This window comes from Schistocerca serialis, chromosome 4, assembly GCF_023864345.2.
Source record: "Schistocerca serialis cubense isolate TAMUIC-IGC-003099 chromosome 4, iqSchSeri2.2, whole genome shotgun sequence".
NCBI lineage: Eukaryota > Metazoa > Arthropoda > Insecta > Orthoptera > Acrididae > Schistocerca > Schistocerca serialis.
This window is the reverse complement of record NC_064641.1, coordinates 773,600,015-773,744,193: the sequence shown is the minus strand read 5'-3', so window position 1 is coordinate 773,744,193 and position 144,179 is coordinate 773,600,015. Positions and strand designations below refer to the sequence as shown.

General features: G+C 42.8%; 1 protein-coding gene across 1 annotated transcript; it reads right to left on the bottom strand.

Moving 5' to 3' along the window:
- Positions 1-32,286: 32,286 nt before the first annotated feature.
- LOC126474760 (prostatic spermine-binding protein-like) lies at positions 32,287-106,516 on the bottom strand. Its single transcript, XM_050102236.1, has 4 exons — positions 106,415-106,516; positions 32,668-32,914; positions 32,468-32,611; positions 32,287-32,411 (listed from the first exon to the last, which is right to left on the bottom strand). The coding sequence occupies exons 1-4, from the start codon at positions 106,514-106,516 to the stop codon at positions 32,287-32,289; spliced, it is 618 nt and encodes a 205-aa protein (XP_049958193.1).
- Between the last annotated feature and the right edge of the window lie 37,663 nt (positions 106,517-144,179).

Below are 144,179 nucleotides of genomic sequence, written 5' to 3'. Positions count from 1 at the left end.
TGGGCTGTGTGATCCAGAACTGAATTCGGCGTTCGAGGAGTCTACAGGTATCACGCATCGCATCGCACTATTCGGAGACGATTGTGTAACGCCAATGTCCGTTCCTGATGATCACGGCGAGCACCACATCGTGCACGACATCATCATAGGCTTCCTTATAGATGGGCAAGAAATAGTTACAGAATGGGTGCTCCAAGGATTGACGTCGGGTGTTCTTTACTGACGAAATCGAATCTGTTTGCACCTTGCTAACTGTAGACAACATGTCTGGCGAAAACGCGGTAATACCAACCGCGTGCATCGCTCTGCCCCGTACGCACAACAAGGTGGTGGTGGAGCGATGTTCGTAGGTGATATTGTATGCTTTCACCGTACACTCCTGGTTGTTGAGATGAATCTCATTGCTATACGGTCCAGGGATTGGAAGCTGCAATCAATAGTGGGGCAGTGTCACCCTCACTTTGGCAACACTTTTATCTTGATGGATGGTAACTCACGTGCTCATCGTGTTCTTCTCGTGAACATGTTCGTTCCTCATGTCAGTATCATCAGGATGGAGTGGCCTGCATGTTCCCCAACATGAAGTCAATCAACCATGTTTGAGATTGATTTAAATGGCCTATTTTTGGACGTCGACAAAGACCAAGTAGTCACTGCGACTTACACAGAACAGCTGATGGAGAGAGGAAAAACGTGGATCAGGGCTGGCTGGATGACGTCATAGCTGGTATGCCAAAATGGATTCAAGGCAACGCCCGAGCAAGGGAACGTTCCACCAGGCATTGAGGTAGCACAGGAGAGTTGTGAGAAATCCGCGATGCGAAACATACAGCTTTGCCGATGAATGAGTCTCCATTATTTTGATATTGTGATCCGGTCGCAATGCAGATGAATATACAGCGTGTGTCAAAATGAGCATTCGGGCTTTAGGGTTTTGGAGCAACGTAAAACTGTAACTAATATATCAAATGAGAGATAAACAGTTTTTCTTACAAGTGTAACTTTCGTCACACGTCGAATCGATAGGCAAATTCTTCCCAGGTCTTTATCTTCTTGTCTCAAGTAGTTATTGCAACAATGTTGATTCAAAAATGTGGTAGATCAGCTGGCAGCGGAGGCCCGCACCCCCAAAGACAAAAATCCCACGGCGCATGACCGTGTCTGAACACTGAGGTCACGCCAAACAAGCTCCGTGATCCAGCCCTTGGCAGCCAACCCAGCGGTCGGCTACAACAACGATTAACCATAGCGTACTGACATATGCCAGTGAGGTGACGCACTATCTTGCTGCCAAATGAAGTTCTGCGGCTCATCGCGTTCCAATTGAATAAAGAGCCGTAATTCTAGCCCACAATGATAAGAAACACCAGTTGTAGTTGTTATACCGAAAAACAAAGGCCAAGAAATTTCCCGCCGGTATATGACAGTAAAATCACGGAATTGAGGAGACTCCCGTTGCAGCTGTACGATCACGTGGGGATTTGCTGACCTCCACGTGGGCAAATTATGTATTTTCCGATTTCCGCTTAGGTGAAATGTGGATTCATCGCTGAAGACGACACCATCCTGAAAATCTTCATCGTCATGCAACAACAGTTCGTTTGCCAAGTCGGCACATAACCGTAGTCTCTCGGCTTGAAAAGACAAGGCTGTAGTTGCAGGCATCTCCTTAGAAGTGTCCTCTTAGACATCACTACGATTCCTAATTGACGACTAGCTTTCCGAATTGATTTCTTGGACTACGCCTGAAAGTCTCTCGCTCGTTCGACACGTTCTGTAGTCTCTGTTGGTCGTTCCATACTCTTCACTTTGCACACAGATATACAAAGCAACATTCCCCCTTTCAATTATCGAACAAACGCAAGGATGGCTGACAAAGTGCTTAGTATATCTGGGATTCTAAAACTGTTAAGTTCCTTAGACGTCAGGAAGGCATCTGGCCCAGACGGTATCCCTGTAAGATTTTATGTTGACTATGCCACAAATATAGCACCATTCTTATCCATCATCTATCATTGTAACAGTGGAAAGTTCCACGGGACTGGAAGAAGGCCCAGGTCGTAGCAATCTATAAAAAGGGTAGAAACTCGGATGCACATAATTACCGGCCAATTTCACTGACATCGATTCGTTGTAGGATCATGGAACGTATTTTGTGTTCAGACATAATGACCTTTCTAGACACTGAGAAGCTCATCTGCAGAAACCAGCACGGTTTTAGGAAACAGCGGTCATACGAGACACTGCTGGCCCTCTATGTACATGACATACAACAGGTTGTAGATACCGGCTCCCATGTTGATGCCATATTCCTCGACTTTCGAAAGGCGTTCGACTCAGTTCCGCACTGTCACTTGCTACAAAAAGTGCGCGCTTACGATCTATCCGATGACATATGCGGCTGGATAGAAAGTTTTCTAACAGACAGGGAGCAGTATGTCGACCTGAACGGGGCGACTTCAACAGAAACAAGCGCAACTTCAGGTGTGCCCCAGGGCAGCGTAATAGGTTCAAAAATTGGTTCAAATGGCTCTGAGCACTATGGGACTTAACATCTTAGATCATCAGTCCCCTAGGACGTAGAACTACTTAAACCTAACTAACCTAAGGACATCACACACATCCATGCCCGAGGCAGGATTCGAACCTGCGACCGTAGCAGTCCCGCGGTTCCGGACTGCAGCGCTAGAACCGCACGACCACCGCGGCCGGCGCGTAATAGGTCCTCTGCTTTTTACGATTTACATAAACGATCTGGTTGATGGTACTGACAGCGGCCTTAGACTGTTTGCCGATGATTCTGTAGTCTACAGGAAAGTAGTATCACAAGAAAGTTGTGAACAAATCAATGAGGATTTGAAGAAAATAAATGCGTGGTGTAATGACTGGCAGTTATCTCTCAATATTAGTAAGTGTAACCTGCGTATAACAAGGGGAAAATCCCCATTGATGTACGAGTACAAAACAAATGCCCAGTCTTTGGATGAGGTAACGTCCGTCAAGTATCTGGGTGTGACTATTCGAAATGATCTCAAATGGAATCATCAGATTACACAAGTAACCGGTAAGGCGAACTCTAGATTGCGGTTTATTGGTAGAATCCTGAAGCGATGCAGTCTTTCAACAAAGGAAATAGCTTACAATACGTTAGTTCGTCCAGTCTTAGAGTATTATTCGCCTGTATAGGTCTCTTAGCAGTTGGGTCTGAATTAAGAGATTGAGGAGGTCCAAAGAAGAGCGGCAAGATTCGTTACTGGTACATTTAGCCATCGCGAGAGCGTTACAAATCTCATAGGAAGTTTGATGTGGGACACATTGCAGACAGACGACGCGCTAAAGGACCGATAACCGTGGCAGTCTGGCCCCTTCAGTCCCACAAACCAACCAACCAACCAACCAACCAACCAACCAACCAACGACGCGCTAAACGGAAGGGGCTGCTCGCTAAATTCCGAAATCCGATCTTCGCCGAGGATGCAGAGCATATATTATTACCACCAACTTTCAATTCACGCAATGATCACCTTTCAAAGATAAAGGAAATTAGAGCTCGTACTGAGACGTTCAGACACTCGTTTTTCCCTCGTGCGATCCGTGAGTGGAACAGAAGGGGGAGGGGAGGGGGCAGGGAATTATGACTTTGGCGCGAATTGTACCGTCCGCCACACACCGCTTGGTGGCTACCTGAGTGTATATGTAGATGTAGATGTAGAACTGTCTGAGCAGCTCTTTCTCTTGATGTGTCACTTGTGTTAGCTGAATGTAATAACTGCTAAAAAGCCTACAAACCTGTATATTTATTTTGAAACACTTTGCATGTGCGCGACGGAGAGGCAGTTTTGTTTTCTGTGCCATGAATTTCGAAATAAAGGGGTGATTCGAAACTTCTGTCGATGTGTTATAGTAAATAATGAGTCACTTCCCAGCCTAATAGTGCTCCACAAACTCTGCACAATGACAGCTGTTGCCGGCCGCGGTGGTCTCGTGGTTCTAGGCGCTCAGTCCGGAACCGTGCGACTACTACGGTCGCAGGTTCGAATCCTGCCTCGGGCATGGATGTGTGTGATGTCCTTAGGTTAGTTAGGTTTAAGTAGTTCTAAGTTCTAGGGGACTGATGACCACAGATGTTAAGTTCCATAGTCCTCAGAGCCATTTGAACCATTTGACAGCTGTTATTATTGTTCGCTCTACAAAGATAATTCGTAACAATCATACGGATACGTCTACACTGGTATGAAGACGTCAGAGGTAATACAAGAACTGCGCGACAAATACGTACACTCATGATTTATCCTCTGTGAGCTGGACAACTGTTAGGTATTAGTGGTCTCTCATTGATGTTGTGTACTGAGACGGAGTAAGAAAGGCAGCGATATGCATGACAGGGGACCTTACCTAGGTCGATGAAATCAGTGAGGTTGACTAGTGGTGGGCTACCTGCTGATTGACCGACCGCAGCTGGAAAGCAAGCTTTCAGTGTTGCAGAGTACCGAACTCGGTACGACTATTTAGCAAACAGGGTGGAAATGTCTAAGTACAGATGTGAGAACATTTCGTGGAACTATCTATACCACCTTTCCTATTTACAAGATCTCATATGCAGCTGGCTTACTCTTCGTTCTCTTAGTCTGCAGTGTATCCCACATAGGCCGAGGCTAGTAAAATATCCCAAGTCCAGTTCCTGCTGGCGGGTGTCAAGGAGATGGCGTCATCGTGTCTTTACTGGTAATGCACTCTCTGCAGTAGGTTAGGAGGGTCCTATTCATACGGCTTCTTTAGCATACAGCCATTCTGGAAGGTTCGACGATGATGCTCTGTGCGTGGCTTATCACGCGTTTAGTGCGTGATGACAACCATATTTGGCTCTTCTGGAATATCCCCTCGTTGCCACTGTGTAAGATCGTTGCCTGCTGACGTAGGCCGCGGTTACGTGTGACAAGAGCAGCAGAGACAGAGTCTCTTATCGAGAACAGATGAGCCGCTGAGAGCCAAAGTGGCATAACTCAATTTTTCTCGCTTCTGAGAAATGGATGATTTTGCCTTTCGTTTAATGTAAATTCGTGCTTTACAAAAAGTCGTGATTCATTTGGTGAAACGTACAAATGAAAAGTGTTTACGTTTACTACGGACATAGACAGAAATGGTGATTATGTCGAAAAATAGCTAAATGTTCAAGCTGTAAACTGATTTAAACGATTGTAGAAATAAACAGGTCTATGCACTTATAAAAAAGTAGGAGACCTTACTTTTGCGATTACCCTCGTAGTTCAGCTGTGCATTCATCTACGGATTATAAAAAAATTAAGAAATTCTTGTTTCTAAATGTCGAAATTTCTTAAAATGTAATTCTTGTCATGCTGATATTTCGAAAGTCTTTTTAATGGAGAGTGTCGATTTACTGGATTTCACCTTCCATGTTCAAATGGTTCAAATGGCTCTGAGCACTATGGGACTCAACTGCTGTGGTCATAAGTCCCCTAGAACCTAGAACTACTTAAACCTAACTAACCTAAGGACATCACACACATCCATGCCCGAGGCAGAATTCGAACCTACGACCGTAGCGGTCGTGCGGTTCCAGACTGTAGCGCCTTTAACCGCTCGGCCACTCCGGCCGGCCTCACCTTCCATGTCATCTTCCTCTGCCAAAGAGTCAACATGTCATCTGTGACCGGTCGTATAGTATTGTTTGTGTGTGCAATGTGAGACATCACTGCTTGATTCGTGTAAGCTTTAACCTATACTTCAATGGGAAGTGCAAATTTCCCTCATGAGGATAATACCTGCTTTAATAACATCTGGATATTAAGATTCTAAGGAAAGAAAACAATGCTAATACTGGCAATGCTACAATGCCTTTTTTATTTTAGAGCGTAAATAAACACGAAAAACGACACGGACCGACAAGACCACGTGGCAGACCCTCGAACGCAATGCACTCTGGCGTGAAAGGAAGACTGCATATGGAGCTCTCATCTGGTACCGGTGGGAGTTATCGTTATACCACTTCTCCACAACAAATTTCCGTGCATTGTGAATAAACTGAGCGGTATAACTCAAAAACTAAGAGTTTTTGACTTAGGCCAATTTGGTTCTCAGTGGCTCATACGCTGAAGACCCAAAAAAACTGGTACATCTGCCCAATATTGAGTAAGACCACGCGTACACGCAGAAGTGCCGCAACACGATATGGCATGGACCCGACTAATGTCTGAATTAGTGCTGGAGGGAATTGACACCACGAATCCTAGAGGGCTGTTCATAAATCCGTAAGAGTACAAGGGGGTGGAGATCTCTTCTGAACGGCACGTTGCAAGGCATCCCAGATATGCTCAATTATGTTCATTTCTGGGGAGTTTGGTGTCCAGCGGAAGTGTTTAAACTCAGAAGAGTGTTCCTGGAGCCATTCTGTAGGAATTCTGAACGTGTGGTGTATCGCATTGTCCCGCTGGAACTACACAAGTCCGTCGGAATGCACAATGGACATGAATGGATGAATGAGATCAGACAGGATGCTTACGTACGTGTCAACTGTCACAGTCTTATCTTGACATATCAGGGGTGCCATATTACCCGCACTGCACACGCCCCACACCATTACAGAACCTCCACCAGCTTGAACAGTCCACTGCTGACATGCAGGACCCAAGGATTCATGAGGTTGTCTCCATAACCGTACACGTCCATTCGCTGGACACAATTTGAAACGAGAGTCGTCCGGCCACTCAGCATATTTCCAGACATCAACAGTCCGATGTCAGCGTTGACGGGCACAGGCTAAGCGTAAAGCTTTGTGTCATGCAGTCATCAAGAGTACACGAGAGGACCTTCGGCTCCGAAAGCCCTTATCGAGGATGTTTTGTTGAATGGTTCGCACGCTAACACTTGTTGATGGCTCAGCACTGAAATCTGCAGCAATTTGTGGACGGTTGTACTTCTGTCACGCTGAACGACTATCTTCAGCCGTCGTTGGTCCCGTTCTTGCAGCATCTTTTACCGGCTGCGGCGATGTCGGAGATTATATATCTTACCGGATTCCTGATATTCACGGTATACTCGAGAAATGGTCATACGGGAAAATCCACACTTCATCGCTTACCTCTCGGGCATGGATGTTTGTGATGTCCTTAGGTTAGTTAGGTTTAACTAGTTCTAAGTTCTAGGGGACTAATGGCCTCAGCAGTTGAGTCCCATAGTGCTCAGAGCCATTTTTTTGAACCATCGCTTACCTCGGGGATGCCGTGTCCCATCCCTCTTGCGCCGACTTTAACACAGTTGATAACCTGCCATTGTAGCAGTAGTAACCGTCTAACAGGCCCGCCCGGTTGGCCGTGCGGTCTAACGCACTGCTTTCCGGGCGGGAAGGAGCGCCGGTCCCCGGCACGAATCTGCCCGGTGGATTTGTGTCGAGGTCCGGTGAAACGACCAGTCTGTGGATGGTTTTTAGGCGGTTGTCCATCTGCCTCGGCGAATGCGGGCTGGTTCCCCTTACTTCGCCTCAGCTACACTACGTCGGCGATTGCTGCGCAAGCCGGCCGGAGTGGCCTAGCGGTTCTAGGCGCTACAGTCTGGATCCGCGCGACCGCTACGGTCGCAGGTTCGAATCCTGCCTCGGGCATGGATGTGTGTGATTTCCTTAGGTTAGTTAGGTATAAGTACTTCTAAGTCTAGGGGACTTATGACCTCAAAAGTCAAGTCACATAGTGCTCAGAGCCATTTGAACCATTTTTGAGTTGCTGCGCAAACAAATTTTCCGCGAACGCGTACACCACCATTACTCTACCACGCAAACATAGGGGTTACACTCGTCTGGTGTGAGACGTTCCCTGGGGGGGTCCACCGGGGGCCGAACCGCACAATAACCCTGGGTTCGGTGTGGGGCGGCGGAAGGGCGAAGTGGACTGCGATAGTCGTCGTGGCGTTGCGGACCACTGCGGCTGCGGCGGGGACGGAGCCTCTCCGTCGTTTCTAGGTCCCTGGGTAACATAACATAGCCGTCTAACAACTACGCCAGGCATTTGTTGTCTTAAATAGGCTTTGCCGACTGTAGCACCGTATTTTGCCTGTTTACATACATTTGCATTTGAATATGCACGCCTATGCCAGTTTCTTTGGTGCTTCAGTGTATATTGGCTCAGAGCTTTCGGTGAAAAAAGCAGGCTACTGCCTCTGGACAGGAATTGCTGTCCAAGCTATATTAATGAACTGTTTGGAATATCTGACATTCGCGTCAGTTATTAGCCTTTCATATCTGACAGTCATTTGTCGCAGGAAAAACCCTTACTGATGAACGAATGGATGTTTTCATGTCATAATGTCCGATTTGGTGACATCAAAATCGTTTTGTCTTTGTTCTTACCATTACGAAGCCACACGGAGCGCGGCGTTGTCATTCTTAAAGCGTGAGACAGCAGTGAATCGCGCGTGTGGCTGTTGCAGATAAGGACAGGCAGTCGCTGAACTCTGGAGCGCCTCGCGTCGCAAGACGGCCGCACCGCAGGACAGATAAATGGCAAAGCAGGGCGACGCACCGCCACAATGCGCCACAGGCAGCGGGCTCAGTAAATTTCCGGCGCCACCGCGCCGCCTGCACCCCGGCTAAGGGCGCCGTGGAGGGGACAGGGAGTGGGGGGTGAGAGACTGGCAGAGTGGGGGCAGCATGTCATGGACTGCCGGGGGGGGGGGGGGGGAAGGGGAGGGGAGGCGTGCTGGCGGCGGCCGCCGCGGGCCGGGCCGCCGCGTATCGGCGCCAAATAATGCAGCGCCGCAGCGAGACACGAGTCAAATAATAATGAACGCCGCGGGGGGTGGAACAAATGGCGAAAGAAGAGACAGCGCCGCAGCCCCGGTCGCGACGTCTCGTCTCTCCGCGCCGCGACGAGCCCGCAGAAAGGAGATAAATTCCGCGCAAAATTGAATCTGTCGTCCGGTTGTGCGGCCCGCGCTGTTGCTAGCGCTGGCGCGTACCCTCTTCCCCTCCTTCTCCCCTCCCCCACACCACATCACATCACCATTCTCTCTCCCCCCTCCCCCCTCCCACCACCATAGTACACCGGCATTCTCAGTAAAACCAACAACCACGCCATCTGTACGGGCTACCCCGGCCTGACTCCGCCACAGTGCCTCCTCGATGCATACAAAATATTTGCAATTTTCTTTCTCATTGCATATTTAGTGAATTTGCATTTGCTTTCTCTCCCTTTTCTCCAATTCCCTCCGTCGTTTCCCGCCGACCGCTGCTCAGGAGCCTCCTTTTTTTTCCCCCCGAGCGCGCCTCCTGTGCTAAGACAAAATACTCGAGGGGGCGCATCGGCGTTGTTGTTTTATGGTGGGAACAAAAAGGAACCGGAGGAAAAGGCACCTGATGGCAGGATCGCTCCGTGTTCCACCGATACATTATTTCCAACTCGGGTAGCTTTTTCAAGAGGCACTCCTCGAGAAAAAAACACAAAAAATGTGAGAAAAGTAGTACTAGGGTGAGTCAAATGGAAAACTAAAATATACAAAAATCAAATGGCTCTGAGCACTATGGGACTTAACATCTGAGGTCATCAGTCCCCTAGAACTTAGAACTACTTAAACCTAACTAACCTAAGGACATCACACACATCCATGCCCGATGCAGGATTCGAACCTGCGACCGTAGTGGTCGCGCGGTTCCAGACTGTAGCGCCTAGAACCGCTCGGCCACTCCGGCCGACTCCTATTGCGTCTCTGAGTGGTCCCAACATATGGAAATCACTTGGGGCAAGGTCTGGTGAGTATGGTGGATGAGGAAGACACTCAAAACGCAGGTCTGTGATTGTTGCAACTGTTCTACAGGCAGTGTGGGACATTGCATGGTCATGTTGCAAAAGGGCACCTGCTGACAGCGATCCAAGTCTCTTTGATTTGATTGCAGGCCCCAGATGATTTTTAGGAGATCTGTGTATGATTCACTGATGACAGTGGTCCGTCTAGGCATGTAATGCTCCAAAATGACGACTTTTTCGTCCCAAAAGAGAATCAGCATAACCTTCCCTGATGATGGTTCTGTTCGAAACTTCTTTGGTTTTGGCGACGAGAAATGGCGCCATTCCTTGCTCGCTCTCTTCGTTTCCGTTTGGTGGCAGTGAACCCAGGTTTCGTCCCCAGTAACGATTCTTGCAAGGAAGTCATCACCTTCTGGTTCAAAGCGCCGAAGAAATTCTTCACTAGCATCAACACGTCGTTGTCTCATTTCAGGAGTCAGCTGCCGTGGCACCCATCTTGGAGACACTTTGTGAAACTGGAGCAAATCATGCACAATGTGGTGTGCTGACCAATGACTAGTCTGTGAACACGCTGCAATGTCATTCAGTGTCACTCGGCGGTTTTCCTTCATATGGCTTCAACTGGTGCAATGTTCTGTGGAGTCACAACTCGTTGTGCCTGACCTGGACGAGGAGCATCTTCCACTGAAGTCAAACCACTTGCGAACTTCCTACTCCATTCGTAGACTTGCTGCTGTGACAAACATGCATCACTGCACTGAACCTTGATTCGTCGATGAATTTCAATCGGTTTCACACCTTCACTACGCAAAAACCGAATAAAAGAACGCTGTTCATCCATGGTGCAAGTCGCAAGTGGGCGGCCATCTTTATACTGATACAGCGAAGGTATGTGTCCATCTGCACTATGTTGCCACCTACAGGTCATTCTGCACGCTGTTTGTAGCACGCTTACCAACTTACAAGATAACACCGCGAAATTTCGATTTGTTATTACAAATTTAAGGTTTTCAATTGACTCAACCTCGTAGAGTCATATATTTCTAGAGGGTGGTAGAAGAACCTTAGCGCGAACGTATCTACAATCGAAATAATTCATAAACAGTGGACGAGCAAGAACGAAGCGCTCAAATTAGAAATTGTATGGGGCAGGGTTGTAGTTTTCCGTCCCTACTATTCACTCTCTACTTCTAAAAAGCTATGACAGAAAAAAATTAATAGTGGGATTAGAATTCAGGATGAAAGGATGTCAATGGTAAAAGTCGCTGATGACATTACTGGCGACAGTGAAAGAGAAGAAGAATTACTCTTGTCGTAATACGTTCATGATCTCTCAAAAAATTCTCTCCCACTGCAAATACTACCTCTACGATCACATTTTGAGCGAGTCCAACAAACCATTGCACAGCCATCCAGCATGTAAATGTCGCTTTACATGCCCTGTCAGTGTTGAGACAGACCTTAGGGTTGAAACTTAACCCATATAAAACGCAAGTAAAATGGTTCAAATGGCTCTGAGCACTATGGGACTTAACTGCAGTGGTCATCAGTCCCCTAGAACTTAGAACTACTTAAATCTAACTAACCTAAGGACATCACACACATCCATGCCCGAGGCAGGATTCGAACCTGCGACCGTAGTGGTCGCGCGGTTCCAGACTGTAGCGCCTGGAACCGCTCGGCCACTCTGGCCGGCAAAACGCAAGTAACCCTTGTCGCTCACAAAAGAGGATCTCTTCCACCCTTAATCCGAAACGGTACAGAAATAGCTTTTGTTCTTCCCAAAAACTTGGGGCTAATTCTGGACCGTCATTAAGACTGGACTGAAGTGTCAGCGTCGCTTCAGTCACTACAGACATATAAAAAAAATTATTTCGTTTCGAAACGTGTAGAATATCGTCGAAGTACGGCCGTGCTGTAAGAGTGTCAGTGATGACAACCAAAGGGGTCCTGCTATGAAAAGAAATGGCTCCCCAGACGATCACTGTAGGTTGTCGAGCCTTATGACAGGTGACAGAAAATTGAAGGCACATTGCTGTCCCGGACGTCACCATACACGTCTTCCACCTGGATCCTCATTGTCTGTAATATAGGTGTCTTCATTAATGAGTCCAGCTTCGAACTATGCCCAAAGACCAGCGACAACATGTCTGGAGGCGTCCCGGACAACGATGCTATCGCAACCGCACCGTCTCCTGCCATACTGCCCGACAACCAGAAGTGATAGGTTGCGGTGTCATTTATTCTATTCATAGCGAGACCGCTTTGGCTGTCATCCACGGCTTCCGTACATCACGGTCGTATCTCAACGATATTCTACGCCCCGTTTCGTTCCCTTCATGGCAAGCCATTTTGGGCTTACGTGTCCGCAAGATAATGGCCGTCCGCTCACGGCAAGAGCTTCTACTGCTTTTCTTAGCGCTTGCCAAACGCTACCTCGGCTCGGTTGCCGGATCTCTCCCCATCTGAGAACGTTCGGAGCATTATGGGCAGGGATTTGACGATCTAACGTGCCAATTGGACATATTTTGATATGATATGCCTCAGTAGGGCCTCCAGCAACTATAAATCAGCGTCAAGCCGAATAACTGCTTGAATAAGGGCCAGAGAAGGATCAATGTGTTACTGACTTGCTCATTTTGTGAAGTACCTTCTATTGAATAAATCATGGAATTTTTTACTGAAACTGTACTCAGTTGTTTGTCTATACCTGTGAGTCACATCTAACGATCTCTGCCCACTTCGGGTGATTCCTTCGTGGTGCATTTTGTTTTTATCTTAGAGTGTTATCTGTCTACGATCATTCTTTCATTTGTTTAGCCTCTTTACGAACATGCCACATGGTACGATATCCGTATTAGAATTTCGCGTGAAACTGCTCAACGATAACGTACAATATGTAGAATGTGTTTTTAAGAGATATACCTCACATAATTGCTGACTTAGAATTTATCTTCCGTAAGTATGAGAATTTTTCTGTTCGTAAGCTAAGCCTGACACTGATGCTGTTTTTCTTTTTTTCTCAGGCAGTGGAGGCAAACAACTTGCACATACGAATACTAATCAGATATCGAAGCTTTGCAGGTTGTTAGACAGGATAAGGACCGTATAGTGATGCAAATTATCAGAAGTTACAGGATCTCTTTAGAGATCACAGTTTAAACTCATATTTAATGTTCAGGAAGGCATTAGGATTCAAATTATTTCCTCCCTGTTGTTGCGCTTCAACGTAAGCTTTCTCTCCACATCATTATTCCCCTGATATGACGTTTTCCTTTAAATTTTTTTTTAAATTTGCAGACATATTTCAGACATGTATAATTATCTAAACTTGCTCGAATACATAAATTACAGTTTACAAGGTAAGAGGTAGCTTACAACTTTCATGCAGCATACAGCCCATATGTCATCTCATGCTCTAATTTTTCGTGAATGTTACACTAGAAAAATCCTGAATCCTAGTATTTCAGTCACTTTTATTCATTTCACAGCACTCTTTACTCAAGGTATGGTCTGAATAGAAATGTATTACTTTGTGATGATATCGTCATCTGTTGAGTCTATATTGAGGTCTCTAACTTATTACTGCACGCCTTTCACACCTAACACGACAACTTTAAAGCTGGTCGGAGTGGCCGAGCGGTTCTAGGAGCTACATTCTGGCACCACGCGACCACTACGGTCGCAGGTTCGAATCCTACCTCGGGCATGGATGTGTGTGATGTCCTTAGGTTAGTTAGGTTTAAGTAGTTCTAAGTTCAAGGGGGCTGATGACCTCAGAATTTAAGTCCCATAGTGCTCAGAGCCATTTTGAACAACTTTAAATATATTGCGGCTCAGTTCTCCATCGGTTCTGTATTTTTCTTTTTGTGTCAGTTATCGCTTCTTTCAACCCTGGAAGCAATAAGTAAATGTGAAAAATGTGGTGGTAATATTTAATTGTAATATCACTTATAGCGCGTTGAGAGAAGGCGATGACATACCGTTGTCACTAGGGTGACGCCTCTGTGATGTTGAAACCAGTCTCTGAACTGAGGTCAGAATTTTGTAATCAATACGAACATTAATTGTTATTAAGTAATTAGGAAGACCCGAGTCTCCTATCACGCTGCTTAGGATGTAGTAACTCAATCAATTGGATGGTCAGTGACGTCATTTAGGACTCTACGGTCAAGTGTCAGAAGTACAACATCGTTGAATTGAGAAGCTATATTCGGCGGCCACCTATACCGGTGCCGGTTTTCAACGCATCTGGTGCTAGTTTTCAACCCATGATCATGATAACACATACATGATATCTGACTACACAAGCATTCATCACATCGCGAGACTGGTGTACCGTAGGACTGAAAAAACGCCATTTTGATGTCAACTTGAATGTCATGTATTAGGCTGTAATCCACACCGATGAATAAATAATAGTAATAAATTCTCTCCTATCACGACTCAATTTTGGCAACATCAAAAATAAATCGAAAACGTAAGGCTTTATTTTACGTCCGAGAAGGTAAATAATTCATTTGTCTGGTTGGTTGGTTGTTTGGGGGAAGAGACCAAACAGCGAGGTTATCGGGCCCATAGGATTAGGGAAGGATGGGGAAGGAAGTCGGCCGTGCCCTTTGATCATTTGTCTGGTTCGAGTGTTAAACGTATATAAAAGGTACAATATGAGGTAGTCTCCCATCTTTGTGAAAATCGACAATGCGAATTTAACAATCGTCAATAGGCTCGCGGCAGAGCCTGTTAGCGGAAAAGAAAGAAGACTTTGCATATCTTATCGGGAAGGTAAAGAATCGAAGTGAGCGGGCTGGACTCCATTTGAATGTCAAGAGGAGGCAAATCGTTTGCCGGCGTAGCGCACAAAGGGGCCGAGTGTGGGACTAAGGACAAAGGGAATTCGCTATTGAATAACTTTATTGGCCCCATAGTTCGTTGCAAGCTGTAGCGAAGCCTTGGAATCTAGATCCTGTGATTGTATCAACTTGTAAACAGATTCTCGTTCATGTACGATACGGAATGTAAAGTGCTACCACTGAGGAGACGATCATAGTAATTTTGCGGGCTGAAAGAGGAGACACAAAACGCCACCCCAAGACTCTGACTGGTTTACTGTAACAGTCAAAATGATTCTTCTTCAAACACATTATGAAACAAGGCATCGGTTACAAGCACAAGGAGATAATTTATGACTACACACACCATGATTCTTCTCCGAACACATTATGAAATAAGGCATCGGTTACAAGCGCAAGAAGAACTGTTCTAGTATTGTATATATCCAGTAGACAGTAATGATATTTAATTAATAGTCAGTTCTGTCTCCTTGGTAACGTTGCATATTTCCGTTATGCGCGGAGCAGCACAAACAATACGATTAAAAGAATCTAAAAATGATATAATCTATACAAAAGTGATTGATTTGAATAAGATGATTACCAGTCGTCGATGGCCGAACTTGACTGCTTGTTATTCAACAGCAACACAAAGAATCTTAGAAACCACGTGTACGCCACAGAATATGGATCTAGATATAATAGCGTAGAATGAAACATTTCCTTAATATTCTGTTAGTAGAAAGGATATGTCTGAACACATGCGACCATGAATATACATAAGCAATCATGTGTACAATCTTGCATTGCTTCATGTGATCTAAATAGTTCCAATTGTTATTCATATCGACAATTTAACAGTTTGTTCCTCAAAATGATGAAACAATATTAAAATGCAGCAATGAAGAACATCACAAGGAATGTACAGTATGTCAAAAACACATGTAAAAAATAAAAATTTTGACCTTGATCGCATAAATTATTTTAAAGTACGCACCACATAAGTTCAGATGTCGATAGTTGGGAAACAGTAACTGAATTATCTCCGGCTGAACTACAAACCATTAAAGCAGCAGCATAAACCGATGGTACTCAGATAAACTTACTGGGATTTATATAAAGATTTAGTCGCTCAAGCATCCCAGCAAAATTACAGACAGTAATACTATTGAAAACAATGTCATCACAGTTTACCTTAGATGATATCTCGGAAATCTGTCACCTTATTCAGAATATGCAATGTTCTCATAGCATACAGTACTAATGATAAAATAGGGCAGTAATTAATACATAGCAATTAATATAAAACACAGACAAACACGTGTAACAGCGTGATGTGTTTAATGGAGGAGAAGGAAATTAGTGTTTAACGTCCCGTCGAGAACGAGGTCATTAGAGACGGAGCGCAAGCTCGGGTTAGGGAAGGATGGGGAAGGAAATCGGCCGTGCCCTTTCAAAGGAACCATCCCGGCATTTGCCTGAAGCGATTTAGGGAAATTACGGAAAACCTAAATCAGGATGGCCGGAGACGGGATTGAACCGTCGTCCTCCCGAATGCGAGTCCAGTGTGCTAACCACTGCGCCACCTCGCTCGGTACGATGTGTTTAATGCAATACGTCTTTACTGTGGTATGGATATCTTGTATAGTTGTTTTATAGTAGTTTTGTGCTTTACATTCGTATAGATAGGAATGATTTTTAAATTAGGCTATCACTATGTGCTGATACGGAGATATTCAAAAAAGAAGGAATAGATGTAGACCATTCATTTCTTCCAAAGTACATGAGATAGAAACAAATTCCAACGTTCCTGGAAGAAAGAAAGAAGTTAAAATTTTTATGCATTCAGTGTGAGCACCATATGTTACTTGCCCACGCCTCGCGTCCACTTTGCGAGAGGTGAATAATTTAAATAACTGCTACTCCATTTATAATTTTAGAAGTTGCTTATAATTACCTCATGATAGGAAATGCCACTACCTTTAGAAATAAAATATTTGCATTGTAATATTCTTCATACACACACTAAATAACATTGTTTTTGCTAACACTAGATACAAGAAACGACATGAAAAGACATATGATGAAATAATTATTCCATCATGACTAAATTTAATTTTATTTTGCTGTAACTGCAAATTAAGTAAAATTTCCATTTTGTTTCAGCTATCAAATCAGGGATACGAGGTATTACATGGCAGGATGGCACTGGATCATGTGTCATATAATAACGAGCGAGACCAATTATAGGTTTTCATAAACACAGTTTTGAGGGAATACAATAAAGGTAAAGTATAAAGAGTTTCGCTGTGGCTGCCCTATTTCTTCTATATTCTATATGGATAGTGCTTCATACAGTCAGACGATGCTGGTGGTGACGCTCCTGTTGCTGATGATGCTGTAACTATGGCGGTGTTGAAAGTAATGGTTCCACAGGGATCAGTAATCTCACAAAATCTGTGGCTCGGCGCTTCAGCACACGGTAGATTAGTTATGCAACCTTTTTCGTTGCATTACTTGGCGCACGGCTGCCGGCGAGTAACAGTTTCTGCGAATACTGGCGGAGTTACAAGCGTATTCATCTACATCATACTCCGCAAGCTACGTAACTGTGTGTGGCGGAGGTTACTTGCCCACGCCTCGAGTGCACTTTGCGAGTGGTGAATAATTAACATACCTGCAACTGCAGTGTCTGCGATTGAGAGTGGCGTACGACACATATTATGGCACTGTGGTGTGCGTACTGTAAGACCATCGGTACACACACAATCAGATTATTTGACTTGTCGCTCTAACGAAGTAGGCGAGTGTCAGCAATATGTCTCGTGGTCTTAACGTGGCGTGTTTATCTTCTGCCGTTAGGTCAGACGATAGAAATGCCGCTTGCACGCTTAGAGTAGTAGATTGACGGTGACCAACTTTAAACAGAACTTGATTAATTTCCACACACATTTATTAATATAATAAAAAGCGTAGACATTACATAACTTGATTCTGGATGCTGTCTACAATTGACAATATGAAGTTCCTTTGGTCTTGGTATGTTAATCTTATTCTCACATATCTCTGATACTTAACAAAGTGTCTATACATCTATCTTCATGGCTATGTACAGGAATATGGTAATGTTGTTAAGTGCAGACTGAAACTTGACTATAGACTGGTACAGACTAATGCAGACTGACTAATCGGAGGTCTGTACACTCGTTATAATACCTCACGCGTTCAGGTATCACTGCGCCAGAGTGATCCGCGAGGAGAAAAGGTTCTATGTCAGCAGCAATCTCATTGGCTGTGTTACATATTAATACAAGGATCGGCGGAAGCAGAATTTGGTCCGTCTCTAAGGCAGCGCCATCTCGTAGTACGGAAACGGACGAGCGCTGCGCCTGAACTGTTATGCTTAGCGGGGCGCGCTCTAGTGGGAAAGTTGTGTACGCGCTGACTACGCGGAACTATGTACACAACAGGCACGGAAGCAGGAATTACAAAAATAAACTAACACTCTTCACAGAAATATTTATATGAATGTAATAAAAGGTACAACTGATTTTCACATCTAAATATGAAGTAATACATTAAGTTCCAACTAAAGCTTATAAAAATTCCTTGGTTGTAATTTTACAAGCTTTCTTACAACTTGTTAGCTGATCATCAAATATCGAAACAAATAAACAGCTATGGCTCCTTCTGGAATAAAGTAAGTGGTGTACCAGAGTAGTGTGATGACATATTCTTGAACAACGGTGAAACAGTCGTTCAAATGAAACTTCCTGGCAGACTGAAACTGTGTGCCGGACCAAGACTCTAACTCAAGACCTTTGTCTTTCATGGGCAAGTGCTCTACCAACTGAGCTACCCAAGCATGACTCACGCTCCGTCCTCACAGCTTCAATTCCACCAGTACATCGTCTCCTACCTTCTAAACTTAACAGAAGCTCTCCTGCGAACCTTGCAGAATTAGCACTCCTGGAAGGAAGGATATTGCGGAGACATGGCTTAGCCACAGCCTGAGAGTTGTTTCTAGAATGATATTTTCACTCTACAGCGGAGTGTGCGCTGATATGAAACTTCCTGGCAGATTAAAACTTTGTGCCGGACCGAGGAGAGCTTCCAACAGGATAGCGCTCACCCACATACCGACGCTGGAGCCCAACATGCTCTACAGTGTGTCGAAACGCTTCCTTGGCATGCCCGATCACCAGATGTGTCCCCAATCCAGCATATATGGGACATCATCGGATGACAACCCCACCGTTGCTCACAACCAGCATTAAGCGTCCCTGTATTGACCGACCAAGTGCAACAGGCACGAAACTCCATCCCACAAACTGACATGCGGCGTCTGGAAAATATAATGCACGCACGTTTGCGTGCTTGCATTCAACATTCTGGTAGTTACACTGGTTATTGATGTACCAGCATTTCACATTTGCAATGGCTTTTCTCGAGCTCACATTAATCTGTGATCTTGCAATGTTAATCACTAAAGTATGTTATCCAGACATTCCAGAAATTTTATTACTCTACATTAACTACTTTTTGGAGTTGCGATTCTTTTTCTGTCACTGTAGTGTTATATTTCTTGTTGGGAGAGGCCAAGGGTGAAATTTAAGGGCAACTGGATAGGAATTTAATTGAAAATTCGAGGTATTAAAATCTGTTTTTGAAACTGCTGAAAAATTGTGCACTTTTTGCACGTGAGTTTCATTTTATTGATCTGAAACACCGTACTTGTAGAATTTGTGACTAATTTCTCTGACAGCTGTGTCGTCTGCTTGCACATTTTTCAGGTACTACTGCGTTCTTCTGTATTTGCCCTAATTTTATTTTATTTATATAAATACACGTTTCTTGGTGTGAATCAATAATAGACGGATTGTAAATACTTTTGAGAACTGTACAGTATCTGCGGACACTATGCCCATACGAATGAAGAATTAGGTGCTTAATTTTACATTTCCAATACGTGTGTACTATCTAGATTGTAGGACAATATTTCACAATGAAGTCAGTGACGGCCCGTTATCACACATCTGCAATTATCTTGCAAGCAGACCGTTTACGTGCCCACCTTCAGTGTAACGTTTTGCTTCTATTATCTTAACCTTTCTCTAAGTCAGTTTTCGTTGTTAATTATGATACACCCTCTACGTTCCGGGGGAAACGATAGGGAGAGTAAGTGGTCAGAGACGATAAATGACGAGCTCTAAGATGAAAATTTTACGCAATTGGTCCTGTGTGTGAGCTACAGTGTAGTGACTGAACACTTGTTATCACTGTTACGAATGTATCAGTATTTTATAACGGGCGTTCACCACGAATCAGAAGTATTTCTCGGGTACCCAGTGAAGGCCGTATCCCCGCATTGGCCGAAGTGTTGCACGTGTACGTGGCGCTCCACGCAAAGCGACGCTATATGTACATCGTCAGCGAGCCCATTCGGTACCGCCCTCCACCCCCACGTCCCACGCAGGAGAGCCACTCTGCCAGCCTGTGGCTGACACCGCGCCCTCAACAGCACAGTCAATACCACCCCACCTACCCCTCACTCCACCCCCATTCCCACGCCTCCACCCTATCTGCACAACCTGCCTGCCAGCAAGCCACTCACCTTGCTGAAACTAGACCTCTCCCTGTCTTCGGTCGTTGCATTTAGTCTTGTCGATCGCATAACTCTCCCATCCTCGTATTTCAGTGACCTTTAGAGGGATTCCTGCATTACTGAATCCACCCCCCTTTATTGCTAATTACTGTAAGCCTCATCTTAGTGAGAACAAATGGTGCAATTTAATACTGCTTAAATATGCTAGTCTACCATACACACAGTCTCAACAAACGATCTTTTAATCGATTCGACCTCGTCTAACAGCAGCACGAACCCAATGAATTAGCCATCGATACACTACTATTGAAAGAAGTCTAATTGGTCTTTCTCTTATCATCATTGCTCACATCCTGCCACCGCACCCAGTAGGATGTTTGGAAAATTTCCACCTATCTAGGGCTGTAGCGGCTATGTCGTTGGCGTGTTGGAGGAGTGAATTCTTCGACGCGATGGTGATTCGCTGTAGCACGGTTGTCTTCGGTGGTTGTCTACTGCCGCAAGTTAAAAGGGTAGCGTGCCACGTTCGCATTTATTTCCGGAGCCCAGTAGGGTCCGCATCAGCCAAGATGCCGAGGCATAGACGGCTAAGGACTGGCACGAACCACGCAGAAAATTGAGGCATTTTGTTCATTTTGTTGTTTCCAATCAATCACGTATAATTTTTAACTAGTAAATTTTTCTAAATTATGTTGTGTCAGACAATCAGAAATTACATAGTGTGTTGACTAGAGAATGATTAGATCTTCGTAGTCTAAGAAACGGAGAAATCCTGTACAGCATGTCATAGGTGTATGGAATGGGAGTTCCTTTCTACAAGTATTGTGTTCTTCGTTTTGTGTCACGGCGCGGAACTGATAAATTTAGTTTATCGGTTTCGTAGGCAAAATTAACACAAAATCATTATACATTCACTTCTGGAGTAGCGCTGAAGCAAATAACAGTTACGTCCAGTCCTATTGCATCCAAAGACACAGTTAATTGCCAATATTTTATTAAGTTTTTTGCAGTTACAACGTAGAATGAAAAAACTGTAGAATGATTTATTTATTCGTTCGGCATATACAAGGCAAATATTACAGTGTCATTACAATCCACCAGGAAACTACAACACTACACAATGCTACTTATAGTTTTGAGCCAATCTATGGCTAGGTCAGGCAGATAATGTATGTCCTTCAGTTCACCACTATATCCTACCACTTCACACACCAGTAGGTGGTCCATTGTCTGGATTTCACCACATTCACACGCGGGACTCTCCGCAAGTCCCCACTTATTCATTAGATGTTTGCATCTTCCCACGCTTGCTCTAAGGCGATTTAGGCAACCCAGAGCTTCCGAGGGAGATCAAAACCATTTGTCTTCTGGCTGGGGTCATCGATAAGCTTTTGGTTCTTGTGTGTCCCTTTGCGCCATGATTCCCCCCAGGCTAGCTTTGGGACGAAGTCCTGTAGTTCCCTGCCAATCTTCCAAAAGGGGGACCTAGATTTTAGCCTGTTGATTGGTGATAAGTCTTGGTGTATAGGGAGTTCTGGATTGTGTACGATCTTCCTATATATTCTTGAAGTCGCCATGGAGCGCCTTATATCAGGGGGTTCTATGTTGGCAAGGACTGGGAGCCAGTCACATGAGATAGCCCTAATTGTGCCTGAGATAATTCTCATCGTCTCTTTCAATTGGGTTCAAATGGTTCAAATGGCTCTGAGCACTATGGGACTTAACATCTGTGGTCATCAGTCCCCTAGAACTTAGAACTACTTAAACCTAACCAACCGAAGGACATCACACACATCCATGCCCGAGGCAGGATTCGAACCTGCGACCGTAGCAGTCGCGCGGTTCCGGACTGAGCGCCTTAACCGCGAGACCACCGCGGCCGGCTTTCAATTGCGTGTCTACTTTATTTACATGCGCACTTTTCGCCCAGACTGGTGAACAATATTCAGCCACGCTGTACACGAGGGCTAATGCTGACGTCCTTAGTGTATTAGCTCCGCACCCCCATGATGTTCCGGTAAGTTTAGACATAAAGGCAATTCGAGATTTTAATTTGTGTTTGGTGTCTTCCAGATGGGAGCTACACGTGTGTAGAATTATGATTTCATTTTACACAATCGGTTTAAACATTACTGTATGATTATGCAAAAGAAACTTAACTTGCTTAAATCTCTGTACTGCATTTTATTAGTGTATAAAAGGTATCTTGGATTTTAATTTTATCCATTGTTTTTCAGTGTTTCGTCCGTGACTGTTTTACTTTCGTAAAATGAAGAACAAACCGCCTTCAGTCAAAAGTTGCATTTATTTACTGCACTATACATTTCGAGCCTTGGAGGCTCATCTTCAGGTGCTTTTTAGTGATTTACATCAGATTTTTAGTTGTTTGCCTGTTGATATTACATTTTTGTTTTACAACATGGTATATCGCAGATATAAGTTTAACAACGTTAATAATATGAAACTAACTTACAGCTTAACATTGTATGATGTCTGCTTCTGTTATGGAGTTGGTATACACAATACACATCTGTCATTGGATTTTACTTTGCATCGAGAATTTTTGCGTCCGAGTTTGTTGTAATTAAATCGTTCACTGGATACCACAATGGACGATAGTAGTGTGGGTAGTGGCCTGTAAGGTAGTGGATGAGAAATCAATGGAAAATTTTTTTAAATGGTGTATTTGCAAGAATATTTGATAAATTCAGTAATTAATAAAACTATCTGTTAAATTTAATTAAATATCTCCTTTTCCATACGAGCACAAAATTTTAAAAGTCAAGCTTCCTGTAAATGATGAACCAACAACATGATCAACAATAGTTGAGAGCATCGATTCATAAAAATAAGTTTATTTACTGCTTCACCTTCTGCTGTTCAATAGTTTTGAACACAATACAACAGACGCGTCATTTTTTAGAAATTTTGAGTTACAGCTAAATTCTTTACATTTATATATCTATCTTTATATTTATATATCTGTTTTCGTGATTCAATGAGTGCAGGAGCGCTACAATCGATACGATATGCTATTCGAGTGGCATCACTTACTTCGGAATGTTTAGACATTTCTTGCTGCTTTCGTAACTGATATATTTTGTTACTTTCTGGCTGAGCTTTACTCAGTTCCTGTTTTTGTAATATTTATTGTGTTAGGTTTTGCCTTTAAATCTTCTGATGTATGTCATTCTCAACTTCGAAATTACATAATAAGCGCATATGCAGAGTATCAGCCAGTGCATGCAACCATTCTGTTCTCCATATATCATCTGTATCAATAATTATATTACAAAGCAGCGCCACATTCTGTCCAAGTGGCTTAAAAGAAAGACACATTAGGTTAAGTGTACGGTTCAGGAGAATACGACGTTAGATGTTAGGGTCTACTTTCATCCTCTCAAATTAGGGGTCGTATCTTACCTAACCCTCTACTCCTCTTGTAACAGCTTGACTTTGGATCCTCTCCGAAAATAATTACAACGACCCTTCCTCGACAATCCCTTTACCAAATATAACTCCACACGAAAACCACGTATCGTTCCCCTTACATCAAACTGAAATATAGTGCCTAGGAAGGCTGCGTGCTCGGATCACTAGACAAACAATCAAACCAGTCGTACTAATGAGTTTTATTACAAAAAGAAAATTATAATACTTAACTTCCGCAATTACACAGATGTGTCGCAAGCAAAGGGCGACATATGAAATAATAAATCATCTTCTGTACAAACATTCCCAAGTTTGCTACAAGAGAGTAAAGGTGAAGTCACCGAAGTTGATGCTGCTATAGGACTCGTTAATCTTGAAGCTGCTATTGAACTGGACCGTCACCTGCTGGGCGCGCCGCTAATGTCCTCTTCACAAAGGGGCCGCTGCTGTCTCGTTGTCGTCCTGGAGAGAGGTCGGTGAGTGTGAGATTGGCTGACGCCTTCTCATAGCCATCTCTTCTCTATCGTTCCCGAATGGCGTACCAGTGCTTGACTTTACGCCGTAACCTGAATTTTACTCCATATCTTTTCCTCAATGTACGCGAAATCTCAGTTCTTATCCGATCTTACTCCCTGGTGGTCATAAAAAACACCCACACTCATCACTGGCACCAACTGCTGAATCAGTTTCAGACAAGAACTGAAGAGTGGAAAAGTAAAACGTTCTAAGTGCCACATCTCACATTATCCAGAAATTCAAAGAACAGTGTATTTATTTTTTCTTGCACAACTTATTTAGATAAAAAGATTTGGAGGTATTCTAATAGTACAGAATATTGCAACTCGTCTCATTATTGCCAAAAATAATTATTTACAAATTTGAAAATAAATAATTTATTAAGAATGCGTGCGTATTGTGTATTGAACCGGGGACCTAGAGACGATGGTAGAGGCTTCATCCCGCCGGAGCCCTCAGTGGTTGACAACCCCACAACAGGCCACAGCAGTCCACCGCCTCACCACCGCCCCACACTGAACCCAGGGTTATTGTGCGGTTCGGCCCCCAGTCGATGCCCCCCCCCCCCCCCCCCCCGGAACGTCCCATACCAGACGAATGTAACCCCAAATGTTTGCGTGAGAGTTCAAAAATGGTGCAAATGGCTCTGAGCACTATGGGACTTAATAGCTGAGATCATCAGTCCCCTAGAACTTAGAACTACTAAATCCTAACTAAGCTAAGGACATCACACACATCCATGCCCGAGGTAGGATTTGAACCTGCGACCGTAGCGGTCGCGCAGTTCCCGACTGAAGCGCCTAGAACCACTCGGCGACTCTGGCCGGCCGTGGTACAGTAATTATGGTGTACACGTACGTGGAGACCGAGTTTACGCAGCAATCGCCGACATAGTGTAACTGAAGCAAAATAACTGGAACCAGTCCGCGTTCGCCGAGGCAGATGGAAAACCGCCTTAAAAACCATCCACAGACTGGCTGGCACACTGGACCTTGACACCGCCGGGCAGATTCTTGCTGAGGACCGGCACGCCTTCCGCTACAGTCTGGAACCGCGAGACCGCTACGGTCGCAGGTTAGAATTCTGCCTCGGGCATGGATGTGTGTGATGTCCTTAGGTTAGTTAGGTTTAAGTAGTTCTAAGTTCTAGGCGACTGATGACCTCAGAAGTTAAGTCGCATAGTGCTCAGAGCCATTTTGAACCGGCACGCCTTCCCTCTCGGCAAGCAGCGCGTTAGACCGCGCGGCTAGTCGGGCGGGCATTTAGAAGGTCCTAGGCGCCAAAGCAGCGAACACACTGGTGCTAAGTACCAGTAATATAATTGTTGTTGGAGGTGTCACTAAGCCTAGAACATTAGAGGGGGGAAAATGTTATCTTGTTACTAAAAACTTAAATTTTATTACTCCATATTTCATACAGAGGATGTCATAATGTATAGTTTATGCACTATTACAATTACAAAGCCCCAAATGGTATGCTACATACAAAACAATTATAAAATGTTCTGTTCTAAACCATGGACTGACAATACCTGTGTGACAGGAGCCGCGAGCTCTTACCACCTGCACTCCGACATTTTTCGAGCTTTCAGTATTCTGTGGTAAGTACTGAGGAACTACATTTTATTTGTGGCAATGCAACTGCAGAAGTGTTGTTTTAACTAGTAGACACGTGGTCAACAAAAAAATTCTATATCTTCTAAATTTCTGACAAGAGAATGATAGACTAAAATTAGAGAAAAAATTCTCATTTTTGACCTCTGCTTCTTATACATCATCGTTCTTGGGATCAGATGTTGCGAACCTTACTTTAGAGCTCCTTGTGCTGCTGAGGAAGAAATGGTAACATCTTCAACAGGGTTTTCTGTTTTGCAACGGATAAACGTGTCTTGAGTTTCAGATGAAGTAAGACACGTAACGTATAGACTATGGTATTTCCTTTTTTCAATACACTGACTTTTCCCATTTTTCTATTTGAGAATAAGAACTTTTAATAGATATATGAGATATACGAATGACGGCCACGTTCCAAAGTGCTTAATACCTTCTCTTACAATTAAGGAGCTACCAAATCGTAGATTTGCATTTATAAAGGAGTCGGGTTGTAGTGTGATAATCGCAAATTGCTTCCTTCTGGTGTGGCCGAGCGGTACTAGGCGCTACAGTCTGTAACCGCGTGACCACTACGGTCGCAGGTTCGAATCCTGCATCGGGCATGGATTTGTGTGATGTCCTTAGGTTAGTTAAGTTTAAGTAGTTCCAAGTTCTAGTGGACTGATGACCTCAGAAGTTAACTTCCATAGTGCTCAGAGCCATTTGAACCATTTTTTGATCATGCAACTGGCTGACAATTGTAGAATTTCAGTTTGCCCTCTGAATCTTTCTTAGTGTTATGTTTTAATCAAATATTCTTGGTTTACAAACAGGTTCACTTCGAATAAAACACTCGAGCTTTCGATAGCTATTTCCATCGTCATCAGGAGCTAAAATCACTTACTGCCAGGGTTGGCATGGTGTTGTACTTATACAGATGTAATGCAGCCTCTTGAACCTTCCAGAGAGCGTCGGAGAAAAGCGTTCGCAGATGGTAAGCTGAGCAGCTCCTAGTAGCTCGTGCTACTTGACATAGGAACGACGTTCGTAGGGACGCAGGAGTGACACTCAAACGTGGCGGTGGCCCTTCCGCGGCGGAACGAAGCTGCTAAGAGTTGGCCATCTCGTCTTCTGCGCTTGGTCTCTCTGGCCCCATCTGGAAGGTTTCGGACGCTGGCATTACAAGTAGAACACTGTGCTAGCCCGGGCAGTCAGTAATTTTAACTCCAGATGACGGTGGCGCACACAGCTATCGAAAGCTCGAGTGTTTTATTTGAAGTGAAGCGGTTTGTAAACAGACAAAGCCGACCGAAGTGGCCGAGCGGTTCTAGGAGCTACAGTGTGGAACCGCGTGACCGCAACGGTCGAAGGTTCGAATCCCACCTTGGGCATGGATGTGTGTGATGGCATTAGGTTAGTTAGGTTTAAGTAGTTCTAAGTCTAGGGAACTGATGACCTCAGAAGTAAAGTCGCATAGTGCTCTGAGCCATTTGAACACATTAAACCGGCAAGATTTTGTTGAAAAATTTCCATTTGCTCGTTCAGAAATGGCTCTGAGCACTATGCGACTTAACTTCTGAGGTCATCAATCGCCTAGAACTTACAAGGGAACCTCCCCATCGCACCCCCCTCAGATTTAGTTATAACTTGGCACAGTGGATAGGCCTTGATAAACTGAACGCAGATCAATTGAGAAAACAGGAAGAAGTTGTGTGGAACTGTGAAAAAATAAGCAAAATATACAAACTGGTCATCAGTCTTGGCCACATAGGCAACATAAAGGATAACGTGAGCTCAGGAGCGCCGTGGTCCCGTGGTAGAGTGAGCAGCTGCAGAAGGAGAGGTCCTTAGTTCAAGTCGTCCCACGAGTGAAAATTTTACTTTCTTTATTTTTGCATAGTTATTATCTGTCCGTTCGTTGATTGACGTCTCTGTTCACTGTAATAAGTTTAGTGTCTGTGTTTTGCGACCGCATCGCAAAACCGTGCGATTAGTAGGCGAAAGGACGTGCCTCTCCAATAGGAACCGAAAACATTTGATCGCAAGGTCATAGGTCAACCGATTCCTCCACAGGAAAACACATTTGATATATTCTATACGACACTGGTGACGGCATGTGCGTCATATGACAGGAATATGTTGTCGACCCACCTAACTTGTACACTTGGCGAATGGGTAAAAAGATTCTTCTACCTTGCCCGATTTAGGTTTTCTTGTGGATGTGATAATCACTCCCAAAAAAGTGATGAAAACATAAGAGTTTGTCACATAAACTGAAAATAAAAAATTAAACCTTTCACTCGATGGAAGATTTGAACCAAGGACCTTTCGTTCCGCAGTTGCTCACGTTACCACGAGACCACTTCGCTGCTGCAGTTCCAACGTCCTTAATGTTGCATATCTTGCCTTGAACTACTCAGTTTGTATATTTTGCTTATTTTTTCATAGTTCCACACAACTTCTTCCTGTTTTCTCAATTGATCTGTGTTCAGTTTTTCAAGGCCTATCCATTGTGCCAACTTATAACTAAATCTGAGGGGGGTGCGATGGGGAGATTCCCTTGTCAGAACTAATTAAACCTAACTAACCTAAGGACATCACACACATACATGCCCGAGGCAGGATTCGAACCTGCGACGGTAGCGGTCACGCGGTTCCAGACTGAAGCGCCTTTAACCGCACGGCCACACCGGCCGGCTATTTGCTCGTTAATTAGCACTAAAGCGAAGAGAAATTTTAAGTCATTAATGCTACTCTCAGAATTTTGGATTTTATACTACAGTTCCCTGGTCTATAGAGTTTTAAGACCGTTTGCAGAAGAATTTTTGGAGCTAGGAACGAGACTATGCACGTTGTTAGGATAGGACTTTTGTCCTTTTTACGCTTTTTATATTTTTGCGTCATCTTTCTGCTTTTGTGACTGTGAGCGCTAATCCAATGCGCTAATTTCCGGGCCTCGCTTTTGACGCGCGCGGTCGCCATTGGCGCGGCGTGACGCGTCGCCCGCTTTCAGCGCGCTGTTTGCCGCCAGCAAGTGTTCGGCCGGCAGCTGAAACATGCGGCGCGCGAGAGCCGTTGGTTTAGTCGAGAGCACACAGACCGGCGTGTTTACTGCCATACTCGAAGCGCCGCGATCCGCGCGGCCTGTCGGACAATTCAATAGCCCGCCTGCTTGTTCAGCAATGCCCCACAAACATCCCGCCGCCAATGTCGCGGCTACCGCTACGCGGCCGCCAAACTCCTGACTGAACGCCGTCAGCGCCAGCTCCGCCGCCGCAAACTTTCCCAGAATCGGAGTACACAAAGAGTTGAGCAAACTTTTCGGGCCGTAAACGAAGTGGTCCACTTTCTGACAGCCTTGCCTTCATCGGATGCCTCAATCTCCTTCGACTGGCTGCAACAGACACCCGACCACAAAAAAAGTGAGGATTCTGCTCCTGACAGATACTCACATCCTTACACAGAGTCCACGATTACGATGTCTTGAAAACTACCCTCGATGCTAAACAGAAAGTAATCTCAACAAAAGTAAATATGCCCTAAAAGAGACAGCTTCATTAACCAGAATAAACACAGGGAGACACCGTTACAACGACAAAATGTCTTGGGACGGATTCTTTGAACAAATTTTATTGGAGAAATGTCACCCAAATCTAGATACACTACTAATCAATCTATACACTCTGTCTAACAAAGAAAAGGGGCAACACAGGACAACGAAACGAACGAATATTTGTAACAAATATAGGCCTGGAAACTAGAGGTTCGCTGCACCAAAACTAAGCTTCGGTAGTTTTGGCTTGGCTCTGAGCACTATGCGACTTAACTTCTGAGGTCATCAGTCGCCTAGAACTTAGAACTAATTAAACCTAACTAACCTAAGGACATCACACACATCCATGCCCGAGGCAGGATTCGAACCTGCGACCGTAGCTGTCCCGCGGTTCCGGACTGAGCGCCTAGAACCGCTAGACCACCGCGGCCAGCGGTAGTTTTGGTACACTACATAAATGACATAGTATATAGTAGGATTAACGGTAGTACTAGTAGGGAAAGAAACAAAAATTAGTATGCAACAGAGAAAATAGGAGCCGTCGTCTTCTCTTTGACTTTTTGTTTGTTTGGTTCGATGTTTTGCACATAATGACAATCGCAAATCATTCAGTTTTAATCCATTGTGTGTTTTTTAGCCTTACAGAACATAAATTATGTTTTATAATTAATTAAATTTAGCTGCTGGTGTTACTTCTGCCAGTTTATGCAACCAAACCAATTACTCTTGGTGCAAGTACAGTTTACATACCCGGCCGCGGTGGACGAGCGGTTCTAGGCGCTTCAGTCCGGAACCGGACGACTCCTGCGGTTGCAGGTTCGAATCCTCTCTCGGACATGGATGTGTGTGATGTCCTTAGGTTATTTAGGTTTAAGTAGTTCTAGGTTCTAGGAGACTCATGACCTCAGATATTAGGTCCCATAGTGCTCAGAGCCCTTTGAACCAATTTCTAGTTTACATGCATAAATATAAGGAATTATCTGTAATTATAGTTGTTACTTTACACTCAGTAGAATTTCTTCATTACGATCAAAGGCAAGAGTTTCCTGTTATTACTGATAAATGCGAAAGTTGTTTATGGACAAAATATAGGTTGGACAGAGTTTGGTGTATATTCGTTATGCACTTTTTATTTTCCCTTTTTGTTGAAGAATGTTTTACAGCGCTATATGATAAATCTGTATTGTTTTCTTTACTTTTACTACAACATTCCTCTGTTTCACACCCCAAATTAATAATTTTCGAACAAATTTTGAATCAAACTTCGACTATTTCATATTTGTCATGAATACTGCTTGTTCTGAAGTAACAGACGTGAGGATAACAGATTTGTCATGAATACTGTTTATTCTGAAGGAACACACAGGAGGATAACTACGTAGAAAAAAAAATTCCTTATGTTACCTGCCCGTTTATGTATCCTCACCCAGTTTCTAGATAGTTCACCGCTTCTGAATTGTAGGGCAATTTAGTAAGACACTGATCGCATACATAAAGAAAGCGATCATTACATGGTAACGCCCGACAGGTATGCAACACATCAAATGTACAAGTAATGCGGGCACGATCTTAGCTCACCAAAGCTACTAGGAAAACTAGCGTAATCTACGCTTACTTGTGGTAGTCTATGCTAGCCTACGGTAGTTTTACAACTCTTGTCGAAACCAGTGTTTTCTCCTATATGACGTAGGCACAACTGCAGTCTGCCAATGGTACAACACTGTTACACTGTTAAGGTTTAACACTGAAAGTGAGGGGTAAATTACAAAGTGCTGAAAAGACCTTATTTAATATTATCATCATTCTGGATACCTAAGTACTGGTGTATAGTGTTTAGACAAGTGTTTCGGTCGTGGCCTGCTAATACTATGGCCATTCAGGTACTCAGACTTGAATCCAGTGGTTTTTCTTTTGTGTGAGTATATTTAAAAGCTTTGGTATATTCCAGCCATGTTGATAGCAACGCTGAACTCGGGAAATGCATTGTCCATGGTTGTCAGTGCATTCAGAACACACCTGGAATTTTTGAAAGTGTACGAGCATAGACGGGGAGATGTGCTGGAGCATGCCTTCACATGAACTGTAGCCATGCAGAACATTCGTTGTAATGAGATTTTCCTCAAGTGCACGTCTGGGATTTGGGTCATTGGGAACTTTGTCGTATCGGGGAAATCATTGGTTTCTGAATCAATATTCATTAAAATTATTTGATTGTTTCTTTGTCTTCTGCTCACATCCTTCATTTGTGTCTATAAATAGTCAATCACCTTGTATATGACGAACAAAAAGTAAGGATATCAGATGAAATAACAGACGCAACTGTTTCTGGGAGTGCGCTTAGACACTGTTTTTCAACTAATAACTTTAATACCTATTTAGATAAATTGGTTGGAAATTGATTCCAACAAAACGTATTTTTACGAGACAATCAAGATCAGTAAAAGTGAAAATTCGTTATTTGACGGAAAAAGGTGAAAACTTTCGATCGCTAGGATGCAAAATAAGCACTAACATGACATTTAATCAAGACAGCAATACAAGGACGCCTACTGCAAGAGAAATGTTTTAGAGAAGGCGACGTATTTTCAATGGGCCATTAAATAGACAATTAAAGAAAAGAAAATGAGTTTAGTGTTTTGAGTGTTGCCAAGGATGGTTTAGACTGATGGAGACTGCTATGAAGAGAGGATAAATGAGTAGAAACTTTGATATGTGCATTTAGAGAAGAATGAAATGTGTGCAAAGGACAGATAAAATAAAAAATGAGGTTATGCTACACAGGGTGATTGAGAAAGACAAATAATGGAGACAGTTTAGAAGAGAAAAATAAATTGTCTAAAACAATATCAAGGCAAATGCATCACATGTAGCTAGGAACATGATTGTGGACAACCAGGAGTATAGCACGCCACAATGATCCTGCTCCTCATCTCATCACCATCCTCATCCTCCTCATCTCCTCATTATCATCGTCATCCTCCTCATCACAGTCACCATCACCATCCTAATGCTCCTCATCAGTGTAACTATCACCAGCCTCATCCTCCTCATCACCATCCTCATCCCACTCATCACCGTCACTATCACCAACCTCACTCTCCTCATCAACATAACCATCACCACCCTCATCTACAACACCACCCTCATCCTCCTCATCTCCTCATTATCATCGTCATCCTCTTCACCACAGTCACCATCACCATCCTCTTGCTCCTCATCAGTGTAACTATCACCAGCCTCATCCTCCTCATCACCATCCTCATCCCACTCATCACCGTCACTATCACCAACCTCACTCCCCTCATCAACATAACCATCACCACCCTCATCTACAACACCACCCTCATCCTCCTCATCTCCTCATTATCATCGTCATCCTCTTCACCACAGTCACCATCACCATCCTCTTGCTCCTCATCAGTGTAACTATCACCAGCCTCATCCTCCTCATCACCATCCTCATCCCACTCATCACCGTCACTATCACCAACCTCACTCCCCTCATCAACATAACCATCACCACCCTCATCTACAACACCACCCTCATCCTCCTCATCACCAACACCACCATTGCCATCCTCATACTCCTCCTCATCATCAGCATCACCACCAAAGACTTTCGATGATATTCGCTATTTTTTCCGACAAATGGAACTTATTGTCAAAGATTCCACTGATATAAATTATGCAGCGTCGCTCTGTGATGAGATACTTTGCCGATGGTACCAATAAAACGCTGTGAGCAGCACTGCAGTAATGTCTATATACCTAGAGTGAGGACATTGGGCTTGTACCATAGAACCTAGTGAGTGGTGGAAAATAAAACCGGCCCACAAAATATATTTAAGAATGAGACGGAAGTCACCTTTGTTACTGAACAGGAGAACTGCCAATCACAGAAAATTCTGGAAACCGCGCTTTCGATCCACCAATCAGTTGCTGTCACATGTCTGCGCTTGCGCGTCTCCCACATTCTCTGTCCCAGTGATCTCGCACAGTCATTACGTTTGAGAGAGTGTGAGGAACAGGAGTCTTTAGTGACCAGTTGAACAGAACACAAAGTAGTGCTCATGGTGAAACAGCGCTTGTTCGTTGTGGAGTGTTGCAAGAAGCGCAATTAATGGAAACAGTGTGATGAACTTTCCGTGAGAGAATTTTGAGACTGGAAGAGTTCTTGCAAAACCTACAACAAAATCTGCAATAGAAAACATGCTATCGAAATGGCGCGAAGTGGTATCTGAGGGCAATAAAAAGTAACTATCCGAGAAGAGTTCGAACGCCAGAAAACATTGCAAAAAGGGGCCAGTTTTATTTTATTCGCCGCGTATTTCGGAAATCAGTTTCTAACAGTCTGTACCTGAGTGAGTATTATTTACGTATTTTTGATTCTAAACTCCATGTCATCGATTCCAAAGGGAACTGAAGCAGACACCCGTGACGCCAGCACAATATTGTAGTATTTCATTATGAGACCCAGACATAATCCGGTAAATTTCTTTCTCCTTATAACCTACGAATTTCACAACATCTCATGTGATTTTATTGTTGTAAACGGTAACGGAAAATTAGTAGTCCGTTTTATCTTTACTGTTTATTTTCTGCAGGTAATTGAGAGGTATTTGCAACGCTGTTCTGTTATCTGTCGCCTTGTGTATGCAATTTTAATTCAAAATAAACCTAAATCGGTACAGATAAGTGCACATAATCATCCTATAATCTCCGATATCTAATACCCTCTTGAGAGAAATACATCGTCGTATTTGCAGTCTGTGTTTTTACGACGGTGTGTTGCAACATAAATGCTGGTAGAAAATGGCTCTGAGCACTATGGGACTTAACATCTATGGTCATCAGTCCCCTAGAACTTAGAACTACTTAAACCTAACTAACCTAATGACAGCACACAACACCCAGCCATCACGAGGCAGAGAAAATCGCCAACCCCGCCGGGAATCGAACCCGGGAACCCGGGTGTGGGAAGCGAGAACGCTACCGCACGACCACGAGATGCGGAATGCTGGTAGATAATGCGTCACTTCGGATACTGAGTTTGTTAAATTGTTATTTTCCTTTTTCAATACTACTTAATGACTGGTTGCTTAGACCATTCGTAATTTCAATCATCACCAGTGGCGTGTCTGAGATAATAATGCCAACTTTTTACAACAGGCATTTGCGTTGTTGCGATATTTGATCACACCAGTTACAAGTACTTAAAAGTTTGGCTAAAAATTAATTTATTGATTTTTACTGCATATCGTAGCACCAGTCCGCACGACAATGAAATGTACGACCGAAACATCAGTGGAATGAAGCTGAAGGAATTGTCTCTAATCAGCCGGTCAAAGTGCGAATAACACTAGAGATTTGAAATGACACAGCAGAACTGTAATCCTTATTTTCACTAGTTTTAAAACCGTTCATTTCCTTCATCTCCAAAAAGTGGAGACATATGGTGCCACAGACTCACTTTGGCGGAAAATCAGAAACTATTTTGTTTTCCGTCCCAATGAAACTTCGCGAGAGCCACATTGTATTTAGGCAAGCAGCGAAATACGACGATCTGCGAGCGGCACGCTCAGACACATGCAGTTTCGATAGGTATCTCTGAGTGTATATCTGCAGTGAGAATTTACGCCTCCTTCAACGATAACATGTCGCCCACTGAGAAACTGTTCCCACCACGATGTAAAATATGGCACGCAATCCGGCATCGCCTCCCGTTACCAACGGTCCGCTTTCAGGCAATGTGCAGATCGTATGAGTATTAAAGCTGTTTGTGGAGATGCCAGTTTTCACCGTTTCTTTGCTCTTGGTGCGCCAGTAATTTCTTCGTGGAGAAAAATATGTGTCACCTTGAAGAAGGTCTTATCTCTAATCGTAAGGTAGCAATCGCTCAGTGCAGAAGTTCCGATATTTATGTATTTCATGTGCTGCTGCAACATAGCGATACAGTCTGTGTAACTTGTGCTACGTAGCCACACCACATTCACAGTGAATACCGCAAACTCCTGCTACATACTGAGAGTGTAGTAAAGAAAGCAAACGAGAAATTTGGAAAGGGAATTAAATTTCATGGAGAATAAACAAAGTACTTGAAGTTTGCCTGTGACACTGTAACTCTGTCAGAGACAGCAAAGGACTTCGTTGAGTAGTGGAATGGAATGAATACTGTCTTGAAAGAAGTTTATAGGATGAACATCAACAAAAGTAAAACAACAGTAATGGAATGCAGTAGATTTAGATCAGATGATGTTTAGACAATCAGATTAGGAAATGGGACATTAAAATCACGAGATTAGTTTCACTAATTGGGCACGAAAATAACTGCAGTAGAGAGCATATAAAAGGTAGACTGCGCATAGCAGGACAGCGTTCCTGAAAAGAGGATTTCGTTAATATCGAATATAAATTTATATATTAAGAAGTCTTTTCGAAGATATTTGTGTGGAGTATTGCTCCGTTTGGAAGTGAAACGCGAAATGTGGCCGATAAGCAGTTCACAAAGAACAGAATAGAAATTTTTGACACGCGATGGCATAGGAGAATGCTGATGACTAGCTGGGGGAAACGAATAACTGATGAGAAGGTACTGAATGAAACTTGGAAAAAAAAACCTGTCCAAAATTTGACTGAAATGAGGGATCGATTGATAAGAAACATGCGGAGGCATCAAGGATTCATAAATTTGATCACATAAGAGGTGTGCATGTTAACTGGTGCCAAAGGAGATCAAGTGCAGGAAGCAGGTTCAAATGGATGTTGGTTGGAGCAGTTACTTGGAGATGAAGAGGTTTGCACGATACGCACAATCGTTGAGGACTTCCTGTAACCAGTCTTCGCACGCCAGAACGACAACATGAACAAAATGCTATGGGTGGTGCTGAAATTACAATTTACCAAAATGAAGATGAGCTCAGAAATTGCAAGTAGCATGTGACAAATTCTACACGGAAATAAAGTAAAAGACATTTTCAGGACTATCGAGGTACAGCATGCAGTTTGAAGAACGACGCTAACGGACACAGAATCAGTTACACAAATGCCATACTTTGACTGTCTGGAATGTGATTTGAGTTACTGCCAAAAAATAAAAAAATGCACAATGGAAGCCATAATCTTCCACTACGGCTACAGTCATCAAGGCATCCACAATGCTGAGAAGATGTAATGGACGTTCTCAACCAATTTTCATGAATACAGAACTTGAGGCCGTTACGAGTGAGATTTCCAATGCACCAGATAAACAATGGATTATTGGACGTCGCACTATGTTTGCAGGATGTTGTTTTGACTTTGCTGTTCTTGTGTGTACTGATGTTGGATGAAGTAATTCGATGATTGTAGCTATAATAGTGGGAAATCATGTAGATTTTGGTTGCCTTTTAGCTTACGAAGATAGGAGTATTATAGCATCGAAGACATTTGAGATATCAGAAAAAAGATGGTAATTTCTGGAGAAATAGGGAATAAAAAAAGAGAGATGCGCGCACACACACACACACACACACACACACACACACACACACTGGATATCACATTCCAAATCCAGCCTCAAGCCTGAAGTGACTCTTGAACAGGTAACCATCAGTTTACGAGGAACAATGTCTTGCCTATGGCTAGAGAAGGTAGATATAATATCAGTGAGATTCTATGTTTAATTAAATCGAAATCATCTGGGCAGTGAACACTAAACTTTCGTTTCTTTCCTGAGATCATTAGGGAAGCAAAGACAACACGAGTGTTTGAACCACCGCGCGGTCGCACTCTTTGGGATTCGGATGCAGCTGGTAAGTCCTCCTATAAACACATCAAAGTGACATTAAGTTGTCGAAAGAACAGTAGTACGGCCATGTTTTGACGCTGGTGCCATCTGGCGTGGGGCAGATAGAACTGCGTACGGCTGCTGGATACTCGACGGGCGAACAATGGACGAAAAGAGGTCCAGTCGGGTAGGTGGTAGGGGGTTGGGAGAGGGGTGAGAGGGTAGCACGATCGTTACGCATTTCCGGCACGTCTTCGTCAAGGCCAGGAGAGTGTTCAGAGCCGCTTTCTCCTCCTGTGTCTGCAGCAAGGGTGCCGCTCTTCCGAAGCTCATATCACTCTACCAAGAAAAAAGCATTCGTTCTTCTCCCACGGGTTTTCTTATGTCTGTAATGTAGTCACCACGAAAATACGAAACAATCTGAACATATTGGCTAGGGCTTTCCTTTCAGCACCACAATACCTAACGCCGAATCGCTCAAGAATATGTTTTTTTACATATTTAATCCTTTGAGGTTAAGTGCTACTTGATAGCAGATGCAAATACAGGGTGTTTAGAAAGTTGCTGCGTAGTTACAACGTAACTCCATGGGTTACTATACGAGTCTGAATCTGCTTAATTTTATTGTAAAACATCACCTGCAGACGTAATTGTGATATTCTTTGCCGTTATTTCAGTTTTTAAGCCGCAAAGTGTGACTGCGACGCACTACTGATTTTGCTGCTCTCCAAAGAACAACGTCTGGCGAGTAATTTCCACCGACCGAAGGGGTCATAAGATTTCTGAGATGACATGTCCCACAAAAAGCTTCCAGAAGGTACGTAGTGATGTGTGTGCTGTAGTGTCATCTAGCTGGAACCACGGGTAGTTGACGTCTTCAACATTTGCAGTCCTGTCTTCCTCAGTTGCGTGTAATATTACGGTGTATTGTTACTTTTTAAGTTGACCGTCTAATTACAACGGAATGAAATACAATTTTCCTGCCATTCGCGTTTCGCCTTTATTCTCTGCAAGACATCTTAAGTGGCAGGTTCTGTGGATGATTTTGCTACCTGTTGCGTTTTAGATCCAGTTTTGGCGCTGTTGTTCTTTTTATAACTGCCATTTGGGTTTTAGCGTTCCACACTTCAAAGCATCAAAATAAGTTTTGAGTTCCTAGTGCTGTGAAGTGTGGAAAACAAAAATCCGAATAGCAATTATAAGAAGAAGAGCAGCTTCAGAAGCGGAACTAAAACACAACCTTTCGAAAATCTTCCATGAAACCTGCCACTGAAAATGTCTTGTAGAGAAGAAAGACTAAACTCGTATGACACAAAAACTACGTTTCATTCAGCTGTAGTTAGACGGTCAAGAAGTAAAAATAAACGATATACAGTAACACGGGTACTTGATTTTGTCTTCCTTTAGCTGGACAATGAAGTCGCATTCAGTTAACCGATAACGTTCACTTTTCAACTTTTCTTCAAAAAATGAAGTTCCAATGATGCGACGTCTGGATATTGCTGCCTACGTCCTAATTTTTTGATAGAGCTTCAAGCACAGCACGAGGGCATGATCTACGAGTGGGTTAGCTACAAACGGAAAGCTATGAGGCTGGAAAATAGTAAAATAAACAGCCGCGGCAACTCCAGACAGCAGTGAAGTTTGACCTGAATCTGTATATTTATATCCGTCTATACATATTTCAAATTAAAGTCCATGTCACGTTTCTCTGCCTGTGTGTTAAGGTTAATCTCAGGTCTTACAGTAGGGATTTTGATACATCTTCATTAAATTTTGTTCGTCCGGTTGTAGATACGTAGTACTACAGAGCAGGTTGCTAATCTACTTCAATAAACATCCCTTCGCCTTTACTGGCAGTACTCCATCAAGCATCGTCAAGTGAAAGTACTAAGATATCTTCTTACCATTTCTCGATTATTTTCCAAACTCTGTTTCTCCCGTATGTGACTCAATTTAAGAAAACTTAAAAATGTTCATGTCACGTAATACGTTGGTATTCCGTGACAATCTATTTAGTTTACTAGGTAGCAATTCGAATACACAACAAAGACAGTACGGGTGTTTAGGAACATGATGCAAACACTAAAGTTTACGCTAACTGAAGCATTCAGACTATCAATAAATCTCGATTTCATTTAACTGACCCAGGCATATTATACGTTGTAAATCTCACTTGAATTTTATTGCCTGGAGGAAATTTGTTTCATTCATTAGGATTGTACATTCTTGAATTTGCTGAGTGGGAAAAATAAAAGTAGCTCAAAAATATTCTTGCACCTTTAAGGTAGGCGACGCACATTGGAAAAATACTGCCAGTCTTAAGGAGCAAAAAATATTTTTCGGAAAACTTTTATTTTTCCCGCCCCATACCACTTATTATTTGGTGTACGGTAATGAAATTTTATGGATATGTTGTGGCAAGTTTGTCAGACCAATAATTTCTTTAATCGTTAGTCTATTTGTACCCGTCTCTTGGCCTGACCTCGACTTTCATTGTCGCTGATGGTCCATTTACAATTTACACACGCGACTACCATACGTCCTCTCACAGGGTACTTGGAATCAGCACCAGTACGGAAACGAAGTGGACGGAGGACCGTGGATTATTTTGCAACACGGACTTTGTGTGAAATGAATTACATGCACTGAAATCGAATTCACATGTTCAGTATGTGAGGGTGGTTTACACTGATTTATAATAGTTTCTACGCCATAGATCTCTTCATTTCGTTTCGTACTTACTTACATACATATTAATTTACCCGGCATTCTTCAACCTTCAGTACCATTTGCCGGTCTTCCAGCAGCTCTCGAGCTGTTTCCAGTTTGATTCAACATCCCGATGTCGTAGGTGTTTTATGACTGCCATCATTCATCATTCCTGGATCTGTCAAGCGGATGTTTCTGCTGAGGTCTTCCTAGAACGACTGCTTTGGCTTCACGGTATTCAGGCTTTCTATCCACATATCCTGTTCGTAGATGCTGTCTAATTTTCATTTTCTGCACAATTGTTGTGAAAGTCGTTTGCTGTTAAGCACAAAAACTGGCTCTGAGCACTATCGGAGATAACATCTGAGGTCATCAGTCCCCTAGAACTTAGAACTACTTAAACCTAACTAACCTAAGGACATCACACACATCCACACCTGAGGCAGGATTCGAACCAGCTACCGTAGTGTTAAGCACAGCTGGTGTCATATATAAGTGCGTATGTCATAGGCAGTGCTCTGTCTCAAATAATCTTAAGGCATCTGGGTGTCTGTTGGAGAAGTGAATACTTTGAGTCATGTCTTAGCAAGTCGTCTGAGCACTGGCGAAACGCAGGCAGTAGGAACCACTATCGACAGTATCAGTTCGAAGGGCGCATCGTTCGCAAGCAAAATGTCACTTTCGACTGAACTCTCTCTCCTTTTATGGAACGGACTTTATGATAGACGTTGGCGAGCTGCTTGATCCCTGACATTCTTGCACTACATGGACATAATTGTACGTTATGTGGTTGTCCAATGTATGGAATATTAGCTTACCATACACGAGATGCGTTCCAGCCGCATTTAACTTGAGCAATCTCAGGCCTTTGTTCGGATCCACAGTTTCGTCAGAATACGTGGGAAACAATCTCCAGTTTTATTTAGTCGCTCGAGGTTGTAAGGTGCTTACCTTTTTGCTTTTCCAATAAAAAGTAATATTTCGGGAGTTAATGTCAAAATGGGATGACGCTGTTTATCGGTTGCTTAGGGATGGTCATGTAACGACACGCGGTTTGCTGGGTGAGAATGGTGTATGAAACATAAAATTTTGTCACAGAATGAAATTTTCACTCTGCAGCGGAGTGGGCGCTGATATGAAACTTCCTGGCAGATTAAAACTGTGTGCTGGACCGAGACCCAAAATCAGAACCTTTGCCTTTCCCGGGCAAGTGCTTCACCGACTGAGCTGCCCAAGCATGACTCACGACCAGTCATTAAAGCTGTGGAGAGACGCAGAGACGAGGTACTGGAAAAATTATTTTCCAGTACCTCGTCTCTTACCCCCCAGCCTTCGCAGAAGTTCTTCTGCGAACTTTGCAGAACTAGCACTCCTGGAAGAAGGCAAAGGTCCCGAGTTCGAGTCCCAGTCCAGCACACTGTTTTAATCCGTCAAGAAATTCACAAAATTTTGTATTCACTTACAGAACAATTTATTAAGTATGAAGAGAACTTGGAACTATCATGAACTTATTTTTCACTTTTTTGGTCTTTGTTCAAGATAGCTTTTACACGTTCCACATCTCCACATTTGTTCACCTAAGAACTACATTCCCTTCAGCAAGGTTCAGCACTGAAGATATGTCTACTTTAAATGAAATTTTCAGTTACGCAGGTACGTTTGTGTTACTATTGAACTGAAATGCACACGCTTCTGCGGATCGAGGATTCACAGTAATATTCTCTAATCACACTAGCTCAGATCACTTCAGCTTATTATGTATTGTGATGTTTCCTGACAGTTTGGAGATAAGCGATCTATGAATGTTAAATGATATTGGATTCTTATAAACAATACCTTGCTATTCAAGATCGCAAAAAATGTTTATAGTCATTGATACCTAGTTCCAGCTAAAACATGTAGCCATCTTCAGATCTGGAATTTAACAGAGAATTGCATATAAAGGAGAGAAGTGTGATATCATCCGTCATTATGACAACGATTACTCAAAGCCAGTACATACGAAACGAGACAAAACCGTTGTACGTGGTAGTAGTGAATTTGTCCCCTAATTTATGAGAAGCGCTCTTCATATGTGGATACTAGATGATACAATGCTTTTGTACAAGAGGTAACAATGGTGTGATTTTAACGTTCACAGTGTTGTAATGACACAGTGAGTCATATTTTATATTCGGATTGTAAATTGTTTTGGTGGTTTTTCTATAAATGTTCATCAGACAGTAATGTGAAAGTAAGTGGGGCTGTGAACACTATTAAGCACAAGTAAGTATTCAACCGATTACAAAGTGTCTTCACCGACCTGGTGATTGTACACAGCAATATTTGTCTTATTCGATATGCACTGACCTTATATAATATTTGTCATAGTAACACTACTCCCCATCACGTGTCATTTTATAAAATTTCAGACCTGAAGATGGCCAGCTGGTTTTACAGAGACTAGTTATCAGTGATCGTAAACAGCTTTTGGGATCTCGACTATTAAAAGATTATGTATAAGAATAGAATATCTTTTATTATTAAGTGTTGTTCGACACACAGTACAAAACCATATGCATCGCACTATTTAAATCTACCAGGTGTAATACATACGTTTGTAAATGGAGTAGCTATATGAGATCTGTTGGATGTATTTTGGTTTCAATATTGTCTAGGTTTCACCACTCTTAAATATTCCATTTCCTTATTCCTCTATGCTACCAGAAAGTTCTTACCATTACCAGATTTATAAACAAAGTTAGGCAGATTACGTTTATTCACATACTGTGCCACATTTTACAGAGGGTGATTCAATTGTCCCTACCTAACGGAAATAAGAATGAGGATTGGTCATAAGTTGCACGGTATTTTTGGACCAAGATATACTTTACTTCTGCCATACTTATGAATTGCCGCCAGTCTTTCTTTGTGTAATTGGGGATGTGGTCATACATTTTTGGATAATTTTATGAGTTTATTTCGTTTATAATACTTATTCTTAAGTAAATGGTTGTATTATGAAGTGTGTTTTACTATCGAAAACAATGGAATTAACTGGAGCCAACGAAATATTCGAAGTGTGTGTAACAGCTTTCCTGTATATAATCCAATGAAAAGATCAATATGTGACTCACCGTATTAATGTGATAAACTAGTTTCATAAACAAAATTTGTCCAATAGGTATAAGATGTCTTCGTATACTTTAACAGATACTTTGTGACGTCTGGGCAATTTGTTACATTAGTTGCCGGCCGCGGTGGTCTAGCGGTTAAGGCGCTCAGTCCGGAACCGCGCGACTGCTACGGTCGCAGGTTCGAATCCTGCCTCGGGCATGAATGTGTGTGATGTCCTTAGGTTAGTTAGGTTTAAGTAGTTCTAAGTTCTAGGGGACTGATGACCACAGATGTTAAGTCCCATAGTACTCAGAGCCATTTGAACCATTTGTTACATTAGTTACATAAACAAAATTTGTATAATAGACCTGAGGAGTCTTCGTGTAGCCTATTTTATCAATTATTCTCCTATATGTTGACCATGTGTTTCACATATCCAGAGGAAACTGAGCAGCAACATTGCTCTGCCATGTGGGGTTGCATAAAATGATATCGGTAAGGGTAGCTGAATCACTACTGTGCAAAGGTACAATCTTTAAAGAGTTTCAGGACATTAACAACCAAGGCCATATTTTATTACGAAAGCACAGTCTAAAGTATGAAGGCTTTCCATTGGTTACTGTACATTTTCGTACAGTTGCAGACTCATCCTTTTCTCTAGCACTCTGCACCTCTTACTGGGCCAAAATGGTTTCTTCATGTCAGTGCGTTTAAGTCATTTTATTTATAACCCTAAATGTTGTTTCAAGATAGACCACAGCTGTGCAGTAATAGAACTGACGATGCATGGTTGGAGGTGGTCTTGAAAGACATGCAAAGCTTCCAGGGTGTAGATTTTATGTTTCCCGACCTCAGAATGAATGCCAACGACGACATTTGACAGTAATGGTAGAATAACCATTACTGCGGTGCACCCTGGCTTAGAGAAGCAAGTTGTAAAAGCTGCCGCGGCGGGCGTTGCTTTCATTAACGCGCAGTTCTCATTCCGCAGACAGCTCTTTGAAAAGGCGGAGCACGTAAACCACAACGTCGGGCGCAAGGTGAAGCGTCGGACCGAACAAACTGGGCGCACAGCGACTAAAGCCACAAAAATCCCCGCGCACTGAATCAGCTTCGCAGAAACAACGTAAAAAGTGAAAACGCTGCCGCCGCGAACGGACAAAGAGGTATTGTAGTCAGTACTTTGGCGCTAATTCCGCTATGTAATCTGATAAAAATGCGCGAACCTTTTTTCGAAAGCTCACGGCTCCGCTTTCATAAAGCGACACTTTTGTCCGCATAACCCGCTACAAACGTGCGTACGTACGAGTATGCGTGTGGAGAGCGGCTATGTAATCGCGAACAAGTCATTGAATGGTAAATTTGGTGCCATGTATCTTCTCCCTGATATTTTAACCTGTTTTAAGGTTGTGATGATGATGATGATGATCATCATCATCATCATCTCTCACATCCATTTCTCAATAAAAGCCGTTTGTAAACTTTTACATGCATTAAATACCTCAGTTGAACGCATTCATGAAGCTCCAACATGGTTCAAATGGCTCTGAGCACTATGGGACTTAACATCTATGGTCATCAGTCCCCTAGAACTTAGAACCACTTAAACCTAACCAACCCAAGGACATCACACAACACCCAGTCATCACGAGGTAGAGAAAGCTCCAACATGGTTTTCAATGTCTACGCACGTCCCATTACACCGTCGTACCCTTTCTTTCGTGTCTGTTGGCATTCAGTGAAGAACTGCCTTGGTCCATGTATCCTATACATTATATGATCAAAGTATCCGAACATCTATTATGATGACATGAACTCTGATAGGCATAATTTCAATGAGGTGTCTTGTGGCTGTGGAAGAATGCTCGCTCTTTCGTCCTCAAGAGCCGAAACCAGAGAGGGTACTAATAGTGGAGTCTTGAGTGGTGTCGACGTTGTAATTCACCCCAAAGACGGTCCACTTGATTCAGGTAGGGGCGCGGGGCAAACCTGCCCATTCCAGGACTTTTATTGTTATTACTTCACAGATGCTGCTTTATGTCAGGGTGCATTTTCATGCTGGCATTAACGTCATTGTCTCCGAACAGTTCCTTTGTTGTAGCCAGTACGCAGTTCTGAAAACTGAGCCCGCATAATTCTGAATTTAGTGTTTTCTTAAGCGCAATAAGGGCACCACAACATATCCAGGACAAACACCCTCATGCTCCAACACCACAGCCTCTGTAGTTCGGTTTGTCAGTATACTATGGCTAACGTAATCCACGCATTCGCTTTCCCGTAGGACTGTCACAGGATACAATTTCATGCACTGTGTGATGAAAAGTATCCGGACATCCACAAAAACATACGTTTTTCATCATTAGGTGCTTTGTGCTGCCACCTACTGCCAGCTATCTCATATCAGCGACCTCAGTAGTCATTAGACATCGTGAGGGAGCAGAATGGGGCGCTCCGCGTAACTCACAGACTTCGAACGTGGTCAGGTGATCGGGTGTCACTTGTGTCATTCGTCTTTACGCAAGATTTCCACATTCCTAAATATTCCTAGGTCCACTGTTTCCGATGTGGTAGTGAAGTGGAAACGTGAAGGGACACGTACAGCACAAAAGCGTACAGACTGACCTCGTCTGTTGATGGACAGAGACCGTCAACGTTGAAGAGGTTCGTAATGCGTAATAGGCAGACATCTCTCCAGACCTTCACACAGGAATTCTGAACTGCATCAGGATCCACTGCAAGTACAGTAACAGTTAGGCGGGAGGTGAGAAAACTTGGATTTCATGGTCGAGCGGCTGCTCATAAGCCACACATCACGCCGGTAAATGCCAGACGACGCCTCACTTGGTGTAAGGAGCGTAAACACTGTACGCTTGAACAGTGGAATAACGTTGTGTGGAGTGACGAATCACAGTACACACTGAGGCAATCCGATGGCAGGGTGTGGGTATGGCGAATTCCCGGTTAACGTCATCTGCCAGCATGTGTGGTGCCAATAGTAAAATTCGGAGGCGGTGGTGTTATGGTGTGGTCGTGTTTTTCATGGAGGGGGCTTGCAACCCTTATCGCTTTGCGTGGCACTATCACAGCACAGGCCTACGTTGATGTTTTAAGCACGTTCTTGTTTCCCGCTGTTGAAGAGGAATTCGGGGATGGCAACACGATCGAGACCTGTTCATAATGCACGGCCTGTGTCGGAGTGATTACGCGACAATTCCTCTAATGGACTGGCCTGCACAGAGTGCTGACCTGAATCCTACAGAACACCTTCGGCATGTTTTGGAACGTCGACTTCGTGCAAGGCCTCACTGACCGACATTGATACCTCTCCTCAGTGCAGCACTCCGTGAAGAATGGGCTGTCATTCCCCAAGAAACCTTCCTGCACGTTATTGATCGCGTATCTGCGAGAGTGGAAGCTGTCATCAAAGCAAAGGGTGAGCCAATACCATATTGAATTCCAGCATTACCGATGGAGGGCGTCAGTCAGGTGTCCGGACACTTTTGATCACATAGTCTATATCCCTCCAAAACTCTCGTTTCCAGCCATCATTTGTCCAGTAGCGTCGATTTGTACACCACCTCAAGCGTAGTTTATCTCTGACTACAGAAATGTTTGGATTCTGAGGAGCTGTTCGACCATTGTAGCTCATTCTTTTTAACCCCTGGACTCGTGGTAGTACGTTGGAACCAATGAGTAATTCCCTCGGCAGATCTCAAGCGATTTTTTACAACCACCCTGCGAAATGCTCGATGGCTTCAGTCTGCCACTACATGAGGTCTGCTAGGTCTTTGGTTCGTTGAGGTTGTTCTTTCACGTCTTCACTTCACAAACACGCAACCAACTGTCGTCTTGGGCAGCTGTAGGTTGATTTGTTACATCCAATGACTAGTCCACTTTCGAAGTCACTGAACTCTACTGAGCGACCCATCCTGCGGTTAGTGCTTCTCTAGTGACAGCACCTGATCTCATACTGCTGGTCCAACATCTCGTTGCATGTAGTGGTTCATTCTTCATTACTTAACTGTGTCCTGATGCTTTTGATCAAGTAGCGTACACGCCTGGCTACATATACCGTTCACCTTCATTTCAGTAGCATTTCAGTCATAATTATTGACTATCGTCCGTTTGCCTGGTGTAACTGTTACGCTCCTAGTATTCCTAAACAACACGTAAAAGAATTTTTAAGTCGCGACGAAATAAATTTCGGGTGAACAGCCTGGTATGAGTGTGCGTAGGACACAATATTTCGGAAATCGACCACGTTGCCATTATCAGTTGCTCTGGTGTACTGACCGGTGGTGGGCCGGCGTCATGTATGTATAGGACAATCCCCCTCCCGCTCCTCCCTCAGGCGCTTCCTATGAGTCGGTGCGGTCCAGGTACAGCGTCCGTTCTCCCGCCGCCTGGGAGCTGCGTCCTAGGTCTTCTCGTTCAGGAGGGTCTGCCGGCACCGCTCTCGTTATTCTTCCCTCCTCCCCCGAAATCTGTACACTCTGGGAAATATCCTTTTTCTTCTTAATCTGGGTCATCGCGCGTTCCCACGCCTTGCTAAGGATGTAACCGCTGTCACAATTTAGTTGTGGCTCCCTTACTCTGATCTCTATGGCTTCTTCGATCACACAGTTCCAGCATTTGGAAATCTGTGTCAGAACTTTGGTTTGGTCATAATCCATGCTGTGGATTACGACAGGCAATGCTAAGCGATTGCCGACTTACTGGGCAGTTGCAGTCTAGTGTGCCGTTGATGTTCTCGGCATCGGTCCTCAATGGTAATTATGGTCTGCCCTATGTATACACTACCGCATTGGTAAGAATCACAATTTTAAGTCTTGTAGAACGTGGAGAATATCTGCTACAGTAACATGGTTGCCAGCGGAACATAATAAAGGGGGAACTTGTGAGAGTGATTTCGGGCGAAATCTGAGATTTTCAGGAGGTATCCTTCTACATACAAATAAAGACGCCTGTGCGCTTATAAAATTAACGCTGATATTTGAAATGGAAGCATTCAGAAGTTCACATTATTAAGAGTTGACACAGACGTCCGACATAGAATTCAACGTTTGTTAAGAAAAAAATGAACTACACAATTTAAACAGAAAAAAAGAGAACTTCACATATTACTTTATGATTTTGAATGTACACCTGCCTTGATTGTCTCCACAATCTAATTCTGATTTTCACGGGAACATGTTAAATAAGAGGTCACTTTCGACTACTACAAGTATCTCCCATAGCGGTGCCCATCTAAATGAATTCAACTTTAGACGAAATGATCTTCCGAACCAGTCGAAGATTTCCTGTATTTACAACCAAGTAATTCCACTGTCAGCAAACCAACATGGCCGCGCGGGATTAGCCGAGCGGTCTGAGGCGCTGCAGTCATGGAATGTGCGGATGTTCCCGGTGGAGGTTCGGGTCGTCCCTCAGGCATGGGTGTGTATGTTTGTCCATAAGATAATTTAGGTTAAGCAGTGTGTAAGCTTAGGGACTGATGACCTTAGATGTTAAGTCCCTTCAGATTTCACACACATTTGAACATTTTTTTGAAACCAACATAATCGCCACTTTAATGCTCTCCGCAAAGGTAAGTCAGCAGACGCATCATTCACCGCAGTTTATAGAAATCATCTGTCACAATGGGTTCCATTTCATCCTTAAATGTCAATGATGCCATCAGTTTTCGTACATAAATTATGAATGCTACTGGAAAATTTGATATCTTATAGTGCTTCCAAGTAAGATGTATGTTGAGCCAGAAATATAATGATTTCATGCATTATACTAACACATAATTGAACTATGTTTCTAACAAAGTTTTTTCTTTTCTCATTTAACTCCATTACATAGTTCAAATATTCGTCAGTAATGAATAATGTGACAACAAGCGCATCTTTTCTTCATTGAGAATGGAGAACGCTTATTCGACGGAAACCATTATTCGTACATATTTCTTGTTCATGCTTTGAATGGTTCGGAAATGCTCACACGGTTCATGTCTTAATCATATCTTCCTGCCAGTCACAACAACAAACTTTTAATGTTTCTGGAACTCCAACAAAATAGAAAGCTCTAATGGTGCAGCACTGGCTGCTGATTACCACACTATCATTCTGAAACAAAGTAGTAATAATAATAATCGCACTGGTGTAATCAGTTCTATCGAGAATAGACGCAACGAGAGAGAACGTTCAGTACGAGCGTCACAGAATAATAACGTTTATGTTTTTCTATCACATCTCAATAATATTTACGTAAATTCCGTATAACTTGGAGCAGAGTCATTTTGGATGCTGGAGGCCTAGCAGCAGGGTATCCAAAAGCAGCTTTCTGACCATTTATCATTCTTCGACGCTATCAGCTGCTATAACGATCGGCTCTAAATATTCTGCAAGAAAGGCGTGGAAAAACGGGAATCGTGGTCGCGTTATCTAATGGTTTGCTTTTCGAATATTAAACTGACACTAATAATGACAAATCTCCGATATTCTCCAGTGGATGGCATGTTTTTGAGGGAAGAACATTACTTTTGAACTCAGATACGGCACATAAATTCTCCAAACAGATATCGTGTTCGGATTTTAATGCTGAATTGCTTGGCAAACACACGAAACGTTACGTACACTATCGCATCCACACAGCAGCCGAAACGATCGTGAGTTATGTGTGGTTCATAATGTCAAGCATTAGAAGCATTAACCGTTCAGAGAACGCCTATATACACTGTTGTTTACTTGCAGCGTCAAGATTACCTCAGTAGTCCTGTCTGTCAGCATAAAAGTCTCATTAATTCTCTCTCCTTTCGGTTTCATGCTCACACCCAAACCCATATTTTACGGCCACCAAATTATAGAGCGAAGTCCATTAAAAATGTATCACAAACTTCACTTAGGCACAAAAGACAACCGAATGTATGGGCTTTCCTTCAAGGACGTAACAGGCTAAGGGTGGGATACGGCAGTTGCACCCGTTCCCCCTCCCACTCTATCCAAGCAGCGAAATCTTTTCGCTCAGCACGAAATTAACTTTGTCATTTCACACCCTCCCCCCCACCTGTCCTTTCCTAGCTCAGGTCTTAGATACGCTTTGCTTTCGCTTGGGCTTAAAATTCAATGGGATCGGCATGAAGCATCATAGCGAGCCTGAAACCTCTGATTCTACACCAACGCCAGTCCCTTTTTTTACGTTTATTTCATTTTTATGGAACTGAATAAACGATGGATTGAAGGTAAAGTTGATCGTGTCAAAATATTTAACATGCGAAATGTTTTTTCAGTGTTATAAGGAGCACGAAACCTTGGCCTCTTACCGACAGAAGAATAAAACAGTATGTGACTAGTCGATTTTTTAGTGGGCATTGACTAAAATCAATGGGGGATGTTAAAAAATTTGTGCCAAAACGAGATGCGAACCGAGATCTCCTGCTTACTAAGCCAACTCGCTGACCACTGCGCCATATGGACACACTGGTTACTGCACCTGCACCGACTGCCCTAACACGGCTCCCGTCAGACTCAAATTTCCACAAGTCCACACACTACTGATGTAGTCCCCCTCGTCCATTATCCTCATTATTCGCGACATTTCGACGAATCCCGTAAGAGTTCGAATGTGGTGTGCAATTGCAATGAAGTAAAAATTGGTCGTCGTCACTTTAATTGTATAACTGGTCTCTGTTCTTTCGGGCATGTCCGAATGTTGAAAATTCGTGCCGGACGGCGATTAGAAACCGAGCTTCCTGCTTCTCTCGAATCCCGGTCTGGCACAAATTTTCACCATTCCCCGTTGATTTAAATCAATGCCCACTAACAGCTAATGTCATTAATTCCTTTGTGTCTTGATTCATATTTGCTGCGGTATCAATAAGCGTCTGTTCTTTCGGAAGTGTCTGAAACAACAGACACCCCATATAATAAGTGAAACATTTTAAAAAGTACGTGTTCAATTAATGGAGGAGGCAACACTGAAGATTCCTACTATGTGGATAGGACGACGAGTAGACTACTGTACGACATGTGTAATGTTAAGGGGATGTCACACATGTGGCCCATTATGCTCATATGGACTGCTTCCCCTCATTCTCCTACATATTGCTCCACAGCAGTAGTAGCTGCAAAGTTTCTCTTATAAAAACGTAGAAACAAGGACTTTGATTGCGAATAATGTTCAACAATGCAGATGGAATAAATTAAAATGTTAACAGTCTGATAAAATACATACAACTCGAGCAGGTAGCAATCGTTGTTTAGTGTATATCAAATCCGTCTATGCGACCGCTGCTGCCGCTCCTACAACTGCTTCCTCTTCCACTACTACTGCCACTACTAAATTGCTTAAGTTTTCGGTAGTGGCAAAGAACGAATTGAGATACCTTGAAATATTATACAGCAACTCCAGACACAGTTGCAGCACAAATGGAAAAACGGCATTAGTTAATCGACTAGTCTTGCTCCACCGAAGATAAATGTAAAATTATGCAAAGTTGCAGACATATTCGATCACAATTAACACCGCGTTCAGTTTGGCATCCTTGTGGCAAAAAAAGGTACTGAACAGCACAAGTTGCCACACCGTATCAGCGGAACTATATCAAAGTGTCCCTGAAGTCTGCCATTATATCACACGTCCACGTATGTTGTACAGTAGATTGGAATATACAAACCTTCAGGACACAGTAAGAGGCAACTGCCACACTCGAACCCTATCATTAGCTCTTACCAACTGATATTGGGGTTTACTGACCAGACCACGGTTTTCCAGTCGTGTAGGTTCCAACCGACGTGGTCACGAGCGCAAGAGAGGCGATGCAGGCGATGACGTGCTGTTAGCAAACGCAACTCAGTCCGTCGTTTACTGCCAAAGCCCAATAACGACAAATTTCGCCCCACTATCCTAACGGATACGTTAGTCGTACACCCGGCATTGATTTCTGCTGCTATTTCAAGCAGTGTTGCTTGCCTGTTAGCGCTGAAAACTCTGCGCAGACACTACTCAAAATGGCTCTAAGCCCTATGTGACTTAATATCTGAGGTCATCAGTCCCCTAGACTTATAACTACTGAAACCTAACTGATCTAAGGACATCATACACATCCATGCCCGAGGCAGGATTCGAACCTGCGACCGTAGCAGCAGTACGGTTCCCGACTGTAACGCCTAGAACCGCTCGGCCACAGAAGCCAGCGCATACTCTGCTGCTCTCGGTCGTTAAGTGAAGGTCATAGCCACCTGCGGTTGTCAGTGGTGAGAGCTAATGCGTATTCTCAGCACACTCTTGACACTGAGGATCTCGTAATATTGAATTCCCTCACGATTTTCGGAATGGAGTGTCCCATGCGTCTAGCTACAACTGCCATTCCACATTCAAAGTCTGTTAACTCCCGTCGTGCGGCCATAATCGCAACGCGAACCTTTTCACATGAATGAACCGTGTTGAAGTGACAGCTCGGCCAATGCACTGCCCTTTTGTACCTTGTGCACGCAATACTTGCAGCATCTGTATATGTACTTATCGCTATTCCATGACTTTTGTCACCTCAGTGTACATAAAAAGGCATCTCACTCTATTTTGCTTGATCTAAGGTTGACTTTAGAAACTACTGTTGATCGTCGCCCATCAACGTTTTCCCGGATCTGTACTTAATCACCCCAAGGTGCTTTCAGGAAGTCACACGTCATTTACAGCACCTTCCTGCGAGCGATGACTGGAATATTGTGGCACCTGGAGACAGTACTGGCGAGTGCTCGAGCTCTGCGGGAAAGAGTGGTGATTATACGCCGTGCTAACACATTCATCAACTACATTTTTTATTCGTAACCTGATCTGAATACAACTTGAGCACAAGGAAAGCCCTCTTAGTTGTTCTACGTAATGTATTTTACACAATTTTAAGACTATGTTAATAGGCAGTAATGTGGATGAAGGAAATCGAAGCGGAATGCCTGATGGCAGCATCTAAGGTTCCGTTCACTTAAGGGGGGACGTTGATGAAATTTACCAAAAATGTCAATGTTCGAATTATTTTTTATTTGTTAGTACAACTCATGGACAATAAGTTCCAGAAGTTTCAATGCTGAAATCTCATCCGAAATGCCTGAAAATTAGCTAAAAGTGTGACGCAGCATCCCTGCCACGCCCACGTTTTGAAGCAGCACTTCAATACAAGCTCAGTGAACAAAGATTCTGTGTTTCACTTTCAACCAAACGTGTGCAGGATACATCTAGAAGGCCGTGATACATTTTATAGATGATCTTTGGCCGATCCTGCACTTCTCAAAAAGTGTGTTTATGGCAAAACCCCAAAATCCAAATGAGTCTCTAAATTCAGTCACATGGAAACGATGCCCTAAAAACACACTTGCATCTGCTACAGTTGTCAGAATTGTAACTTGTGATGCAGTTACTGTATTTAATGATGGGAACGTCGGGAGGATGAAGGTTTTAGAAAGTATGGGCTTCATAATAGAAAATTTTGCTCAAGACATCCTGATAAAAATAGATTTGCACTATGTCTCTGCAGGTGAAAAGTCAGTTGAAGATATGGTAAAGGAAAAAAGACATACAACAAGAAACCAGAAAGGAGCCTTGAAGGGAAAGACGACCCTGAGTACAAATGTGGTGCCTTTTGAAGAAGTGACGTAAGGAAAAAGGTTGAACTTTAAGTTGTGTTCCCTGAAAAGTTTGTTTTTTAAAGTTTACGTACCTTTTCCTCAGATTCTATGAATTCTAGAATTATGAAACTTTGTACACATATTTCTGTAAACCTAAGAAACGTTGTCTCAGGAGCAAATTTTGAAATTCTGATTGCAACCTGAGATATGGGACAAAGTGCTTGGAATTTTGCATGTATTTAAAATTGTGCTCGTAGAATTATAATTAAAAATTATGAAAATTCCCCTATTTCACCTTTTCCAAAAACTTCATGACAGAAGCTTATAACATATAAAGAGATGAGAGAGAGAAATTTTTTGTAGTAATCTCTTGAATACCTTCTGAGAAAAAGAAACATACATTATTTTTTTGAAAATAAAACTACAAATTTCATTAAAAAAAGTTGAAAATATATAATCAAAGGATTTTATGTGTAAAAGTGTTACATTCATGTAAAGCGTGGTACAAAATTTCATTGCTATATCTCCAAAACTGTTGATCTGGTGCATTTTTGAAATAGTGTGTGTTTTTCATCATTGTCCCTCCTTAACGCATAGACCATAAAATAGTGCCAACTGTAAAAAAAAAAGTTTTTGTTGATACTTTCTGCGAATTTTCAGTAAAATGTACTAAACGTGTTCTGGCACTGTTGCACGCTCTGAATGTATTTGATGGCATCTGTGATTTCGTTTGCCAGTGAAATCTGCCGATATACACATTCGTGCGACTTAACTCCATTTAATAAGTACTTTAGGTAGTACTATCTTCCATAAAGGAAAATACGTTAGAAATGAAGAGCAGGGGGACTACATTGAGCCTAGGGGCTGATTCGGTTGGTTTATACGTAAAGTACATTTCTCAGCATATCTCCCTGTCGGTACCAACCCACTCGAGTGGCTAGCACACGACGATTAACTCGGCCATGCATCAACTGTTATCAGAAACTTTGGCTTGTGAGGGATGTTCCAACCGGTATTCTGAAATATGCAAATAATCACGAGTAATTTTCGAAGCTAACTTTGGGTCGTGTTTCATCGGTTACAATCGGTCTCGTTATCTTAAGGATTAGCAGGGTAGGGCCTCATCACTTTCATAGCCGTTCTAGCCAAATCCATCTGATACCTCCGCCACCAGAACTTCGCTAATTTCATAATCCGTTTAACATTCGTAAGAAAGCTGAACCACATAGGAACTAAAATATTACCATCAAGTGTAATATTGTGTGCTCTACATTCCGTCCTTGAACACACGACGTCCTTGTAGTGACAGAGCCAATGACCTCTGGAAATCTGATGACTGGTGTCCGTGTAAGTTCGATTGTAGTAGAAAGGAAAATAATTTTGGTGTTAGGGGAGACCAGGACAGGTTTACGCACGGGATACGTTTCATCGGGCATAGCATTTTTCTTTGGAATCTTTCTTGTTGGCGCGCTACCGACAATGGAAGATTAGTACTGCCTTCGCTGAAGGCTCTCACAAACTTCACGGAATCAGTTAAGTAAACGTCTTAGAGCAGACATACGAGTATTAGTGTTTTTGTCCAGGTCGTTAACTTTTCATACTCATATATCGAATCTCTTATGGCGTATACCTTTCAGAATAGAGAATAGATGAATTTATGTTCGTTTACAGAGGATTATTCTACTTTACAAGGTGCTTTAGTTTAATTTGAAAGCCTGAAAGTTGCAACAGTAGTTTCAAAAATGATTCAAATATGGCTGTTGGGCACGATTACGTAGTTCTGTTGAGGTACGCTTACGCACTATTTGGCATTGCTGCCTTACTTGATACCCCCGCGAAGGAATCTTTAAGGCAACAGCAGTTGGAAAAGCAGTCTGTAAAATGAAGACAATGGAGAATAAACAATAGAAACTGTTAAGAAAGAGCTACTTGAACTTAATGAATCTGAAGCAGAAAGAATTAATTCTATGGGAGCCAGGACTGATAAGGTCAAGAAATCGGTGAAAGCAAGAACAAGGAAACGGAAAAGTGTGGACAGGTATACTTCTGACATCATTAGTCTTATGCTCAGAGACAGGGTTTAACGCGGTAGCTTCCCATACTCTTTTGTCTTCTGATATCCTCTTCGGGTCTGAATAATTTTCGCTTTCATTTATGCTATCTGTCATATTGCACCTTCTCCTTCCCGTCAATGTCCTCTCACAAACTATTTTCCCCAAGGCGTCTGCTAGCAAGCACTCCCGTCACAACGAATGTCCCACCCACTTCTTCTTCCTTTCTCTTACGACCTGCAGCAGTCTGATGACTAGGATGAAAACTGCCTTTGTATTTAATGCTGAAAATGATACAACCAATCAAAAAAGGAATCATGAATGGGTCCAGTGCCTTAGATGTAAAAGGTGGGCTCACGACAGTTGAGCACATGAAATACATTTTGTGTGTTGATAGATAGCAACTCGGATAATGATCAGAAACAGACCTTCAATTACCATTCAGTCTTCTATGTACCCCATAATATGCTAACAGGTGAAAGTTTGCCAAAACATTTGTTTACTGTCAGTAAAATTTTTTGGTTTTCCATATTATCTAGTGCAAGTAAGCCTCTATATTTGTTTATAGCCAAAAAAACATATTTCGAAAATTTCAGTAATTTATTTTGTTTATTTACTGCGTTGTATAGTACGCGTAGTTGTATCTCCGTAGGCGAGTAAATCTGCCCTATACCTGGGCAACCTTCACGCACTCTATTATATAAAATTATCTTGCACTCTTAAATGTACTGTTGAGTTAGAAAGATATGTACCTAGTTATACTTTAACAACAATGTTATCAGACCAAACAATTTTAAACATGACAAATCTATCCAAAAATATTTACAAAATTCCGAAAGAAATTAGCGTAAACGTGCCCTGTCTCCTCTATTAAAAAAGAACCTATTATCAAAAACGTCGTCTGACAAAATCATTTTAATTACTTTAAAGAAGAAAACTAATTTTGCACAATGTAGAGTGTTTTAAGGTGATTATAAATATTGAAACGCACAGCGCTACGATTAATACAGAAAACGAATCCTGTCCATCTGAAACTGAAAAACGAAAGAAAACTTGAGAAAATGTGTTGAAAGTATCATTGATCATTGTATTGCAATTTTATCTCTCTGTACGAGGAGTTTCACAAGTTCTATCACATTTTTCTAGAGACCGTAAACCGGCATTAAAAGATATCGTTTCACAAATATACATTCCCATGCTGCAAGTAAAATGAAAAATTTACACATTTTTAACATTCAACCAAACACAGTAAAACCCCGGTAGTATCGGCTTTATGAAATCCATCACGAAGGAATGCCGTGATTTTATTTGGACCGGAAAAAAGAAATAAGTCGTGAAAGTTATTTTCTCTGACTCGATCGTTCGTTCGTTGATGAACATTAAAATGTTTTCCTGCTTTTTACTCAAAACTGAATGTGCTGTCCTCTGTTATAAAAAGGTTGAACAGAAATTACTGTTGCGAACAGCGTGTCTCAGTGCACAAAGTTACATAACGACAAAATTAACTGGCGTTCACTGTGCAGGAAAGTAAATCAAACTGTTGCACATAAACCACTACCAAAATCAAACTGTGCACTTCCCAAAAAAATTGAAACACTGAAATTACGTAGCAACACCATGAAACACACACTGTTAACTGTTACATTAAAAATCTGAATAACAAGGAAAATGTTTAGAATTTGTGCAATGAAAACGTCGAATGAGAAACGAAAGAACCAACAAAATATGAAAAGAATCTCACCCGAAAAATTACAGCGTAGTCAGCAACAGCACAGGGTGAAGGAAGCGCCCCAGCCAAGATAATTATGCTAAAGTAAAACTGAACTGCTGGGAGAAAGAATGGGGTGATTTTCTCATATTGATAAAATCCTTTTTACTTTAAATTAAAATACTAATCCGTTCATTATAATGACAATGCTGTATTTTACACTCTTATTTCACAACAAAGTAAAGCTCACAGAAAACCAAAATCGTTGCTTTCTTTACAAAAGTCTTACAAGGCAATGCTTTCACGATTATGCAAATTGAAACGAATTAAACTGAAACGACCTAAACTTAGGTGGAGATGTGGACTGTTGTGTTGCAAAAATCGCGAACGTTACAGCACGCCAGCAAAAATTCTTACCCTAAAAACATATTCATAACGCAAATCTCTTCTCTCTTTTCCAAAAATGCTGCGTTTGTAATTTCTACCAACAACTCAATAACAATTTTCTTCAGCAAAATCCTCCACCAATATGCACTACGCTGGAAGTTCTACCAGCTTACTCCGTGTACAACACTCGACTACTCTCCGCTCTACAACTGAACCAAAGAAACACAAGCCCAGACATACTACTGTCTCTGCAGTAAGTCGACTATTCCACATATATCACACGCGACTGCTTCTCTCAAGTAACACGAACTTTCCACTCTTTCTGAAACTACCAGCAAATACATTTCCAGTCCACCTATATATGCCAACCTTCCAACCACTGACGGCCCCACACAGCACACTTGAGGCGAAATATCGTTCTGTAGTACTTGTCTGCGATGGCATATGGACAGAATTTCATGGATAATGAAGCAGCTGGGAGCGGAAACTTCTCATTCGCCCGCGGGTCTACCCCCTCTGTGGACTCACCCACATCAGAACTGACATTCATACGAGAGATCGCAAGATTGTGTTTGCTTTGACTGCATTCCCGAGAACTCACTTACAGCGTTATTGTGCGGTGGCTTGGTGTGTGTGCAGTATGTGGTACCGTTCTCTTCTGAGTGTGTCTCTTTAGCCAACTGAATTAAGTTTCTGATAATTACTGATAAACGTTTAAAAATAAGCTACGAAGTATTATAAATCCTAGAAATATTTCACAAAAGATTTTTCATTTTCGTTGTACCTCCTAATCCAATAGGAAACGTAATTAATTTCCGTTTCAAGTAATATATTGTTACTTTAAAATAACACGTCAGGATCGAGCAGTTGTTCAGCGTCCATGGTTATGTTCCTGAGGGTCGGTAAGAAACAAGACGCGTAAGACTTAGTGATCGTTCAACCTAAGCTATGTTTTTATAAACGAGCGAAATTGTCCTGGTACTGTATAACGTATGCCCGAGGGACAACTGTCTTGAGATACTGCCTGCTAAGTGGAGCCCTATGTCGGCTTGTTTGGCGGATGTATGTCCACGTGGGTAATACTTTGTGATGTAAGGTGGATGTCATTGTCGAGTTTGACCGCAACTATCATGGACAGCTTAGCGCTCTTCTATGTAGGAGGCGTCTTCTCGAGGAAACGGCAGAATTTCATCGGCGTCTACAAACTGGAAACTAAATGGTATTTGTGCGATGTTACTTTTCGATACATACCTCTTTTGCGATATTCAGCGCACGTACCGTCCCAATTCCACGTCTGACAGTGCGAAAATAGAAAAGATCCACATGAAAAACCAGGACCCGAGCTTTTGTTGACAACGAGCGACCATTACGTGGTCAACGAAAACCACAAACGTCGAATTGTTACACGTGTAAAGGGAAGACAAATGAAATCCAGACCAATGGTAAAAATTAAGTAAACTGTTCCTTATTTCAAAAGTAATCGCCAAAACTGTTAAAAAGTTTATTGTACCGTGAGACAAGACAATCCGTGCCTATATGGAAAAATGTTTGCGGCTGCCTTCGGTACCGTGCAGTAGTTTCACTGGGTTCAAAACGGCTCTGAGCACTATGCGACTTAACTTCTGAGGTCATCAGTCGCCTATAACTTAGAACTAATTACACCTAACTAACCTAAGGACATCACACACATCCATGCCCGAGGCAGGATTCGAACCTGTGGCCGTAGGGGTCGCTCGGCTCCAGACTGTAGCGCCTAGAACCCCACGGCCACTCCGGCCGGCGTTTCACTGGGAAGCCCTTACACATCCACCTTACAGTCCCAGCTCTGCCCATGCAATTTGCATATTTTTGCAACTACGAAGAACCACATCCATGACCGTCGATTTGCTGCGGACGAAGAGGTGCACTTCTGGGTATAATCATGGTTCCATAGACAAACGCAAACATGTTTCCATGAAGGCATTGACCGTCTTGTCTCACAGAGGGATAAATGGCGATTACTTTCGAAATAATGAACAGGTGACTGACTTTCTTTCCAGTTATCTTGTTTTCATTTGACTGCCTCTTATACAGAGTGATTCAAAAAGAATACCACAACTTTAAAAATGTGTATTTAATGAAAGAAACATAATATAACCTTCTGTTATACATCATTACAAAGAGTATTTAAAAAGGTTTTTTTTTCACTCAAAAACAAGTTCAAAGATGTTCAATATGGCCCCCTCCAGACACACGAGCAATATCAACCCGATACTCCAACTCGTTCCACACTCTCTGTAGCATATCAGGCGTAACAGTTTGGATAGCTGCTGTTATTTCTCGTTTCAAATCATCAATTGTGGCTGGGAGAGGTGGCCGAAACACTATATCCTTAACATACCCCCATAAGAAAAAATCGCATGGGGTAAGATCAGGGCTTCTTGGAGGCCATTGATGAAGTGCTCTGTCACGGGCTGCCTCGGGTAGTTTGGTTTTCAGCCTAGTCAACAGCACCTCAAGCGAACAAATGTACAACTAAATGAAACTTTATAGCTCCCTTAATTCGCCGACAGATAGTGCTTAGCTCTGCCTTTTGTCGTTGCAGAGTTTTAAATTCCTAAAGTTGTGGTATTCTTTTTGAATCACCCTGTACATTAGAGGCCAAGCCTAATTATTATTTCTCATCGACAAATTACCCGTGAAAAGAAGGTCGTATATTTAACTGTGAATATTCCATTTTCCTATCTATAAACGATTTCCGTCCAGTATTAGTATGGTTCAATAGAAAATGGCAATCGTCGAAGTCCTCCTAGATTTCCTTCTGTAGTGTTTTCTTGACACTTCCGTTTGGAACGATTGAAGATGGTTATGCCCCATGTATATAGCCTTGGAGAAGGATGGTGCTAAAGTCAGGGTTATTGGGCGAACAGTGAGGAAATTTTGTTTGCTAGTAATTTATCATCTGATGCTCTTGGAAAATCACGAGTATACAAAATTACAGATAATTTTGATTTCTGATTTACGACAGTATATGTTCTCTGAATATTACAGGGGAACACTGTACTTGTTGCTCGAATGGAATTACTGCATTTTCTGTCTTCAGTGGGTTTCAAGTTTAAGGTGATCATATCTTCGGAAACTTTCAGTGTCACCTCAACTTCCTACTAGTTGACAAATGAAATTTTTGTAGAGGTAAATGAACATTTGAATTCAGCCAGCACTCATCCTCATTTTTATATAGCAGTTTGATTTTAAACACCACCGGCAGTAAAAAAGAATTGTTTGGAAGAGTGTCGTGGAGAATAGGATAGCGTGTGACGTACAGACGTGCTGCCCAAAACCAGAGAGAATCTCCTCCGACTCAGAGCGACACGCGTCATTGGTACCAACATGAGTCACCACCTGCAGCTGGCTGCACCCTGTTCTATTAATGGCATCTGGAAGCACTCTTTCCTCATATATAAATGCGTAGCAGAACACTTCTTCAAAGTAGAAGACACATCACAACACTGTTTCACAATAACGACCCGGGAAGTTTAATGACCCAGTTTAAAGCTTTTATTTTGTTAGTATAGCTCGGTGTCGGAGACAGAGCACCTTGTCTTACTGCTGCTAATAACGCGAGTACACCATTCGTCTGTTATATATTACTACGAGCTCCCAACAGGAGCGACTTAATTACAGATACCTGCATAGTTACTAGTTTATTTATGTAATTTCTTGTGTGTTTGAGTGCTTACTAGGCACAACCTTTTATTTTAATAACAGTTTAGTGTACATTACAACCATTACTATCAACGTTCACATGGTATAGGCTGTTGTTTGTTTTTATTAGTGTAGCTCAGTGTCGGTTAGACCTTCAGTGAGAGAGTACTTTGAATACCTGCTGCCAATAACCCGAGTACACCGTTTCTTTGTTACATATTTTTACGAGCTTCAAACATGAGCAGCTGCAGTAATGGATAGGAACTGTGACTGCTGTGTACAGATGCGAGCTGAGTTGGCGACCCTTCGCTCACAGCTCCAGGCTGTGGTGGCTTCCATCTCACAGCTTGATGCTGCAGCCAAGGGGCATCACTGTGGGGGGTTGGACACAGGGATGCGAGGGATGTCGAGCACATCCCACGTGTCCCCCGATTGGTCCACTGCTGTGGCTCCCTCAGGTTTTGCCTGCACTGTGGTTTACCCCTCACCAGTGTTCGAGTGGGAGATCATTCCAAAATCTGGCAGGCTGCGAAAAACTTTCTGAGGGACCGATCATAGGGCCTCCCTGGTTCGATTGACGAACAGGTTTCGGGCATTATCTGTGGCTGACAATGTCTCTGAGCCAGATTCAGTCGTCCATCAAGTTCTAGAGGGCGATTCTCGACCTGCATGGTCTGGGCATTCATAGAGGGTGGGTTTGCTGGTAGTTGGGAGCTCCAAAGCTAGGCACATAATAGGGTCCCTTAGGAACATGGCTGCCAAGGAGGGTAAGGAAGCCAGTGTGCACTCCATGTGTATACTGGGGTGAGTAATTCCAGATGTGGAAAGAGTGCTTCCAGATTCCATTAATAGAACAGGGTGCAGCCAGCTGCAGGTGGTGACTCATGTTGGTACCAATGACGTGTGTCACTCTGAGTCAGAGGAGATTCTCTCTGGTTTTGGGCAGCTAGCAGAAATGGTCAAAACTGCCAGTCTTGTTCCCTAGATTAAGGTGCAGCCCACTATCTGCAGTATCGTCGATAGAACCGACTGTGGACCTTGGGTGTATAGCTGAGTAGAGCAATCCATACCTTCACCACGCGATAACAACGGTGACGTCACTGATCATAGTGCCACTAGAGTAGAGTTATTTATCACATTTGTTCAGATACTCCTTCACCAAAGAGCACGAAGTAAATATTCATGAATTCCAATCAAGAACAACTGCCAAGATGAGAAACATAGAAATAGATATCCTTGGTGTAACAAAGCAGCTTAAATCACTTAATAAAGCCAAGGCTTCCGGTCCAGATTGTATACCAGTCAGGTACCCCTCTGATTATGCTGATACAATAGCTCCATATTTAACGATTATATACAACTTCTCGCTCACAGAAATATCCGTACCTAAAGACTGGAAAATTGCTCAAGTCACACCAATAGTCAAAATGAAAGTAGGAGTAATACGTTGAATTACAGGCCCATATCACTAACGTCGATTTGCAGTACCGTTAAAAAGTCAAGTAGGTGTAATCTGCTGAATTACAGGCCCATATTACCAACGTCGATTTGCAGTAGGGTTTTTGAACATAAACTGTATTCGAACATTATGAAGTACCCAGAAGAAAATGATTTATTGACACATAGTCAGCACGGTTTCAGAAAATATCGTTCTTGTGAAGCACATTAAGTAATAAGTGCATCGGCAGGGAATGTCAAATTGATTCCATATTTTTAGATTTCCAGATGGCTTTCGACACCATTCCTCACAAGCGTCTTCTAACCAAACTGCGTGCCTATGGAATATCTCCTCAGTTGTGCGACTGGATTCGTGATTTGCTGTCCGAAAAGTCACAGTTCGTAGTAATAGACGGAAAGTCATCGATTAAAACAGAAGTAATATCCGGCGTTCCCCGAGGAAGATTTATAGGCCCTCTATTGTTCCTGATCTATATTAACCACGTAGGAGACAATCTGAGTGGCCGTCTTAGATTGTTTGCAGATTATGCTGTCATTTACCGTCTTGTAAAGTCATCAGATGGTCAAAACGAATTGCAGAATTATTTAGATATTTGTGTGGTTCGAAAAGTGGTAATTGATCCTGAATAAGGAAAAGAGTGAAGTTATTCACAGGAGTATTAAAAGAAATCCGCCAAACTTCGATTACGCGCTAAGTCACACAAATCTGAAAGCAGTAAATTCAACTAAATACTTAGGGAATGCAATTACAAGTAACCTAAATTGGAACGATCAAATATATAATGCTGTGGGTAGAGCAAACCAAAGACTACGATTCATTGTCAGAAGACTTAGAAAGTGCAACGTGTTTACTAAAGAGACTGCTTACACCACGCTTGTCCACCCTGCCCTGGAGTACTGCTTTGCGGTGTGGGATCTTTATCAGGTGGTTCTGACGGATGACATCGAAAAAGTACAAAGAAGGGCAGATAGTTTTGTATTATTGTGAAATAGGGAAATAGGGGAGACAGTGTCACAGACATGATCCGCGAATTGGAGAGGCAATCATTAAAACAAAGGCATTTTTCTTTGCGACGGGATCGCCTCATGAAGTTTCAATCAGCAGTTTTCACCTCCGATTGCGAAAGCATTCTGTTGGCACCCATCTACAGAGGGAGAACATCACGATAAAATAAGAGATATCAGGGCTCGCACAGAAAAATTTAAGTGCTCGTTTTTCCCGCATGCCGTTCGAGATTTGAACGGTAGAGAGCCAGCTTGGAGGTGGTTCGCTGAACCCTCTGCCAGGGACTTTATTGTGAATAGCAGAGTAATCACGTACATGTAGATGTAGAAAGTATGCATGTCGTAGATTCACTGATAACCGTTTCACGGCAGTGAGATTACATCATATGAACAGATATAACGCAAATTAACTGCTCGAAAGTAACAGTTCAGGAACAGGAAAATACTTACGGCAGACGTTACACGTTGGTGTCCAAAGTTAGAGCAACAAACCGGTGTCTAATTCACTATATAATCACACAAAATGTCAACCAGATGTCCGTACAATCGGGTACAATGGCATTTTATTCAAAAGACAACCATGCCAACGATGACATCAGGACACCTGTGCAACGAGGTAGTGTTTGCCAGGTAGCCCCATATCACAATCGCTGTGTACACAGTCACAGACGGTGCAGATTGGCACAGAGAAGATTACTACCATACTCTCTGCGGTGGAGGGCCAGAGAAAGAAAGGAAGGAAGCAAGACAGTCGTAATATTATGTGGCCCGATGGTTTAGCGTGAATCGATGTGTTGTTTTTCGTCTGTCGCGACAGCGTGTAGAAGCCGAAACTGTATCCCGAAGACCAGGGCAGGGCCGAACAAGAGCGATTTCAGAAAAGAGGACCGTTATTCGGCTGTAAGGGCACGACAGTGCCGCCTTAGTAGTGAACGGCAACTGGCATGTGAACTCGCAGCATCCACTGGACGCGTTATATCGAGGCAAGCGGTGTACAGAAGGCTTCGGAAAAGTGGCCTTTATTGTCGAGGACCTGCTGTATTTACACCTCTGACGCGTCTTCCCGGAAGGGAACGTCTAGAGTGGACGGTCGCACAGTTTTCACAGATGAGTCCCGATTTAGTCGGGAGAGTGATTGTCGATGGATTCGGATCTGGAGGGAACGTGGAAAACGGTTTCGTGACCCAAACACTGTGTAAAAAGACCGCTCTCGCTCTCCCGATTTGAATCCCATAGGTATGTCTGGGATGCACCGGGGAGATGGCTTGCATGACGTCAGCATCCACCAACCACTCTCCAAGACCGCGGGCAGCTCTGTTGGAAGAATGGACGTTACTGCTTCAACATGAGACTGATGACATCGTTCACAGCATGCCCCGTCGTTGCCAGGCCTGCACTCTTGCCAGAGGTGGTCACACCCCATGCTGAGCACGTTCACCAGTTGTCGGAATGGCTGTGTGCAAATTCGTTTACTTGGAATAAAGGAGGAACATCTTTGTCTACCGCTTTGCATGCGGTTGCAGTTTGTTGCGTTATGTATTCTTTACATTCTTCCTACTTTACTATCACCTGTCTGTAGTGTTTAGTGGCAAAATAAACGAAACCTTCCTAATTTTCCGTTTGTTTGCTTTAATTGTGGACACCAGTGTAATCTGTACGAAAATCGATGTCGCATTCGAAAGAGGTCACTAAAAAAACTGTTGTACAGTCAATTTTTGATTATTATCTGCCAACCGCTGTGGCCGAGCGGTTCTAGAGGCTTCAGTCCGGAACCGCGCTGGTGCTACGGTCGCAGGTTCGAATCCTGCTTCGAGCATGCATGTGTGTGATGTCCTTAGGTCAGTTATGTTTAAGTAGTTCTAAGTCTCGGGGACTGATGACCCCAGATGTTAAGTCCAATAGCGCTCAGAGTCATTTGAACCAATCCTGATATGCAACTTTTCCTTGAGTTTTCTGTTGTACCTCGAAAGAGCAGCTTCGGAGAAAAACTGCAAAATATCTGTCTGATATCATTCTGAGCCATCGTGCGCTGATTAGCTTCCAAAAGCTACATGCCAAACCTTGAACCCACTTTAATATCCCTTCGAAATTGTGATTACTATCGACAGGTTGCACTTAAGGCAGGCAGAATGGTCAACAACACGTGATTAAGAGAAATTAGTACACTATCGATTCCTAGTCTGGGCCAGAAGCGAAAGGACAAAGGATAGTGTCATCAGTAACAGGTTAAGAGCAGGCCAAATAATTGTCAACAAACGAAAATAAAAGTTGAAGTTAATAACCTCTCTGAATTCCGATAGCTGCGCATTTGAAGCGAAATTTTCGTTGTTAATGGAATGTCTATAATATAAGAGAAAAAGGAATTAAACCCTAGCCCGCATCTCGTGGTCGTGCGGCAGCGTTCTCGTTTCCCGTGCAGGGGTTCCCGGGTTCGATTCCTGGCGGGGTCAGGGATTTTCTCTGCCTCGTGATGGCTGGGTGTTGTGTGCTGTCCTTAGGTTAGTTAGGTTTAAGTAGTTCTAAGTTCTAGGGGACTGATGACCATAGATGTTAAGTCCAATAGTGCTCAGAGCCCTTTGGAGCCATTAAACCCTACAGCAAGTAAAAACTGTTGACCATTTTTCACACAGTTTAAAATTTTGAGCTATAAATCTGCAAATTAACTTGTAAGTTTGTTTCAGTTTTTAATATGAGCCTTCAATGATAATGTTATCCGCTTGTATACTATCTGCCACACACCTTACAGTGCGCAGCATTATTGACTACTCTTTACAAGGCACATTAGGGTCTTAGAACATTTCCGATTACATTTCCGCCACAGCCGAACATAACGAGTGTTTCGTTGTTGGCAATGACGATGGTAATGCTGGTTTAGCGCTTTAAACGGTTTAAGTATCAGCGCACTTGTTTTTAAAGTTACTGTGGTGGTGTATAAAGGAAACAAACTGGCAGGTTTTTTTTTGTTTTTGTTTTTTTCAGTATGTGCTAATGTCAGTTTATGGGACGGGGCAATGTGTCACGCCTCCGGGTAAAACCTGCGGTTAGAGAGGATACCTACCCCTACCGATAATACTCTACTCAAACTTTTTCAGGTTAAAAAGTGTATTGGACAACAGTGGTTAAACAGCAAGGAAGTATGGTTTAAAATAATTGAAATTATTTGTAACTGACATATTGAAACAAAGAACAGAGACGCGAATGACCGTTTGCATGACACCCAACAAGCTCGAGATGATTCCCTCAAATTGAAATAAAATTTTGATAATTTTAACATGAAACTTTACTTCGTGAAATGAAAGTTATTTAGATAAAGGTTTGCGGGGCTTCCATAAATCAATCTATCGAGCGAGGTCGCACAGTGGTTAGCACAATGGACTCATTCTCGCGAGGACGACGGTTCAAATCCGCGTCCGACCATCCAGATTTAGGTTTTCCATGATTTCCCTAAATAGCTGCAGGAAATATGACCGGATGGTTCCTCTGAAAGGAGACGGCCGATTTCCTTCTCAATCTTTAAACATTCTGATCTGGTGCTTCTTCTCTAATGATCACGATGTCGACGAGATGTTAAACCTTAATCTTCTTTCTAAATCCATCTCAATGAAACATACACACTTGACCCCAAGCGCTAATTTTCAGAATAAATCATTAAGTCTATCTCTATAATTCAGTTTGGGTAGATCACCACTTTTAAGGAACGTGTCAAAGAAACCCCTGGAGAGAGATTTTTATCAGCACAAAATGCATTACTGAAGCAATAATGAAGAGTATGACTGCGTAATGTTTATTTTCCGTCGGTGCGCCAAGCCTCTGATCAGACGACTGAATTAAAAGTAGAATTGTCGAAGAATGGACAGTTGATATACTCCTCGAATAAATTACGAACACTGGGCTTGGTGTATTGCCTAACATTTAGAACAGAAAACGAGTAAATCAATCCAGTCCCAGAGAGGCGAAACCAAAAGCGATCAGACCAGTGCGAATACAAAGAACGACATCACAGTTTTTACTGCAAGTAATTTTCTTCCCTCACATCTAATTACTGGATGGAGACTATCTTATTATGTTCTGTGCCCATTCTTCACGTATTCCGTCGAATTCACATGAATTTTCCTGGTACTGAGCCCGCCAGTAAGATATGATAGGTGAGGTTTTCTTTCATAGCCAGTAATATGAGATTTATTTTAAGAAAGATATTATTGAATAGAAATATCTTACTTAACTCAGGAAAGGATCAATTTTTTGTACACCCTCTCCCGAATAAATTAATATTTTAGGAGAAATAGTACAAGTCGACATGAATTGCCCGTTACAAGTTGTAAAGCTTTCGCAGATACTTTTGGGTGACTGACCAAGTGGGAAGGATCCACTCAGTAGTTACAGTTTTCAACTCAACCACTTGGGGGGGGGGGGGGGTGAGTTCTTATTGCCTACAAAACTTAAAAACCCACCCTTCTTCTTCCAGTTATCGCTTAAAGTAGACGGCGTATCTTCAGGCAAACTGTTTATTGCTGGCAGGATTGCACATAAACAAGTTAGTTAAAATATGACGCAATGTCGTATTAGCTGCAGGTGCGTCAAATTCTTGTGGCTCTTAATAACACAGTAAGTAGGCGTCGGTTCAAAGGAAATGCCCTGCATGGTGCCGAGCTAAAATGATCTCATTTCGTCTTAGTGACCGCACTGAAATACACCACGGTGGGGGGCTTGGTTAACCGTCCGAAGTTTATTTTCACTCCCTTACAGCCACTCTCTTTCCCTCGTACCCCTAACTGTCTTTCTCACCAGTGAACTAACTGATCATAACGTCATGACATCGCATAACGTCTGTTGTGTACTTCATATGATACCGGAAACTGCAAACAAATGTGAGTGCCGAATTGTTAAGAACTCCATCGTAAGTGAGTTAAGTATAGCCTTCAAGAGATGCTACACAGGACAAGACCTATTTTATACTTGCGTCCTACATGATACAAATAGTTCCCAAACAGACATTCTTCATCCAAACGAGGATATAAGCCAAAATACTGCTCTGTTCAGACAGTGTCAGTAGTATTAGCAGCAGTACCCAAGGCTGCATGAGGACCGTGCCTTCAAGCGCTGCAAAGTAGAGCCAAATTGGGCAAATCAAATGGCTCCAAGCACTATGGGACTTAACATCTGAGGTCATCAGACCCCTAGACTTAGAACTACTTAAACCTAACTAACCTAAGGACACCACACGCATCCATGCCCGAGGCAGGATTCGAACCTGCGACCGTAGCAGCAGCGCGGTTCCCGCCTGAAGCGCCTAGAACCGCTCCGTCACAGCGGCCGATCAAATTGGACACTCTACGAGTAAATGTAGTTATCTTTAACTGGATTCAGGACTAGAGAAGAGACAAAGACAGAACAGTGCAGGTGAAAAGTGAGAATTTGTAAACATCTTCATACTAGAGTTAAGCATCTGTAATGTTTCTGTCAACAGATATTCGAAATTGTTGCGAATCTATGGTCCCATTACTTTGCTACAAATTTTGCGCAGCGCTAACTGCAGGTGTAGGATTCGTTATGAATAGGAAGGTAGGGCAGAGGGTGTGTTACTGTGAACAGTTCAGTGACCGGGTTGTTCTCATCAGAATCGAGAGCAGACCATCACCGACAACGATAGTTCAGGTATACATGCCGACGTCGCAAGCTGAAGATGAACAGATAGAGAAAGTGTATGAGGATATTGAAAGGGTAATGCAGTATGTAAAGGGGGACGAAAATCCAATAGTCATGGGCGACTGGAATGCAGTTGTAGGGGAAGGAGTAGAAGAAAAGGTTACAGGAGAATATGGGCTTGGGACAAGGAATGAAAGAGGAGAAAGACTAATTGAGTTCTGTAACAAGTTTCAGCTAGTAATAGCGAATACTCTGTTCAAGAATCACAAGAGGAGGAGGTATACTTGGAAAAGGCCGGGAGATACGGGAAGATTTCAATTAGATTACATCATGGTCAGACAGAGATTCCGAAATCAGATACTGGATTGTAAGGCGTACCCAGGAGCAGATATAGACTCAGATCACAATATAGTAGTGATGAAGAGTAGGCTAAAGTTCAAGACATTAGTCAGGAAGAATCAATACGCAAAGAAGTGGGATACGGAAGTACTAAGGAATGACGAGATACGTTTGAAGTTCTCTAACGCTATAGATACAGCAATAAGAAATAGCGGAGTAGGCAGTACAGTTGAAGAGGAATGGACATCTCTAAAAAGGGCCATCACAGAAGTTGGGAAGGAAAACATAGGTACAAAGAAGATAGCTGCGAAGAAACCTTGGGTAACAGAAGAAATACTTCAGTTGATTGATGAAAGGAGGAAGAACTAACATGTTCCGGAAAAATCAGGAATACAGAAAACAAGTCGCTAAGGAATGAAACAAATAGGAAGTGCAGGGAAGCTAAGACGAAATGGCTACAGGAGAAATGTGAAGACATCGAAAAAGATCTGATTGTCGGAAGGACAACATGAAAGTCAAAACAACCTTTGGTGACATTAAAAGCAACGGTGGTAACATTAAGAGTGCAACGGGAATTCCACTGTTAAATGCAGAGGAGAGAGCAGATAAGTGGAAAGAATACACTGAAAGCCTCTATGAGGGTGAAGATTTGTCTGATGTGATAGGAGAAGAAACAGGAGTCGATTTAGAAGAGATAGGGGAACCAGTATTAGAATCGGAATTTAAAAGAGCTTTGGAGGACTTACGGTCAAATAAGGCAGAAGGGATAGATAATATTCCATCAGAATTTCTAAAATCATTGGGGGAAGTGGCAACAAAACGACTATTCACGTTGGAGTGTAGAATATGAGTCTGGCGATATACCATCTGACTTTCGGAAAAGCATCATCCACACAATTCCGAATACGGCAAGAGCCGACAAGTGCGAGAATTATCGCACAATCAGCTTAACAGCTCATGCATCGAAGCTGCTTACAAGAATAATATACAGAAGAATGGAAAAGAAAATGAGAATGCGCTAGGTGACGATCAGTTTGGCTTTAGGCAAAGTAAAGGGACGAGAGAGGCAATTCTGACGTTACGGCTAATAATGGAAGCAAGGCTAAAGAAAAATCAAGACACTTTCATAGGATTTGTCGACCTGGAAAAAGCGTTCGACAATATAAAATGGTGCAAGCTGTTCGAGATTCTGAAAAAAGTAGGGATAAGCTGTAGGGAGAGACGGATCATATACAATATGTACAACAACCAAGAGGGAATAATAAGAGAGGACGATCAAGAAGGGAGTGTCGTATTAAGAAGGGTGTAAGACAAGGCTGTAGCCTTTCGCCCCTACTCTTCAATCTGTACATCGAGAAAGCAATGATGGAAATAAAAGAAAGGTTCAGGAGTGGAATTAAAATACAAGGTGAAAGGATATCAATGATACGATTCGCTGATGACATTGCTATCCTGAGTGAAAGTGAAGAAGAATTAAATGATCTGCTGAACGGAATGAACAGTCTACTGAGCACACAGTATGGTTTGAGAGTAAATCGGAGAAAGACGAAGGTAATGAGAAGTAGTAGAAATGAGAACAGCGAGAAACTTAACATCAGGTTGATGGTCACGAAGTCAATGAAGTTAAGGAATTCTGCTACCTAGGCAGTAAAATAACCAATGACGGACGGAGCAAGGAGGACATCAAAAGCAGACTCGCTATAGCAAAAAAGGCATTTCTGGCCAAGAGAAGTCTACTAATATCAAATACCGGCCTTAATTTGAGGAAGAAATTTCTGAGGATGTACATCTGGAGTACAGCATTGTATGGTAGTGAAACATGGACTGTGGGAAAACCGGAACAGAAGAGAATCGAAGCATTTGAGATGTGGTGCTATAGACGAATGTTGAAAATTAGGTGGACTGATAAGGTAAGGAATGAGGAGGTTCTACGCAGAATCGGAGAGGAAAGGAATATGTGGAAAACACTGATAAGGAGAAGGGACAGGATGATAGGACATCTGCTAAGACATGAGGGAATGACTTCCATGGTACTAGAGGGAGCTGTAGAGGGCAAAAACTGTAGAGGAAGACAGAGATTGGAATACGTCAAGCAAATAATTGAGGACGTAGGTTACAAGTGCTACTCTGAGATGAAGAGGTTAGCACAGGAAAGGAATTCGTGGCGGGCCGCATCAAACCAGTCAGTAGACTGATGAAAAAAAAACTGCAATTGTGGTGTGACTGTATAGTTGGTGCGATCAAGTAAGCCACCTCAGGACAGTAGCTACCTTCAGTGGTAGGGGATTCTCTTACTGCTACCTTGATATGTTGAAACTTAGAGCATTTGGTGACTAGAACAATGTCATTACCTTCGCGTCACAAGCCTGCTTGGTCGCTGCGTTTACGACTACTTTACATCAAAATCTGGCGTGCTCTGCTAGTGAACAGAGTGACACGCCCATACCCTGCTTCTGTAAAGAAAAAAGTTGTCGCAGATGATCTGAAAAAGGTTCTCTACTGGGTACATTCGCCGAGATGGGATCGGAGAGATGAGTTAAGTCTTGACATGAGCACATCTAATCTATTTCAGTACCATTAATTTCACACACAGGGTGCCCCAGTATGAATGGTCAATCAGGGATATGACAGAAACGATCATTTGAAGCGACAAAGCCTAGTGAGCATGGCCCCTAAAATGCAGACATTAGCAGATATGAGCACTTTGTCATCCGACACAAGGTTCTTCTATTGCAAATTCTTTGTTTTCTATATTTTAGGAAGAGGTAGTATGGAAGAAAACAGTCAATAATTGTCTAGTAACCATGAGATCTAAAACGCATCCCTTAAGAGCTACGGCACTTATCAGTAGAAGAAATGTGTTTCACAGTAAAAGGTGAAGAAATGCTCATTGCTCTTGCGGTATTTATTTATTCAGTGCACCATGCAAGTGGGCTCGGGTTCGATTCCCGGTCGGGTTGGAGATTTTCTCCGCTCGGGGACTGGGTGTTGTGGTGTTCTCATCCTCACTTCATCCTCATCACCGGCGCGCAATTCGCCCAATGTGGCGTGGATTGGAATACGACTTGTACTTGGAGGCCGAACTTCCCCAGATGGGGCGCTCCAGCCAACGATGCCATACTCTCAGTTCATTCATATTCACTGCAAATTTAGTAATGACCTATTACTTGATATTTTAAAACATGTCATACGTATTACAGTTTTGGTTTATCATCTTTTCTGTAGTTTTTGGTATTTTGCTTTTATCTGCAGCGTTTCACAAAGAATAACATTTTCTTTAAATAACAATAATTTGACACTAAAACATAAATAATATTTTGTTGTTTTAAGAAGGATGTAGAAAGATGATATGACAACGGAGAGATCTGTTAGTGCCGTCACCGATTGTGACTGGCGGCGAGTACCTCGGAATTGTTTCCTCGAGCTGATAATCGCTAGTAACAACAAAATAGTTTGTAGGTAGCAGTATAGACATGATATTGCTAATCCTTTGAATTAACATTAGTTATTCATCCACATACAATACTGGATGCTTACTTGGCTAGACTGCCAGCACCTTAAACTACATTTACTCATGTATTTGCTATCCGTAACAATTACTTGACTGGTATGTAAAATTGATCAGCGCATTTTTTCATGTTATGTCAGATTCATAATACTGAGTGAATTATGTACGAGGTGCATTCAAGTTCTAAGGCCTCCGATTTTTTTTCTCCGGACTGGAAAGAGATAGAAACAAGCGCATTGTTTTAAAATGAGGCCGCCTTCATTGTCAATACGTCCCAGAGATGGCAGCACCGTACGGCAGATGGAATTTTACCGCCAGCGGCGAGAATGAGACTTGTTTTAAATACTTAAAATGGCGACGTTTTCCTTACTTGAACAGCTTGCAATCATTCGTTTTCTGAATTTGCGTGGTGTGAAACCAATTGAAATTCATCGACAGTTGAAGGAGACATGTGGTGATGGAGTTATGGATGTGTCGAAAGTGCGTTCGTGGGTGCGACAGTTTAATGAAGGCAGAACATCGTGTGACAACAAACCGAAACAACCTCGGGCTCGCACAAGCCGGTCTGACGACATGATCGAGAAAGTGGAGAGAATTGTTTTGGGGGATCGCCGAATGACTGCTGAACAGATCGCCTCCAGAGTTGGCATTTCTGTGGGTTCTGTGCAAACAATCCTGCATGACGACCTGAAAATGCGAAAAGTGTAATCCAGGTGGGTGCCACGAATGCTGACGGACGACCACATGGCTGCCCGTGTGGCATGTTGCCAAGCAATGTTGATGTGCAACGACAGCACGAATGGGACTTTCTTTTCGTCGGTTGTGACAATGGATGAGACGTGGATGCCATTTTTCAATCCAGAAACAAAGCACCAGTCAGCTCAATGGAAGCACACAGATTCACCGCCACCAAAAAAATTTCGGGTAACCGCCAGTGCTGAAAAAATGATGGTGTCCATGTTCTGGGACAGCGAGGGCGTAATCCTTACCCATTGCGTTCCAAAGGGCACTACGGTAACAGGTGCATCCTACGAAAATGTTTTGAAGAACAAATTCCTTCCTGCACTGCAACAAAAACGTCCGGGAAGGGCTGCGCGTGTGCTGTTTCACCAAGACAACGCACATGCACATCGAGCTCACGTTACGCAACAGTTTCTTCGTGATAACAACTTTGAAGTGATTCCTCATGCTCCCTACTCACCTGACCTGGCTCCTAGTGACTTTTGGCTTTTTCCAACAATGAAAGACACTCTCCGTGGCCGCACATTCACCAGCCGTGCTGCTATTGCCTCAGCGATTTTCCAGTGGTCAAAACAGACTCCTAAAGAAGCCTTCGCCGCTGCCATGGAATCATGGCGTCAGCGTTGTGAAAAATGTGTACGTCTGCTGGGCGATTACGTCGAGAAGTAACGCCAGTTTCATCGATTTCGGGTGAGTAGTTAATTAGAAAAAAAATCGGAGGCCTTAGAACTTGAATGCACCTCGTACTGTCACATCTGATCTTCTACCTCCTCCTCATCCTCTCCATGGTCACTATTGGCACTGTCATTGTGGGTGTCGCTGCCCAGACCTCCTGGTGTTGCTCTTACGCATCATGTAGGTATGTCTGTTGTGTAGTGTCGGCAGGTACTCTCCAGGTGTTATTTTCGAAACACTATCTGTTAATGTATTTAATGATGCCCACTGTTTTCTGTCTCTTATTGCTATGTACGTAAGTCTTTCTGCTTATGTGTGGTCTAAGCGCAGTGTATGTCTGTTGTTCGCGTATTTCCTGTAGAAGAAGATAGTGTGTTCTGTACCTCCTTTCCCGCATGTGCATGTTGGTGTCTTTCTCAGCCTCACTTGATTTAAGTACGTGGGATAGGCTCCTAGTGCAGTTACGAAATGTGCCATACTGCGGCTGGGATCGAAATGTGTCATTCTTAACCGCTTCCTTCTGTCAGGGAGGAAGTCTTACCGTCAAGTCCCCTATCGTTTGGAACCAACTCACATTGCTGTGTATCCAAAAGCTAAGTTTAACGTAAGGCGTCGTCTGTATTGGGTCACCAGTTATTGTACCTTGTCTACTCTTCCTATCTTTAACTACTACCTTGTAGCTCTCTGTTTTAATATTTATCCGATCAACACAGACACTGCATCCATCGTGGTGGTGCCGAAGGCCCCTGGCAGCGAAATATACACTTTAGAGCCCATGTTTACTGGAACATTTTTCTTGTTTTGGTCCATACTACGACGTGTTGAAATATGGAAACCAGAGAGCTCGTTGTACAAGATATTTGTTTAACATTATCGATAATGAATAACTGCTCAATTCGAGTCTCATTCCCGTACAGCCATCAGTGAGCCGGCCGTTGTGGCCGAGCGGTTCTAGGCGCTTCAGTCCGGAACCGTGAGACTGCAACGGTCGCAGGTTCGAGTCCTGCCTCGGGCATGAATGTGTGTTATGTCCTTAGGTTGGTTCGATTTACGTAGTTCTCAGTTCTAGGGGACTAATGACCTCAGATATTAAGTCCCATAGTGCTCAGAGCCATTGTGAGCCATTAGCGAAGTTGCGGTTTTCATGCATGTTACGAAAATGGAACAGCAGAATTTCCAGCAAAGTTATGCCATTAAGTTTCGTGTTAAACTTAGAATGTCCGAGAGAGTCACCTTTGAAGAGTTAAAACAGGTTTATCGGCAATATTTATTATCAAGAGATCAAGTTTTTCGTTTCTGGAAGGCCGAAAATACGTTGCAGATGATCCTCGCTCAAGAATCAAAACAATGCCGATTTCCTTTTTTAACAGTAGGGGTATCGTACATTAAGAGTTAGTTCCTCCAGGACAAACTGTCAACCATCCTTGAAAGGATAACGAAAATGGTGAATCGAGTGAGACCGGACATAGCAGAGAAGTAGATGCTGCTCGGTCACAACAGCACGCGTCACACGGCCAATTCCATTACGGAATTTTTGACCTAAAAACGCATTCCCGTTGTTCCAAAACCTCTTACTCACCTGATCTGAGTCTTTGTAATTTTTTTCTTTTCCCGTAGCTGAAAAATGTTTTAAAGGGCGAAATTTGGGGATTGTGGAGAACATTCAAAAGTTGTTGTTGTTGTGGTCTTCAGTCCAGAGACTGGTTTGATGCAGCTCTCCATGCTACTCTATGCTGTGCAAGCTTCTACATCTCCCAGTACGTACTGCAGCCTACATCCTTCTGAATTTGCTTGGTGTATTCATCTCTTGGTCTCCCTCTACGATTTTTACCCTCCACGCTGCCCTCCAATACTAAATTGGTTATCCCTTGATGCCTCAGAACATGTCCTACCAACCGATCCCTTCTTCTAGTCAAGTTGTGCCCCAAACTCCTCTTCTCCCCAATTCTATTGAATACCTACTCATTAGTTATGCGATCTACCCACCTAATCTTCAGCATTCTTCTGTAGCACCACACGGCGAAAGCTTTTATTCTCTTCGTGTCCAAACTATTTATCGTCCATGTTTCACTTCCATACATGGCTACACTCCATACAAATACTTTCAATAACGACTTCCTGACACTTAAATCTATATCGATGTTAACAAATTTCTCTTCCGAAACGCTTTCCTTGCCATTGACAGTCTACATTTTATATCCTCTCTACTTCGACCATCATCAGTTATTTTGCTCCCCAAATAGCAATACTCATTTACTACTTTAAGCGTCTCGTTTCCTGAGCTAATTCCCGCAGCATCACCCAATTTAATTCGACTACGTTCCATTATTCTCGTTTTGATTTTGTTGGTTTTCATCTTATATTCAAAAGTATGTGGCAGAAATGTTGAAGACCCCACCAGTTGAACCCTTTCTGCGCTGCTGCGAAGACTGGTAACGACGACTACACCAGTGTATGGATGCCGAAAGGTAAAAAAACCTGTTGTTTGAAAAAAACAATAGCTATGACTTTGGTAGGAAAAGAGAACATCACTTTTCTTGCACACTTCGTGTGTAGGACAGTTCGTAATGGAGCCCTACTCTCATATGGTACAGAGGAATCGCAACTACATTTATTTCGACCCGTGTCTTTGCTCTCTGACAACATTGCATTCGACAAATAAAGCGAGTATTTCCATCGAGAACGTCACATATTTACGCGTTGCCTTGAAGGGAGCAAACGTTTCGCCGCTATAGGACGGGCTGCGCTGCGCGATGTTTTCACGCCAAAGACAGAGTAGGCGAGGCCTGCGTTTGCGTCCTGGAAAATAAATGTGGCGGCCTTTGTGACGTCGGCATGCGGCGCGGTGGGCTTGCCGTGTAGTGCTACCCGTTGCGCGGGCCGCTCGCTTTTGAAGTCCGAGCGGAGGCGCTAGGAGTGGGCGCCCCGCGACGTTTGCGCGCCGTAATCCCGCGACAATATTACGCGCCGAAGAAGCGGGCCGGAAATTACGACCGGCTCCGCCTTGTACTGCGGGCGCGTTTGCGGCCGAGCCGTCTCAGGGCGTGGATGTGCGGCGCCGCACGACTGCGCCCTCGCTTTGTCACTGCCCGGGCGCCGCTGCTGGATGAAATTTACATTTTAATGCGGCGTCTGCTAATACAGCTCATTATCACCTTTTGTAAGAAACAAGCGCAAATACGCCCGTTTGCCGTCGGCATTCGTGAAAATGCCGAATGCGATAGCCTGCGCATTCCAAATGCGGCTGTGTTTATTTATGAGCGTTGTCTATGACGTCAAACAAAGCACGGCCCTGACAGTAAATGCAAAAACAGGGGATCACCGTTTCGTCTAACTCTTCTCCCGTTTTCGGGTTCATACAAAGAAGCGCTTAATTTTGAACACGACAATGTATTTACACTTGGAAATTCAACTAGCAGACAAATGGTTTCCTTGTCCTTGTGACGTTACAACGCTTCCATATCCATATCTACATCTACATCTACATCCATACTCCGCAAGCTACCTGACGGTGTGTGACGGGGGGTACCTTGAATACCTCTATCGGTTCTCCCTTCTATTCCAGTCTCATACTGTTCGTGGAAAGAAAGATTGTCGGTATGCCTCTGTGTGGGCTCTAATCGCTCTGATTTTATCCTCATGGTCTCTTCGCGAGATATACGTAGGAGGGAGAAATATACTGCTTGACTCCTCGGTGAAGGTACGTTCTCGAAACTTCAACAAAACCCGTACCGAGCTACTGAGCGTCTCTCCTTCAGAGTCTTCCACTGGAGTTTATCTATCATCTCAGTAACGCTTTCGCGATTACTAAGTGATCCTGTAACGAAGCGCGCTGCTCTCCGTTGGATCCTCTCTATCTCTTCTATGAATCGTATCTGGTACGGATCCCACACTGTTAAGCAATATTCAAGCAATGGGCGAACACGCGTACTGTAACCTACTTCCATTGTTTTCGGATTGCTTTTCCTTAGGATGCTTCCAATGAATCTCAGTCTGGCATCTGCTTTCCCGACGATCAACTTCATATGATCATTTCATTTTAAAGAACTCCTAATACCTACTCCCAGATAAGCCATGGAATTAACTGTTTCCAGTTACTGACTTGTTGTATTGTAGCTAAATGACAAGGGATCTTTCTTTCTATGTATTCGCAGTACATTACACTTGTCTACGTTGAGATTGAATTGCCATTCCCTGCACCATGCGTCAATTCGCTGCAGATTCTCCTGCATTTCAGTACAATTTTCCATTGTTACAATCTCTCGATATAGCACAGCATCATCCGCAAAAACCTCAGTGAACTTCCGATGTTATCCACAAGGTCATTTATGTATACTGCGAATAGCAACGGTCCTACGACACTCCCCTGCGGTACACCTAAAATCACTCTTACTACGGAAAGCGCGGGGTCCGCTTTAGAGACGATTCTATCGTAGATACTCTCGGACTTCAAAAAATAAGTTACACGTTTTTGCGGCAGAGCAAGTAACTTTTGCTGAATGCTGCACTACATATCAAAGTGACGCAGATAGATGACACTATTTTTCAACACACTCACCAATTCTATGCAAACAACGTCGGAACTTACTACCAATCGTTCCATTCCTTTTTGATAGTAATCGGGTCTTCGGTCACGGGGCCATTCGAGAACGGCTCCTCATTGTCAGAAAACCTGACATTTCTGCGAATCATTTCCTCCACTGTCTGGACATCGTCGTCTGAGCTGATGCCGATCGCCTTACTTCCCAAAAAGCATCTCACACGGCTGTGCTTTGGAAACCATATTTGCTGTGAAACACAATTAGCTTTTTACTCACACTAAGAGTTGAGTTCTATTGACAAGGGATTTCAAATTGATTCTGTATTTCTAGATTTCCAGGAGGCGTTTGACACTGTGCCACACAAGCTGCTTGTAGTGAAATTGTGTGCTTATGGCATATCGTCTCAGGTATGTCACCAGATACGTGATTTTCTGTCAGTATCATCAAAATCTTCAATGAAAATGGTTTACCAATTGGAGTGTTGCCAGTGTTCAATTTCTCAAATGTCTATTGCTGCAAATAAGTGACATACTCAGTTATATCTGACAAGTGTAACAGATACATTTTACATTACTTTATTAGTGGTTACGTAATATGGTTCTTTATTTTTTTCATTCAGGCAGAACTTTATACAAGTGTTAAGAGTTTAACAGAAACCTTGAGTTCCAACTATGAGAGCAAAGGTGCATAGAGGTTAGTTTGCTTTGTAATTTAGTTTCCGAATATTTTACTATCCTCCTCTTAATTTTTAAAGGCATCATCTGATGAAATGTTATTAATGAGACTATTAACGTAATGATACCGTTTGTGTGAACTGAAACTAAAATATATAAACAAGAAAGGATTATTTCTAAATTCAATGATATCTCGTAAACATTAGACGCAGGTGAAGAAGTGGCTTCTGTCTTCCTAGACTCACAAAAAGCTTTGGACACTGCATCACGCCTTCGAGCACAAATTAAAATACGATCATGGGGTGTATCTTCGCAAATATGTTTAATTTATTCGGTGAAAATTTGACAAATGGAACCTGTACCGGAAGGCGAATGTTAAATATCGGATGTCCTCCATCGGAAGCATAATATAATCTCTTATGTTGTCAGCACATATTAACGAATTATGAAATGTATGAGCGCAGTTTCTGATTGTTAGATTGTTGTTGTTGTTGTTGTTGTTGTTGTCTTCAGTCCTGAGACTGGTTTGATGCAACTCTCCATGCTACTCTATGCTGTGCAAGCTTCTTCATCTTCCAGTGCTTATTGCAACCTACATCCTTCTGAATCTGCTTAGTGTATTCATCTATTGGTCTCCCTCTACGATTTTTACCCTCCACGCTGCCCTCCAATGCTAAATTGGTGATTTCTTGATGACTCAGAACATGTCCTACCAACCGGTCCCTTCTTCTTGTCAAGTTGTGCCACAAACTCCTCTTCTCCCCAATTCTATTCAATACCTCCTCATTAATTATGTGATCTACCCATCTAATTTTCAGCATTCTTCTGTAGCCCCACATTTAGAAAGCTTCTATTCTCTTCTTGTCCAAACTAGTTATCGTCCATGTTTCACTTCCATACGTGGCTACACTTCATACAAATACTTTCAGAAACGACTTCCTGACACTTAAATCTATACTCGATGTTAACAAATTTCTCTTCTTCAGAAACGCTTTCCTTGCCATTGCCAGCCTACATTTTATATCCTCTCTACTTCGACGATCATCAGTTATTTTTCTCCCCAAATAGCAAAACACCTTTACTACTTTAAGTGTCTTATTTCCTAATCAAATTCCCTCAGCATCACCCGACTTAATTCGACTACATTCCATTATCCTCGTTTTGCTTTTGTTGATGTTCATCTTATATCCTCCTTTCATGCACTGTCCATTCCGTTCAACTGCTCATCCAAGTCCTTTGCTGTCTCAGACAGAATTACAATGTCATCGGCGAACATCAACGTTTTTATTTCTTCTCCATGGACTTTAATACCTACTCCGAATTTTTCTTTAGTTTCCTTTACTGCTTGCTCAATATACAGATTGAATAACATCTGGGGCAGGCTACAACCCTGTCTCACTCTCTTCCCAACCACTGCTTCCCTTTCATGCCCCTCGACTCGTATAACTGCCATCTGGTTTCTGTACAAATTGTAAATAGCCTTTCGCTCCCTGTATTTTACCCCTGCCACCTTTAGAATTTGAAAGAGAGTATTCCAGTCAACATTGTCAAAAGCTGTCTCTAAGTCTACAAATGCTAGAAATGTAGGTTTCCCTCTCCTTAATCTATTTTCTAAGATAAGTCTTAGGGTCAGTATTGCCTCACGTGTTCCACCATTTCTGCGGAATCCTAACTGATCTCCGCCGAGGTCGGCTTCTACCAGTTTTTCCATTCGTCTGTAATGAATTCGCGTTAGTATTTTGCAGCTGTGACTTATTAAACTGTTAGTTCGGTAATTTTCACATCTGTCAACACCTGCTTTCTTTGGGATTGGAATTATTATATTCTTCTTGAAGTCTGAGGGTATTTCGCCTGTCTCATATATCTCGCTCATCAGATGGTAGAGTTTTGTCAGGACTGGCTCTCCCAAGGTCGTCAGTACTTCCAATGGAATGTTGTCTACTCCCGGGGCCTTGTTTCGACTCAGGTATTTCAGTGCTCTGTCAAACTCCTCACGCAGTATCGTATCTCCCATTTCATCTTCATCTCCATCCTCTTCCACTTCCATAATATTGTCCACAATTACATCGCCCTTGTATAGAACCTCTATATACTCCTTCCACCTTTCTGCTTTCCCTTCCTTGCTTAGAACTGGGAATGCATCCGTGCTCTTGATGTTAATACAAGTGGCTCTCTTTTCTCCAAAGGTCTGTTTAATTTTCCAGTAGGCAGTATCTATCTTACCCCTAGTGAAATAAGCCTCCACATACTTACTTTTGTCTTCTAGTCATACCTGCTTAGCCATTTTGCACTTCCTGTCGATCTCATTTTTGAGACGTTTGTATTCCTTTTTGCCTGCTTCATTTACTGCGTTTTTATATTTTCTCCTTTCCTCAGTTAAATTCAATATGTCTTCTGTTACCCAAGGATTTCTACTAGCCCTCGTCTTTTTACCTACTTAATCCTCTGCTGCCTTCACTACTTCATCTCTCAGTGCTACCCATTCTTCTTCTACTGTATTTCTGTCCCCCATTCCTGTCAATTGTTCCCTTATGCTCTCCCTGAAACTCTGTGCAACCTCTGGTTTAGTCAGTTTATCCAGGTCCCATCTCCTTAAATTGCCACTTTTTTGCAGTTTCTTCAGTTTTAATCTGCAGTTCATAACCAATAGATTGTGGTCAGAGTCGACATCTGCCCCTGGAAATGTCTTACAATTTAAAACCTGGTTCCTAAATCTCTGTCTTACCATTGTGTAATCTATCTGATACCTTCTAGTGTCTCCAGGATTCTTCCATGTATACAATCTTCTTTTATGATTCTTGTACCAAGTGTTTGCTATGATTAAGTTATGCTCTGTGCAAAATTCTACCAGACGGCTTCCTCTTTCATTTCTCTCCCCCAAACCATATTCACCCACTATGTTTCCTTCTCTCCCTTTTCCTACTCTCGAATTCCAGTCACCCATGACTATTAAATTTTCATGTCCCTTCACTACCTGAATAATTTCTTTTATCTCATCATACATTTCATCAATTTCTTCATCATCTGCAGAGCTAGTTGGCATATAAACTTGTACTACTGTAGTAGGCATGGGCTCCGTGTCTATCTTGGCCACAATAATGCGTTCACTATGCTGTTTGTAGTAGCTTATTTTTTTATTCATTATTAAACCTGCTCCTGCATTTCCCCTATTTGATTTTGTATTTATAACCCTGTATTCACCTGACCAAAAGTCTTGTTCCTCCTGCCACCGAACTTCACTAATTCCCACTACAGCTAACTTCAACCTATCCATTTCCCTTTTTAAATTTTGTAACCTACCTGCCCGATTAAGGGATCTGACATTCCACGCTCCGATCCGTAGAACGACAGTTTTCTTTCTCCTGATAACGACATCCCATTGAGTAGTCCCCGCCCGGAGATCCGAATGGGGAACTATTACACCTCCGGAATATTTTATCCAAGAGGACGCCATCATCATTTAACCATACAGTAAAGCTGCATGCCCTCGGGAAAAATTACGGCTGTAGTTTCGCCTTGCTTTCAGCCGTTCGCAGTACCAGCACAGCAAGGCCGTTTTGGTAAGTGTTGCAAGGCCAGATCAGTCAATCATCCAGACTGTTGCCTCTGCAACTACTGAAAAGGCTGCTGCCCCTCTTCAGGAACCACACGTTTGTCTAGCCTCTCAACAGATACCCCTCCGTTGTGGTTGCACCTACGGTACGGCCATCTGTATCGCTAAGGCACGCAAGCCTCCCCACCAACGGCAAGGTCCATGGTTCATGGGTGTAGGTTAGATTACAATCCCGATACCTGCAGGGAAATTTCAATTTCGTCATTGTACGGTCGTAGGCAAATGCAGAAATTCTTGCACAAAATTTCCATTAGATGTAATGAAGACAGAAGAAACAAATGTAGGGCTGTGATGGATGAAAATGGCAATATGTTGGATGACGATGATGAAGTTGCAAGAAGATGGAAACAATATATAGGAAAACTGTACAGCGGACCAGACCTGTCTGAAAACATCATGGAAGAAGAAACAGAAGTAGATGCACACAATATAGGTGAACCTGTATTAAAGGTAGAGTTTGAACTAGCTCTGAAAAAATTGAAAAACAACAAATCGCCTGGTATAGACAATATCCCAGCCGAACCTCTGAAATCTGGAGGAGCAAAACTGAATCAGGAGTTGTATAATCTTGTTTTCAACATGTACGAGCAGGGTAAAATTCCTACAGACTTTGAGAAAAACATTATGGTCCCCATTCCAAAGAAGGCAAATACTACAAGATGTGAAAATTATAGGACACTCAGTCTAGTTACTCACGCCTCTAAAATATTAACCTCAATTATCCTAAAACGCATAGAACAAAAAGTCGAAGCTACACTCTCCGAAGACCAGTTTGGATTCCGGAAAGATAGAGGAACCAGAGAAGCAATACTTGCTCTAAAACTAATAATAGAGAAACGACTAGGTAAGAATCTGAAAACATACATAGCTTTCGTAGATGTAGAGAAAGCCTTTGATAATGTTAAATGGCATAAGATGTTAGAGGTACTCAAAAAAGTAGGAATAGACCATAAAGATAGAAAAATGATATGGAACCTGTACAAAAACGAGACAGCAGTTATCCGTGGACGGACGAAACAAGAAGAGGTGCAGATACGGAAAGGTGTGGCAAGGTTGCGCACTATCGCCTGTTATCTTTAACGTATACATTGAAGAGGCGCTGAAAAAAGTAAGGGAAAATTCACAGACAGGTGTAGTAATTCATGGCCAACGAATAGATATGATAAGATATGCCGATGATATAGCTGTCCTGGCTGAAAGTGGAGAAGATCTTGTAGTCCTACTGAATAGAATGGATAAAGTTATGGGTGAAGAATATAATATGAGAATTAATAAAGCAAAAACAAAAGTAATGGCATGCGACAAATAAGATCAAGTGAAAGTCCAAGTTCATGTAGGCAATGAACTGCTTGAACAAGTTGATAAATTAACTTATCTGGGCAGTAATATTACCAGGGATGGAAGGAGCAAGGCAGAAGTGAGAAGTAGAATAGCTCAAGCAAAGGCTGCTTTTAACAAGAAGGAAAACATATTAACATCTAAGAGCATCAGCCTTGAAACGAAGAAAAGAATTTTGAAATCATATGTGTGGAGTGTGGCATGCTATGGGTGTGAAACATGGACACTTGGGACGGAGGAACAGCAGAAGCTAAATTCTTTTGAAATGTGGTGCTATAGACGCATGCTCAAAATAAAATGGATCGACAAGGTCACAAACTAAGTGGTTCTGGAAAGAGCAGATGAGAAGAGAAGCTTCTGGAGTTTCATTGTTAAAAGAAGAGTGCAATTTACAGGCCATCTATTAAGACATAAAGGACTCCTGAACACAATCATAGTGGGATATGTCGAGGAAAAAAGACCAAGAGGATGACCACGACTTAGGTACATGGATCAAATCGTGAAAGATGTGGGATGTAACACCTATAAAGAAATGAAGAGAAAAGCTGAAAGACGCACAGAATGGAGACAAGCTGCCATTGTAGCTGTTGCAAACCAATCTTTGGATTGACCACTACAGAAGAAGAAGAAGAAGTAATGAAGCACTCTTTAAATGTGGATAACTGTAAGTTATTGCCTGTAAAAAAAAAAAAATAAAAAAGAGATAGGATGAAATAGTATCCTCTTACAAGGTTAACAATGAACATTTTGAACACGACATTACACAATTGTTTAGGTATATTATATGAAGCGACAAGAAATGGGGCTACAACGTAAAAATCAATTTTAGGGAAGGCAATGAGAGCCAATTTTTTTATTGGAAGGATTATAGAACACTGCACTGAATCTTGTGATTTATTTGTCCATATTTCTGTATGGATACGTTGGCATATACACTGAAGAGCGAAAGACACAGATATACCTGACTAATATCTTGAAGGGCACCCGCGAGCACTCAGAAGTGCCTCAACACGACGTGGCATGGACTCGAATAATGCCTGAAGTAGTACTGGATGGAACTGGCACCTTGAATCCTGCTGGGCTCTCCATAAATCCGTAAGAGTACAAGCGGGTGGAGATCCCTCCTGAACAGCACGTTACAAGGCGTCCCAGATACCCTCAATAATGTTCACGTCTAAGGAGTTTGGTGGCCAGAGGAAGCGTTTACAATTATAAGAGTGTTCCTGAAGTCACTCTGTAGCAATTCGGGACGTGTGAGGTGTCACATTGTTCTGCTGGAATTGCTCAAGTCCGTCTGAATGCAGAATGGACATGAACGGATACAGGTGTTCAGACAAGGTGCTTACGTACGTGTCACCTGTCAGAGTCGAATCTAGAAGTATCAGGGGTCCCATATTACTCCAACTGCACACGCCCCCTACCATTACTTAGCCTCCATCAGCTTGAACAGTCCCCTGCTGACATGCAGGAACATGGGATTCATGAGGTTGTCGCCATACCCTTACGTGACCATTCGCTAGATACAACTTGAAACGAGACTCGTCCGATCAGCAACATGTTTCCTGTCATCAACAGTCCAATGTCGGTGTTGATGGATCCAAGCGAGGCGTAATGCTATGGGTCTTGTAGTCATCAATGGCACACGATCATGTTTCGTTGAATGGTTCGCACGCTGCAGCAATTTGAGGAAGGGTTGCAATTCTGTCATGTTGAACGATTTTCTTCAGGAGTCATTGCTCCCATTCTTGCAGGATCTTTTTCCGGCTGCAGCGACGTCAGAGATTTGATGTTTCACCGGATTCCTGATATCACGATACACTTGTGGAATTGTCGTAGGTGAAAATCCCCACTTCATCGCTACCTCGGAGATGCCGTGTCGCATCGCCCGTGCGCCTACTATGACACCACGTTCAAACTCACTTAAATCTTGATAACCTTCCGTTGTAGCAGCAGTAACCGATGTAACAAATTTCCCAGACGCTTTTTGACTTACATAGGCGTTGCCGACCGCCGCGCTGTATTCTGCCCGTTTACATATCTCAGTGTTTGAGTACGCATACCAGATTCTTTGGCTGTTCAGTGTATAAGCAGTTTGTGGCTCCCTCTGATTTTCATCTCTTTGCTCAAACGCATTTCTGGCTCTGAGGGCAGCAGTTTGGCATAGACAACCAGCTGCAGACCAGCACAGAGTATTAGTGGAACGCACAGGCGTTTACGTATGACGTGGGACAAAAAAATTTGTACAATGCTAGGACAAATATCTGAGTCGAAACAGCGACTATGTAGAGAAATACCTCAAAATTTTAGTTATATGTTGCAAATAAAATGTTTTCTACTTTCATTATTCGTGCCCCTTTTCGCAAACGACAGGTCCAGCTTTTTCGGCAGCTCGACGTGGCGAGATGGAACTGAAATCGCGGTTGTAGTGAAAATATGTAAGAGAATATGTAATTTTGTTCACAGTAAAACTAACCCTTTCCAGCAGAGCAAGCTTCCACTTTCAGACACAGCATCAAAGGAACAAAAAGATCTTCGTAAAATAAAATTTACAATTTCGTTCATAAACAAAAATAAAAATATTTCTTCTTTTCTCTTAGTTTAGGCATACTTCCTTTGGCATTAGTTCTCTTGAACGAAATACCTTTAAATTACCAGTTAAAGGAGGTTAGTTAATAGCTTATGATACATTCTAGGAAAATAGCCTAATAAATACCGCAAAATATGTGTATACGAATCCAGTGCCCCGGGTGTAACATTAGATACATGGAAGAGGTGGGTCAAGAATTCTTAAACACATAATGAGCATTGGGCGCATTTAGATTCAGGATCTTTGTCAAATTTCTTTTCGTCATGTCTATTCACCTAACACGTAATCTGCGTGTACTAACTATGAAGACTTTTTTTTTACATAAGCAACATTTTGTGCAAGAGGGATCTAGATCAAAAGACGTTTACAATACAGAACGAAGACTTCATACGGTTTCTTAGGGTACAGTTGAAATAAATTTCCTGACCGATTAACACTATTAGGCTAACAGAAGACGAAACCACACCCTCACCATCTACAACTACGTTTTATATCAGCTGATATAACCAAACACCCGCAAGGTCGTGCTCCAAGCTTCTAATCCTTCCAATATTTCCACACTATAAGCATTGCCTTGTATGCTTCACCTGACTTCTAGTTTTGGGAGAAGGGAGGCTATGTAAGGTAAAGGCAGGCTAATCGGATTTGTTCTGTTGCTACGGGTCACTTGTATGGTTATTCGAAGAAAATAAAGCAACAAATTGCTGTCAATAATTATCTGATGATTGATAAAAAAGCAGACGATTTTTTCATTAAAATTAAAATTCTGTATCACTAAGGTATTTAAAAATTTTATTGTTTACCCCACTTCCTCTGTCCCTCTTCCCCCCCCCCCCCCTCTAAATGATCAGTGAGCTACAAAATTAATAAGGGAAGTGAGTTTGCTAAAACATAGGTGATGGTTCTTGTGTCCGTTCGTATGTTGTAAAAGAACATAGGTCTGCCATGCTGTCTCGACTTGTCGGTAAGCTTCGAATTTTGCTATGTTACCCTTGGGTATCGAAGACAACAGATTTTGCTCATATTTGCGTATTGAAGTTTGTTGTTAATTATTCTCTGCTATTAGTACAAACAGCGTAGTGTAGAATACTTCTTAAATATGATGCCTTGCTCTACCCTTCTCATATACTAGGTGAGAGTAATGGATGATTAGAGGCTTCAGTGCAAGAGACAGTCCGTTGTAGAATGAAATGAAACTGAGTGAAGAGTTTCTGTGGATTCTTCTTCTAAATTTAGGATTTAGATTTCCACGGGATAGTAGACGTCAATCTTCGAGGCTGTGTTACTTCAGGAAAGAAGAAAGGCTAGTTTTGATTTTTCAGTCAAAGACGCAGTCATTAGAAACGCATTCAAAGTTTTAAATGGTCAAGGACATCAAAGGAACGTCCCATCGTCTCATTTTCGTAGAAGCCATCCTGGCATTCTCGTTAATCGATATCCAGGGCGCCTCATAAATGAGGAAAAATATGTCGTGCAAACTGTCACACACTGAGCTACAAACATAAATTCGTTTTCCGCATGTTCCTATGTCAATAAATGACAATACAATTGAATGGTAAAAATCTGGAAATATGAAGTGGACTTTTCTGTGTCAATGTGCGCCGACATTGGCCAAGGGGCACATCGGCAACACGGCATAACACGCGAGTGTTGTAGGTAGTCTGGCCGCTCACGAGAAGGCGAGGCATGCGACGTCAAGCGACGATCTGCGAGAGACTGCGAGAAATGACAGCGCCCACATCTATGTCGTACCTGTTACGCTGGCCGGTATTACGTATCGTGGCTAGTTGGCATAGGGAAAGGAACGTGAGGAGGGGCTGCACTGACGTACATGCACGTTTTATAATTTGGTTCTTATGTCCCAGACTTAGTTTAGCCGGCCGCTGTGGCCTAGCGGTTCTTGGCGCTTCAGTCTGGAACCGTGCGATCGCTACGGTCGCAGGTTCGAATCCTGCCTCGACATGGATGTGTGTGATGTCCATAGGTTAGTTTAGTTTAAGTAGTTCTAAGTTCTAGGGGACTGATGACCTCAGATGTTAAGTCCTATAGTGCTCAGAGCCATTTGAACAATTTTTGAACTTAGTTTCAAGAAACGAGTAAATAGATGCAGAATACAAAATAGAACTGCACATGTATGTGGATATTAATACAAACAGATACAATACAGCTGAACAAATCGAAACTAACATAGAAACACATGATCAGAATCTGCAGTGGTGGTTTATCAGTACCGTTCGAAATGACGGCCACGATGTGTTGAACTCTTCGCAGGATGGATTGCTGAACACGATCCAACATATCTGTATCTCTTTGCGTAATATCACAGGCATATTGTATTCTGCGTTGAAGGGTGTTGACATCAACAACCACTCCTTCATAAATCACAGATTTCAGATGGCACCACAAAAAGACATCCAGTGGCTGCAGCTCTCGCGATCTTGCTGACCATGCTACAGGGCCCACACGACCGATCCATTTTGAAGGGAAGGCATTATCCAGGTGGCGTCGCATTGTGCCGCCGAAGTGAGCGGGGGCACCATCATGTATGTACCACAGGTTCATACGAGAGTCCAAACTAACGTCTTCCAACAGTTCTGGTAATGTAGCACCCAGGAAACGCAGATAACGCTATCATGCAAGCCTTTGTGGTAGCGCATGTAGCCCTATGAGACGGTGATCAATAATACCACACCAGATATTGACACCGCGTCGCTGTTGGTACTCCCGTATCACTGTGCTGTGGGGGGTTTTCTTCCGACCACTCGTGCCAATTATCCGAATTCACTATACCCTCGTTCGTGAAATAGGCTTCATCGGTGAAGAGTTTTGCTCGGGAAAAATGCTGGTCGTGGGTCCTACGCCATAGGATAAAGTTGCGGAAGTCCAGCCTCTTCTGGTAGTCTTTCGGCAATAATGCCTGTACCTTCTGCATGCGAAAGGGACGGTAATGGTTTCTATGGAGTATTCGCATAACAGTAGACTGTGACATTCCGACCGCAGTGGCGAGAGACCTGGTGCTTATTGTCCGGTCCTCCGCAACAGTTTGTAATACTTTTTCTTCGTCATCCGCACTGTACGTCGACGGTCGGCCAAGACCACTAAATCAGCTCTTCCATGTGCAAGCCCTTTGGTGAGGTGGATGTCGAAGTATTACTTGTTTGTGAAACTTGCCATGGTACTGTAGTACTGCGACGCGGCGGTTAGCAGCTGCCGACATGACGAGTATCGGGCAGTGTGAGCAGCGCAGAGGTGTTGTAAACACGTCATGCATGCATTGGTTTTACTTCCGCCGTTGACCACTCTTTCCGCTTACAGGACACACATTCCATAACATGGGACTGTACACTCCGTTACCGCCGGCAACGTGTGTTTCACAAGTTCTCATACAATTTCTCGTTCATTACGATGGGATTTGTTCATTCTCGTATCTTTCAAACGCTGGCAGACACATATCAGCTCATTGGTGTGTCATGTGTTGAATCTATGGGTGAATGACATGTCGTGATCGTCAGGCTCGTGGGTATCTCGTTCAGTGGTTAACAGGTGTTTTTGTTTTACGTACACAGTGCACCGAGGAGAGCGAAATTAACAACGGTACGTCACGTGTTACGCACAGCAGCATGCGGTCCTCGACATATTTGTACTCATTTACGTCTCATCCTGTATAGAAAGCACGGAAGGTGAAAACCAAAGTGGATGGACAGTGATTTGAATCCTGCTTCCCGAGACTGAAATCGAATGTCTTAACCCGTTCTCCACCACTCAGGGCACCCAATTAAGACTTTCCAATTATTCTGTGATATTGTACTGTCAGTTAAATTAGCCACTATCCAATCGACGTGTGCGTAACACTATAAATACCCTGTTACATTGATATGATATTGATTGCACATGCTTTGAAAGTAATCTCTTAGAGAACAGAAAAGCCTACTGCAAGGAATTTGTGGCGTAATCACGTTGTAAATCCCGGTAGCCTCTCTATGAGTCCTAGCCTTACATTTCATTTACCTGTTAACCTACAAATTAATCTGCTAATATGTAAAATTGATCGGTCATCAAGGGTTCCACATCCAGAAATTCGTATTGCATGACAGTCTCTTGTCGTGATTCACTGCATGCGTAATCTACATCTCGTGAAGTAGACAACTTCGCATTCTTCTGTATATTACTTTCCAATGTTTTCACCCAGTTTGTCAGACTAAACATTACGACCTGTATCATTATCTTCTGACAGAGAGCTGAAAGAGACAAGTCGAAACAAGAACCCGGGAGTAGACAACATTCATTCGAAATTACTGAGAACTGGAGAGCCAACCGTGACAACCATTCCACCTGGCATCTAAAATATGCTAGACAGGAAAGATACCCACTTTCAGAAGGATATAATAACTCAGCTTCAAAATTATCAGTTTCATAAGTTACGTTAAAAATGACAAACTAATTGTTTGCAGAAGATTGGGGAAAAGTGTAAGAAGCGAACCTTAGGAATATGAATTTGGGTTGTGGGGAAATGTAAGAATACTTGAGGCAATACAGCCCCTATCACTTTTATGAGAAGATAGATTGTAGGAAGACAAAATTAACTTTATATAATTTGTATATTTCGATTTAGCTTCTCGTCATATTGACTGGAATATACTCTTAGAAATTCAAGCAACGCCGCTAAGAATCAGTGAGTTAAGCATTGTAACCAACTTATACAGAAACCGACTGCAGATGTAAATTCGAAGGTCACGAAGGAGACACAGTAGTTAAAAAGAGAGGGAGGGAGGGAGGGAGGGTTGTAGCCTATCCCTGATGTTATTCAGTATGAACACTGAGCAAGCAGTTATAGAAACTTAGGTAAAATTTGGAAAGAGAATTAACGTTCAGGAAGAGGAAATTATAAACGTAAATCTGTCAAGACACTAAATATCTTAGCAGAGCGTTGAACAGAGTGCATACTGTCTTGGAAAGGGTTTGTAAGATGAAACTGAAGAGATTAAAAGAATATAATTAATGCTCAAGGAATTAGATTAGAAAAGGCAGACATGATATAGGAAGAGAAACGTTTCTGAGCAGTAGACGTTTGTTAATACTGAATGTAAACTTTTATATTACGAAGTGTTAGCTGAGGTTTTTCTATGGAGTGTATTCTTGTGTGGAAGTGAAAAACAGATGATAAATAGTTTAGACATGAAAATAACAAAGGATTTTGTAAAGTGCTGCCAGGGGAGAATGCTGAAGATTAGATGGGTAGATCTAATAAGTGTTGAGAAGGTACTGGATGTATTTTGAGAGTAAAGATGTTGACTAACAGAAGGGATCAGTCGACTGGACACATTCTAATTTAACTAGGAATCGTCAGTTAGGTACTGGAGGCTACTGTAGAGGGTAATATCATAGATGGGAATCTAGACAAGACTGCAGTAAACGACTGCATCTCGATGTCGGTTGCAGTATTTGCGTAGACACGAAGAGGTTTGCACAGTGTAGACTGGCTTAGAGAGCTGCGTCAAACAAGGTCTCTAACTGAACCATACCACCATCGACAACAATCTACATCTACATTTATACTCCGCAAGCCACCTAATGGTGTGTGGCGGAGCGCACTGGACGTGCCACTGTCATTACCTCCCTTTCCTGTTCCAGTCGCGTATGGTTCTCGGGAAGAACGACTGCGGGAAAGCCTCCGTGCGCGGCTCGAATTTCTCTAATTTTACATTCGTGATCTCCTCGGGAGGTATAAGTTGGGGGAAGCAATATATTCGATAACTCATCCAGAAACGCACCCTCTCGAAACCTGGACAGCAAGCTACACCGCGATGCAGAGGGCCTCTCTAGCAGAGTCTGCCATCTGAGTTTGCTAAACATCTCCGTAACGCTATCACGCTTACCAAATAACCCTGTGACGAAACGCGCCGCTCTTCTTCGGATCTTCTCTATCTCCTCTGTCAACCCGACCTGGTACGGATCCGACACTGATGAGCAATACTGAAGAATAGGTTGAACGACTGTTTTGTAAGCCACCTCGTTTGTTGATGGACTACATTTTCTTAAGACTCTCCCAATGAATCTCAACCTGGCACCCGCCTTACCAACAATTAATTTTATATGATCATTCCACTTCAGATCGTTCCGCACGCATACTCCCAGATACTTTACAGAAGTAACTGCTACCAGTGTTAGTTCCGCTATCATATAATCATACAATAAAGGATCCTTCTTTCTATGTATTCGCTATACATTACATTTGTCTAGCAAAGGGTCAGTTGCCACTCCCTGCACCAAGTGCCTATGCACTGCAGATCTTCCTGCATTTCACTGCAATTTTCTAATGCTCCGACAATAACAATGACGACTACAACAACGTTATTTCACCTCCCAGGTAACTGCACCATCTAGAAAAATGCTTCCTGGACAACATAAATTCGTGCTTGAAAACGCTCAGCCTGTCAGTAATTCCTCAATACCTTCGCAAACCTCACTACACATATTTTACTAAAGGCTTTTCCGTCTCGGTCATTGAAACAGAATAATGTTAGAATAAAAGATGACCAACTCTTTATTGAAACGACGGGAGAGGTATTCTAGGATTATTTGCTCAAACTGAGGTCGTCGTCACGTTACGAAAGAAAGATCTGTTCGCGTCGCATTCGTTACGACGCCGTGGCCGGTGCAGGTCGTTACCGTCGACACAATGGAGCTCCAAATCTCCGCCGGGCCAACCCGGAACGTTTGATTTATCCCTCGGAACGCTGGCCTGCGCATTGTCTACCGGCACCGCCTGCGTCAAAACGACCGATAAATTATGGCCGCGCAGCCTTTTAAGCGACCTTTACCTCCCCGGAATTCCCTTTCTGCTACCTCCCCCTCTTCCCCGCTCCGCAACCCTGCCCCTCGCTAGTCGGTCACAGCTCCGACGTCCTTTTTCTGTCCTCGGCGCCCTCTGTTTCCCGTCACGAAGATAGCCGCCGCTGACAGCCCTGTCTGGGGGCTCGCCCCTCGCCGACTATCGCCGGCGCCTGGCGAATAATGGCACGGTGTGTGTGTGGTTCTGTGTGTGTGTGTGTGTGTGTGTGTGTGGTGGCAGTCCTGAGGGACGGCTGAAGGCGGCGGCGCGCTGTCGGCGGAGCGGGGAATCCCCCAGCCTGCGGTCAGCCCGCTCCTCTCCGATTGCCGATTGTTCGGCTTAATTGGGGTTCCGGCTGGCCCCGGCGACGCCGTAAGGAAGCCTGGCAGCGCGGTGCCCTCTTCGCAGCCCCATTGGACGGCAGCGAGCGGCCGAGCGGCCGGCCAGTGCAGATAACGACCGCTCTAATCCCCCGGTGCCGAAAAACGCGTCCGGCGCACAAAACTGGCGACCGTGCCGGCGGTCGGCTCATCCGCAGTACAGCGGCGTACTCCAGAATTCGTTTTCACCCTTTTTCCGGAAAATCCCTGGATGAATAATTCAAGGCCGCCGACGGTAAACAATTTGAAACACAGTAATACTTATTGCAGCCACTGCGAGTTGCTGAGCTTTTCCCATGTGTCTTGTTTCCACTCGCACCTGGTACTGTGGTGTCCGGATTACGGTTTAAAACACAGCACCCCTTCTCGCTTCCATGCGATGTACTCGTGAGAAAGTGAAAGGGATAAAACCTGTTTCAAAAAATATAAAGCTACAGATTTCTACTTCATTTTACTTTTCAACACATTTTCAGAACCTGCGCATCTCGCGGTATCGCAAATAGAAAATTGATCATAGTCATTATTATACACTTCTGGCTATTAAAATCGCTACACCACGAAGATGACGTGATACAGACGCGAAATTTAACCGGTAGGAAGAAGATGCTGTGATATACAAATGATTAGCTTTTCAGAGAATTCACACAACGTTGGCGCCGGTGGCGACACCTACAACCTGCTCACATGAGGAAAGTTTCCAACCGATTTCTCACACACAAACAGCAGTTGACCAGCGTTGCCTGGTGAAACGCTGTTGCGATGCCTCGTGTAAGGAGGAGAAATGCGTACCATCACGTTTCCGACTTTGATAGAGGTCGGATTGTAGCCTATCGCGATTGCAGCTTATCGTATCGCGACACTGCTGTTCGCGGCGGTCTAGATCCAATGACTGTTAGCAGAATATGGAATCGGTGCGTGCTGGATCCCGACGTCCTCGTATCACTAGCAGTCGAGATGACAGGCATCTTATCCGCATGGCTGAGCGAATCGTGCACCCACGTCTCGATACCTGGGTCAACAGATGGGAACGTTTGCAAGACAACAACTATCTGCACGAACAGTTCGACGACGTTTGCAGCAGCATGGACAATCAGCTAGCAAACCGTGGCTGCGGTTACCCTTGAGGCTGCATCACAGACAGGAGCGCCTGCGATTGTGTACTCAACGACGAACCTGGGTGCGTGAATGGCAAAACGTCAATTTTTCGGATGAATCCAGGTTCTCTTTACAGCATCATGATGGTCGCATCCGTGTTTGGCGACATCGCGGTGAACGCACATTGGAAGCGTGTATTCGTCATCGCCATACTGGCGTATCACCCGGCATGATGGAATGGGTTACACGTCTCGGTCACCTCTTGTTCGCATTGACGGCACTTTGAACAGTGGACGTCACATTTCAGATGTGTTACGACCCGTGGCTCTACCCTTCATTCGATCCCTGTGATACCCTACATTTCAGCAGGATAATGCACGACCGCATGTTGCAGGTCCTGTACGAGCCGTTCTGAATGCAGAAAATGTTCGACTGCTGCCCTGGCCAGCACATTCTCCAGATCTCTCACCAACTGAAAACGTATGGTCAATCGTGGCCTAGCAACTGGCTCGTCACAATACGCCAGTCACTGCTCTTGATCAACTGTGGTATCGTGTTGAAGCTGCATGGGCAGCTGTACCTATACACGCCATCCAAGCTCTGTTTGACTCAATGCCCACGCGTATCAAAGCCGTTATTACGGCCAGAGGTGGTTGTTCTGGGTACTGATTTCTCAGGATCTATGAACCCAAATTGCGTGAAAATGTAACCACATGTCTGTTCTAGTATAATATATTTGTCCAATGAATACCCGTTCATTATCTGCATTTCTTCTTGGTGTAGCAATTTTAATTGCCAGTAGTGTATTTGTTTGGCCTAATTTTATCATTTATGCAGTGTTAGTTGTATACCAGTCACAATAACACCTAATATTGTAAAGCACTGCAGTGTTGAAACCGATCTTTGGATTGTAGAAACCATTAATTTACGATAGTATAAGAATCTACAACTACAGTACATCAAAAACAGTACTCTGAAAAGTATGATAGCAGTTCTGTCATACCGTTTATTAACCCTCAGTCAGTGTCGTGGATGTGTTATTAAATAAACCGTGTCGAGGAATGTTTACATACCCCACACTCTTACTGCAATTTCTAGACAGGTATTTCGACAGAAATACAAAGTAATGAGTACAGACTATTCACATTGTTATTCAGCATTTATTGATCTCACAACAGCTTTAAAAAATGAAACAGCAATTGCCTGTTGTAAAATTAGTATCTCGGCTGTGAACTAGCTTCAAATTGCAACATAGCCGTTAATTTCTGCAAAAAATTTTTAAAGCCTATCTTCCGTAATTAAGAACAATTCAGTTCTGTGCATTAGTCTCCAAACTAGCGTTAAAACAATGATTAATAAGGTAAGCTTCAGTTTAAGATAACTTCAGAAACACTGAACCTGAGCAAATTTTCTTTCATTCACACACCCAGAGCAGATTGAGTTATATCGGATGCAGCAGCGAAACTGTTCTTGTTTGCTCCTTAACTCTTCAACACTTATCACATACATCCAGTTCAGATTCGGTTCTGTGTTCATTATTTCGCCGGCCGGAGTGGCCGAGCGGTTCTAGACGCTTCACACTGTAACCGCGCGACCGCTACGGTCGCAGGTTCGAATCCTTCCTCTGGCATGGATGTGTGTGATGTCCTTAGTTTAGTTAGGTTTAAGTAGTTCTAAGTTCTAGGGGACTGATAACCTCAGCTGTTAAGTCCCATAGTGCTCAGAGCCATTTGACTAATTTTATCAATATTTCGTTCATGATCATTTTTGTTGGCAATTTCAATATCAGTGTACCAAGCCAGATGGCACAGTGATTAGCACACTGGATTCGCATTTGGGAGCATAATGGTTCAATCCCATATCCAGTCATCCTGATTTAGGTTTTCCATGATTTCCCAAAATTGCATTAGGCAAATGCTGGATTGGTTCCTTTTTAGAGGGCACTGCTTACTTCCTTCCCCATCTTTCCCTAATCCGGTGAGACTGATGCCCTTACTGTTTGCCCCACTCCCTGAAATATACCAAGTAACCAACCAACCAATATATTCCATCTTATGTAACCACTGAGTGAAAATAGTCTTATCGTCTGGTACTAAGACATCCACTCTGTTCTTGTGAAAGAAGATCTCTTTAATGTTGTTATTACAACCTCATTTTTATGAGATGACAGCAAGTTATCAACATGAGCAAGCATTGATGGCAGCATGTACATTGTTAATGTATGCAGGATCTTTATGGTAGCTCTCCTTCGAATAGCAGTTTCTGGAGTTGAGAAAAAGCAGGCAGTTTTGTTACTTAACAGTAAATCTTACAGTTGACATTTGGGGCTTGAAAGCGACATACAACTGTTAGGAAGGGGAACATCTCGGAGCACTTACCAGGTACAGGACGCTGGTCCCTAGAATTTCTCGCACCAATGTGCAGACAATGTTTTCTGCTGAAGAGTCGAAAGACCTGGATCTACCGGTGAGGCGTTTCCGGCTACGGCAGGTATAAGGGTGCAGAAGAGAAGTGGGTTGCCTGGCCAAAACGTTCCGACAATCTCATAAACGTCCATTGTGTAAAGGGATTGCATCCATAAAAATCCCTGAGTTCCCATGTTTGCCTTTGACTGGAGACTATCAATGGAGCCATGAGATCGTGTCATCCCTCTGCCTGCTGAGTTGTTTGGGTATCCACGGGCCTTCAGAAGAATTTTATCTCGGAACACAGCTTTTATGGTGGCTCTGAAGCGGTCTATGTTTGCACACAGAAGCACTTCTCTTAGTTTAGCTGAAGCATCTGGTCAAACATACTGTAACGTTTAGCCTGTGCAGTTAACGATCTCTGGCAGAAATGTGTTGTTTACTTTGGGCCTAAACAGAAACTCAAAATGTGCTGCCTTAAGTGCCCATAAGAGAAGGAATTCAGGAACTTAACATCGTCTCCTCGCTGCACTGGGATTTACGAGTCAGGGATTGGCTGCTTCTCCAGCGGGGAATTGAATATTATTAACTTTGATTAGGACTGGCCAGAGGGTACAGCAGATGAGTTTGAGGGACAAAATGGCGCTAGTAGAGGCTTGTGATTGGCATGAAACCCTTAGGGACCACTTATGTGGGTTCCTATTTCGACTTTACTGAGGTTTGACGGAAAGGGAGGGGCAGGGAAACAAAACTTGTGATTCAGACTCTGGTCTGGGGAAGATGGTTCAAATGGCTCTGAGCACTATGGGACTCAACTGCTGAGGTCATTAGTCCCCTAGAACTTAGAACTAGTTAAACCTAACTAACCTAAGGACATCACAGACATCCATGCCCGAGACAGGATTCGAACCTGCGACCGTAGCGGTCTTGCGGTTCCAGACTGCAGCGCCTTTAACCGCACGGCCACTTCGGCCGGCTCTGGGGAAGAGATTCCGGTCTTGTTGTGAGTGGGCTGCACTTGGAACACTCATCCTGAGCTTGATTTTGCACTAGCACTTGTCTTGACTTGACTGGGAAGCCTGGGGAGAAGTCTTAGCTGTACCAACAGTTTAGACCTCAGTCATCTCCGACAACTTGCTGTGCCGGAGACAATCTTACGCATATCAGGGCCACATTCTTGACGTTCGATCTCTTTTTGAACACTGCCGTAGTGGTGAGACAAATTGGTCTGTGAAAGGACTGGTGAATGCAAGTGTCACATGCGAGAATCTTCCGAGATTTCAGGGCACAATCAGAAAGTAATTGCAATCTCTATAACTAACCACCAGCCCACAACTTTGCATATTTCGTGCCCGCAGTAACGAAATACAGACGACACACATCTCTATTCAGCAGATCCTTGCACCACGGCCGTCACCTGAGACAGCATTACGAGTCAGGAAAGGGGCATAGCACTTCTGTCCTGGCTTGTCAGGCCAAATAGAATCACAGTCTCGCCACTTGTTCTCAGCTGCACAGTATAACTTCTATTTAAAATAAATCTATCAAAGATTATTCAGTGTTAGATAATTTCAGACTGCATTATCCATGTTCTGAGCCTGGAGAAATAGATTAAAAAATAAACCTTAGTCTTTGCCAAACAAATGCCATCCAGTGGAGAGCTAATTATTCGTTGTTTTTATTTGTACTACTAACAGTTCACGATTTATTTGTCATCTCACTTAAACTGTGTTGTTTGTCCAATTTTATGATCAATAAACTTCTGATTTTTTTATAAAAAATTAATCCCATGCTGATATATTAATCACCCATCAATAACTAACTACAGTAATGACATGGCCGCCATCTCATTAAATTATATCAACATTCAAGCTTTATTTAAGATTCTGATAAAAAGACAACCTCCAATGCAGGCTAGCAATGAAAGCCACTGTTAGCAGTCAGACTCGGTTTAGCAGAAGCATGGCCAGTTGGACAAGTGGAAGGTTTACAGGTTACAGTGATTGGTGCCAGAGTGTAAAGTTACTGTCACTTGTAGCTTTCAAATCAAACTGCAAGGCCAGTTAAGTTTTGCATTTGTTAGCTATGCTGAGTTATACTTCTATAAATAACGCAGAATATAAAGTGTGTAGAACTACTGAGCTCGCAGTGTAAACTGTGTTGTAGGGTTGCATCATACCAAATGGTTGAAATGGCTCTGAGCACTATGGGACTTAACTTCTGAGGTCATCAGTCCCCTAGAACTTAGAACTACTTAAACCTAACTGACCTAAGGACATCACACACATCCATGCCCGCGGCAGGATTCGAACCTGCGACCGTAGTGGTCGCGCGGTACCAGACTGAAGGGCCTAGAAGCGCTCGGCCACCTGGGCCGGCTGCATCATACCCCAAGCTACGAATTCTACTTAACAATTCAAATTAATAGCAGTTCGCAACAGTGACTATTCGCTACGAACATTCACAATGAACTGAATGAAATATACTGAGGAGTAGATGTGTAGAACAACGAAAATTACGGCGTCATGCGCATTGGAGTGTTGGAAAGGGTATCGTCATACCCTGCGACACCGACTGAGGGTTAAGGTCTATTCCCACTTAATTCACGTATGAAGTGTGGGAGACAGCACTGCTTCAAGGTCTCTAAGTGCTCTGTAAATAGCGTGATCTTATCTTCATGGTCCGCGCTGAAACGATTTGTATGGGGCTCCTAGATTACCCACTTAATGTTGATACTTCCCTCCTATGTAAACGCTCAGTTTCCTTGGTTAGTCCTGTTCAGTATGGACAGTACTCTAGTGCTCTAGGATGCCCCTCAAGAGTGTTTTCTAAGATACCAACTTTGTGGTATGATTTCTCCGATATCCGACAAATGAACAGATATCTGTCAACTGCTTTGTCTATAGCGAAGGTTACGAACAGGATCGAAATGGTTGGTATTAAAATCGATCAATACAGAATTATAAATCAAATGATGAACGAAAATCATTATTCTCGTTATAGTGGTGTTCATTCACGAAATACATTTATGACAAAATTTATAAGTGTGATAGATGGCAAAGCAAAAGTCTCTTTTGGAATCCATTTGAAGGGTGAAGTCGCGATGTGTATCAATATCTAATGCAATCATCTGTGTATCATTGCTGTGATGGTTGCCTATCCTCTACTTTATGTAACTACACTGGTGTAGCAGCCCAGCCAACAAAGGAAAAATAGAAGAGAAAATTCGTGTAATCGTAAATTTTTTTCAGTATTGGGAGGAAGGGGCAGTGTCATGAACAAAATACTTAAAATTTTGAATGGTGTGGTGTGAGCGAGGGAGTGGAGGTCCGTGTGTCACTTCCTTATGTTCTACTCGAACATCTAGAAAATCACGTCTTCTGACAAAGTCGGTTCCCAGTACAAAATCAAAATGCATTAAAATTCCTACAGGAAAGATCCTGTTCATTTTTTATGTAAATTAATAGTTTAAAATAGTCTATAATGGTATAAAACTGGAATTTATTGTTACATGAAGTAGATTAAGAACAAATATAAAACGTTTTACAGCTCCTAAGTGCAGGAGAGGAATATTAAGGTATAAATTATGTTCTGTGGGTGTAACTAGTTGGTAAAGGTGGAGGGGGGGGGGGGGGGCTGGAGGTTAGAAGCATGAGGGATGGCAGGTCGCCTGATCGCAGTCAGGCACTTCTCTCGTTCATAGGTCTGCAAACTAAAGTGTGAGCAGGCGATTCCCTATTCTCTCTACCAGACAGCGACACAAAAACTACTGCGGAATAATTCAGAAAGTTCTACCCAGCCTTCCGCAGCTTCCCTTACGAATCACTGGCGACCCAGTGCGCAGACATTCCCTGGTGGGGTAGGAGGGCTCTCGCTTCAGCTGCGTAGTACTAACCAAACGGAGTGTAAAGAATCACTGTGTGCACGAAAATCTTTTCCCGGTTCTGATTTTATTGAAACAGTCGTGTACTTCCACGTTTGCTGAACGTAGTATTTCTCCTCCCTTTGTGTGACTGATTACGTGGGACGAATCGACCCTACGTCTTTTATCAACATTCAAACCATCAAATCGCACAGTCCTTGCTGAGCATGTAATTAATTACAAAAATAATTTCTTGTGTAAGAGACCTTAGCGGACTTATATTTGTTCATGATGTAATAATCTTTTTGATATGGAGAGGGAATTCTATGTAATAAATGTTCGATGCTAGAAACGATTCCTAGTTTATTCAGACTTTTCATGCTATCCATTCCTATAATTACTGTTATGTGTGTTAAATGACTCTGAAATTACACTCCACAAGATAGTAAGAGTAACCGAATAATATATTGCCTCTTAGTTTCAAAAATTAATCCATAGAGGAATAGTTGCTATGGTATGCTGGTACAAGATTCCAAGCATTCTATCCGTTGCGAGGCTTAATGTTTTATTACCAAGTTCGCTTAGGCTTAACCTTTCGTCTGATGTTGATTCGTAGGACTGTTGCACGTACGCTGAGCGACGACATGGTTTCAGTAAGAGTAAACAAAAATTAAAAAGAAGTGTCACTATTGCCTGAGTAACCTTCGTAATCCACCGAAATCCATCGAATATAGAGAAAGAGGTAGCTCCTCCGGCAGGGAAGCCGAATGCTTCGAAGACCAGAAGCCAATTTTTCTTACCTCTAGGGTATGCTTAAGCAAGCACAGGCAAGGAGGAAACAATTTGTCCTTCAAAATCATTCATGATATCGGCTTCGAGAAGTAGCGTATCTCTTTTAAAGTGCCAAAAATATCAAGACGTAGCATGAATTTAAGCTTCTGTGGTTTATCCTGATCTTTACGTTAGTAATAGTAATAATAATAATAATAATAATAATAATAATAATAATAATAATTATCTACAGCTACACCTACATGGATACTCTGCAAATCAAATGTAAGTGCCTCGCAGAGGGTTCATCGAACCACGTTCACAATTATAATAATAAAATACCAATCGATATCTGAATAAAAATCGAAAATGGAGAAGAACTGAAAAAAGAACGGTCAGATGTTTTGTGAAATTATTGGTCTAAAAAAAAAGAGACAAAACATTTGGCTCTTCTTTTCATGATGCTCGGAATCACATATAGAAAATGAGGTGCCGACTGATAATGTAAATTTTGATGTGTAATTTAGAATGTCAGAATTTTAATGATTGCAAGAAGATATTTGTCTGAGTGCTCACAATACGTCACGAACGTATGAGCTTCTCAGCTGTTTTACATGATTTCGAGTATCATGTTCTCGAATCTTTCTCAATACTGTTTCATTCCTCCCTTTTTTTTAAAAAAAAAAAAAAAAAAAAAAAAACATTATACAGTTTTAGGGTTCCAAATTTCAATTAGTAGAAAAAAAACCTTATAATATCGCTTTGTTTTCCGTCTGTCTGTCGCAATGTTACAAACCTTTTTCCCAGGGACAGGTCGACTTAACTTGAAATTAATGCCACATACTGTGGTCTTTCTTATCTTGTAGGTGTAAAGCATGCAAGCTTTTAAGTCAGTACAATTATAAGATACGGCCATTTGTGTCGCATGTTTTAATATTCCCGAACTCATTCAACAAAACCTAGATGGTACTTCGCGTTGCCTAGTATCATCAAATTCAGCGAAAAGGAATCATTCACTGTATAACCAAACGAAAAAATCCGAAAACTGTAGATCTGTTATTATATCACACGAAAGAATTTTTTGTCATTTCTTATCTACCTCTCCGTCTGTTCGTTTATTAAGACCCCTTTTTCTCGGGAACGGGTAAACGTATGAAACTGAAATTTATGTCCTATACTAAGATCTATATGCCGTTGTCGGTAAAATGTATTTAAGTTTCTAAGCCAAAAGATAGTGACCGTTTCTGTCACGTATTTTGATCCTCGCAAACTCACTCATCAGAACGTACACGTTACTTCCCGTTGGACTAGAATCATGAAATTTGGCAAGATGCAAGGTTTTCCAATACAAATAAAGGAAAAATTCCGAAAATCGTTAATCTGTAATTATGTCACATGAAGAAAGTTTCTTTTGTCATTTGATGTCCGACGTCAAACTTAAAATGAAAATCAGTAACTCTCCATTTAGGTTGACCGGGTCGCAACGGTACAAGTGAAACATCAGGCAAGTAATGACTGTATTGAAGAATTACTGCATGTAGATATGGCGTTTCACATACTACGTGAACCGTCATATCTACGTGCAGTAAACTCTCCTGGATATCTGATGATGGATAAATTCCGAAGCGCGTCAATTTGATCAATAAAATCATTCCTTCCTGGTGTCTGACTTCTACCAGTGCGACCCTGTCAGCCTAAATGGAGAACTTCTGATTATTATAATAATGGTCGCCTGCATCCTGCAAGAATTTATGTGACATTTATAATATTTCAATTAAAACATTTTCGAAAATCTTGGAATTCCTAGGATCAATATCTTGCCAGTGTCAGCGTCGATAAGAGGCAAAAATGGTTGAAATTCTCGATTCCCAGAATGGATGAACTGTTCGTATGAATAGTGAAGTTCGTACGGAAGCCTGAGTGCGGAAGTCATGCTCACACATGTTCAATTTTTTTAGTTTTTTCATGTACGAGGGTCACTACAAAAGAAATGCACACTATTTTTGTAAAAATAAAGTTTTCATTCTGCATGTGAGTTAGTTTTACAGTGTGTAGATACATCCTTCCCACTTGTTTTCAAACTTAGTTCAACCTGTTCCTGTGAGTGGTGCCGTCACAGCGTGTCTTCAAGATGGTCCCCCCATAGAATTCCTGTGCTGTGAAAACGAGACAGTGGGAAACATCCACAAGAGGCTGAAAAAGGTGTATGGAGATGCTGCTGTCGATCGCAGTACAGTTAGTCGGTGGACAAGCAAGTTACGTGATGAAAGCGAGCACGGCAATATTGAGGATTGTCCTCGCAGCGGCAGGCCTCGTACTGCACACACTCCAGACAATGTGCAAAGAGTTAACGAATTGGTGACTGCTGACATACGCATCACAGTGAACTAATTGTCAAGCTACGTTGGGATAGGGAAAGAAGTGTTTGGAGAATACTGAAAGTGTTGGCGTGAAAAATGGTCTGTGCCAGGTAGGTTCTCAGGATGTTGACAGTGGCTCACAAAGAAACAAGAAAAACAGTATGTCGCGAACGTTTGAAACAGTACGAGAACGGTGGAGATGAATTTCTTGGAAGAACTGTGACAGGTGATGAAACATGGCTCCATCATTTTTCACCAGAGACGAAGAAGCAATCAGTGGAGTGGCATCATGCAAATTCACCCAAGAAAAAAAAAAAAAAAACTAAAAACCACACCTTCTACCTTCTGCTTGAAAAGTTATGGCTACGGTGTTTTTCGATTCCGAAGGACTCTTGCTTGTGGACATCATGCCAAGTGGAACCACCATATATTCTGATGCATATGTGACGACACTGAAGAAACTTCAAGCTCGACTGAGTCGTGTTCGACCACATCGGCAAAGGCAGGACGTTTTGCTGCTGCACGACAATGCACGGCCACATGTCTGTCAAAATACAATGGAAGCGATCACAAAACTCGGATGGACAACACTGAAATACCCGCCTTACAGTCCTCACCTGGCTCTATGTGACTATAAAAAAAAATTGCTCTGAGCACTATAGGACTTAACTTCTAAGGTCATCAGTCCGACTATCACCTCTTTGGGAAACTGAAAGACTCTCTTCGTGGAACAAGGTTTGAAGATGATGACTCCGTTGTGCACTGGCTCCAACATGGTGGTACAGAATTTTACCGTGCAGGTATACAGGCGATGGCTCCAAAGTGGCGTAAGGCAGTTGAGAAAGATGTAAATTATATGGAGAAATCAAAATATTTTTCGTAAAGGATGTATCTACACACAGTAAAACTTTCAAACATGTAGAATAAAAGATGGATTAAAAAAAAAAAAGTTGTGTGCATTTCTTTTGGAGTGACCCTCGTAGTTAACAGCCAATGCGCCATCCACTTACGACGCACCTCGTCCAAATTTCCAAGGCAAATTGAAATGTTGCAAGTTACTTGTTTGTTACTCCTCTGCTTAGCTCAACGTCCCTCCAGTGTGTCTATGAACGGCTCTAACATCAGAGATCGCTGTTCAAGGGCAAATATGGGGAAACAGGATGTTTTCCCAGAACCGCACCAGCGGAGGAGCTCCGTAAATAGCTGCCAGGAGAGCGAGGCTGAGTTGTCCGGGCAGTTGCGTAACATCGGCTCCACAGAGGATGGACGACGTGCTATCGCTCGCAAACACAATTGAGGGCGCGCATCTGCGCGGCGGCATCAGAGGGCGGCGGCGGCGGCCGAGCCCTGGCGCTGATGCCCACGGTAATGTTCTGTCGGGCGCGGTACATGCGCCCTTTTCCGGAAATACGGCGCGCGCCCGCCAACGTTCCGCGGCTGCTGCAGCTGACGGCTATCGGAAACTGATACTCCGGCCGCTGCGCGCATGCGGTTAACGGCGCAAACTGCTCTCAAACGTAAATTACAGTTCGGTTTCCAACGCTACAGCAACGTTTTTTGCACCGTCATTTGGGGAAAAAATTACACCCGACCGTTCGAGGGTACATAATTAACTCTGATCATTATTCCGGCAGTTGTTTCGCGTTCTAAAAATATATTAATCATACACGCTCCCTTATTTGGTACTAATTTCGAGAAAATTGATATATTACAACTGTTTATAAGGTCCAAAAAACTATATTACTCCACAATACGGAAGCGCCACTAAATGACGATAAAATTATAATTACCGTTTGGTTCTAAAGCTTTAGCAACAGCCGTGTTTGCGGACTAAATTTTACTTTTTTTGATGATAAGCACCCTCTCGTCCCTATGCAATGCGTAATTGAACACTACAAGTCAGGAGAGGCGGCGTCGCCAGTATACAAGGTGTGTTTAGAAAGTATCTGGAATTTTGTAATTTCTCGGGTTGTATTCTACATCTACATCTACATCCATACTCCGCAAGCCACCTGACGGTGTGTGGCGGAGGGTACCTTGTGTACCTCTATCGGTTCTCCCTTCTATTCCAGTCTCGTATTGTTCGTGGAAAAAAGGATTGTCGGTATGCCTCTGTGTGGGCTCTAATCTTTCTGATTTTATCCGCATGGTCTCTTCGCGAGATATACGTAGGAGGTAGCAATATACTGCTTGACTCTTCGGTGAAGGTATGTTCTCGAAACTTTAACAAAAGCCCGTACCGAGCTACTGAGCGTCTCTCCTGCAGAGTCTTCCACTGGAGTTTATCTAGACCGATTCGAGCGATTTTTCGTTGTTGTGTTGGTAAACATGCATGAAATGTATGTGCCCACTGCTAGCAATATTGGATGTTTAGACTGTAATCAGTTATCATGAAGGTTAGCTGAGTTTGCTTACGAATGGCGATTTTTATCTTTGTTTCAAAAATGGAGAAGAGAATTTCTATCAAATTTTTCTGTAAAGACGAAATAAAATTTAACAGTTTTAGAAATTTTGAATATTGCTTTTTGCAAGTCTGATAAGAGTAAAAAAATGGCTTACGAATGGTACAGCCGTTTCCAAGATGGCTTTGAAGAAGCTGAAGGCGACGAACTTTCTGGAAGCACCATCACATCACCAACCAATGAAAACGTGGAAGAAGTGAAAGAAATGTTTTAGAACGTTTGCCGAATCACAATCAGAAAATTTTGCGATGACGTTAGCATATCAACTGCTGCACGGTACGAAATCTTTTCGGATGATTTGTAAATGGATTGCGTGAAAATGAAAATGTGCTATACGTGTTGAATTCTGAGCAAAACCAATGGCAAATGGAAGTTGCTCAGGAGTCGCTAAATGTACTCATCAACGATGAAGAACTACTGAAACGTCTCACAAGTTACGAAACAGAGTGTACGGGTACGACATTGAAACTAAGGTTCAATCGTCCCAGTGGAGGCATTCTGGATCGCCAAATCGAAACCAACTTGGCAAGTGCGGTCGAATGCGGAAGTTCTGTTCACTGCTTTCCTCGATTTTAACGTCAAAGTGGATCACGAGTTCGTGTCACAAGGTCAGACGATCAACAAGGAGTATTGCCTACAAATTCAAAGCCGTTTGCGGAGAGCAATCGGAATAAAACGGCCAGATTTGTGGCGAAACAATTCGTGGTTTTTGTATCATCTTAATGCACTCGCACACACCGCATTGCTTATTCCTGAATTCTTGGAGAGAAACATTCAATTGTGCATTAAATATAGAGACGAGATGTATTCAGACCAGTTATTGCTCAATTCAAATTATGTTCTGTTGAGTCAAAAGTTAGCATACGAGTTTAAGGTTGATAACAGTTTGTGAGTACATAGTTTTCGTAGTACGTAGATATTTATAGAGTGGAAGGTAAAATAAGGCTAAATTTCATACAGAAACATATAGTGGGGGGTTACAATACAACAGAGCAGTAATACATCCAGAAACAACGACCAGTCCATATTGCTTTGCTCAGAGTAGGCTACGTACAGAAACCCTAAGTGATACAATTCATATGCCCTAATGTTTACGCCTTCAAAATACATTCTGTGGTGTTATGATTCAAACCTAAATTCGAGAAATGTGTTGCGTATACATCTGTGAACGTAGATGCTATGTTGGCTCTAGTATTAAGTTATGGCAGCTTGACAATCAAAAGAAGAATACCGTAAGTGAAACTGAAAGATTTGTGATGTAAACAACAATGCACCATTTAGTGCCCAAAAATTCCAGATTCACATTTATTTTCGACATATATTTTCTAGACAGTTAAACAAACGCTCATTGTCGTTGGAACAACTATGATATTTTTATCAGAAAGTGTACCCTGTCAGTTCACTATACCTTGCTATCGTAGAAACAAAGGTTAAAGCGTTTGGTGATTACATAGTATTGAAAAACTTCTAGTCCACCATTATTAGTTATCGAGTCGATTTTCACGTATCTTACATTTCTATTATTCCAATACGAATGGCAATTAAAAAAAAAAAAACATCAATTCCAGTAACGTAGAACGCACTCCACTTTCATAAAACCTTTCACACACTGTACTCAGTCACGTCACAATAAATGAATTATTAGAATTAAGTGCAAATTGTCAATTACTTAGAACTACATGTACCGCTCAAAAAAAAAAATTAAAAAATCCAGTGCTATATCTTATACAGCGTATTGTATTTTGTGCCACATAAATTGTTTGCCCTGGTTTGTAAAATAAATAAAAATTATAAAACTATCAGTAGCTCTCAAATATATGTGGTGATTGTTGTACGGAATTCAGATCGGGAAGTCGTGTCATTCAACAACTTTGTTTTCAGTAATTTCATGCACGAGGTTACTCTTGTATGACAAATAACGTCTCTTCGGGTCTACACAGTCTTTCATGGGATAACAGATGGTCGTTTCCGAGTAAAACTATGGAATGTTTGAACAAAGAAGGAAGGAATTAAGATTTAGTGCAACATACAGTCGACAATGAGGTCATTAAAGACAGAGCTAAAGTTCATTTTAGAGAAAGATGTGTGAAAGTCAGCCATGTCATTTTTAAAGAATCTTTCCTTGGATATTTCTTAAGAAATTCAGGGTACTCACAGAAAACAAGAACCTACGTGTCCAGATGACAATCTGCATCGTTCGCGTCTGGAATGCGAGTCGAGTGTCTTAATCACTGCACCAAGTCACTGAGTTTCACGGACCATATTTCATCCGAAGACATAACTTTTACGGATGGCTAAAATTTGTTGGAAGATATTGCCGTTTGGCCATATCGAAATATGTGTACAACCACTTCAGCTGTTACCACAGGGGCGCAACGATATCTACACAAGAGATCGTTGCTACACACTCCTTTTCCACATCACTCACAGAAGTTACAGGGAGTATGTCCTTTGATTACAGATCAGATAAAGGAACGGGAAATGTAATTTTTCACTGCGTTTGTATAGGGCCCGGCAAACCACATATTAGTGAGAGTCATTAAACATGGTGCACAGTGCTCTGACGGAGCATACCATGCTAACAAACAGGGAAACTATTAACTCTGGAAGTCATAGCTATATTGTTTCAACTACAAGTTTTTGAAATTTTAGCTTCGTTTCATATGCAGAAATGCATGACCTAAAAAGATCAGCAACCCGTATATGACCTACTACACTTTTTATGGTGCAAAATCCTAACATTATAAGCTATTAATCTATTAAATTTGACGAGTAGTGTAAGAATGACCGTTCATAGTGAAGTTGACATATGAGAACGTGACACATAAGGTTCTTAAAATTGTGTAATTTTTTCAGCGTAATTATTTCCTAACACTGACGTGAGGAACGCAACAGATACAAATATTTACACGGGATGAAAAACTGCATTTTTAATTTTTTAGAGATAGCTAAAGTATTTTCTGAAATACATAGGTTGGGTATGGACGTAGCGTATCTTCATTGTCATAACATGTCGTAGCAGACAATTCCTTTCCGGTGATAGTCGCATCATCAGATCGACGCAATGTTACTGAGGTAGGTGACGTTATGGTGTGCTGGTGAACTTATATACGGGAGCCAGCGTTATTTATAAAGAACATGATCGATATCCTTTTCAAATCAAGCTTCTGCTTCAACTCCACTTACCTTGTCGTCCTCGCTTCGATAAAACCTAAACTCCCTGATTTCTCTTTTTACCTACCAATTTCACGCTAGTCGCATTTGTACGGGGTACAGCAAACCGAAAAGACAGTCCTCAGCAACTTCGTTTCGCTCAGTACCACTTATAATCTGAAGTTCATCACGGCCTAATGGTTCCGTACACCTCTGCAAACTGCGCACCCAGTGAAGACTATCGGCGCAGTTCTGACGGGAGTAGCAGAGAAGATAGAAGTAGGAAGACGATATATGACTTCGCAACGACATTCGCGTTCTTCACGTTGCTACCATCCTCATCCCAGCACACCGTGAAAGGTACACTGGCACTTGCTCCACCATTCATTGTTTTCTCCAAGTGCTGACTTCCGTTTCGTGTAATTTTAGCTCTGCGTACATTTAGACAACGTGATATCCTCAGTTCTGTCCGTTACTCAAGTTATCAGTGTCAGTAATAATAATGTCGTGCGACGAGGGCCTCCCGTCGGGTAGACCGCTCGCCTGGTGCAAGTCTTTCGATTTGGCGCCACTTCGGCGACTTGCACGTCGATGGGGATGAAATGATGATGATTATGACAACACCCAGTCCCTGAGCGGAGAAAATCTCCGATCCAACCGGGAATTGAACCTGGGCCCTTACGATTGACCGTCTGTCGCGCTGACCACTTTTCTTTTTTTTTTAACTGATCGCATTTTGTTCGTTGTATTTGCTCGGAGAGGACTTTGCATGACACCTGTTTCAGTTCGTCGTTGATCCATTAACTCAGTTTTTTTTACTACAGAGGGCAGCTAACCCTCTGACCGAACACGCTGAGCTACCGTGCCGGCTTTTTTTTTTCTTTACCTCATTTTGTTCGTTTTCGTTCTTTTGTATCTGCTCGGGGCGGACGTCGAAAGACACCCGTTTCAGTTCGTTGTTGATCCAGTAACTCAGTTTTTTTATTACAAAGGGCAGCTAGCCTGACCGAACACGCTGAGCTACCGTGCCGGCTCTTAATTTTTATCCCGCTTACAAACTTCTATGTTGTTAGAGCGGCGTAATACAACGCTAAAACTAATTTAACCTCAGATTACAAAACAATCGTAAAATTTACGATTATAATAGTGTATAAAGCATGACTTTTGTACTTAATTTGGTTTGTATCATACCACTGGAGACCTAATAACTGTAACTAATACATAACCTATACATTACGACTTCCTTTGAATGAAATATGAAATAGTAAACCTGACAGTGGTTGAGCAGTAAGTTAACGGTTCCCCTCCCCCCTCCATTTAGTGTTCTTGGGTTAAGGAAGTCACGAACGTTGAGGTACGGTGTATGCTCCGCATTTCCTGAATAGGAAGACTGTGATGGTGTATTTCGTGGAGGGTAACGCAGTAGCGCATCTGAAGGAGATCCGAACTATACCCGAAATACCTCCGCTGGAGAGATGAAGTGGGGCGCGGCGAGGTTCCCGTTAGCGGGTCTAAGGAGTCGGAGCGCAGGCCCGGCCAAAAGCACAAGGTATTTGCTCGATGCCGCTGCCGCACCTTCCCATTCATCTTGCTCCGGCTGCGAGGGCAAACACGGCTCCCGCCGAATTTCTCGCGAGTGCTTCGCGGGGCGGCGTATCGGCGCGGCAGGCTACAAGCCAATTTTCCCCCGTGTATCGCGCGCCACCCCTGCAGACGCACCCCCGCCCCTCTAGCGGGAGCTTTTCATGCGGTGGGCCCGGCGCGCACTCAGGCAGCGGATCGGGTCGCCCCAGCCAATATTCATAAAGTGCCCACCTTACCGCCGGCTGCCACACTCGTTGCTCCCTCTTCCGCCGCACTAGGGCCGCCAGAGTTGAAAAAAGTCGATACTCATGTGTTAAAGGGACGTTTCTTTTATCAAGGAAAATGGCATTCTAAGGTTTACTTCTTATATTTTTTTTAAATAGACGCAAACATTAACCCCATATTTATTGGAAAGCAATATTACAGAAAAATAAACTAAAACATAGGTCAGTCTTCGATAGAAAAGAGGGCAAGACACAATACTTAATTTGACTAACAAATACACTACTGGCAATTAAAATTGCTACACCGAGAAGAAATGCAGATGTTCATTGGACAAATGTATTAAACTAGAACTGACAAGTGATTACATTATCACGCAATTTGGGAGCATAGATCCTGGGCCGGCCGGAGTGGCCGTGCGGTTATAGGCGATACAGTCTGGAACCGCGTGACCGCTACGGTCGCAGGTTCGAATCCTGCCTCGGGCATGGATGTGTGTGATGTCCTTAGGTTAGTTAGGTTTAAGTAGTTCTAAGTTCTAGCGGACTGATGACCACAGTAGTTAAGTCCCATAGTGCTCAGAGCCATTTGAACCATAGATCCTGAGAAATCAGTACCCAGAAATACCACCTCTGGCCGTAATAACGGCTTTGATACGCCTGGACATTGAATCAAACAGAGCTTGGATTGCGTGTACAGGTATAGCTGCCCATGCAGCTTCAACAGGATACCACAGTTCATCAAGAGTAGTCACTGGCGTATTGTGACGAGCCAGTTGCTCAGCCACCATTGACCAGGCGTTTTCAATTGGTGAGAGATCTGGGGAATGTGCTGGGCAGGGCAGCAGTCGAACATTTTCTGTATCCGGAAAAGCCCGTACAGGATCTGCAAATGCGGTCGTGCATTATCCTTCTGAAATGTAGGGTTTCGCAGGGATCGAATGAAGGGTAGAGCCACGAGTCGTAACACATCTGAAATGTAACGTCCACTGTTCAAAGCGCTGTCAATGCGAACGAGAGGTGACCGAGACGTGTAACCAACGGCACCCCATACCATCACGCCGGGTGATATGCCCGTATGGCGATGAAGAATACACGGTTCGAAAGTGCGTTCACCGCGATGTCGCCAAACAGAATGCGACCATCATGATGCTGTAAACAGAAACTGGGTTCATCCGAAAAAATGACCTTTTGCTATTCGTGCACCCTGGTTCGTCGTTCAGTACACCATCGCAGGCGCTCCTGTCTGTGATGCAGCGTAAAGGGTAACGGCAGCCATGTTCTCCGAGCTGACAGTCCAAGCTGCTGCAAACGTCGTCGCACTGTTCGTGCAGGTTTGTTGTCTTGCAAACGTCCCCATCTGTTGGCTCAGTGATCGAGATGTGACTGCGCGATCCATTACAGCCATGCGGATAGGATGCCTGTCATCTCGACTGCTAGTGATACGAGGCCGTTCCGTAGTACTCTCCTGAACCCACAGATTCCATGTTCTGCTAACAATCATTGGATCTCGACCAAAGCGAGCAGCAATGTCGCGATACGATAAACCGCAATCGCGATAGGCAGCAGGGACTATCAACTCGGAGACCATGGCTGCGATTACCGTTGACGCTACATCACAGACAGGAGCGTCTGCGATAGTGTACTCCACGACGAACCTGAGTGCACGAATGGAAAAACGTCATTTTTTCGGATGAATCCAGGTTCTGCTTACAGCATCACGATGGTCGCATCCGTATTTGGCGACATCGCGGGAACGCACATTCGAACCGTGTATTCGTCATCGTCATACTGGCGTATCACCCGGCATGATCGTATGGGGTGCCATTGGTTACATGTCTGTGTCACCTCTTGTTCGCATTGACGGTACTTTTAACAGTGGACGTTACATTTCAGATGTTTTACGACTCGTGGCTCTACCCTTCATTCGATCTCTGCGAAACCCTACATTTCAGCAGGATGATGCACGACCGCATGTTACAGGTCCTGTACGGGCCTTTCTGGACACAGAAAATGTTCGACTGCTGCCCTGGCCAGCACATCCTCCAGATCTCTCACCAACTGAAAACCTCTGGTCAATGGTGGCCGAGCAACTGGCTCGTCTGAATACGCCAGTCACTACTCTTGATGAACTGTGGTATCGTATTGAAGCTGCATGGGAAGCTGTACCTGTACACGCCCAAGCTCTGGTTGACTCAATGCCCAGGCATATCAAGGCCGTTATTACTGCCAGAGGTGGTTGTTCTGGGTACTGATTTTTCAAGATCTATGCACTCAGATTGTGTGAAAATGTAATCACATGTAAGTTCTAGTATAATGTATTTGTCCAATGAATACCCGCTTATCATCTCCATTTCTGATGGTGTAACACTTTTAATGGCCAGTAGTGTATATTCATGGAACGCGGCACGTTGTTCCAAGAATTTGTGTAATACGAATCACAGTGCCACAGAGATGCTCATCCAACCGCATTTGCAGACGGTACAAGAGGTGAGTGCTGCGTCGCATATTGAGACATAAAATATCGAAAGCGTACGTTCGGCAGAAAATCAACATGTTAGGCGTGCAGTATCCAGTCACATTAATATTACCACAGGTCGAAAGGCAGAAGGATCACCATTTCCAATGCAGACCGCTGCGAGACATACGGGAAGAGGGTCCGTGATGTTCTGAAAGGTACCTGCAGGGACGTGGACCTAAGGCAAATCCAGTGAAGTTGCCAGTTACGCTAGGTTTCACGACTGAGAATCCATGGCTCGAACAGCTCAATCGACGGGGTCCCACAGTTTCGCGATTGGGTTTAAACCCGGCGAGTCTGACAGCCATAGGAGTACCATAAATTCATCCTGCTGCTCTTCGAACCACGAACGAACACTGCGAACTGTGTAGCATATCGTAGTGTCCCACTGGAGATGCTGTTATGCCGAAAAAAAATTGCATTTACGGATGGAAATGATTACCAACGGTATATGCATACTTGTACTGATCCATTGTGCCTTCGAACACGACGAGATCGCGCAGGGAATGCTATGAAAACATTCCTCAGGCCGTAACGCTCCCTTCTCTGGCATGGACCCTTCCGATGACTGTCGCAGAGTGTTTGCTTGCAGACATATCACTCTGTGGGCGGCCTGTTGCTGTACTTATGTGCGAATTGCAGCCTCAGTCCCCGACGAACATCAGTCAGCATAGGTGCTTGAACTAAGCGCCTGCTGCAGAGGCCCATTCTGAGCAACGTTCGCTAAACAATAGCCGAGGAGACACTGTCGTTAGCCCCTTTGTTCATCTGGGCGTTCAACTGCTATACAGTTTCAAAGCTACTCGCCTGTAAACATCTCTACAGCTTCCAGAATGAGATTTTCACTCTGCAGCGGAGTGTGCGCAGATATGAAACTTCCTGGCAGATTAAAACTGTGTGCCCGACCGAGACTCGAACTCGGGACCTTTGCCTTTCGCGGGCAAGTGCTCTACCAACTGAGCTACCGAAGCACGACTCACGCCCGGTACTCACAGCTTTACTTCAGCCAGTATATCGTCTCCTACCTTCCAAACTTTACAGAAGCTCTCCTGCGAACCTTGCAGAACTAGCACTCCTGAAAGAAAGGATATAGCGGAGACATGGCTTAGCCACAGCCTGGGGGATGTTTCCAGAATGAGATTTTTCACTCTGCAGGGAGTGTGCGCTGATATGAAACTTCCTGGCAGATTAAAACTGTGTGCCCGACCGAGACTCGAACTCGGGACCTTTGCCTTTCGCGGGTAAGTGCTCTACCACCTGAGCTACCGAAGCACGACTCACGCCCGGTACTCACAGCTTTACTTCAGCCAGTATCTCGTCTCCTACCTTCCAAACTTTACAGAAGCTCTCCTGCGAACCTTGCAGAACTAGCACTCCTGAAAGAAAGGATATAGCGGAGACATGGCTTAGCCACAGCCTGGGGGATGTTTCCAGAATGAGATTTTCACTCTGCAGCGGAGTGTGCGCTGATATGAAACTTCCTGGCGGATTAAAACTGTGTGCCCGACCGAGACTCGAACTTGGGACCTTTGCCTTTCGCGGGCAAGTGCTCAGTTGGTAGAGCACTTGCCCGCGAAAGGCAGTCCCGAGTTCGAGTCTCGGTCGGGCACACAGTTTTCATCTGCCAGGAAGTTTCGTCTCTACAGCTGTCTTTCACCTCTGTCATCTATGGCCCGTGGTGCACCACAGTTACCTCGGTGTCCGTTTTAGGTGGCGCCATTTTGCCGTGCACAGTGTACTCTTAATATAATACCATACGACATAAGCTAATGAAAATAAGCAAAGTAGACTAAATTTCGTGTTGAGCAATCACTACCGTTCGAATAGTAAGAATGGGAGCATTAAGTCTCTGATAAAGATCCTGAACGTGGGCTTTCTGTGGTATCGATAGCTACGATGCCACAACGCAGGAGCGCTCTGCTAGGCTGGCACTACGACAAACACCGACGACAGCCCCCTTTAGCCGGAGCGGCAGAACTCTACGAGCTCCGCTACAGATTCTGCCCATTTCATCAAGAGCAGACGGTCTGGAAACATCGCTTCAACCTCAGCTTGCTATTGAGATTATGTACTACGTACGATGGGTCTAAGGCTTCACACCTCAGTGCAAAGTTATGTATTCAGTTAATATTGTGATATAGTAAAACCATTTCTAAGAGCAGTACCAAGAGATTTTCACATTTTCCTGCTCCTACTCACTTACTACATTGGGCCTACCCGTCTGTTTACAGGAGCAGACCCACGACAGTTTACTATCTATCTGAACACCTATAGATTTGAACTGTTCAGTTTCACTAATCATATGCCCACTCTGTGAAATTAAAACGTCAAGTTTTGTTGAATTGTGTGTTAAAAACTGTAAAAGCTTAGTCCTGCTATGATTTAGCATTACTATATTTTCTACAAGCCAGTGTTGCACACAACATTCTTTGCTACCAAGGTAGTGTCATCAGCAAACAGAAATATTTTAGAGTCACTCGTAATACTAGAGGGCATATCATTTATATAAATAAGGAACAAGAGGGGCCCCAACACTGATCCGTGGGACACCCACCCCTTTACTGTACACCACTCAGACCCCACATGACAGCCGGCCGAAGTGGCCGTGCGGTTAAAGGCGCTGCAGTCTGGAACCGTAAGACCGCTACGGTCGCAGGTTCGAGTCCTGCCTCGGGCATGGGTGTTTGTGATGTCCTTAGGTTAGTTAGGTTTAACTAGTTCTAAGTTCTAGGGGACTAATGACCTCAGCAGTTGAGTCCCATAGTGCTCAGAGCCATTTGAACCCCACATGACAGCCATTCTCAACATTTTGCTAAAGACCTCTTGCTGTCCGTTGCTAAAGTAAGAGGTGAACTAATTGTGAGTTACTTCCCGTAGTCTGTTATGGTCCAACTTCTGGAGCTGTATTTTGTGATCAACACAATCAAACGCCTTTTTTTTAAATAAAAAAATATGCCTAGCTTTCGAAACCTTGTGTTGAACCCATCTAGTACCTCACAGAGAAAAAATAATATAGCATTTTCAGTTGTCAAACGGCTTCTAAAGCCGAACTGTACATTTGATGGCAAATCGTGTGATATAAAATGATCAGTTATCCTTACATACACAATCATTTCTAACTTTAGCAGACACTGATGGCATATAAATAGGTCTAAAATTGCCTACCTTTCCTTTCCTCCCATTTTATAAAGCGGATTTACTATTGAGTACATTCATCGTTCAGGAATCTGACCGTTCCTAATGAAAAAATTACAAATATGGCTAAATACAGGACTAACATGTACATCACAGTACTGTAATATTCTGCTAGGCAGTCCATCATATTCATGAGAGTCTTTAGTCTTCAGTGATTTAATTATTGACTCAATCTCCCTCTTGCCTGTATCGCAGAGGAGTATATGAGACATCGGTCTCGGAAAGGCATTTGCCAAGAGAATTATATGATTCCCTGTAGAAACCAAATTTTTACTTAATTCACCGTAAATTCTCAGAAAATGATTGTTAAATACTGTACATATATCTGATTTATCAGTAACAGAAACGTTCCTACTATGAACTGACTTTATGTCGTCGACCTTGTGCTGCTCACCAGACACTTCCATCACAACTGACAATATCGTTTTACTTTTATCCTGTGAATTAGCTATTCTATTTGCAGACCACATACTCTTTGCTTTCCGAATAACATTTATAATCACCTTACAATACTGTCTGTTATGGGGTTCTGTAGCTTGATTGTGGCTACTTTTAACATTTTGATCTAATTCCCGCTTTGTTCTACATGATATCCTTATCCCACTAGTAAGACACCCGGGCTGCCTATTACCGCTAGTACCCCGCTTAGAACGTTCTGATGGAAAGCAACACTCGAAGAGCATGAAAAATGTGTTTAGGAAACCATTATATTTATCATCTATGCTATCGGCCGCATAAATATCTTGCCACTCTTGTTCCTTGACGAGGTTGATGTCTTCCTCAACAGTGATGGCATCTTGGGGCAGGGTAACCGCCCAGAATTACACTGCAATGGTTTGAGGAACACGACAGTGCACTTACTTTGATGTCTTGGCCATCAAATTAAGCTTATTGGAATCCGATGAAACTCAAGTGGTGCGTTATCGGGCGCCGCCTCCGCGCCCGCAGACCGCCCGCCCGTAAACTACGGGAGGAGTCTGACCTGTGCGTAGGCACCTGGTGCCACAAACGTCAGGGAAACCCATTAGTTATTGTCAAGTTCATGGCAAGCAGAATCATTGCTGAATTGCGTTCCACAAGTGGGCTAAAACGCTTTGAAGTAGGTAGTCATAATGTCTTGGCTCACCAGTGGGTACCCTCTACTGTTATTGTTGTCATCTGTCGTGTGTGTTTATTGCCCGTTGACGTCGAACATTAAGACGCAGGCCACAATAATGTGGCTCTGACGTACCCAATTCGCTCTTTCTACGCTCTAGCAGAAGCTTGGCGACAGCCCACCATTCTACGTTAAAACAGGATAATGGGAAAGTACACTATACGAGTAAAGTATCCGAATGCCTATTAATTGACAATAATATTGGGGTGACTACCCATCTATATATGACGGTTTGAACTCTGCTGGGCATACGTTCAGTGAAGTGTCTGAATATCTGCGAAGGAATGGTAGCCCATTTTGCCTCAAGAGCCGAAGCCAGGGAGGGTATTGATGTTGGACGGTGGGGTCTGGAGTGCTTCCGAGAATCTAACTGAACCCAAATGTGTTCCACTGGGGTGAAGGCGGGACTCTGGGCAGGCCAGTCCACTTCAGGAATATTTCTGTCTGCAAACCATTGCTCAAAAGATGCTGCTTTAAGGAAGGCTGTATTGTCAAGCTGATATCAACCGCCATCGTCCCAGACCGATGAGGTACAAATTGCTTGATCATTTAGTGGGCTGTTAAGCACAGTGACAGGACCATATTCTAATGATGAAAAACGCTCCCATCCTGCATATTTCAGCGTTGGCACAACCCATGATGGTAGGTAACGTTATCCAGGCATTAGCGAAAACAAATTCTTCCATCGGATTGCCACAGGGTATGGCGTGATTCATCACTCCAAAACACTTGTTTCCAGTCATTCAATGTCCACTAGCGTTCCTCTTTACACCTTCTCTAGTGTCGCTTAGCACCGACTGCAGAAATGTGCGGGTGATGAGCAGTTGATCAGTCATTATACCCCACCCTTCATAATTCCCTACGGACAGTCACTGTGGTTCATGGGCTGCTGGTAACACTCTGGAACTGAGTGATTCCTTCCGTCAATTTCATGACATTTTGCACAGCCACTCTACACAGTGCTTTATGGTCCCCGCCCGTCAGACCATAAAATCTGCCTCGTCTGCGGTTGTTTCTTCGCGTTTTCACTTCTCAATCGTATCAATAACTGTCAACTTGGGCAGTTTTAAGAGGGCTGAGACGTCTCTCAGGTGACACGCAATGACTAGCTCACAATCAAAGTCACTCAGCTCTCCTGATCGATCCATTCTGTTGTTACAGTTTCTCTATCAACAAGACAATACGACCCCACATCTTTCGTATTGTCCGCGGCTCGTGGTATAGTGGATAGCGTTGCTGCCTCATGATCAAGGGGGCCCGGGCTCGATTCGCGGCCGAGTTGGCGATATTCTCTGCCCAGGGACTGGGTGTTTGTGGTTTCATCATCATTCGTGAAAGTGGCTAGATTGGATTGTGTAAGAAATTGGACTTCGAAAAAGTTGGGACTTTGTACAGGCGCTGATGGCAGCGCAGTTGAGCGCCCCACAAACCAAACATCATGATCATCATCCTCTTGTATTGGTGAATACGCTCCTCGTGACATCTATTTGCCAATTCCGCGGTACATAGGGCTGTCCAGGTATATTTGGTCAGTTTGTGCTCATTGACACGCGATAAGGGCCAGAGTTAGCCAGGATGTTTGCACAGAAGCAGTGCGTCAGATGGTTTGAACTGCTGTGGCGTTAAAACTGTTTGAGAAATCGTGCATCGAACGCAACAATTTACCTGTAGCAGCCGATGTCCTTAGCGACTGAGTCATCCAGACACAACTGCACGATCTACGCCCACAGCTTTACTTCTTCCTGTAACTCACTCTGAGTTGTGCAAAGAATACAGAAGAAATCTATCCGTGGGCTTCTCGTAGCACGAATGTAGATATTTGGAGAGATAAGCATCGAAATTCAATCCATTGGACGCAAAGTTGTGAAGGCTACATCAAATACCACAGGCTGATGGCAACAATCTCACGTATGCTCAGCATCGTCTGGCTTTTACAAACAATAGCGAAGTTGTCAACTGCTTCTTATTTTGCTCATTATTACAATATTGGTAAGCTGTGCTACAGGCGAACAAAGAACAACAGATATACTAATATGTTCTTTCGGACATGTCCGAAAGAACAGGCACCATATGTATATAAGTACACTACTGGCCATTAAAATTGCTGCACCACGAACATCACATGCTACAGACGCGAAATTTAATCGACAGGAAGACGATGCTGTGATATGCAAATGATTAGCTTTTCAGCGCATTCACACAAGGTGGCGACACCTACAACGTGCTGACATGAGCAAAGTTTCCAACCGATTTCTCATACACAAACAGCAGTTGACCGGCGTTGCCTGGTGAAACGTTGTTGTGATGCCTCGTGTAAGGAGGAGAAATGCGTACTATCACGTTTCCGACTTTGATAAAGGTCGGATTGTAGCCTATCGCGATTGCGGTTTATCGTATCGCGACACTGCTGCTCGAGTTGGTCGAGATCCAATGATCGTTAGCAGAATATGGAATCGGTGGGTTCAGGACGGTAATACGGAACGCCGTGCTGGATCCCAGCGGCTTCGTATCACTAGCAGTCGAGATGACATGCATCTTATCCGCATGGCGGTAACGGATCGACCAGCCACGTCCCGATCCCTGAGGCAACAGATGGGGACGTTTGCAAGACAACAACCATCTGCACGAACAGTTCGACGACGTTTGCAGCAGTATGGACTATCAGCTCAGAGACCGTGGCAGCGGTTACCCTTGACGCTGCATCACAGACAGGAGCGCCTGCGATAGTGTACTCAACGACGAACCTGGGTGCACGAATGGCAAAACGTCATATTTTCGGATGAATCCAGGTTCTGTTTACAGCATCATGATGGTCGCATCTGTGTTTGGCGACATCGCGGTGAACCCACATTGGAAGCGTGTTTTCGACAACGCCATACTGGCGCATCACCCGGCGTGATGGTATGGAGTGCCATTGGTTACACGTCTCGGTCACCTCTTGTTTGCACTGACGGCACTTTGAACAGAGGACGTTACATTTCAGCTGTGTTACGACCTGTAGCTCTACCCTTCGTTCGACCCATGTGAAACCCTACATTTCAGCACGATAGTGGACGACCGCATGTTGCAGGTCCTGTACGGGCCTTTCTGGATACAGGAAATGTTCGACTGCTGCCCTGGTCAGCACATTCTCCAGATCTCTCACCAACTGAAAATGTCTGGTCAATAGTGGCCGAGCAACTGGCTCGTCACAATACGCCAGTCACTACTCTTGATGAACTCTGGTATCGTGTTGATGCTGCATGGGCAGCTGTACCTGTACACGCCATCCAAGCTCAGTTTGACTCAATGTCCAGGCGTATCAAGGCCGTTATTATGACCAGAGCTGGTTGTTCTGGGTACTGATTTCACAGGATGTATGCACCCAAATTGCGTGAAAATGTACTCACATGTCAGTTCCAGTATAATATATTTGTGCAATGAATACCCGTTTATCGTCTGCATTTCTTCTTGGTGTAGCAATTTTAATGGCCAGTAGTGTATATAGTTCTGGCAATACCGGCCTTGACCTTCATCTTCTGTGCGTATGCACACATATTCCCCGAACTCTTACGGGACTTGGTAAGAATGTCCTCCGCGAGTAATGAGTGTGTGGGGTGGAATACTACGAATGTAGTGTGTGGACATACAAGTTGAGAATGCGGGTCTCGCGGGAGGCTGCACGAGATAGTCCATGCAGTCGCACCATCCTCTGTGCCCTCGGTGGCTCAGATGGCAGCTGGCAGCGAGGTCAACTTCTGAAAATCACAATTCATGCATGTGGGGCGTGGAATAGAACCAGGAACGGAAGGACCCTTACCTGCGTTGCAAACTCTCCGCTGTTTGGGTATCACCTTTCATAAGGAGACGGCGGCAACGGTTGCGGACAACTTCCGACTCAGAGTCGCACGGCAGTTCGACCTACGGTTAATGGATATGCTGCAGCGTGTGCTACTCGTCAACCTTTATCTCTCGCCCATGATGTGCCACCTGACGCACTTTCTCCCCTTGACGCGCACGATGGCTACGAGGATTCAGGCGGATTTTGGGTACTATGTAAGCCTGGGACAGCTCGTAAGCCTGGGACAGAACAACACGCTTACCCTCCCAGCGCGAGAGGGGGGCGTTGGTTTAGTGAAAGTGCACCAGAAGGCGCGTGCCATGTATGTTAATACTATGCTCAAACGGTGGCGCAACAGGAATCACTCGCTTACGGGGACGATCATCGAAGAACTAGAACCAACATCGCATCTTCCTCCAGTCAGTGTCGGCAATATATCGCCCCCGTTAACGTATGTGCGCACGTTCACCGCTGAACACAGATACGTTCGAGATCGTTTACCGACGTCCCGACAGTCCACATCGAAGGACGTGTACCATCTGCTTCTTCGACAGATCGCCCGGAATAGGATGGAATGGAGACATCCAGCAGTTAATTGGCACGTGGTGTGGCGCACGGTACACCACCCCCACCTCCCAACAACAGCCAGATCAACACGGTACATTGCAGTGAACCGCAAATTCCCTACGAATGATTTGGCGGATTCGCCCATGTGTCAGCAATGCGGCGTGCTGGATAAAGACGACCATCAGCTGGTTTGCGGCGAGGCATTGGCAGTCTGGACTCTCGCAAGGAGGATAATAGCGTTCATGTGGCGCAGTATCTATACAGCAGTCTCTTCTGATATAGTATTGTTTCCGGAGGAAACGTATTTTCCGCGTCATAAGACGAAAGCAGTGGCGTGGATCACAGGTATGACGGTCCATTACATCTGCAGAGGCACATGTCGGAACGTTCTGAACGTACTGGATTACTGTCAATACTCGCACGATGGACACACAAAACTGTTACGGCTACAAAATAACAAGGATAGGTATGCGAATTTCCTAGTAACGGTTTTTGCGGACCCGCTATATACTTGGGGTGTGCCGGGTGCCCAAAGAGCAGCGGCGGTGCTGTCGTTGTGAAACCGACCAAGTAAAGTGATCAGCTAAGGATAATTATGCAAGTACGCGAACTAGGAAGAACTAACACTTGCACAGTTATCAATGTGATGTTATTCGAATTTTGTTTTAATATCTATAAATACTTTTCTTTAGGGTGCCGGAGGTGGCCCACTCTGACTTTGTTGTTATTTCATGCGGCATGGTAGAACGGCTGCGAGGTTCCTTCCAGGACAGTTATAATGTGTGAGGGTGCACTATGATTATTTTGTGAATAATAAAGGTTTCTGTTCCTCCTACCCTCCTTAAAGAAAAACAAAAAAAAGGAAATCCCGGGTTCGAGTCCCAGTCGGGGCACACATTTTCACCTGTCCCTGTTGATATATACCAACGCCCGTCAGCAGCTGAAGGTATTAATATAATTCTAATTAAGAACAGCAGAGGAAACTAGAAGCAACAAATAACAATGAAGTTAACAAAGTTTAGGACAACGTTTTGAACTGAAATGAAAGTATAAGAAATTCATAATATTAATTTTGAAATAAAATTGATGTATAAAAGAGCAGGAATTCATTAATTTCTATTCCACAGCCACTAAATCCATCAAAAGAAAATCGCCATCTGAAGTAATCTAGATGTGCGGTATTACCACAAGAGGAACCTCGATGGGCAGAATATCTGTCCCGGGAATGTGGGTGGCCATTAGCCCATTAATTCACATAACCGAAGAAATAAGAGAAACGAGGAGTAAAATTTCTGTCCACTATTCCTGAAAAGACACAGCATTTAACAGCCGGTAATTACATTGAATTATATCTTCAAAAGGAATTTAAAAAAAAGATATAGGTGTTTATCGTAAAAATACGCTGAAAATGAGAGAAAAAGATAGTCACCACAGAAATAAAGTGCCTCTAAATTTTGCCTGAAATTACCAAGTAAAGAAGCAGTTTGCGGACAAGTGCATGAAAGGTTAGAGTTATAGGACGTTATTTTCTTTATGGGAGGTACTTAGGAGTATATGAGCAACACAGATGTGTGTGTGTGTGTGTGTGTGTGTGTGTGTGTGTGTGTGTGTGTGTGTGTGTGTGTGTGTGTATCAACTTCATGTTAGGCGTTCTTGAGTTGGGGCCGGCCGTTGTGACCGAGCGGTTCTAGGAGCTTAAGTCCGGAACCGCACGACCGCTACGGTCACAGGTTCGAATCCTGCCTCGGGCATGGATGTGTGTGATGTCCTTAGGTTAGTTTGGTTTAACTAGTTCTAACTTCTAGAGGGCTGATGAGCTCAGATGTTAAGTCCCATAGTGCTCAGAGCCATTTGAACGATTTTTTGAGTTGGAAACCAGTCCTAGGCCGAATTAAGCAACTTGCAGTTCCAGTTTCTCCAAAATATCCAGTTAAAGAACGGTACTGCATGTATAGAAGACGTCTGGAAACGTTGCAATACTTCTTCTGTAGGTGTAGAAATGGAGCATTTTATTTGTTTACTCCATAGGTTATTCTTTGTTTTGATATTTATCTATGTAGAGTAACCAACACGCATAAAGAAGATAACTATTATTTTGGCAACGTGATATTAAAAACTATTCCTAACACCCTGTTGTTTACGAACCATCCACTGTTATCCCCACTGTAAGTTTATTGCGTCTGTTTCATTAGTTACATGAAAAACTTTATGTCAATTTAACGTTACATGATCCAAGCGATTGCTAAGAATCACAGTGACCCAGAATTACAGGTTCTTACTCCACGTTTGTGGAAGTGTCACTGCTACACTGAATAACAAACAGTTAAGAAATTTTGCAGAACTATAGTGTTACAAGTAGAACTGTTAACTGAATCTAGATTTGAATACTAGTAAATACTAGTATCACTTCTTTAATCTGTGGCAATGTATGTTAATGTGGAAAATGTCGATGTGCACCGTGGGTCAGATTCCCCAATCCCCCCAATCAACTGGCTCGATAACTCAGTTCAAAGCTCGAAGGGAGGCAAATGGTTACCTCCTCCAAGATGACAGTGTATTGTATTCTGTATTCAAACTGGGGACCTAGAAATGACGGATAGGTTTCGTCCCGATGTAGCCCTCAGTGGTTCACAGCAGGCCACAGCAGTCTACCACCCCACCACCACCCCACACCGAACCCAGCGTTATTGTGCACTTCGGCCCACAGTGGACCCCTCTGCGACAGCCTCATACCAGACGGGTGTAATGCCAATTGTTTGCGTTGTATGGTGTACGCGTACGTGGAGACAGTGTTTGCGCAGCAATCGCCGACATAGTGTAACTGAGGCCGAATGAGAGGAACCAGCCTTTATTCGCCGAGGTTGATGGAAAACCGCCTTAAAAACCATCCACAGTCTGGGCGGCACACCGGACCTCGACACTAATCCGCCGGGCGGTTTCGTGTCGGGGACTGGCACGCCTTCCCACTCGGGAAGCATTCTGTTAGACCGCGCGGCTAGTCGAGCAGGCGAGATGACAGTGCTTATTAAAGTTCTGTGGTGTTCGAAACAGACTTAGAGTCGATGACCGCTTTATGTAACATGTCTTAAACAGAGTGACTGAGCCATAGTTATTTTAACAAGAAACAAAATACGTGTGGTGTCACCGCCAGACACCACACTTGCTAGGTGGTAGCTTAAATCGGCGCGGTCCATTTATTAGATGTCGGACCCGCGTGTCGCCACTGTGTGATCGCAGACCGAGCGCCACCACAAGGCAGGTCTTGAGATACGGAATAGCACTCGCCCCAGTTGTACGACGACTTTACTAGCGACTACACTGACGAAGCCTTTCTCTCATTTGCCGAGAGACAGTTAGAATAGCCTTCAGCTAAGTCAATGGCTACGACCTAGCAAGGCGCCATTAATCAATTAAGATAGAGTCTCACTTGTATCATCAAGGAATGCTGTATTCACATGAAGGATTAAAAGTTAAGTATTAACGCAGCTACGTACTATTCTTGCTACCATTCATTACGTATACTGTTTCAGACCTCTATCTAGCCTACGTAAGATTACGCGTGCCTTTCGGCTACTTCAGTGTGGCGTAGCTGTCTTGTTACGCCACAACAATACGTGTATACAGTTTTCGTACATAGCAGAAGCACTTAGTAACATATTTTGCCAGTGATAAGACAAACAGTAGTCGATTAAAAAAATGTCAAGTGTCAGAAAGGAATTGAAACGAGTCTTAATTTGCAACCGATACCCAGTTCTAGGATATTGGCAACAATACCTTCAAATTAGACCAGATAGCTTAATGGATAGAGGTAACGCTACAATCGCCTTCGGGAGGAAGGTGCTTGAAAAAACTCTTCAGTCATCTTGATTTAGGTCTTCTGTTTTCTCTCTCTATGGTTCCTTTCCCATCAACACCAATGCGAGGCTGCATTCAATCTCGTCCACATCGTTCTCTTCGAGTCATTAGACCTTTGTCTTCCGTCTTTTCTTTTCAAGAAAGTAGGTTGTATTACAAGTTAACCTGAAAAGTAACCAAACGTTGACTTTTTCACCTTGATTGATGTTCCATGTGTCCAAAGCAACGCACAGAAAAATCGAAACGTGCTTTATCGCCTTGTGAAACGTCCTTAATTAGAGAATCGCGTGAGGGTCATTTGTACTCGAAAGAGCCGTACAGGATATTGCTGAGCAAACAAAATGTCACTGGCAACTTTAAGACTTCTATTTATTTGCAAGTGTGCTCTGCAGAACCCTGAATGGGACCCTATCAAACAGTGCAGGAGTTACCTAGGTGGTGCAAATACCTCTACAGAAATAACTAAAATGCTTTTTTCTTATTAATTCCTACGTCGGTTCATTCCCACCCACTGTAATACTGCAATCGGGCGAAGTGGCTCGGTGGTTAGCATACGAGACTCGCATTCGGGAGGATGGCGGTTCAAACCAGCACCTGGCCATCCAAATTTAGATTTTCCGTGACTTCCCTAAATTTCTCCAGGGAAATGTCGGGATAGTTCCTTTGAAAAGGACACGGTCGATTTCTTTCCCCTTCCTTGGCACAACCCGAGCTTGTGCCCCGTGTCTGTTGACCTCGATGTCGACGGGACTAATGTCCCTGCACTACTGCAAAACGGAAAAGTCTGTAAGCAGGCTTCAGTACTTATTACTGAACAGTTTGTATTTAATTAAGTAATGTAAGTTGCGCAACGAGGAATCAAGTTTCGTGAGTAAGTTGCATTTTGTACGGGAATGAGGTCACAAGGCTAATTTATGCTATAGTAAACTAACAGTAGATGGCACACAGAGAGAGAGAGAGAGAGAGAGAGAGAGAGAGAGAGAGAGAAGAGAGATCACCCACTGTAAGGAATGTACTGAGTGTCCCAGAAAGGTGCGACAAACTTAGAGGGGCTGTAGAGAGTATCGTGAGAAACAGATAGAGGATGGGAACCCGTCACCGAACGATGCTACAGAGCGACAAAGTTACAGGCACAGGCGCCTGCCACTACGCCACCGCTTAGACAACAGACGTGATTTAGTACGCTGACGCACTGTAAGCGGAGTACCTCGCGACGTTGTTTGTTCTTCAGTGATCGTAACTCATTGCCACTATCGCCAGTGGAGGAGACGGAGCTAGCTGCAAGGTAGAGAGGCCTTTTCTCCTAGGAATGCGATGCTCTCTTGCCTTGATGGATAACGGTCTCGGATATGGGATTTTTATCCGTAGTTTATTTTTCTCCTACGCACCGAAAAAACTGTGAAAGGTATTTAAATTGAGTGTTATACATTTAGAAACATTTTTAAACAAACTTTAATGCATACGATGACCGTTCGTAATATATCGCTAATATCATTATTTTAGATTAATACTTAATATAATTTACGAGACAATAGCTTTTGAAAAATCAAATGAAATTCTTCCCCGTTTGTCAAAATCAGTGGGTAACATCCCTCCATGCACTGCAGTGATGCTACCAACTGAGGCACACGACACGCCTAACAACTTTTGGCGTGCTTGTTACAAGAAAGTATGCCGTCATCCAAAAGACGTGCGGTGCCGATAAGCTTCAAAAAGAAAAAAAAAAATTGGAAATTTGTGGTAAGTTCGATGGGACTAACACACTACTTAATCAAACTTAAACTAACTTACGCTAAGCACAACACACACACTCCCATGCCCCAGGGAGTGGTTCTGTGATATTAATTGAACATTTACAATTTAATTGTACCATTTACACATTTATATCATCAATTAAATTAGTGTAACGTATCTTTCTTTGAGAAAGTGATTATAACAATGTATATCAAAGTAAACTACAAAGACTAGCAAAGCTTAAGAACGCATTTAGCTGTCGCATGATATGTTATTGCCAAGTAACATAGCTCAATGGAACCTGGTCTAGCCGGCCGGTGTGGCCGAGCGGTTCTAGGCGCTTCAGTCTGGAACCGCGCGACCGCTACGGTCGCAGGTTCGAATCCTGCCTCGGGCATGGATGTCTGTGATGTCCTTAGGTTAGTTAGGTTTAAGTAGTTCTAAGTTATAGGGGACTGATGACCTTAGAAGTTAAGTCCCATAGTGCTCAGAGCCATTTTTGAACCAAACCTGGTCTATACACCAAAAGAACTGCTACAGTGTAGTACAGATGGTGACTAAAGGAAATACCTAATGAGAAGAAAAGAAGTGTGAATTCCATTCAACACGCAATAATTACACGGAAGTGACCGCTATTTATGATTGTCACGGGGACATTACAAAATGCGGGACATGGTTTTTAACAGCGTGTATGCTTATAACCCGTACACGCTCTCCGACGTGTACCCATACTAGGTACGAGCTTAGGATGTAGTTCTTGTGGTAGGACGATTCATTATTCCACCAGTGCAGTTCATGCTCGATGATTCATTGGTGCGTTTGGACATGCTGTATTATGTCTCCCCATCGCATCATACACTGATATATCGTTTCTAAGATGGGGAACCTGTAAGATACCCCTTATTTGCAGATAAGAGTCCTTTTACTTTATTTCCAGTTTTGCTATTTCACATACGTGAAGTGAATGTATCAGCACTGCAGAACGTATGGAGTAAGGGACGAGCGGTATGTTCCCAAGCCGGCCAGCAGAGGCGGTGGGCCATCTGGCTCTTTCAAAGTCAGTGGCATGATGTACCGACGCATAAATCGCTCGTAGCGTCTCAAAGAGATGCGCAAATAAGGTGCATTTATCCTGGTGCAAATCAAGTAATTGTTATTAACAAATATTTGGTAATGAAAGTTGCCTTTTGCCACTTAGATATTAGGAGGCATCTGCAGGTCATAAATACTATCTTTCAGTAATTTTACAATGCCACGGATCTTCGGTGTTAGTAAATAAATGAATAACTTTGGCATAACCGAAGGCGTGCAGTCTTAAACGAGCTACACCGATGTATGTTCAAGTTACGGATTGTGCGCCATAGTCGGAAGTCGTCGATAGGATACGTTTCGATCTAGTCGAGAAGTAAATCATGCTCTCTTACTGTAAGTAATTTGCTTACAATCGGTGTGAACAAGTTCATTTTACGGTGTTTCTTAAATACACAGACCATAATCGCATCCCGTGTAAAAATTATCTGCACAAGAAAATCTTCTTTCCACTTCATTACGTAAAACATAGGCAGTAATATTGCACTTCTGGAATCCGACGGTGTTGCCACAGCTCTGCAAACGACATAAACCTACGAGAGCATCTTCACGTAATAGGTAGAAAGAATTCCCACGCGGCGACTCACTAAGTCAGTTCAGTGATGGACTGGATTAATTATCGCAAAACCCGGATGAGAAAACATGGCCAGTTATACCGTACGCATCTTATACCACCATCTACGGAGTCACCCGCTAAACTGAGACATTTCTGGAGGTTTAGTGCGAGTGGGGGGGTTCTTACAAACCGACAGGCGAATGCATTCGCCAAATAGCTTTTCGTTCCAAGAGCTCTTTCACCTGCGCTGTTTGATCCGGTCACGCATTGTCTGCCATAAAAATGATATCTGCGCCGAATGCATCCTTGAAAAGACGTACATGGGGAAGCATTACAGTGTTACAGTCACGTCAACCGACCAGTGTACGCTGTTGATTGATGTGGAGGTCAGTACGTTCAGCCAACGTTATGTCTCCCCCACCATAACCCCCGGATCATCAAAACTAACATCTTCGACAATGTTCTTGGGTGCATTTATTTGTTTCCCACATCTTGCCATGGGGGTATGGTTGGTTCAAATGGTTCTGAGCACTATGGGACTCAACTGCTGAGGTCATTAGTCCCCTAGAACTTAGAACTAGTTAAATCTAACTAACCTAAGGACATCACAAACATCCATGCCCGAGGCAGGATTCGAACCTGTCGTGGGTGTATGTCCAGAATCACTACTCAGGCTAAATCTGCTCTTGCCCGAGGAGAGCTCTTGACACCACTCATTTTCTGACGTGGGTTCTTTCTTGTCTGTCGCAGATCGTAGTCTCCCCTGTAGCTGTAGCTGAGCTTCGTCGACGACCTCCTCTCACTCGGGCATCAGTACCAATGTTTGGGAACGCCCATCATGCTCGTGAAATAATGCTGTGAGCAATATCAAACTGCTGGCCTACACTCGTCACATTTCGTCCGTCTTCCAGTTTCCCAATGATTATTCCCGGTATAAACTCATCCAGATGTTGTCTTTGGGCGATTTTGTAATGAGAATGAAAACCATTACAGTGCAACGTAACGGCTCCCCGACTGGCGTACTGTCTTTTCCCGTTTGTTCATACTTAAGCAAACCGCCAATTAAGTTGCATTATGAGAGAAGGTAGTGCTCTTGGAAGGGGCACAGAAGGTAGTGATGGAGCAGTATTTGTTAAAATATGAGGACTGTTTAATCCTTGTGGGATAGCCTCCACATACACATTTTGAACAGCCACCACGAATTTTCTCCAAAAATGTGGGTGGTATCAGTGAACCAAGCGGTGGGCGCCTTCATTAAGAGAAAAGGGGTGGAAAAATAGTTTCGAGACAGCTGAAACACCTACATTATTGGGGACGATTTGACTGAGACGACAAGACACAGTGCATCGCAGAACAAGGTTCTGTAAGAAAATATAATCCGATGGACACAAAATTCCTATAAAACTGCTGTAAAAGTGCACATCGTCTCTTCTGTAGCGATTGCCTACGGAGTTGGACAGGTATCTCATTGATTCTTTCACGCCTATCAGTGGGAATTGTGCCAAAATATATTTCTTTCCTTTGTATTTTCGGCTCTACTCTTCCCCGGTAATGTTCCATGACTGAGAAAAACCACTCAGCTGTTGAGGACTAAAAACGAACCTATGAACTATATCTGTGTTTCTGAATTCCTACCCCGTTCATTACAAGCCCTTATAACTCATTCAGTGCTACAGAGACTGCGTTTTATTCCTGAACTGCTTCAAAGTTTCCAAAGCCTGTATTCAAAAAAACAGTAGACATACGGTGCATTTATGCCGTTACATTATTAGCTTCACCATTGTACTACTACCTTTCCGCAACCAAACTGAAAAACTAGACTGAGACATTGCACCTCAAAGTTCGCAGCTTTTCTACCTTCGATTCTCTTGCTTGTTCGAAGCAGGGAGTCTGAGGAAAATTTTTAGTCATTTGCTGCGATTCGTCCTACTTTCTCTGACGATTTTCTTACTTTCGGCATTGTGATTAACATTTTGGGTAGTAGTGAAGAGATATTTAGTAAAATCCCTGAGAAGTCGTCGTGTCCATAGTACCTGAGTTTAATATATTCTTTATTAGAAGCCAACAGCCTTTTTTACTTCTCTGCTGATCGTTTGTGTTATTAATCTTATAAAATCTTCGTTTCTTCGATGACTGATATTTAATTTCGTTCTTCGCTTCAGCAAATTTGGCACAGTTATTTAATTTCGTTCTCTGGTTAATAAACTGTATGTTAGCAAATTTTATTCAGTATCATAATGAAAAGTTTGGAGGCACAATTTATTGGTTTTCATGGCTCACGTGGCATGGCATTGTTCTTGTATTCGTATTCTGGCTGTTTCATTTTCCTCAATTTGCGATTTATTGGACAAATATTTGTTAATCGTAACTCTTTGATTTCGAGAACCAGCAACGCAGTATGGTGACTATTGAAACCACATCGCTCACTATGACTCTCGTTCTAGTATCTAGGTCTTTTTTAACTTTTTTGAAGTAATGTTTTCATTAAGGAGTGGTAGTCACATCCCATAGAGCTTCCAGACGTCACATCACTGCAAGTGGTTTATTAATCATCGTGTAATCACAGTCCGTCGTAACAGACTTTCCGCGGTTGTGGTGCTCCCCGTATTAATGAGCAGCAATGTACTTAGTTTCCGCTTGAGTGATATCAGATAGGCAAGAAAAATGTACGATTTAGTTACGGATTTTGTGTATGATATGTGTACTAAAATTTTAGTTTTTCTGTTTGTTCATGTTGCACATGGAAGATGGTGACAAGTGAGCCAATAGTGTTCCCCGGATGCAGCTGTCGGCAGTGCGGGTCACTAAACAAAAGAGCGTCGACGTTACTCGGCGGGGAAAACATCGTCTTATCACTGTCAAATCTTCTCATAAAAAATTATGCTAGAAATTGATGTGCATAAAATATGTGAGTCCTCAAAATGTCTTGTACATGTAATGATCACAGTTTATTATCTCAAAGTGTTATAAACAAAAATACTGCTAATTTGAAGGTGTTGTGACCATGTGCGTCGAGCAGCGTAGTGATTCTATGAACGACCATGAAATAAAGATTCTCAATTTTACTGACTCCTGAAAGTTTGTGGTTGATACAGTATTTAACTGAACAAGTGGACTTTCATTCTGAACGCTACTTTAAAAATTATTGGTGAGCATGGAGATCTTTTAATTATTGGGAACGTCGGAACATATGCTGAAAGATTCACTTGTTTGAGAATAAGTGTCTGCATCAGTATTCTGGGAAACGAGAAAGAGTGAATACTTAATTTCTGTAAAGTGATTAACTTTGTACAACTAATCTAAATAGTTTCACTTTAATGATTGATTATGGTGGTAACTAAAGCCTTTATATCGGAACAATACATTTATGCAAACTTTGCATCAATCTGTGATAATTTTTCAGTAACGGTTTCGGATTGAATGCATCTTCGATGTTTAAGTGAACAAAATAACTTTGTAGAATAACAGCTCTTACACTTTTACCGAAAGTATTTATTGAAATTGTAATAGAAAAACTTGTATATTACGCGGCAGAGCACTCAAATAGTATCTCTGACTGATCGAATTCACTGACGAAAAGTGTCGTTGTTTTGCGAAACAGTTAAAGAAGTTCCGACACTACGGCAAAGAGTACAGGAAATTTTACAAGCATTCCGTTCTCGACTAGGTGAACTAAACGATGTATTTTCCATTAAGTAGGCTACAAAATTCATCCGGTGTGATTTACGTATGAGGTATGGTCCCGAAGATGAACACTGTCATGTATATCAACGAAAGAAGCTAGTTAAAAAATGTTAACTAATTTCTAATACATCTGAAGGGAAGAACTATCCATATTACTTCAAGCTGGAGAGTACGCAGCCTGCGTAGTACATCATTGCAACGAATATCGGGACGAGTCACCTCTTAGTACACAACTGATACAACCATTCTACTTATACAAAATCGAAACTTTTCTCCTCAAACACACAAAGTCTTTTGATCATTACTGTAGATTGTTGCGTCTGATGTGTTTTACAGGTCTGTTAAATTTTTGAAATATTTATTTACTATTATTTACTAATTTTGTATTTATTCGTTTTTTTGTTTACGGAGTAATACCAAAGTGTAAGGCAAGTGTTAACGCAATCTGATTTCCTTTTAGAATTCTGCGGAAGTAATGTTTAACGTAGCATACGCATCTCAGACCGAGAGCAATTACTATAAATTTTCCTGTGTAGCTGATGGAAGTTTCTAAACCTGTGTGTTTCCAGAAAAGACGAAACAGTCTTGCCCCACCGATCCGTATTTACAAAACGCTTGCCTTATTTATGAGATACGCCGCAGGTAATGTCACCTTCTAATCCAAACACGAAGTGCGTTTGTAGTGCAAATGCGCGTTAATTCGTTAAATTACAGCATTTGCCGTATGTTTCTACGGAATTTAATCCTCTATCTCACTGCACGCCAGGTGGTGCATTCCTAATAGCTAGTGTACTATTCCAAATGGAATTTATACGGCTCAGGTGCACAGTTTAATGAATTTAAATATAATCGTTTGAAAGCTGCTGCAGTTTAGCAAAATCATTACACACTGCGGAAGTAATGCATTGTTTTCGAACAATAAATCAAAAGTAATTTTATTAAAAGGGGGGAAATGCTGCCGCAATAATTCGTTGCTGCAGAATAACAACACCACTACCAATACTAATATCAATAAAATACTTTGATTTATTAACGGTTAGAAAGTTAACTGTCGATCAACTTACGCTTGTTTTTTCTTACACGTCATTAAACTTATTACAAGAATATAGAACTGTGGATGACTCGAAGTTCTCAATGTTTTAGACAGGCAGTAAGTAATCAACAAGTCATTATCTCTCCCAAGTTGGTGCAAACAGCATTAAACTCATATCGAACTCTCGTCAAAGTAGAATTCAAGTTTGTGAAGTCATAACTTCGTCTAAATTTGGCAGTTACTTACATAATAGTAAATTGTTATCGTTAATATGCTACTTACAGTACAAATGTAGAACGTCGTAGTGATGTTTAGTACTAGTCTTACCTGCAAACAAGAGAAATATTACTGTCAAACGAGTCAAAGATACAAGGTAGATATAAGATACAATACTCACTTTGGACCATGATCTCTAATAAGTTTAAATATATTACTCTGAAATGTGAAAATAACAGCACCACTTATCAAATCTTGGAAGTCAGGAAAAATATTTACGTCTATATTGCCCGTTAGAGAATCGGCGAAAGTACGCTATTCACTCAATTTCACGTGAAAACGACATCTGTTGTTGTTGTTGTTGTGGTCATCAGTCCTGAGACTGGTTTGATGCAGCTCTCCATGCTACTCTATCCTGTGCAAGCTTTTTCATCTCCCAGTACCTACTGCAACCTACATCCTTCTGAATCTGCTTAGTGTATTCATCTCTTGGTCTCCCTCTACGATTTTTACCCTCCACGCTGCCCTCCAATACTAAATTGGTGATCCCTTGATGCCTCAGAACATGTCCTACCAACCGATCCCTTCTTCTGGTCAAGTTGTGCCACAAACTTCTCTTCTCCCCAATCCTATTCAATACTTCCTCATTAGTTATGTGATCTACCCATCTAATCTTTAGCATTCTTCTGTAGCACCACATATCGAAAGCTTCTATTCTCTTCTTGTCCAAACTATTTATCGTCCATGTTTCACTTCCATACATGGCTACACTCCATACGAATACTTTCAGAAATGACTTCCTGACACTTAAATCAATACTGGATGTTAACAAATTTCTCTTCTTCAGAAACGCTTTCCTTGCCATTGCCAGCCTACATTTTATATCCCCTCTACTTCGACCATCATCAGTTATTTTGCTCCCCAAATAGCAAAACTCCTTTACTACTTTAAGTGCCTCATCTCCTAATCTAATTCCCTCAGCATCACCCGACTTAATTAGACTACATTCCATTATCCTTGTTTTGCTTTTGTTGATGTTCATCTTATATCCTCCTTTCAAGACACGGTCCATACCATTCAACTGCTCTTCCAAGTCCTTTGCTGTCTCTGACAGAATTACAATGTCATCAGCGAACCTCAAAGTTTTTATTTCTGCTCCATGAATTTTAATACCTACTCCGAATTTTTCTTTTGTTTCCTTTACTGCTTGCTCAATATACAGATTGAACAACATCGGGGAGAGGCTACAACCCTGTCTTACTCCCTTCCCAACCACTGCTTCCCTTTCATGCCCCTCGACTCTTATAACTGCCATCTGGTTTCTGTACAAATTGTAAATAGCCTTTCGCTCCCTGTATTTTACCCCTGCCACCTTTAGAATTTGAAAGAGAGTATTCCAGTCAACATTGTCAAAAGCTTTCTCTAAGTCTACAAATGCTAGAAACGTAGGTTTGCCTTTCCTTAATCTTTCTTCTAAGATAAGTCGTAAGGTCAGTATTGCCTCACGTGTTCCAGTGTTTCTACGGAATCCAAACTGATCTTCCCCGAGGTTGGCTTCTACTAGTTTTTCCATTCGTCTGTAAAGAATTCGTGTTAGTATTTTGCAGCTGTGACTTATTAAGCTGATAGTTCGGTAATTTTCACATCTGTCAACACCTGCTTTCTTTGGGATTGGAATTATTATATTCTTCTTGAAGTCTGAGGGTATTTCGCCTGTTTCATACATCTTGCTCACCAGATGGTAGAGTTTTGTCTGGACTGGCTCTCCCACGGCCGTCAGTAGTTCCAATGGAATATTGTCTACTCCGGGGACCTTGTTTCGACTCAGGTCTTTCAGTGCTCTGTCAAACTCTTCACGCAGTATCATATCTCCCATTTCATCTTCATCTACATCCTCTTCCATTTCCATAATATTGTCCTCAAGTACATCGCCCTTGTATAGACCCTCTATATACTCTTTCCACCTTTCTGCTTTCCCTTCTTTGCTTAGAACTGGGTTTCCATCTGAGCTCTTGATATTCATACAAGTCGTTCTCTTATCTCCAAAGGTCTCTTTAATTTTCCTGTAGGCGGTATCTATCTTACCCCTAGTGAGATAGGCCTCTACATCCTTACATTTGTCCTCTAGCCATCCCTGCTTAGCCATTTTGCACTTCCTGTCGATCTCATTTTTGAGACGTTTGTATTCCTTTTTGCCTGTTTCACTTACTGCATTTTTATATTTTCTCCTTTCATCAATTAAATTCAATATTTCTTCTGTTACCCAATGATTTCTACCAGCCCTCGTCTTTTTACCTACTTGATCCTCTGCTGCTGTCACTACTTCATCCCTCAAAGCTACCCATTCTTCTTCTACTGTATTTAATTCCCCCATTCCTGTCAATTGCTCCCTTATGCTCTCCCTGAATCTCTGTACAACCTCTGGTTCTTTTAGTTTATCCAGGTCCCATCTCCTTAAATTCCCACCTTTTTGCAGTTTCTTCAGTTTTAATCTACAGGTCATAACCAATAGATTGTGGTCAGAGTCCACATCTGCCCCTGGAAATGTCTTACAATTTAAAACCTGGTTCCTAAATCTCTGTCTTACCATTATATAATCTATCTGATACCTTTTAGTATCTCCAGGGTTCTTCCATGTATACAACCTTCTTTCATGATTCTTAAACCAAGTGTTAGCTATGATTATGTTGTGCTCTGTGCAAAATTCTACCAGGCGGCTTCCTCTTTCATTTCTGTCCCCCAATCCATATTCACCTACTATGTTTCCTTCTCTCCCTTTTCCTACACTTGAATTCCAGTCACCCATGACTATTAAATTTTCGTCTCCCTTCACAATCTGAATAATTTCTTTTATTTCATCATACATTTCTTCAATTTCTTCGTCATCTGCAGAGCTAGTTGGCATATAAACTTGTACTACTGTAGTAGGTGTGGGCTTCGTATCTATCTTGGCCACAATAATGCGTTCACTATGCTGTTTGTAGTAGCTTACCCGCATTCCTATTTTCCTATTCATTATTAAACCTACTCCTGCATTACCCCTATTTGATTTTGTGTTTATAACCCTGTAGTCACCTGACCAGAAGTCTTGTTCCTCCTGCCACCGAACTTCACTAATTCCCACTATATCTAACTTCAACCTATCCATTTCCCTTTTTAAATTTTCTAACCTACCTGCCCGATTAAGGGATCTGACATTCCACGCTCCGATCCGTAGAACGCCAGTTTTCTTTCTCCTGATAACGACATCCTCTTGAGTAGTCCCCGCCCGGAGATCCGAATGGGGGACTATTTTACCTCCGGAATATTTTACCCAAGAGGACGCCATCATCATGTAATCATACAGTAAAGCTGCATGCCCTCGGGAAAAATTACGGCTGTAGTTTCCCCTTGCTTTCAGCCGTTCGCAGTACCAGCACAGCAAGGCCGTTTTGGTTATTGTTACAAGGCCAGATCAGTCAATCATCCAGACTGTTGCCCTTGCAACTACTGAAAAGGCTGCTGCCCCTCTTCAGGAACCACACGTTTGTCTGGCCTCTCAACAGATACCCCTCCGTTGTGGTTGCACCTACGGTACGACTATCTGTATCGCTGAGGCACGCAAGCCTCCCCACCAACGGCAAGGTCCATGGTTCATGGAGGGGTAAACGACATCTAGGATTAAAATAAAAAAAAATAAAAACTTTTGAGTTATTACCTAATTTGTTTCAAAAACCACACATCAACTATACAGGTGCATTTTTTTGTTCCTCATATAGATATTATGTAAACGGATTCCTCCCCCTCTTCTTGATGGTTCAACGTAACTATGAATGAAAAATACAATAATTCTGTAGCATTAACACAATACTGTGTCTTCAATTTTTAAAACAGATATCACATCAGCCTCACAATACTGGCAAGTGAATGACAGCTCGAAATACCTAGTCTGTGAAATAAATCATAACAAGCTAAATTTCCTGTTGTTTCCATTTAGCAGAGTTACTTTAACTTAGAACAGGAATTCATTCGCTCCAATTACAGTTCGTGACAAATAGAATAATATTTATTGGCTCAGACCCAACGTGTGAAGGTTGTCTGTTACTTGTTCCTTTAGCCTTTATCATTATTGCCGTGTTAATCTTGATACAGATACCGAGTCATGTCTGCCTTTTTGCTTGGAAAGCTATGAATACTCCACGACGAAAAGACAACTTCACCCATTAGTCAACGACATAGTGATCGTACTTCTGTTGGTATTGTATCCAGGTGTTTGTACAAGATCTTTCCGTTGGGTTTTTTCGTATGGGGTCTGACAAACCATTTAAGTCCATATCAAGACTGTAGATAATCCTGAAGTGAATGTTATGCTTACGACTCATTACGAACGTTGCTCCACTGCATCAGATTCGAAGGTGCTGCATTAAGAGCACACAGCAGTGTGTGATGTATGCGCGACGAACGTTACCACTGTTTACAGTATTTTTCTGGTTGAAAAACCAGAATTTGGAAGAATTTTGCGGATGTACATTTCATGTATGTTACAGCTCGAAATCCGAAACATAGTGTAACAAAAAAGGCTGTACAATTAATCGCCTTTGAAGGAAACTCAAGATCAACTTTGTCTTTCAAGCCTCATATGCACTTCGAAATTTAAGAGATGAGATTGGATCGTGGGAAGGAAGTTCATCAATTACGAATACAGTGTTAGTGGTTGTTGTTGTTGTTGTTGTTGTTGTGGTCTTCAGTCCTGAGACTGGTTTGATGCAGCTCTCCATGCTACTCTATCCTGTGCAAGCTTCTTCATCTCCCAGTACCTACTGGAACCTACATCCTTCTGAATCTGCTTAGTGTATTCATCTCTTGGTCTCCCTCTGCGATTTTTAACCACCACGCTGCCCTCCAATACTAAATTGGTGATCCCTTGATGCCTCAGAACATGTCCTACCAACCGATCCCTTCTTCTGGACAAGTTGTGCCACAAACTTCTCTTCCCCCCAATCCTATTCAATACTTCCTCATTAGTTATGTGATCTACCCATCTAATCTTCAGCATTCTTCTGTAGCACCACATTTCGAAAGCTTCTATTCTCTTCTTGTCCAAACTAGTTATCGTCCATGTTTCACTTCCATACGTGACTACACTCCATACAAATACTTTCAGAGATGACTTCCTGACACTTAAATCTATACTCGATGTTAACAAATTTCTCTTCTTCAGAAACGCTTTCCTTGCCATTGCCAGTCTACATTTTATATCCTCTCTACTTCGACCATCATCAGTTATTTTGCTCCCCAAATAGCAAAACTCCTTTACTACTTTAAGTGTTTCATTTCCTAGTCTAATTCTCTCAGCATCACCCGAATTAATTCGACTACAATCCATTATCCTCGTTTTCCTTTTGTTGATGTTCATCTTACATCCTCCTTTCAAGACACTGTCCATTCCATTCAACTGCTCTTCCAAGTCTTTCGCTGTCTCTGACAGAATTACAATGTCATCGGCGAACCTCAAAGTTTTTATTTCTTCTCCATGGATTTTAATTCCTACTCCGAATTTTTCTTTTGTTTCCTTTACTGCTTGCTCAGTATACAGATTGAATAACATCGGGGAGAGGCTACAACCCTGCCTCACTCCCTTCCCAACCACTGCTTCCCTTTCATGTCCCTCGACTCTTATAACCGCCATCTGGTTTCTGTACAAATTGTAAATAGCCTTTCGCTCCCTGTATTTTACCCCTGACACCTTTAGAATCTGAAAGAGAGTATTCCAGTCAACACTGTCAAAAGCATTCTCTAAGTCTACAAATGCTAGAAACGTAGGTTTGTCTTTCCTTAATCTTTCTTCTAAGATAAGTCGTAAGGTCAGTATAGTGGTGTGCTTCTTGAAACAATCAGATCTATGACGTATCCAAACGTGACGTTAATAAGTTCGTCGAAATTTACTGTATCTCAGAGGTTAATACTTTTGCAGGTGTGATTTCAGATTTCAGTGCTAGACCAGAACTCGTAAGTACGAGGGTAATCCCAAAACTAAGGTCTCCTATTTTTTTATAAGTACAGAGACCTGTTTATTTCTACAATGGTTTACATCAGTTTACAGCTTGAACATTTAGCTATTTCTCGACATAATCACCATTTCTGTCGACGCATTTTTGTAGAGGCTGTGGCAGTTTTTGTACGCCCATGCCATACCAGCTCGCCGGCATAGTGTTCAGAAAGTTACGAACGGCTTCTTTCACCTCGTCGTCGGAGCTGAATCGCTTTCCGGCCAAATGTTCTTCTAACTTAGGGAACAGGTGATAGTCACTGCGGCGCCAAGTCAGGATGGGTGGGTGATTATGTTCCACTGGAAATGTTGCAGGAGATCAACGGTTTGCCGAGCGATGTGTGGGCGAGCGTTGTCATGGAGAATGTGTACGCTCTTGCTCAACATTCCTCATCTCCGGTTCTGAATTGCCCGTTTCAGTTTTTTCAGAGTCTCACAGTACCTGTCAGCGTTAATTGTGGTCCCAGTGATTCACCTCCGACGACGAGGTGAAAGAAGAGGTTCGGAACTTTCTGAACAGCGTGCCGGCGAACTGGTATGACATGGGCAAACAAACACTGCCACAGCGTCTACAAAGATGCATCGACAGAAATGGTGATTACATTTTGAACATTTAGCTATTTTTCGATATAAAATGTGTAAGTAGGCTGTTTATGTTTTCTTATTGGCAACGTTACGTAGCGCTCAATATGAAAATCACTGGCTGTGCTGTGTGCAGTCTGTCGCTAGTTTGCATTGTTGTCTGCCGTTGTAGTGTTAGGCAGCTGGCTGTGAACAGCGCGTAGCGTTGCGCAGTTGGAGGTGAGCCGCCAGCAGTGGTGGATGTGGGGAGAGAGATGGCGGAGTTTTGTAATTTTTCATGAACTGATATATTTATATATGATGATATTAAGATTTATTAAATAATTATTTTCTGATCCACATTCTTCGAAAAAGGAGCTCTTGGAATGGAGAGAACAATAAGAAGGGACTGATACCAGTAACTGCATCTATAATTTTCTTTTCAAGTACTTGGTAATTTGTTTTGTAGAATAATTTGTGGTGCACCACTTTAATTACTTAGACATTAAGATGTGATTATACATTTCCCTTATCTGCATTGTTGTTTTTACTGTAATATTTTTTCTGCTTGAGCTATGTCATGTTTAGATATAAGTTATTGCATTTGCTGTTGCTGTTTGCCAGGCATAGTGCTACTAAATTTCACATTACATTACTCTGCTAAGCCAATTTTACTACTCATTGATTTTTCATGTTGCTGCACATTGGCTCATATTAGTTGTAATTTTGCATTTTATCTGTAAATTAGATTTACTGCTGCTTGCTTTGCACTCTGCATTTTTTTGGTCATTGTTGTTTGTGTTACATGTTTTGTGCTGCTGCATTGCCTCGTCCCTTAGTTTAGCATCTGAGCTCAGTAGATTTAAGTTAGCTTAAGAGGGGGTAGCCTCTAAGAGAATGAGTTGCGATGAATTGGAAGAAATGCATTGCGAAAACAGGTTTAGGTAGGATTTTCTTGGAAATAAATGTTGAGGTAAGAAATGTGTGAACATATAAATACAGAAAGCATGCTTTGATAGAATTTTTTTGGTGGAAACAAAGGATGAAATAAGAGGAAAGATATATGAAGTTTTGGGTTGGACTGCAGTACCACATGTTACACTGAAAATGAACCCTGTCCTTTCCTATTGGTGTTATCCCACTATGTGTTTGTGTACCCTTGTGTATTTGTTTTCTTCCTGTCTCTGTGTACAGTTTCATAGAATTTTTTTCTCTTTTAATATTAAGCTACATTCACTATGATGAGGAATACTGTTATCCTCGAATATAATTGGCATTAATAATATGTTATTTACCTTATAAATATGCTTACACATTATTTATTCTGTTTAATGCTCATGTGTGAAGTTGATGTTTCAAAAATTATTGTGATCTTTTATGTATGTACTCATGTCATAATTCCACTGATGTATATGTTAGTTCGATTCTTTTGTAAAGCCTGTACTACAGATGTTATCTGTATTATTATGTTTTTAATGATGTATTTTGTACCTTTGTTATTGTATTTTTATGTTATCAAATTGTAATTGTTACCAGTTCTTCCAATTAAGTTACATTTCACTGCACACGTTTCTGTTGGTCATAGTATATGGACAATATGTGAGAAGTAGGGACTGTTAGTG

Coding starts and splice junctions, on each gene's coding strand:
- LOC126474760 (XM_050102236.1), bottom strand. CDS start 106,516: ATGTACCGCGCCCGACAGAACATTACCGTGGGCATCAGCGCCAGGGCT. Junction 32,612..32,667: donor GGATGGTGATGGTGACTGTG/GTGAAGAGGATG, acceptor GTGGTGTTGTAG/ATGAGGGTGGTGATGGTTAT. Junction 32,412..32,467: donor GGATGGTGATGGTGACTGTG/GTGAAGAGGATG, acceptor GTGGTGTTGTAG/ATGAGGGTGGTGATGGTTAT.